Consider the following 123,269-nt stretch of genomic DNA (forward strand, 5'->3'; position numbering starts at 1 on the left):
TGGGCTTTATGCTGGTTATACACTTCAACTACAGCTTGCATGTGTGTGGTAATAGCTTGTATGTGTAGCGGTCAGAGTAACGCTTTACAGCACCAGCGACCCGGGTTCAATTCCGGCCACTCTCTGTAAGGAGTTTGTATATTCTCCCCGTGTCTGCGTGGGTTTCCTCCGGGTGCTCCGGTTTCCTCCCACGTTCCAAAGACGTACGGGTTAGGAAGTTGTGGGCATGCTACGTTGGCACCAGAAGCATGGCGACACTTGTAGGCTGCCCCCAGAACACTCTACGCAAAAGATGCATTTCACGGTTTGTTTCAATGTACATGTGACTAATAAAGATATCTTATCTTATCTTATCTTATCTTATCTTATCTTATCTTATCTTATCTAAACTTGGAGTCTATGACTTTCCATTGGATTGCATGATCCACCTGAAGTAGGTAGTAGTTGACGAGGTCTTTGAGAGGGTGTGTTTATCCTACATGGGCACCATGCTCATTCTGCTACAACACTAATCTCCCCGAAGTGGTTAAGTCAATCTGCACCAAAGGAGCTGCTCCCCAGGTCTTCTACACACTGAGTAACCAGCTCAAGGGAATTTTGAGCATTTATTATTGGCATGTACTGTATGTGGCATCAACAGGCCTGCAGAATCAAGTTTGGTTCAGTTGCCTTGCTGGATCAGACAAAAAGATTATCAGTGTCTTTCAGTTCCTACCATCCTGGAAGTCTAAGGATGCAATGTCACATCATTATTGGCCATTGGCAATCAATCTCCATCAATAAACTGCAGGTTGACTGAGTGATCTGGCAAAACAACATCCTATTCTCCTGTTCTTTTCCAAGTTGAGATCCATGCCAGAACTTCTAGCAGGGGCGAGGTGGGGCTGAGGTCACTGGACAAGGATCAGAAGTTAATCTTCCCTCGTTCGGCATCTATCTGGTCCAGCTATGATTAAGTCTGCCTACCCAAGGGAGTTTCAATCCCAAGCCCTGCCTGGGCTGATGAATTCGCTGGCTCACTAATAAAGTGACTGAACCTTCAGGAGAACAAAACAGATACTAGATTAATTGGCCACTGTTAATTGCCCCATCATGTGTAGGTGAGTGGTAGAATCTGGAGGGAATAAAATGGGTTAGTGTGAATGAGTGGTTGATGGTCAGTACAGATTCAGTGGGCCAAAGGGCCTGTTTCTATGCTGTATTTCTCTATGGCTTCATCAATCCACAATGTGGATCAATCCTTTAATGTAAAAGTAGCAAATGGACAAATATAATTACATTAAATAATATCCTGGCATTTGAACCTAGCTGGTTTTGTCAGGAAAGAAAAATTACCGACCAATTAGGATGAACAAACATGGCTTTCTATCCTTGTACCTCATTCATTTAAATGAATAGCAGCAATAAGCCCATCCGATGGGAAACCACTGACTATTGACCAAACTATTGTCTACTTCTGAACCAATCAGAAAGGTCAGAAATGAACCTTAAGACACATCACATTACACAGATTTTACTGGCTGCTGGTAAAACAATTCATGTGACACATGGTGCATAGTTAACTTATTTCCAGTTAATTGTTCCAGGGTAGGCATTGCTAGTGTTGGGTGCATTTAACCTTAGGTGTGGACACCTGTTCCACATGTAAAATATCCATCCTTTTAAACTGTACAATCAGTCTGAGGCTGAAAGTGATGGGATAAATACTTGCAGAGGTAAATTGTTCCAGAGATCCAAAGTCTTTTTAAAAAGAATGAACCATTCTGTAATATTAAACTTGATTGATTACAACTAACTATTGAAAATAGTAAACAAACATTTCTGTTTCTCATTCTTGCCTCTATTAGCAAGTCCATCCAGTAACCTTAAAAGTCTTAAAATCTGTGCAAAAATAACTGAATTAGGGAGTTGTGCAATTGCTGGGAAGAGCTTGCTGGCATCAACCACTTACACCCAGGAGAGGGAGCAGCCGCTGCAGGTCAGAGATTTGAACTGGGAGGTTGGAGACTCTGGGGTCTGATGAGACAGTTTAAGGGATCCTCTAGATAAGAAATAGAAGCAGAATGGCCATTCAGCCCCTCATGCCTGTTTTACCATTCAATAAGATCATGGCTAATCTTTTACCTAAGTTACATTAGGATCAGCCTCACACTACCTGAGCAGAGATTAAAACAGAGAGTGCTGAAGAGATTCATCAGGTCAGGCAGCATCTGTGGAGAGACAAACAAGAGTTAACATTTCAGGTCAGAGTCATACAACATGGAAACGTGCTCTTCAACTCAGCTAGTCCACACCGACCATCAAACACCAGTTGTGTTCTATTCTTCCCTCATTCCCCTCAACTCCCGCCACATTCTACCCCTCACCTACACACTAGGAGCAATTTACAGCGGCCAATTAACCTACCAACCTGCACGTCTTTGGGGTGTGAGAGGAAACCAGAGCACTCGGAGGAAACCCATATGATCACAGGGAGAACGTGCAAACTCCACACAGGCAGCACCGGAGGTCAGGATTGAACCCAGGTCGACGGAGCTGTGAGGCAGCAGCTCTTCCCGATATGCCACTGTGCCAGCCTACCATCAGCAGCTTTTCAATTAGCCAATGTACATCAACTGTACTAGTCACTGGTGAAACCACACTTGGAGCATCGGGTACATTTCTGGTCACCCAGCTGTAGGACAGATGTCATTAAACTGGAGAGGATGCAGAAGAGATTCACGAGGATGTTACAGGGACTGGAGGGCTTGAGTTATGAGGAGAGGCTGAAAAGGTTGGCACTATTTCCAACCTGAGGACAACTTTTTCAGAGGGCAGTGTGTGTATGGAACAAACTGTCAGAAGAAGTGGTGGAGATGGGTACAATTACAACATTTAGAAGATATTTAGACAGGTACATGGATAAAAATGGTTTAGACGGATATGGGCCAAATGCAGGCAATGGGACTAGCTCCAATGAAAATCTTGGCCAGCATGGATGAGTTGGGCCGAAGGGCCTGTTTCTGTGCTGTATATCTCTATGACTCTAGCCCTTCATCCATTTTCCCTATAGGTTTGGATTGCTGGAATGCCATCTCCTGATTGGTCAGGACTCCCATCCCATTTTCTTCCTATTGGTCCAGACCCCCTGTAGCGCTCATTGGTGTAAAGCTCCACCCAACACCGTGTACTGCAGGCAGTGGGGTGTCCCCCACCACTCCCCCCCACTCAGTGCCCTGTATCTCCTCATTATTCTCTCCCTGCTTGTGATCTCAGCCCCACTTCAGGCTGTACATTTTCCACTCCTGTTTCAGATTCATAAAGCAATGTCTCAGGACGTGTCTGGGTACCTATCACGGTGTGCTTGCTTGGGGGACGTCCAGAGACATTTATTACACAATAGAGGTGGTGGGAGGTGATCAGGTGTTGTGCAGATGCAAATACGTTGAGGACAAGGTGATCCTGTCATCAATAGAACTTGAAGTACTGAGGGAGAGTTGGAGTGTCAGAGCAGCAGCTATTCCATTGAGCAACTAAATCTCTGCACAAGAGATACATAGAAAACCCATAATACTTTATTCACAACTAATGTTTATCCTTCATATAAGAGTAGATTAGGAGTAGGACACTCTGCCCATCAAACCTGGCCCACCATTCAATATGATCATGGCTGATCTGCCCCAGGACTTTTATCCATTACCTGTTTCTTAGTTGGCAGCACCATCTACTGGGCTAGTCCGTTACTGCAACTCAGAAAGTGAAGACTTCACTTGAGAACGAGTTCTGTTTCTGATACTCTGATCTTTTTGCCCAGTGACTTCTGTTTCAGTAAATGCATCACTCAGTGCTTTACTGGAGCACAGATCTTAGAGAAGTCCACGTTTCATTCCCTGAATTGACTTAAATGCTGTATGTGTGTATGCATTATTGTATTGTGTGTGTGTGTGTGTGTGTGTGTGTGTGTGTGTGTGTGTGTGTGTGTTTGCGTGTGTCTGTCTGTCTGTCTGTCTGTGTACACATTTATGCATGTGTTCCCATATTCATTTGTGCATATCCTCTTCTTCAAGTATCCCTGGGCTACGAAGCAAAGGTCAATGTCAGAACACACAAACCAAGAACACCACTGAGCTTGCTTTGCCATTCAATAACATCATGGCTTATCCAAGATTTCATCCATTCTCTTCCCTGATTTCCGGATCCCTCAATCTCAAAGTCAATTAATCTCACCTTTCAATTGAATGAGCATTAACAGCTCTTTGGGGTGGAGGTTTACAATGATTTGAAATCTTGAGTGAATTTACTTCTGAACTCTATCTACCTGGCCGATGCCTTAATCCAAGGCTTTATTTCTAGTTCTAGATTCTCCAGACAGATGAAGCAGCCTCTCAGTATCCACGTGGCCAATTCCTTCTGGAGATTTACGTTTCAGTGATATTGTCCTACTCAGCAGGGGTTCCTGTTCCTGACATTATCTCACTCCTTATTGGATGAGAGCATCACAGGCAAGGCCATCCCTATTGCCTCTCGGAAGGGACTGATGAGAATCCTTCTTGCCCCCTCCCCTCCTGTAATCTGCATATTGAAGGAACCACATGGTGTGCTGAGGTGGAGAGTTCCCAGACATTGAGGAGGGGGTGTGGTTCAGAGGGAAACTTGGAGATGAGAACATTCTCACACCCTGGATGCCCTTGTTCTTCCAACTGGGAGATGTCACAAGCTCACGCACCAAAGTTCATTCATCAGGCACATCGATGGCCTCGTTCGTCTGTTGGCAGTCGAATAGCTCATCAGCAAGAGGGCCAGATTAGGAGCTGTGTGGCAGCACGTACCATCACGTTGACTTGGGCTTTCCCTTAGTTGGTTTCAGGTGGTATAAACCGGTGCATTTGTGGGTGAATGGTCTGGTACAGGTGAATCACAGCTCTGTTTCCAGGCTACAGGACATCTGTACGGGACCGTGTACGGGACCTACAGGACATTTGTACGGGACCGTGTACGGGACATTTGTACGGGACCGTGTACGGGACCTTCAGGACATTTGTACGGGACCGTGTACGGGACCTACAGGATATTTGTACGGGACCTCCAGGACATTTGTACGGGACCGTGTACGGGACCTCCAGGACATTTGTACGGGACCGTATATGGGACCTCCAGGGCATTTGTACGGGACTCGCAGAACATTTGTACGGGACCGTATACAGGATCGTATACGGGACCTTGGTACGGGACCGTATACGGGACTTACAGGAAATTCGTACGGGACCGTATACGGGACCTCCAGGACGTTTGTACGGGACCGTATACGGGACTTATAGAACATTTGTACGGGACCTCCAGGACATTTATACGGGACCGTATACGGGACCGTATACGAGACATTGGTACGGGACCATATACGGGACTTACAGAACATTCGTACGGGACGGTATACGGGACCTCCAGGACATTTGTACGGGACCGTATACGGGACCTCCAGGACATTTATACGGGACCGTATACGGGACCCTGTACGGGACCTCCAGGACATTTGTAAGGGGGCCTACAGGGCATTTGTACGGGACCTCTAGGACATTTGTACGGGACCGTATACGGGACCTCCAGGACATTTGTACGGGACCGTATACGGGACCCTGTACGGGACCGTATACGGGACCTCCAGGACATTTGTACGGGACCGTGTACGGGACCTTCGGGACATTTGTACGGGACCCTCGGGACATTTGTACGGGGCCTACAGGATATTTATACGGGACCGTATACGGGACCCTGTACGGGACCTCCAGGACATTTGTACGGGGCCTACAGGGCATTTGTACGGGACCTCTAGGACATTTGTACGGGACCGTATACGGGACCTCCAGGACATTTGTACGGGACCGTATACGGGACCCTGTACGGGACCGTATACGGGACCTCCAGGACATTTGTACGGGACCGTGTACGGGACCTTCGGGACATTTGTACGGGACCCTCGGGACATTTGTACGGGGCCTACAGGACATTTGTACGGGACCGTGTACGGGACCTACAGGATATTTGTACGAGACCTCCGAGACATTTGTACGGGACATTTGTACGAGACCGTATACGGGACCTCCAGGACATTTGTACGGGACCGTATACGGGACATTGGTACGGGACCGTATACGGGACTTACAGAACATTCGTACGGGACTGTATACGGGACCTCCGGGACATTTGTACGGGACCGTATATGGGACCTCCAGGGCATTTGTACGGGACTCACAGAACATTTGTACGGGACCGTATACAGGATCGTATGCGGGACCTTGGTACGGGACCGTATACGGGACTTACAGAACATTCGTACGGGACCGTATACGGGACCTCCAGGACGTTTGTACGGGACCGTATACGGGACCTCCAGGACATTTATACGGGACCGTATACGGGACCCTGTACGGGACCTCCAGGACATTTGTAAGGGGGCCTACAGGGCATTTGTACGGGACCTCTAGGACATTTGTACGGGACCGTATACGGGACCTCCAGGACATTTGTACGGGACCGTATACGGGACCTCCAGGACATTTGTACGGGACCCTGTACGGGACCTCCAGGACATTTGTACGGGACGGTGTACGGGACCTTCGGGACATTTGTACGGGACCTACAGGATATTTGTACGGGACCTTCAGGACATTTGTACGGGGCCTACAGGACATTTGTACGGGACCGTGTACGGGACCTCCAGGATATTTGTACGAGACCTCCAAGACATTTGTACGGGACATTTGTACGGGACCGTATACGGGACCTCCAGGACATTTGTACGGGACCGTATACGGGACATTGGTACGGGACCGTATACGGGACTTACAGAACATTCGTACGGGACCGTATACGGGACCTCCAGGACATTTGTACGGGACCGTGTACGGGACCTCCAGGACATTTGTACGGGACCGTATACGGGACCCTGTACGGGACCGTATACGGGACCTCCAGGACATTTGTACGGGACCGTGTACGGGACCTTCGGGACATTTGTACGGGACCTACGGGATATTTGTACGGGACCTTCAGGACATTTGTATGGGACCGTGTACGGGACCTACAGGATATTTGTACGAGACCTCCGAGACATTTGTACGGGACATTTGTACGGGACCGTATACGGGACCTCCAGGACATTTGTACGGGACCGTATACGGGACATTGGTACGGGACCGTATACGGGACTTACAGAACATTCGTACGGGACCGTATACGGAACCTCCAGGACATTTGTACGGGACATTTGTACGGGACCGTATACAGGACCTCCAGGACATTGGTACGGGACCGTGTACGGGACATTGGTACGGGACCGTATACGGGACCTACAGAACATTCGTACGGGACCGTATACGGGACCTCCAGGACATTCGTACGGGGCCTACAGGGCATTTGTACGGGACCTCCAGGACATTTGTACGGGACCGTATACGGGACCTCCAGGACATTTATACGGGACCGTATACGGGACCCTGTACGGGACCTCCAGGACACTTTTACGGGACCGTATACGGGACCCTGTACGGGACCGTATACGGGACCTCCAGGACATTTGTACGGGACCGTGTACGGGACCCTCGGGACATTTGTACGGGACCTTCAGGACATTTGTACGGGGCCTACAGGACATTTGTACGGGACCGTGTACGGGACCTACAGGATATTTGTACGAGACCTCCGAGACATTTGTACGGGACATTTGTACGAGACCGTATACGGGACCTCCAGGACATTTGTACGGGACCGTATACGGGACATTGGTACGGGACCGTATACGGGACTTACATAACATTCGTACGGGACTGTATACGGGACCTCCGGGACATTTGTACGGGACCGTGTACGGGACCTACAGGACATTTGTACGGGGCCTACAGGACATTTGTACGGGACCGTGTACGGGACCGTATATGGGACCTCCAGGGCATTTGTACGGGACTCGCAGAACATTTGTACGGGACCGTATACAGGATCGTATACGGGACCTTGGTACGGGACCGTATACGGGACTTACAGGAAATTCGTACGGGACCGTATACGGGACCTCCAGGACGTTTGTACGGGACCGTATACGGGACTTATAGAACATTTGTACGGGACCTCCAGGACATTTATACGGGACCGTATACGGGACCGTATACGAGACATTGGTACGGGACCATATACGGGACTTACAGAACATTCGTACGGGACGGTATACGGGACCTCCAGAACATTTGTACGGGACCGTATACGGGACCTCCAGGACATTTATACGGGACCGTATACGGGACCCTGTACGGGACCTCCAGGACATTTGTAAGGGGGCCTACAGGGCATTTGTACGGGACCTCTAGGACATTTGTACGGGACCGTATACGGGACCTCCAGGACATTTGTACGGGACCGTATACGGGACCCTGTACGGGACCGTATACGGGACCTTCGGGACATTTGTACGGGACCCTCGGGACATTTGTACGGGGCCTACAGGACATTTATACGGGACCGTATACGGGACCCTGTACGGGACCTCCAGGACATTTGTACGGGGCCTACAGGGCATTTGTACGGTACCTCTAGGACATTTGTACGGGACCATATACGGGACCTCCAGGACATTTGTACGGGACCGTATACGGGACCCTGTACGGGACCGTATACGGGACCTCCAGGACATTTGTACGGGACCGTGTACGGGACCTTCGGGACATTTGTACGGGACCCTCGGGACATTTGTACGGGGCCTACAGGACATTTATACGGGACCGTATACGGGACCGTATACGAGACATTGGTACGGGACCATATACGGGACTTACAGAACATTCGTACGGGACGGTATACGGGACCTCCAGAACATTTGTACGGGACCGTATACGGGACCTCCAGGACATTTATACGGGACCCTGTACGGGACCTCCAGGACATTTGTACGGGGCCTACAGGGCATTTGTACGGGACCTCTAGGACATTTGTACGGGACCGTATACGGGACCTCCAGGACATTTGTACGGGACCGTATACGGGACCCTGTACGGGACCGTATACGGGACCTCCAGGACATTTGTACGGGACCGTATACGGGACCGTATACGGGACTTACAGAACATTCGTACGGGACCGTATACGGGATCTCCAGGACATTTGTACGGGACCGTGTACGGGACCTCCAGGACATTTGTACGGGACCGTATACGGGACCCTGTACGGGACCGTATACGGGACCTCCAGGACATTTGTACGGGACCGTGTACGGGACCTTCGGGACATTTGTACGGGACCTACGGGATATTTGTACGGGACCTTCAGGACATTTGTATGGGACCGTGTACGGGACCTACAGGATATTTGTACGAGACCTCCGAGACATTTGTACGGGACATTTGTACGGGACCGTATACGGGACCTCCAGGACATTTGTACGGGACCGTATACGGGACATTGGTACGGTACCGTATACGGGACTTACAGAACATTCGTACGGGACCGTATACGGAACCTCCAGGACATTTGTACGGGACATTTGTACGGGACCGTATACAGGACCTCCAGGACATTGGTACGGGACCGTGTACGGGACATTGGTACGGGACCGTATACGGGACCTACAGAACATTCGTACGGGACCGTATACGGGACCTCCAGGACATTCGTACGGGGCCTACAGGGCATTTGTACGGGACCTCCAGGACATTTGTACGGGACCGTATACGGGACCTCCAGGACATTTATACGGGACCGTATACGGGACCCTGTACGGGACCTCCAGGACATTTTTACGGGACCGTATACGGGACCCTGTACGGGACCGTATACGGGACCTCCAGGACATTTGTACGGGACCGTGTACGGGACCCTCGGGACATTTGTACGGGACCTACAGGACATTTGTACGGGACCGTGTACGGGACCTACAGGATATTTGTACGAGACCTCCGAGACATTTGTACGGGACATTTGTACGAGACCGTATACGGGACCTCCAGGACATTTGTACGGGACCGTATACGGGACATTGGTACGGGACCGTATACGGGACTTACATAACATTCGTACGGGACTGTATACGGGACCTCCGGGACATTTGTACGGGACCTACAGGACATTTGTACGGGGCCTACAGGACATTTGTACGGGACCGTGTACGGGACCGTATATGGGACCTCCAGGGCATTTGTACGGGACTCACAGAACATTTGTACGGGACCTTGGTACGGGACCGTATACGGGACTTACAGAACATTCGTACGGGACCGTATACGGGACCTCCAGGACCTTTGTACGGGACCGTATACTGGACTTATAGAACATTTGTACGGGACCTCCAGGACATTTATACGGGACCGTATACGGGACCGTATACGAGACATTGGTACGGGACCATATACGGGACTTACAGAACATTCGTACGGGACGGTATTTGTACGGGACCGTATACGGGACCTCCAGGACATTTATACGGGACCCTGTACGGGACCTCCAGGACATTTGTACGGGGCCTACAGGGCATTTGTACGGGACCTCTAGGACATTTGTACGGGACCGTATACGGGACCTCCAGGACATTTGTACGGGACCGTATACGGGACCCTGTACGGGACCGTATACGGGACCTCCAGGACATTTGTACGGGACCGTATACGGGACCCTGTACGGGACCTCCAGGACATTTGTACGGGACGGTGTACGGGACCTTCGGGACATTTGTACGGGACCTACAGGATATTTGTACGGGACCTTCAGGACATTTGTACGGGACCGTATACGGGACCGTATACGAGACATTGGTACGGGACCATATACGGGACTTACAGAACATTCGTACGGGACGGTATACGGGACCTCCAGGACATTTGTACGGGACCGTATACGGGACCTCCAGGACATTTATACGGGACCGTATACGGGACCCTGTACGGGACCTCCAGGACATTTGTAAGGGGGCCTACAGGGCATTTGTACGGGACCTCTAGGACATTTGTACGGGACCGTATACGGGACCTCCAGGACATTTGTACGGGACCGTATACGGGACCCTGTACGGGACCTCCAGGACATTTGTACGGGACGGTGTACGGGACCTTCGGGACATTTGTACGGGACCTACAGGATATTTGTACGGGACCTTCAGGACATTTGTACGGGACCGTATACGGGACCGTATACGAGACATTGGTACGGGACCATATACGGGACTTACAGAACATTCGTACGGGACGGTATACGGGACCTCCAGGACATTTGTACGGGACCGTATACGGGACCTCCAGGACATTTATACGGGACCGTATACGGGACCCTGTACGGGACCTCCAGGACATTTGTAAGGGGGCCTACAGGGCATTTGTACGGGACCTCTAGGACATTTGTACGGGACCGTATACGGGACCTCCAGGACATTTGTACGGGACCGTATACGGGACCCTGTACGGGACCGTATACGGGACCTCCAGGACATTTGTACGGGACCGTGTACGGGACCTTCGGGACATTTGTACGGGACCCTCGGGACATTTGTACGGGGCCTACAGGATATTTATACGGGACCGTATACGGGACCCTGTACGGGACCTCCAGGACATTTGTACGGGGCCTACAGGGCATTTGTACGGGACCTCTAGGACATTTGTACGGGACCGTATACGGGACCTCCAGGACATTTGTACGGGACCGTATACGGGACCATGTACGGGACCGTATACGGGACCTCCAGGACATTTGTACGGGACCGTGTACGGGACCTTCGGGACATTTGTACGGGACCCTCGGGACATTTGTACGGGGCCTACAGGACATTTGTACGGGACCGTGTACGGGACCTACAGGATATTTGTACGAGACCTCCGAGACATTTGTACGGGACATTTGTACGAGACCGTATACGGGACCTCCAGGACATTTGTACGGGACCGTATACGGGACATTGGTACGGGACCGTATACGGGACTTACAGAACATTCGTACGGGACTGTATACGGGACCTCCGGGACATTTGTACGGGACCGTATATGGGACCTCCAGGGCATTTGTACGGGACTCACAGAACATTTGTACGGGACCGTATACAGGATCGTATACGGGACCTTGGTACGGGACCGTATACGGGACTTACAGAACATTCGTACGGGACCGTATACGGGACCTCCAGGACGTTTGTACGGGACCGTATACGGGACCTCCAGGACATTTATACGGGACCGTATACGGGACCCTGTACGGGACCTCCAGGACATTTGTAAGGGGGCCTACAGGGCATTTGTACGGGACCTCTAGGACATTTGTACGGGACCGTATACGGGACCTCCAGGACATTTGTACGGGACCGTATACGGGACCCTGTACGGGACCGTATACGGGACCTCCAGGACATTTGTACGGGACCCTGTACGGGACCTCCAGGACATTTGTACGGGACGGTGTACGGGACCTTCGGGACATTTGTACGGGACCTACAGGATATTTGTACGGGACCTTCAGGACATTTGTACGGGGCCTACAGGACATTTGTACGGGACCGTGTACGGGACCTCCAGGATATTTGTACGAGACCTCCAAGACATTTGTACGGGACATTTGTACGGGACCGTATACGGGACCTCCAGGACATTTGTACGGGACCGTATACGGGACATTGGTACGGGACCGTATACGGGACTTACAGAACATTCGTACGGGACCGTATACGGGACCTCCAGGACATTTGTACGGGACCGTGTACGGGACCTCCAGGACATTTGTACGGGACCGTATACGGGACCCTGTACGGGACCGTATACGGGACCTCCAGGACATTTGTACGGGACCGTGTACGGGACCTTCGGGACATTTGTACGGGACCTACGGGATATTTGTACGGGACCTTCAGGACATTTGTATGGGACCGTGTACGGGACCTACAGGATATTTGTACGAGACCTCCGAGACATTTGTACGGGACATTTGTACGGGACCGTATACGGGACCTCCAGGACATTTGTACGGGACCGTATACGGGACATTGGTACGGGACCGTATACGGGACTTACAGAACATTCGTACGGGACCGTATACGGAACCTCCAGGACATTTGTACGGGACATTTGTACGGGACCGTATACGGGACCTCCAGGACATTGGTACGGGACCGTGTACGGGACATTGGTACGGGACCGTATACGGGACCTACAGAACATTCGTACGGGACCGTATACGGGACCTCCAGGACATTCGTACGGGGCCTACAGGGCATTTGTACGGGACCTCCAGGACATTTGTACGGGACCGTATACGGGACCTCCAGGACATTTATACGGGACCGTATACGGGACCCTGTACGGGACCTCCAGGACACTTTTACGGGACCGTATACGGGACCCTGTACGGGACCGTATACGGGACCTCCAGGACATTTGTACGGGACCGTGTACGGGACCCTCGGGACATTTGTACGGGACCTTCAGGACATTTGTACGGGGCCTACAGGACATTTGTACGGGACCGTGTACGGGACCTACAGGATATTTGTACGAGACCTCCGAGACATTTGTACGGGACATTTGTACGAGACCGTATACGGGACCTCCAGGACATTTGCACGGGACCGTATACGGGACATTGGTACGGGACCGTATACGGGACTTACATAACATTCGTACGGGACTGTATACGGGACCTCCGGGACATTTGTACGGGACCGTGTACGGGACCTACAGGACATTTGTACGGGGCCTACAGGACATTTGTACGGGACCGTGTACGGGACCGTATATGGGACCTCCAGGGCATTTGTACGGGACTCGCAGAACATTTGTACGGGACCGTATACAGGATCGTATACGGGACCTTGGTACGGGACCGTATACGGGACTTACAGGAAATTCGTACGGGACCGTATACGGGACCTCCAGGACGTTTGTACGGGACCGTATACGGGACTTATAGAACATTTGTACGGGACCTCCAGGACATTTATACGGGACCGTATACGGGACCGTATACGAGACATTGGTACGGGACCATATACGGGACTTACAGAACATTCGTACGGGACGGTATACGGGACCTCCAGAACATTTGTACGGGACCGTATACGGGACCTCCAGGACATTTATACGGGACCGTATACGGGACCCTGTACGGGACCTCCAGGACATTTGTAAGGGGGCCTACAGGGCATTTGTACGGGACCTCTAGGACATTTGTACGGGACCGTATACGGGACCTCCAGGACATTTGTACGGGACCGTATACGGGACCCTGTACGGGACCGTATACGGGACCTTCGGGACATTTGTACGGGACCCTCGGGACATTTGTACGGGGCCTACAGGACATTTATACGGGACCGTATACGGGACCCTGTACGGGACCTCCAGGACATTTGTACGGGGCCTACAGGGCATTTGTACGGTACCTCTAGGACATTTGTACGGGACCATATACGGGACCTCCAGGACATTTGTACGGGACCGTATACGGGACCCTGTACGGGACCGTATACGGGACCTCCAGGACATTTGTACGGGACCGTGTACGGGACCTTCGGGACATTTGTACGGGACCCTCGGGACATTTGTACGGGGCCTACAGGACATTTATACGGGACCGTATACGGGACCGTATACGAGACATTGGTACGGGACCATATACGGGACTTACAGAACATTCGTACGGGACGGTATACGGGACCTCCAGAACATTTGTACGGGACCGTATACGGGACCTCCAGGACATTTATACGGGACCCTGTACGGGACCTCCAGGACATTTGTACGGGGCCTACAGGGCATTTGTACGGGACCTCTAGGACATTTGTACGGGACCGTATACGGGACCTCCAGGACATTTGTACGGGACCGTATACGGGACCCTGTACGGGACCGTATACGGGACCTCCAGGACATTTGTACGGGACCGTATACGGGACCGTATACGGGACTTACAGAACATTCGTACGGGACCGTATACGGGATCTCCAGGACATTTGTACGGGACCGTGTACGGGACCTCCAGGACAATTTGTACGGGACCGTATACGGGACCCTGTACGGGACCGTATACGGGACCTCCAGGACATTTGTACGGGACCGTGTACGGGACCTTCGGGACATTTGTACGGGACCCTACGGGATATTTGTACGGGACCTTCAGGACATTTGTATGGGACCGTGTACGGGACCTACAGGATATTTGTACGAGACCTCCGAGACATTTGTACGGGACATTTGTACGGGGACCGTATACGGGACCTCCAGGACATTTGTACGGGACCGTATACGGGACATTGGTACGGGACCGTATACGGGACTTACAGAACATTCGTACGGGACCGTATACGGAACCTCCAGGACATTTGTACGGGACATTTGTACGGGACCGTATACAGGACCTCCAGGACATTGGTACGGGACCGTGTACGGGACATTGGTACGGGACCGTATACGGGACCTACAGAACATTCGTACGGGACCGTATACGGGACCTCCAGGACATTCGTACGGGGCCTACAGGGCATTTGTACGGGACCTCCAGGACATTTGTAAGGGGGCCTACAGGGCATTTGTACGGGACCTCTAGGACATTTGTACGGGACCGTATACGGGACCTCCAGGACATTTGTACGGGACCGTATACGGGACCTCCAGGACATTTGTACGGGACCCTGTACGGGACCTCCAGGACATTTGTACGGGACGGTGTACGGGACCTTCGGGACATTTGTACGGGACCTACAGGATATTTGTACGGGACCTTCAGGACATTTGTACGGGGCCTACAGGACATTTGTACGGGACCGTGTACGGGACCTCCAGGATATTTGTACGAGACCTCCAAGACATTTGTACGGGACATTTGTACGGGACCGTATACGGGACCTCCAGGACATTTGTACGGGACCGTATACGGGACATTGGTACGGGACCGTATACGGGACTTACAGAACATTCGTACGGGACCGTATACGGGACCTCCAGGGACATTTGTACGGGACCGTGTACGGGACCTCCAGGACATTTGTACGGGACCGTATACGGGACCCTGTACGGGACCGTATACGGGACCTCCAGGACATTTGTACGGGACCGTGTACGGGACCTTCGGGACATTTGTACGGGACCTACGGGATATTTGTACGGGACCTTCAGGACATTTGTATGGGGACCGTGTACGGGACCTACAGGATATTTGTACGAGACCTCCGAGACATTTGTACGGGACATTTGTACGGGACCGTATCCGGGACCTCCAGGACATTTGTACGGGACCGTATACGGGACATTGGTACGGGACCGTATACGGGACTTACAGAACATTCGTACGGGACCGTATACGGAACCTCCAGGACATTTGTACGGGACATTTGTACGGGACCGTATACGGGACCTCCAGGACATTGGTACGGGACCGTGTACGGGACATTGGTACGGGACCGTATACGGGACCTACAGAACATTCGTACGGGACCGTATACGGGACCTCCAGGACATTCGTACGGGGCCTACAGGGCATTTGTACGGGACCTCCAGGACATTTGTACGGGACCGTATACGGGACCTCCAGGACATTTATACGGGACCGTATACGGGACCCTGTACGGGACCTCCAGGACACTTTTACGGGACCGTATACGGGACCCTGTACGGGACCGTATACGGGACCTCCAGGACATTTGTACGGGACCGTGTACGGGACCCTCGGGACATTTGTACGGGACCTTCAGGACATTTGTACGGGGCCTACAGGACATTTGTACGGGACCGTGTACGGGACCTACAGGATATTTGTACGAGACCTCCGAGACATTTGTACGGGACATTTGTACGAGACCGTATACGGGACCTCCAGGACATTTGTACGGGACCGTATACGGGACATTGGTACGGGACCGTATACGGGACTTACATAACATTCGTACGGGACTGTATACGGGACCTCCGGGACATTTGTACGGGACCGTGTACGGGACCTACAGGACATTTGTACGGGGCCTACAGGACATTTGTACGGGACCGTGTACGGGACCGTATATGGGACCTCCAGGGCATTTGTACGGGACTCGCAGAACATTTGTACGGGACCGTATACAGGATCGTATACGGGACCTTGGTACGGGACCGTATACGGGACTTACAGGAAATTCGTACGGGACCGTATACGGGACCTCCAGGACGTTTGTACGGGACCGTATACGGGACTTATAGAACATTTGTACGGGACCTCCAGGACATTTATACGGGACCGTATACGGGACCGTATACGAGACATTGGTACGGGACCATATACGGGACTTACAGAACATTCGTACGGGACGGTATACGGGACCTCCAGAACATTTGTACGGGACCGTATACGGGACCTCCAGGACATTTATACGGGACCGTATACGGGACCCTGTACGGGACCTCCAGGACATTGTAAGGGGGCCTACAGGGCATTTGTACGGGACCTCTAGGACATTTGTACGGGACCGTATACGGGACCTCCAGGACATTTGTACGGGACCGTATACGGGACCCTGTACGGGACCGTATACGGGACCTTCGGGACATTTGTACGGGACCCTCGGGACATTTGTACGGGGCCTACAGGACATTTATACGGGACCGTATACGGGACCCTGTACGGGACCTCCAGGACATTTGTACGGGGCCTACAGGGCATTTGTACGGTACCTCTAGGACATTTGTACGGGACCATATACGGGACCTCCAGGACATTTGTACGGGACCGTATACGGGACCCTGTACGGGACCGTATACGGGACCTCCAGGACATTTGTACGGGACCGTGTACGGGACCTTCGGGACATTTGTACGGGACCCTCGGGACATTTGTACGGGGCCTACAGGACATTTATACGGGACCGTATACGGGACCGTATACGAGACATTGGTACGGGACCATATACGGGACTTACAGAACATTCGTACGGGACGGTATACGGGACCTCCAGAACATTTGTACGGGACCGTATACGGGACCTCCAGGACATTTATACGGGACCCTGTACGGGACCTCCAGGACATTTGTACGGGGCCTACAGGGCATTTGTACGGGACCTCTAGGACATTTGTACGGGACCGTATACGGGACCTCCAGGACATTTGTACGGGACCGTATACGGGACCCTGTACGGGACCGTATACGGGACCTCCAGGACATTTGTACGGGACCGTATACGGGACCGTATACGGGACTTACAGAACATTCGTACGGGACCGTATACGGGATCTCCAGGACATTTGTACGGGACCGTGTCGGGACCTCCAGGACATTTGTACGGGACCGTATACGGGACCCTGTACGGGACCGTATACGGGACCTCCAGGACATTTGTACGGGACCGTGTACGGGACCTTCGGGACATTTGTACGGGACCTACGGGATATTTGTACGGGACCTTCAGGACATTTGTATGGGACCGTGTACGGGACCTACAGGATATTTGTACGAGACCTCCGAGACATTTGTACGGGACATTTGTACGGGACCGTATACGGACCTCAGGACATTTGTACGGGACCGTATACGGGACATTGGTACGGTACCGTATACGGGACTTACAGAACATTCGTACGGGACCGTATACGGAACCTCCAGGACATTTGTACGGGACATTTGTACGGGACCGTATACAGGACCTCCAGGACATTGGTACGGGACCGTGTACGGGACATTGGTACGGGACCGTATACGGGACCTACAGAACATTCGTACGGGACCGTATACGGGACCTCCAGGACATTCGTACGGGGCCTACAGGGCATTTGTACGGGACCTCCAGGACATTTGTACGGGACCGTATACGGGACCTCCAGGACATTTATACGGACCGTATACGGGACCCTGTACGGGACCTCCAGGACATTTTTACGGGACCGTATACGGGACCCTGTACGGGACCGTATACGGGACCTCCAGGACATTTGTACGGGACCGTGTACGGGACCCTCGGGACATTTGTACGGGACCTACAGGACATTTGTACGGGACCGTGTACGGGACCTACAGGATATTTGTACGAGACCTCCGAGACATTTGTACGGGACATTTGTACGAGACCGTATACGGACCTCCAGGACATTTGTACTGGGACCGTATACGGGACATTGGTACGGGACCGTATACGGGACTTACATAACATTCGTACGGGACTGTATACGGGACCTCCGGGACATTTGTACGGGACCTACAGGACATTTGTACGGGGCCTACAGGACATTTGTACGGGACCGTGTACGGGACCGTATATGGGACCTCCAGGCATTTGTACGGGACCTCACAGAACATTTGTACGGGACCTTGGTACGGGACCGTATACGGGACTTACAGAACATTCGTACGGGACCGTATACGGGACCTCCAGGACCTTTGTACGGGACCGTATACTGGACTTATAGAACATTTGTACGGGACCTCCAGGACATTTATACGGGACCGTATACGGGGACCGTATACGAGACATTGGTACGGGACCATATACGGGACTTACAGAACATTCGTACGGGACGGTATTTGTACGGGACCGTATACGGGACCTCCAGGACATTTATACGGGACCCTGTACGGGACCTCCAGGACATTTGTACGGGGCCTACAGGGCATTTGTACGGGACCTCTAGGACATTTGTACGGGACCGTATACGGGACCTCCAGGACATTTGTACGGGACCGTATACGGGACCCTGTACGGGACCGTATACGGGACCTCCAGGACATTTGTACGGGACCGTATACGGGACCCTGTACGGGACCTCCAGGACATTTGTACGGGACGGTGTACGGGACCTTCGGGACATTTGTACGGGACCTACAGGATATTTGTACGGGACCTTCAGGACATTTGTACGGGTACAGGACATTTGTACGGGACCGTGTACGGGACCTCCAGGACATTTGTACGGGACCGTGTACGGGACCTCCAGGACATTTATACGGGACCGTATACGGGACCCTGTACGGGACCTCCAGGACATTTGTACGGGACCGTGTACGGGGCCTACAAGACATTTGTACGGGACCTACAGGATATTTTTACGGGACCTCCAGGACATTTGTACGGGACCGTATACGGTACCTCCAGGACATTGGTACGGGACCGTGTACGGGACATTGGTACGGGACCGTGTACGGGACCTCCAGGACATTCGTACGGGGCCTACAGGGCATTTGTACGGGACCTCCAGGGCATTTGTACGGGACTTCCAGGACATTTGTACGGGACCGTATACGGGACCTCCAGGACATTTATACGGGACCTCCAGGACATTTGTACGGGACCGTATATGGGACCCTGTACGGGACCTCCAGGACATTTGTACGGGGCCTACAGGGCATTTGTACGGGACCTCCAGGACATTTGTACGGGGCCTACAGGGCATTTGTACGGGGCCATCAGGGCATTTGTACGGGACCTCCAGGGCATTTGTACGGGACCGTATACGGGACCTCCAGGACATTTGTACGGGACCGTATACGGGACCCTGTACGGGACCTCCAGGACATTTGTACGGGACCCTGTACGGGGCCTACAGGACATTTGTACGGGACCGTATACGGGACCCTGTACGGGACCTACAGGACATTTGTACGGGATCCTGTACGGGACATTTGTAGGGAACCGTATACGGGACCTACAGGACATTTGTACGGGACCCTGTACGGGACATTTGTACGAGACCGTATACGGGACCTACAGGACATTTGTACGGGACCACCACGACGTTTGTACGGGACCGTATACGGCACCGTGTGTGGGACCTACAGGACATTTGTACGGCACCGTGTACTGGATCTACAGGGCATTTGCTTCAGGAGATGTAAAAGTACCGTAAGAGCTTGAGCTGCCCACTGATTGTCCCAACTCAATATGGTCATTGGATTCAGAACGGGGACACCGCACATGCCAGTAACCGTGCCAAACAACGTTCACATAACGTTGTGTTTACCTCATAGACATTCCCTGACGTTTGAGACGTGCAGTGGACCAAAGTGCCGATTGAGGCTGGAAAACTGTATGTGAATTGGTCATTAAGGCCCAGTCTGGAAGTTCAACACAGCCTCACTCTTAGACCATCAGATATAGGAGCAGACTTAGGCAACTTGGCCCATCCATCCTGCTCCACCATTCAATCATGGCTTTTTTTTCCAAACCCATTGTCCCAACTTCTCCCCATAACCCTTAACCCCCTTACCAGTCAAGAACCTATCAATCTCTGCCTTAAATACACCCAATGATTTAGCTTTCACAGCCCGCTGTGGCAATGATTTCCACAAATTCACCAGAATCAGAATCAGGTTTATTATCAGTGACGTATGTTGCAAAATTTGTCGTTTCACGGCAGCAGGACAGTGCAAGAAATAAAGACATAAAAATTACTGTAAGTTACAAAAATAAATAAATAGTGCAAAAGAAGAATAATGAGGTAGTGTTCATGGGTTCATGGACTGTTCAGAAATCTGATGGCAGAGGGGAAGAAGCTGTTCCTGAAATGTTGAGTGTGGGTCTTCAGGCTCCTGTACCTCCTCCCCGATGGTAGTAACGTGAAGAGGCCATGTCCCGGGTGGTGAGGGTCCTTAATGATGGATGCTGCCTTCTTGAAGATGTCCTCGACGACAGGGAGGGTTGTGTCCGTGATGGAGCTGGCTAAGTCCACAACCCTCTACAGCTTCTTTCAATCCTGACATTGGAGCCTGCATACCAGGCGGTGATGCAAGCAGTCAGAATGCTCTCCACCATACAGCTGTAGAAATTTGCAAGAGTCTTTGGTCACAGACCAAATCTCCTCAAACTCCTCAGGAAGTAGATCTGCTGGCGTGCCTTCTTCATGATTGCATCAACGTATTGGGCCCAAGATAGATCTTCTGAGATGTTGACGCCCTGGAACTTGAAGATGCTCACCTTTTCCACCAGACGACTGCTGTGTGTTCTCCTGACTTCCTCTTCCTGAAGTCCACAATCAATTCCTTGGTCTTGCTGATGTTGAGTGCGAGGTTGTAGTTGCAACACCACTCAACCAACCGATCTATCTCACTCCTGTACGCCTCCTCATCGCCATCTGAGATTCTGCCAACAACAGTGGTGTTATCGGCTAATTTCTCGATGGTGCTTGAGCTGTGCCTAGCCACACAGTCATGAATGTAGAGAGAGTAGAGCAGTGAGGTGCGCCTGTGTTGATTGTCAGCGAGGAGAGGATGTTACTACTAATCGGCACTGACTGTGGTCTCCTGATAAGGAAGTCAAGGATCTAGTTGCAGAGGGAGGTACAGGTTATAAAGCTTGTTGATTAGTACTTATGGGATGATGGTGTTGAACGCTGAGTTGTAATCAATAAACAGCAGCCTCACCTATGTTTTGCTGTTGTCTAGGTGCTCCAAAACCGAGTGGAGAGCCAGTGAGATAGCAAATGCTGTAGATCTGTTGTGGCTGAAGAAAGTCCCCCTCATCTCAGTTTTAAAGGGACATCCCTTTATTCTGAGGCTGTGCTCTCAGATCTTAGACTCTCCCACTAATGGAAACATCCTCTCCACTCTATCCAGGCCTTTCAGAATCTGGTAGGTTTCAATAAGATCCCCCCTCGTCCTCTGAACTCCATTGAGTACAGGCCCAGAGACATTGAATGCTCCTCATACATTAAGCCTTTTATTCCTGAAATCATTCTTGTGAACCTCATATGGACCCTCTCCAGGGCCAGCACATCTTTCCCTAGATACAGAGCCCAAAATTGCTTGCAATATTCCAAATGCGGTCTGACCAATGCACTCTTCCCTCCGATTTTATTGTCATGTGCACAAGTACGGTGAGGTACAGGTGCAATGAAAAACTTGCTTGCAGCAGCATCGCAGGCATGTAGGTTCAGACAACACACAGAACATAAATTATACAAAACTTATACATAAATTATACAAGACAGTGAACAGAAAAAAAACACACTGTGCAAAACAAGACATTAGTGCAAAAGAAAACACAGTCAGACACAAGTCCAAAGTAGTGCAAGAGGTGGTCCATAGTGTTTCACTGCGGAATCCTGACTCCAGATTCATACTCAGGAATGCTCCAGATATGACACAGGGATTTACTTATTAAAATACAATACAGGTGGAGGCTTTCAATTTATCCATCCCAACAACGCACAAGAATACCAGAGGCTACAGAGAGTGGTGGAGTCAGCCAGTTCATCACGGGTACAGCTCTCCCCACCATCGAGAACATCTACAAGAGGCGATGTCTCAGGAAGGCGACATCCATCATCAGGGACCCCCACCATCTGGGCCATGTCCTCTTCCTGATGCTGCCATCAGGCAGGAGGTACAGGAGCCTGAAGACCCACACCTCAAGGTTCAACAATAGCTTCTTCCCACTGCCACCAGGTTCTTGAACTGACCTGAGAAACCCTAACACTGCCTTGGACTATATATTTTTTCTCTCTCTCAATCTTGCATTAGTGTCGTTATGTTTACTTTGTTGTTCATTTTGCACATGTATAATGTATAATTTATGTTAAATTAAGCTTATGTTAACTTATGTTTGTCCTCATCTTGTAACGTACTGTGCTGCTGCTGAAAGTGGCTAATTTTCATGGCATTTACACCTTGCGTATGTATACAGTATGTATGCCTATGACAACAATAAATTCGAACTTCAACTTGAGAGTAATCAATCTTCCTCTCTCCATTATCCCCCCTCCTTCTTTACCTCTACCCCACAATTTATTCTCTCTCTCATATCCATCAAATCCCCTGTGATTCTTTTGCCACTTACTTACACTAAGTGGTAGTTACAGGAGATAATTAACCTACCACCTTGGGGATGTGGGAGGAAGCCCAGGAAAACCCACGTGATCACAAGGAGAGCAGCAAACTTTGCACGGAGGGCACCCGAGGTCAGGATCGAACCTGGGACACGCAGCAGGTCAACCTGTACTAACGGAGAGAGGAAGACAGATGGATGACTTGCAGAAGAAGTGGCCAGCTCTGACATAGACGGAAAATGGAGGCACAAGATACTGCAGGTGCTGGAATCTGGAGCAAAAAACAGAGTTGCTCGACCAGTTTGTTTTCGGAGATAGACAAAGTGAGTTATTTGAAGTGGGAGAATTTGAACTTGTACCCCGCAGGTAGCAACGTGCCCCAGACAGAATGTGAGATGCTGTTCCTCCAGCTCGCATTGTGCTTCATTGCAACTGTGCAGGAAACCACAGAAAGATCAGAGCGAGAGTGAGATAGAGGATAAAACTGGAGTGCAACATGGGTCAGACTGAATGCAGGGGCTCCACAAAGCAGTCACGCAATCTACATTTGGTTTCTCTAATGTAGAGGAGGCCACATTATAGACCCTGAACACCAGAAGGGAAGAAATGCAAGTGAATGGCTGCTTCACCTGGAAGGATTATTTGGGTTCCTGAACTGTAGGAAGGGGAGAGGTGCAAGGACAGGTGTTGCATGATACTCTCATGAGTATTTAAGCCGCTGATGACTAAAGACTGGTGACAGCGTAGTTAAACGAATAAACAGAAGAACATAAGAAGTAGAGCACATGTGGGCCATCAGTCCTTCGAGCCTGTTCTGTCACTCATCAAGATCAAGGCTGATCTTCCATCTCAATGCCATTTTCCTGGCTTCCTTCATATCCCCCAATTCCTTTTATGCCCAGAAACCCATCAATCTGTTTTGAATGAACACAATGAATGAGTCTCCATCCAGGGTAGAGAAGTCCTAAGCTTCACCACCCTCTGAGTGGAGAAGTTTCCCTTCAATCTCCTTCCTAAATGGCCTACCCCTGATTCTCAAACTGCACCCTCTGGTCCTAGATTCCTCACTCTGGAAAAACATCCTCCCTGCCTCTCATCTGTCGAGTACTTTCAGAATTTTGTAAGTCTCAGTGAGATCTCCTCTCATTCACCTAAACACTAATGAATACATTGTTGGTCCACTCAACCTCTCCTCATCCCTGGAACCTCTGGCCAGCATTCACTGCACACCCTGACCTTCACAATGCTCCCCTGCTGTTCTATCTGGAGTCTGCCATCTGAATGGTCTCATGGGTCAGCTGAATGGGAAAGGTCCTGGGCGCACATTATAACCCCAACTTTGGTGTGACCCACCTACAAAATACCACAGATGCTGCAAATCTGATCTACAAACAGAACAGGGTGGGAACACTCTGTATGCGGAGAAAAACAAAGTTAAAGTCTCACACCCACGACCTTGCGTCAGAAAAGGTGCTAGACCTGAAACACTAACTCAGTTACTCTCTCCACAGATGCTGCCTGCCCTGCTGAGTTTTTCCAAGATATTCTATTTTTTTTTGTTTCACACCAGTTCTCTGGTTTTAGTATGAACACTCCCTGAGAAATGGTTCTTTTAACTTCACGACATGAGCATGCAGAGAAATCACAGCCCCCATGCACACTACTGCAAAAAAAGTCTCAGCACAGCAAGCAATTAGTGTTCCCTTTTCTTTCCTTTTTAACCTTTCCTTGTCCATCACCCCGTTACAGCTCCCCTTGTGATCCTGTCCGGAATTGCGACTCCAGTCCTCCCAAATCGTGATTAAAGACAATGCCAAATGTTGGAAGCATTTTAGATAAGATAACATATCTTTATTAGTCACATGTACATCGAAACATAGTGTAATGCATCTTTTGCATAGAGTGTTCTGGGGGCAGCCCACAAACGTCGCCACGCTTCCGGCGCCAATATAGCATGCCCACAACTTCCTAACCCATACGTCCTTGGAATGTGGGAGGAAACCGGAGCACCCGGAGGAAACCCACACAGTCACAGGGAGAACATACAAGCTTCTTACAGACAGCGGCTGGAAATGAACCCGGGTCGCTGGCACTGTAAAGCGTTACGCTAACCGCTACACTACCATGCCTGTCATTTCGTTGACCCTATTACCTCTACGGGGTATCAACTGACATATCGAACAAAGAGACTCTAAATCAAGATTTGGGACAACCTAATCTTTATATGCACTCGACTTACTTTAGCACATATGTGTACCACTGATTTCTAACAACTTCATATTAGATATACTGTTCCAACTTGCCACTTCTTATATTAAATCACAGGACTCACGGCTTGGACTTAAATACTACCCATATGAGATGAATTGGCCAGGTTCACTGCTACAGGTTTATACTCTTCTCTGAGTTCTGAACTCAGGACCCTCCTTCTCGTGATGCTTGTTCCCGGGTTATCACCCCCAATGTCTCGGACTGCCCTTGTTTTCTTACGAATTTCCCTCAAATCTTCTAAAGGCTTTCTTTGTTCTTATTCCAGCTCAGGACTCTTACGATTCTGAAGTCAATCATTTCGAATCATCACTCATCCAAGAACTGGGTGAACAAACACATCTTTCCCTATCAGGCTCGAGGGAAGCATTTCACTGGGGCACATCAAGTGGGGAAGTGGTCCACTTCCAGCCTCCACTTTTAGTGAACACAGGATTGACACATAGTGGAAAAAAACTAAGATAGCAAACCATCAGAATTCTCAAAAGAAAATGCATCATTAATATTCATGCATGGAAATTACTGACTAAATAATCTGTGAAGATATAAAGAGGAATAACGCATTAGGGCACACCTTGATTTCTGCAGCTGAAAGTTACAAAGCATGTGCAGTATTATTCCCGTGATAAAACCACTTAAAATAGATGGAAAATATGTGCAGTAGTTGCCAAAATAAATTCTACTGAATTCCATCACACATCATGCAGCTTATAGTTGGTTGGACTTTTTTTACCATATATTAAGGTTGCTGACTGTGCAGGGACCAGGATATTGATGTTGCAAGGAGCATGTGCAGTTTACTGCTGCTCAGTGCACTGACTGTGTGGGAGCTGAGAGGCCAAGGGTGAATCTCTAAACCAGGAAGCTGTAAGTACATGAGAAATGAAGTAATCTTGTGCAAGAGCAGAGCTAACAGCAAGGACAGGTCTGTTCTTTTAAAGTGGTTAAGAGAGGAAGATGGTCAAGGGTGTAATATGTATATTACTGAGGTTGGAAACAATATGGGAGGGGAGGAGAGGAGAGGAGAGGGTGAGGAGAGGAGAGGAGGGGGTGAGGATGTGGATGTAGAGATTAGGCAATGATGAGCTTGGGATTTATTTCCCTGAAGTGAGAAAAAAATAGAAAGCAACAACTCAGAAACTATGGGCTTGAGGTGATGTACATTTTATCTTTTTATCTGTCCTGTTGGAAATAAAAGGCTGAAGACTTCCTACATACAAGGTTATTGTGTTTTCAGAAATAATTCATATTGTTTCGGTCATTTGATCTGACTCAAACCAAGGTTTTGTACCCAAACCATGTTTAACACTGCAATGCAGGTTGGTCTGGAGTCTTGCCAGTGAGAAGGCACTTCAGATACTGTAACAGGCCCGGATTTTTTTTTCCACATCAGTTTAATTACTATCATTCTTCAATCTTGGTGTTGTGTCTTTTAATATTCTTACTGTTTTCTCATGCAAAAGCGCAGAGTAACTTTACATCAACCCAAGGATTTTGCAAAAGAGTGAGATTAAGTAGAGGTGAGAGTGGCTTGTGTGGAGCATAAACTCAAGTTTGGATCTGTAGGCCCTGGCCTCTGTTGTATACCATGTAATTCCATCCTTCAGAAGATCGATATGTAGAGAATTATAAAGCAAAAATACTCAGCAGGTCAGGCAGCATCTGTGGAGAGAGGGAGACAGACAGACAGATAGACTTTACTCATTAGATCATCAGAATTCAAGCACCTTTCAACATCTGCAATATTTCACTTTTAGGGAATTGTATTTGATGAAGTTGCAGGTATATATTTAAGAACTAGAGTGTGTAATATTTTATAATTATGGTGTTAGATCAAACTGCAATTTAAAAAATGGACCCCTAAATATCCTTGACCTCCACTTTTTTATAGTTTATTAATATTCTGATCTACGCTCTATAGGTCCAAAACAGGTAATCTCACACTTGCTTAACTGAAATCCATTTCCCCACATTATTTAATCTATTGATCTGGCTTTGCAGTTATAATGATAGAGGCGTTTCCCATCATTACGCTGGTAACCAGCAGCACTTTCTGCAGTGTGTACATGGTGCAGTTAAACACAGAAAACTGAGGTTGCCAACAGTGAAACCCAACTCCTCCATAGAACGTGCTGTTGCACAGAGCAAAATCAATTGAAGTCACCGAGTGGATGGTAACATCACATTCTAAAATTACCTTAAAACCTTTGAGACAGGTTACATATTTGAATATTGTTTTTAACACTATATTAAGCCTAATTACTTCAAATACTCTTTCTCTCAATCAACCAAAGGCTTTGCTAGCGTACTGGAGGCAATGGGAATTGCATAGTCGATGTTTGTCTTCACCGAGATGTGGCTCCCAAGGAATGGGAAATGCCCATGTTTCCCACGGTCTTGCTGTGAACCCTTATTTTCAGAGAGCAGTGAGCTGCAGTGGTGGCAGATTTGTAGAGGACCTTTATTTTGCAGATGTTGAGTGTGGGACTCCTTCCCTCGTATGTTTCATTGAATGAGTCAAACACGAGTGTTGTTGGTTGACTGCAGCTCAACTACTGAGGCTTGGATGACCTTTGTTCTGAAGTGTTAATTGCTGCAGGTTGAACAGTTTCCTGTTAGTTCTGAAGATTAGCTCCATTGCCACAGGAAGTTTGTTGGAGATGAGGGGCAATATTGCAGCAAGAAAGATTGGAGAGAAGTGTTGAGGCAATGACTCAGCCTTGTCTGACACCAGTCTCAACTGAGATTGGTTGTATGTAGACCCCATCATTAGAATGATGGCTTGCATGGTGCCATAGAACAAACTCAGGAGCTGAACACAACTACAGCCATGAATAACTAACTCCATGGGTGTCATCTTTTTCCCTCAGATAAATACTTCAATATTTCATGATTCTGAAAATAATTCACAAGTAACCTTCACATAATATTTTCATATTTATGATAGATGTGTGCCCAAGTCTTTACCTTGCTCTCTGTAAAATATTTAAAATTAGAGCTTTTTTCTTTCTTGTTCATTACCTGTGATAATTCTTCAATTTGATTCGCTGCTCAACCTGTTTGATGACATCACTCTTGCTGGATACCAACAGCTGGCAGCAACTGATGTTGAGAGTGGGGAATAAATTCATGCCGTACAGATGGTGGGAACTTTGCAGTCAGCTTTCTTGGGGGTGAAAGGTAAGCAAGGGGTCCAAATCCTCACAAGGAATGTCCAAATCCTGGAACAATTAAGTTCTATGGACAAGCAGAAGTCATTTAATAAAGTTGCCTCGAAGAGACAATTGGCTCACGTTATAGCTCAAGGAAAACTCAATACTGAATTGGTGATGAATGGCTTGTGAGGCAGAAGACAAAGCCAGATGGCCAAGTCCGTATTTATCAATGACTTACAGTTGGGATAGAAATCCACATATTTAAATATACAATAACACAAAGATAGGCTGCAACGTGGAGAGAATAGAACAGATTTCCATAATATACAACATGTAAGCCACATCTAACCCACTAACTGTTCCTCTCTAGCCCACTGGAGAGCCTCCAACAAGTACTGGCTGCAGAGGCAGTCCTATCTGTCCACCAGCAGAGGTTTATTCCTGCTCCACAATGGTGCAGTATGTTGTTTCAGTTATTTAAATTGCACTTGCAACCTGCCACAATTTTGGCAGCTCTAACTGTAGGACAGCGTTCAGAAAACTGACCTGTCATAAAAACGTCAGAAATACTCAGGCACCATCCATGGGGAGGGAGATGTTTCAGCTCAATGATCTTTCATCAGAGGGTCCTCAATCTGAAATACTAACTCGTGTTTCTCTCTCCTTAGACACTATTTGACCTGCTGAATATTTCTGGATTTTTCTATTTTTATTTCTGATTTCCAGCAACGACAGTATTTTGACTTTGTAAACTTGGCTGTAATGTGACAGGTCCTATACTTGCAGGGAAACTATCTGCACAGCACATCTGGTAAATTCTGTGAGTTCAGAATTATTTCACTAGCTTGATTTGGAGACATACAGGATGATGGTGGTTTCCTTATGGTCACATATTACCCGGCAAGATAAAAAATAAAACTAATTAATGTTGATTGTCTGTGATGGGATGGGTGGGACCTAAATTTTTCTTTCTTCAAGAATTTTAAAGCACACTTACCTTCAATAACATGGCCACAAGACTGGAAACAATTACTAACTTACAAGCTTTTTCCTGTTTCAGAAAAAAGTAGAAACCTAGTTTGCAGGGCAGTGTGCCGGGGTGGCACAGTGGGTCAGCAGGTAGAGACACTGCCTCACAGTGCCAGAGACCTGGGTTCAATCCTGATCTCAGGTGCTGTCTGTCTGGAATTTGGAAGTTCTCCTTGTGACTGCGTGGCTTTCTTCCAGGTGCTCCGGTTTATTCCCACACCTCAAAGATGTGCGGGCTGGTAGGTTAATTAGCCACTATAAATTGATCCGAGTGTATAAGTGTGTGGAGAATCTCGAGGAGATGTGAATGGGAATGTGTGGAGAATAAAATATGGGATTAATGCAGGATTAGGGTAAATGGGTGATTGATGGTTGGCACAGACTTGTTGGGTTGAAGGGCCTGTTCCATGCTGTATGCCCCAATAACTCTGACATTATTTAAAAAAATTCCATAACAAACAAATTGTGTACAGGTTCTAATATTGAGAACCTTTCCCGGCAAGTTTTAAAGTTTTGGAGAAACTGAAGAATATCAATTATTTTTCCCAACATATAGTCACAAGTATATGGAACAGACCCATGGAATATAATTATTTACATAATTACTTGCTGACTTTATTATTATGACACAGAAGGAGGCCTTTCAGCCCATTGGCTACATACTGGCTCCCAGCAGAGCAATCCCATTCCTCCACTCCTTGCTTCCCTGTAGCCTTGCAGTTTATTCTCCTTCAGACTAATCTCTCAGAAGTTAATCCTATTTCAAATGAAGAGATGGATGATTATTGAATAAAGAATAATGAAGGGCGAAATATAATTTGGAGAGGAAATCGAGAGAGAAGACTGGAGTAATTTTAAAAAAAAAGAAATTAAACATTTCCAACCTATAGTGTTTAATTTGTAAAACAGTAGATGTTTTAAAATCCATGATGGCATGAGCAGGATCCCAGCAACTAAGCCTGCCGGGCTGGTAGGGGATTTAAAGTGACTTCAATCAAATTATGTTTTCAAACTCAAATGCAGCAGAGTCCTCATTATTTTAACCAAGAAACAATCATTGGCTGAAAAGCAGAACACAACCAATTCTGGAAATCTGAAATATAAAGAGAATGTCAGAAGGTCAGCAATTAATGTGGCAGGAAAGTGACAATTAACATTGCAGGAAAATGCCAGTTAACATTGCAGGAAAATGCCAATTAACGTTTGCAGGAAAATGACCCTCCATCACCGTTACTGGCCTGTTGTCTCATAGCAATCTCAACAAAAACAAGGTTGCTAATAAGCTTTAGAACTTGCATCTTCATCTACATGACTGAAGGTATTATTTTCTGGCTATCTATGGTTAAAATAAAATGCACTCCACATGACTGGCCCCCAGAATTGACTTGTATTGTCAGTCTAGCCTTCCCGGTAAACAACAGCGCCTCACTGAAAGCATTAGACTGCAAAAAGATGTTGGTAGATTAAGTGAATGGGGAATACTGCAGCAAATGGATTTATAGCAGGCAGATATGTGGCCATGTACTTTGGATCCTAAAAGGGAACGTACAGAATGGTGAGAAGCAGTGGAGGCCGGGTGTCCATGTACACGTGTCACTTGAACTACAGGTTCAGAAAATGACGAAAAGCTGACTTTTATATCTAGAACACTGATGGACAGGGAGGTAGATGTAATGCTGCAGCTAAATAAAGCACTAGTTGGAATACTGTGAGCCCTACACCTTGGGGACAATGTATTGACCTTGGAGACAATGTATTGATCTTGGAGAGAGTCGCAGTGTCGGTTTACCAGACTGTCACCTGGATTCGATTGTGAGATTTTAAAAAATTGGTAGAAACACTCAGCAGGTCAGGCAGCAACTTTGGAAAGAGAGTTTCTGTTTCCACAGATGCTGCCTGACCTGTTTCTAAATGCCACATTAACTCATCTGGTCTCACCCTATCAGAGATATTCCCTTTGTTCTACCCCTCCCTTCCCCACATTCTCTGCTACTGAAAACTAACCTGTTTTCTTTCTTTCCCAGTCCTGATGAAGGATATCCCACCTGGAGCATTAACTCTTGTTTCTCTTTCCACAGATGCTGCCTCATTATCCTTTCAGCTTAAGTTGTTTTCCCTTAAGTTCAGAAGGTCAAGGGGTGATTTGATTAGATATTCCAGGGTACTGAGGAAAACTGAAAAGGTGGATAATACTAAACAACTTTTGCTTGTTGGGAAGTCCAGGACCGAGAACCAGTGTGTAAGGATTAGATACAGGCTTTTCAAGAATAATGTCTGGGGAGGGTGTTAAAAGTTCAGAACTCCTTTCCTCAAATGAGAATCGACACTGTTAATTCCAAATCTTAGATTGATAGATTTTTAGTAATGAGGGTATTTCAGAGTAAGGGACAAAGCCGTGGTCTCATTGAATGAAAGAACAAGTTTGAGGGGTTAAATAGGTTACTTCTGTTCTTATGCTGTAGATGCATTTAAGTAAAGATAAAGGAATAAGTTATGGTAATAGAGTGAATCAAAAATGTGGGAGAAATCTTGTGTACAGCACAAATACCAGTATGGACCTGTTGGGCTGAATGGTCTGTTCTGTCCTTTATGTTCTATGCTCTGTTAACATTGCCTTAACCCAATAGGTTAAGCCAACACAGTTCTTCTGATGCTCTAGGGCATGATGCCCACTTTTTTTCAAACTCTAAACCTGCCTCTCTAAAAATATTCCTTGCAGCTCTGGTGGGATTTGAACAGGAGGAATTTTGGGACCATGGCTGCCATAGATGCTCTCCCTGATCAGCTGCTGCTCAAAATCCTTTCCTACGTCCCTCCAAAAGAGTTGGTTTACATCTGTAGACTCGTCTGTCAGCAGTGGAAGGAGCTTGTGAATGGACTAAACTTGCAATCTCACAATGAAGGTTTGCCAAAGGAAAGTCAAGCTATAACAGAAGAAGATTGGGATGCATTTTATTTTTGCACGGCTGCAAAAAAGAATCTAATCAAGAATCCATGTGGAGAAGGTTTGTGTCAGCACCTTTTAGATAATGAATAAAACAAGTTTGATATCTCCTTTAAATCTTTTGTTAGTTTCAGTTGATCCTGGATAATATGGCATTGATACAGTATATAGAGGAACCCTTAGGAATTCAGGGTAAATGATTCAACCCTTTCAACCTGCTCCACCATTCAATGAGATCACAGCTGGTTTTTGCCACATCTCCATTTACCTCCTTAGTTAATTATCCTTTTGTCCATTGATATCTTTATTGAAAGTTCCATTTGCCCAAGGAAATATACCCTTTTGTCTGCATTCATCCTAATCTCTGTGTGGAAATGAGCTTCTTGGTCCCTTGATAAATGCCCTAGCTCTAAAGAATCCCTCACCAGAGCAAGTCAAAGTTGAGTTTATTGTACATGTATGGACAGGTGCAATGAAAATCTTACTTGCAGCAGCATCACAGGCACATAGCATCAGATGCACAACATTCACAAGAAAAACATAAATTATACAAAATTATACAAGAAAGAACACAATTGGAACAAAAAAAAAGGTTCATTGTAGTGCAAAGTGGTCATAGTGTTGCTGTAGTGAGGTAGTGATTGGGGTTTCCTAGCTTCAAGCCCTTGGATCAATTTAAACTCCTCCATCAGGTAACTTCCCAAATTTTATATACTATCTTGTCTGATTCCGCATGGTAACAAAATTGTATTGGCAACAATACAATCCAGTTGTAGAGAAGAAAGTACAAATTCACATCTCTATCGAGCTCTTCATGACCTCAAATGCTTTTCACCCATTGAAGTATTTATGAAATGTATTCACTGTTGCAAAAGAAGCAGTCAACATGCATGAGTGTACGTGCCACAAGGTGCAATGAGACACAAAACTGAATCTGTTTTAGTGATAGTGTTCCTCGGGTAAATGTGAGACAGTGCACCAGTGAGCTCCCCACCTCTCCTCTTTGAAATAATGCCAAGAGATCTTTTCTATCCTCCTAAGACGACAGACAGGGCTTCATTTTAATGCCTTAACCAAAAAAAAGAACACTTCTGTTGGTGCAGAGCTTTCTCATGCTGGAATGCCTGTGTTGGACTATGGGCCCAAATCTTCGAAGTAGGACTTGAACCCATGACTTTGTGGTATGGGCATAAGAATGTAATCCACTGAGCTGCAGGATACCTGCTCTTGCTCTCTATCCATTGCAGGATCTGACAAATGTGGACATCATTTGCAGGGAGATCTGCAGGGAGTGGACTATCGCCCACTGTGTCTCGCTATCTTTGATCACAGAATGGCCACAGAGGGAGGTGAAGGACTGGAACTGCCCTGGAAACAATATCCAGCACAAGCACTGACCTCAGGAGGGAGGGTACATCCAAAAGACTGAAGTGAAAAAAAATCAATAGATAATAAAAGGAATAACACAAGTATCCAGTGAAGGCAAAACATTCTTGAATTAAAAAGATATATGAAACTGTGAACAAATCATTCAAGTGCTGTTTGGATTAACAAGTTGTCTTTTCCAACTTCCACAGAGGAATTCAACTTCTGGGAGTTGACAGATAATGATGGGAATGGCTGGAAAGTGGAAGATCTTCCTGGAGACAGTGGGAAGCCCTTCCCCGATCAAAACACCCAGAAATATTTTGTTACATCTTTTGAGTAAGAATCCCAGGAATATGCTGCAGACGTCCCTCCTGTTGTGGTAGAGTCATCGTGGCTCCTTTCGTTTGATTTGTTCCGGTCTGGGTTTGCCTTCACATGACACCCCTCCTTGCAGTCTGCGCACTTACAGCAATGGATCCTACTCTTTAAGTCACTCAGTGACAGAGCTGGGAGGATTACAGAGGCCATGACAACCACCATCTCTGCCCCTTGTTATTTTGAGGTTGGCCACAGTGACTTTGGAGGAGAAGTCCTACTTCCTCCAAGGAACCTCAGTCACCTACTCAGGTTTGGAGTTGGCAATCCTCGTTCCTGCCAAGCTTAGACCCCCTCACATGTGAATTGGTGAGGTTTAGCATGACTCCACACATGGTCATCCCAAGAGGTGGCCCAGATTTGGTCTTTGTCCATTTCTCTCGCTGGTCTATTGGCAGCCCATCTATAGCACCATCTGCTGGCATGGCAGCAGCCCCTTGCTCCACCTTTGTGCTGCCAGGCAGTGTGCCCATATCAGATCTCTTCACTCTCTTTGGCCTTGGCAATACTGGTATTGGTATTGATATTGGTTTATTATTGTCACTTGTACTGAGGTACAGTGAAAAACTTGTCTTGCATACCGATTGTACAGGTCAATTCATTAAACAGTGCAGTTACATTGAGTTAGTACAGAGTGCATTGATGTAATACAGGTAAAAACAATAACAGTACAGAGTAAAGTGTCACAGCTACAGAGAAAGTGCAGTACAGGTAGACAATAAGGTGCAAGGTCACAACAAGGTAGATTGTGAGGTCAGAGTCCATCTCATCGTATAAGGGAACCGTTCAATAGTCTTATCACAGTGGGATAGAAGCTGTCCTTAAGCCTGCTGGTATGTGCCCTCAGGCTCCTGTATCTTCTGCAACATAAACTTTACTTCTGCTCCTTTCCCCACCATCTGCCAAACCCACCACCTCCAACCTTGGAAAACTACTCAACCTTGATTGGAACTCCATATCTGACATCCTAATCCAGGATTGGACCTCGTGCTAGTGCCTCCCATTCCTCAGCCACAGCTGTCACCATTATCCACACTTACACCACAACTGGACTTGCCCTGTCCAACATTTCAATAGCTGGACTGCCATGGAGGTTCTGGAGTTCAGTGAAATCAGTCGTCACTCCCACCAGTGGTCTGAGGGTTTTCCTTTAATCTGAATTGATTTGCATTGTTTTGTGACAAAGTAACTGAAACACAGATTGGCTGCAGCATTGAAGGATGCCAATTGATTCATTGAGTCTGTATTAGTTTTATAAAAGAGCAATCCAGCTAGTCCCACTGCCCAGCCCTGATCCCATGGGCCTGTAAATTCTTCCCTTAAAGACAATTGTCCCTATTGAACTCCATAACCTAACATGATTCCCCTTTGTACTTCAGGCAGCACATTCCAGATCTCAACCACCCACTGTGGAAAAAAAGTTTATCCTCATGCCATGTTTGGTTCTTCTGCCAAACACTTTTGTCCTAAATCCCTTAGTTCATGACCCCTCCACCAATAAGAATAGTTTCTCCTCATCTACTGTATTGATACCCTTCATGATTTGACATGCCTCTCTCAGATCTCCTCTGTTCCAAGAAGAGCCCTAGTTTCTCCATTCTATGCACGTACTTTAAGCCCCTCATTCTGGGAATCACCTTGCTAAATCTTTTCTTCACCCTCTCCGAAGATTTCACATCTTTCCAGAACTATTGCACTCAGAACTGGACCTGTTACTTCAGTCGTGGCTGAACAGATGTTTTACAAAGGTCCATCATGACTTTCATGCTCTTGTGCTCCATGGTTCTAGACCAGGATCCTGTATGAGTTTTAACCACTTCCCCAACCAGCCCTGCCACTTTTAATTAACTTAAATATCCACGATCCCTCTGCTCTTGCACCACATTTAGAATTGTGCCCTTGTTTATATTACCTCTTCTTATTCTCTGACCAAAATGTAAAATTTCAAATGTATCAGCATTAAATTTCATCAGCCAGCTCTCCAAACATCTAACCAGCCTCTCTGTATCTCTTCAAGGTCCATTGCTACCCTTCTCCCTGTTCACTCTGCTTCCAAGTTTTGTGTCATCTGCATAATTAATTGTTCTCCACACTCAACTCTAAATCATTGCTATATTTTAAGATAAGGAGTGGCCCTAGAACCAGTCCTTGGAGAACCATACTGTACACTTCCCTTCAGTTTGAAGAACAACTTCCCATTACTACTGTTTCCTGTTACTAGTTTAGCTAATTTTATATCCCTGCTGCTATTTTAATTCCATGGCCTTCATATATGATGACAACCCTATTACGTATCACTTATCAAAAGCATTTTGCAAATCCATAAGTACCACCTTTCTGTAACTTCATCAAAAAACTCTTTCAAGTTAATTAGACGAGATTCGCCTTTAACATCCATGAATGTTTTCTCCAATCAATCCACACTTATCCAGGTGGCCATTAATTTTGTCATTGATTCTTGTTTCTAGAACTTTCACCACCGCTGAGGCGAAACTGACTGGACTGCAGTTACTGAGTTTAACCTACACCCTCTTTTGGACAAGGGTGTAACATTTGAAATGTTTTCAATCCCTAGGCAACACCCCTTGACTATAGAGGTTTAGCAGATTATGACTAGGGACTCTGCAATTTCCTCTCTTATCCCCTCAGCTCCTGAGATGCATCCCATCTAGACTAGGTGATTTCTGCACGAACTACCCCCCCCCCCCCCATCTCCTCTTTGTCAATGTCCAGCACCATTCAGAATCTCAACCAAATCTTCCTTTGCTGAGACAGCAGCAGCTTCTTCCTTGCTGAAGACCAGTGTAACATCCTCATTTGGTATTTCTGCCTTGCCCTCTCTTTCCATGAACAAACTTCTGCCTCTGATTAAATCCCTTTTCTTTTTTCCTGTTTATTCACCATAGAATATATTTTTGGATTCTCTTTTCATTTTTGCCACCATGCTCTCTGTACCTTTCTTACTTTTTTTTATTTCTGTAATCAGCCTGGCTCTCACTTGTGTTAACAAACTGGCACCTGTCATGTGGTCTTTCCTGTTCTACTTTCCCTTCTATCTTTTTTTCTGTTAGAATGTAACTGTAATCTCACTGGAACCTGAACTACATCCTTCAACATCTCCAAAGATGAACAGCGTAAATGTAGTTGTTAAGAAGAGGCCAGGTAGAAATGAAAAAGGTCTTTGTGTGTCCAAGTAAAATGAACAAGATCCTAATTATTTATCTTTTTGTTGCATTATACATTCTTGACTGGCAATATCGATAGTTATTGCCCATCCCTCATTATCCTGAGAAGGAATCTCCAAAAACTATTGCGTCCTTGCGAGGGCAGTGATATAACAGCATAGCCAGCTGAGCCACTTCAGAAATGTGGGGAAGGTTCCCCTCCCTAAAGGTTGCTTAGTGTATAACTACCTGGGGTTTTATGGAAAAAAATCTATTCTTCATAGATAGCTTCATGGTCACTTTTTCTCATTACTATTTCAGGATTTATTTTACCCATATTGAAATTCTAAAGTGCTAATGTACGAATTGGCTTCATGTTGAATTCAGATATCTAGACTAGCAGTATAATCATTGCACCACTGAATCCTTGATAACCCATCTTCATGGCTCCTATAGACAAAGGCTTGGACACCTTTCACAGAACATGGAAGCACTAAGCTCTCGAAAATGACACCTAAATGAACTGTTTTTGACTTTTTTTTTCATCAAGGCAAGAAATGGTCTTTCCCAAGACTGGAACACCTTTTCTCTAAAATAGTATCACTGAGAACCTCCAGGAGAAAGGGAGTTGTGTTCGATTCTGAGTGAAGCTTCACTCTTTCTGTCCACCAAACCCAGAATGTGTCTCAATATCCACCACTCGGAACCAACTCATAATTGAACCAGGGAAGATTTTGCATTATTGACTGAGATTACCAACCAATGCTGAATCATGTTCAGGATTATGAAGGGGTTTTGATCAATTAGTTGGGGATAAAATGGTTCCACTGGTGGTATGGACAGGAACCAGAGAAAAAAATATTTAAAGGTCAGGGCGAAAGAAGCAGAGGGGCACGAGTCTACTATTTTTATATGGACCTGGAGCTGTGCCTGTAAGGGGAGGACATTCATTCATAGCTTTTGAAAGCAAACTGCAGAAGTACGTGAAGAGAAAGCATTTGTGGGGCAAAAGAGAATGAGTAGGAGATTAGGAGTGTTTAGAAACTCTTTCAAAAAGCCTGCACATTGAGTTAGGGCCTGCTTCCATTCCCTTAATAGCCAGCAGAGGTACGTAGTCGCCTTGCAGAGGTTAATCCAGCTGAGCCCATCTCTGCATTTTCTGGTTTATGCTCGATGAGCTGGGAAAATGTGAACAGAACAACATGTTCAAATCAGTCAAACGTCTGGACAGAGCCGTTTCATTAACAATGGTGCAGGAGCATTATTAACAGCTGGAGGCAGCTGCCCAATTAGCCATCTGATCGTCCCATTAATAGTGCTGCACTGACATCCATTAATAGCTGTGTACAGACCAGCTGTGTTAAGCCATCCTGATATCAGTTGCATGCAACAATCCTCCAAATAATTGAATTGAATTATTGCATATTTATGTTTGTTAGATGGTGTCGAAAAACTCAACTGGTTAACTTGGTCTCAGAAGGATTTGACGCTGAGAAACTGGACAGTCTTCAACCCAGCATCACTGTGAAGGACTGGTAAGCAAGTTGAAGAGCAGCCTATGGTTTAGTCAGTACAATGGACAGTATGAACATCAAAGAACATCTGTCTCCTTACACACGTTACCAAATTGTACAAGGGCATTGCGGGCAAGTGCTTTGTGTGCAGTCATTCTGACTTGAGCAGAGAAGAACGTTGCAGGGTTTGGGGGACTGTGGAGAGGTTGAGGAGGGGAGAGGTGGGTAGATTTTCCTCACAGTCTGTGCTCGTCACTTTTCACATATTCAAAATGCAAGAAGTCCAGCAGGAGTGAAAAATTTGACAATAGCCTGCTTACGTTCCTTCACCTTAATAACCCATCTTCTCCTCAAGGCCAAGAACCCTCCATGTCCACAGCTGACCAATCTGGTGATTCCTTCCAGCCTGACAATGGTCAGTCTCATTGGCTAGAAGCCCAGGGGGCTGCGGGCTCTGCTGAGCTGAGCCACTGCCTTTAAACAGGGCGAGGAGAGAATAGCAGTGGATTCCTGTGGTGTCCCATGTGCCCCTCTCCCTCCTCCTCTCCCTTACCCTCTCCTTCCCCCTCTCCCTCCCCTCCCTTCCCTCTCTCCCTCCCCTTCCTCTGGCACAATCTACCCACCTCTCCTGTCCTGATTGGTTAATGCAGCAATTTCGAGCTTCTGTTTGACCTCAGCTTATCTTATGATGTGTTCTGCCAGATCACTTCCTTATCATGATTTGCAGATTCTAATGGATTGGAGTGTATTAGCTACAAGGAGAGGTTGGACAAACTTGTTTTCTCTGGAGCGTCGGAGGCTGAGGGGCGACCTGATAGGAGTGTATAAAAATATGAGAGGCATAGATAGGGTAGATAGTCAGTCTTTTTCCAAGGGTGGAAAGGTCATATACTGGACGGCGTAGCTTTAAAGTGAGAGGGGAAAGTTTAAGGGAGATGCACGAGGCAAGTTTTTTACACAGAGAGTGGTTGGTGTCTGGAACAGGCTGCCAGGGGAGCTGTAGAAACAGATACGGACAGCAACGTTTAAGGGCGTTCGGTAGACACATGAAGAGGTAGGGGAATGGAGGATACGGGCCAGAATCAGAATCAGGTTTATTATATGTTGTGAACATTTGTTGTTTCACGGCAGCAGTACAGTGCAAGACATAAAGACATAAAAATTACTATGTTACAAAAATAAATAAATAGTGCAAAGAAGAATAATGAGGTCGTGTTTCATGGGTTCATGGACCATTCAGAAATTTGATGTCGGAGGAGAAGAAGCTGTTCCTGAAACATTGAGTGTGGGGTCTTCAGGCTCCTGTACCTCCTCCCTGATGGTAACGAGAAGAGGGCATGTCCGGGTGGTGAGGCTCCTTAGTGATGGATGCCGCCTTCTTGAGGCACTGCCTCTTGAAGATGTCCTCGATGGTGGGGAGGGCTGCGCCCACGATGGGGGCTGACTGAATCTATAAACCTCTGGTCTCTTTCCAATCCTGCACATTGGAGCCTCCATACCAGGCTGTGATGCAACCAGTCAGAATGCTCTCCACTGTACATCTGTTAGAAATTTGCAAAGAGTCTTTGGTGACAGACCAAATCTCCTCAAACTCCTAATGAAGTAGAACTGCTGGGCGTGCCTTCTTCATGATTGCATCAATGTGTTGGGCCCAAGTAAATCCTCTGAGATGTTGACACCCAGGAACTTGAAGCTGCTTTCCCTTTTCCCCGCTGACCCCTCAATGAGGACTGGTGTGTGTTCTCCCGACTTTCCCTTCCTGAAGTCCACAATCAGTTCCTTGGTCTTGCTGACGTTGAAGTGCGAGGTTGTTGTTGCAACACCACTTAACCAGCAGATCTACCTCACTCCTGTAAACCTCCTCATTGCCATCTGAGATTCTGCCAGCAAGTGTTGTCACCGGCTAATTTATGGATGGCATTTGAGCTGTGCCTAGCCACACAGTCATAGTATAGAGAGAGGTAGAGCAGTGGGCTAAGCACGCATCCTTGAGGTGCGCCTGTGTTGATTGTCAGGAGATGTTCCTACCGATACACACTGACTGTGGTCTCCCAATAAGGAAGTCAAGGATCCAGTTGTTAGAGGGAGGTACAGAGGCCCAGGTTTTGAAGCTTGTTGATTAGTACTGAGGGGATGATGATGTTGAATGCCGAGCTGTAATCAATAAACAGCAGCCTGACGTATGTTTTTGCTGTGGTCTAGGTGTTCCAAAGCCAAGTGGAGATCCAGTGGAGATTGATTGTATCTGCTGTGGACCTGTTGTGGCAGTAGGCCACATGCAGGCAGAAGGGATTAGTTAGATTGGCCTCATGGTCGTACAGGACATGGTGGGCCGAAGGGCCTGTTCCTGTGCTGTTCTGTTCTATGTTCTATGTCAAGAATAAGACAACTTCATCTATGCCGCAAAATGTAATCACAGTCCATTACAGACCCAGATATTGGAAAAACAATGGAGATTACAAAAAATTACACAGACTTACACCATTCAGCACTATAGTCCACTGCAGTCTTGTTAACTTGCCCTTTCACCTTTCATCACCCACATGTTTATCTGCCTTTTCCTCTGATGTTATTCCCTTCAAAACATTTGTTGTGTTGATGTGGTTCCACCTTCTAACCACCCGCTGGCTGAAGACATTTCTTCTGAATTCTTCATTTATCAGAGACTATCTCACTGGACCTCATTATCTCACCCGTCCCACTTCCCAGGCTCATAGTCCACAACCCCCATCCACGCACACTTGCTCCATCGGACATGGAGTGTTTGAACAAGCTTCCCCTCCCCACCTGACAGAAGTCTGGTTTGGTTGAGCCCACCCCGGGCACTAAGTAAGCCTCTGTAGTTTCTGCCCCAGAACTCCCTGAAGCTAACTGACTGTTTAAAAGACTTTTTCAACAATATATCAGGGGGTGTTTAAAAAAATTCAAATTAAATAAAAAATAAAATTGTTAAAAAACTTAAGAAGTGTAATTAAACAATAATAAAATCTTACCAAATAATTAAAAGTAAAGCAGAATAAGACAAGCACCAGTGTACATTGGTGATGAACCCACAGCTCATTCAGATGGATGTTGCTATCTGTATCCCAGTACTTGGACCCTGTCCCCGGCACCTGGGCCTGTCCCCGGCACATTGCTCCTCTGCCCTTGGATTGGTGGTGAGTCCAGTGCTGCAGAGGTCAGTCAGATGAGTGGCCACTTGATCCCCAGTACAGTTTGGACTTTGGCCTCACGAAGTCCAAGTCGAGTTTATTGTGATATGCACAAGTACACGTATGCACAAGTACGATGAAAAACTTACTTGCAGCAGCATCACAGGCACGTAGCATCAGATGCACAACATTCACAAGAAAAACATAAACTAACAACATAAATGATACAAGAAAGAACACAATTAGAACAAAAGAAAACAAGTAAAATGGAGACTTCCTAACACTGCAAGTGGCTGAGAGCCAGCAATTGCCATTGGTTCCTACATTTGAACTCGCAGGCTTGCATGATGGTGCTCCCAGTAGGGCTGCTGCCTCACAGCTCCAGTGACCCAGTTCACTCTGACCTCCTCTGTGTGGAGTTCGCACTGTTAGAACATAGAACAATTACAGCACAATTCAGGCCCTTTGGCCCACAAAGCTGTGCCGAAATTGTCCCCCACCCTAGAAATTACTAGGCTTACCCATAGCCCTCTATTTTACTCAGCTCCATATACCGATCTAACAGTCTCTTGAAAGACCCTATCATATCAGCCTCCACCACCGTTTCCGGCAGCCCATTCTACACACTCACCACTCTGAGTAAAAACACTTACCCCCTGACATCTCCTCTATATCTACTCCCCAGCACCTTAACCTATGTCCTCTTGTGGCCACCAATACAGCCCTGGGGAAAAGCCTCTGACTATCTACCCTATCAATACCTCTCATGATCTTATACACCTCTATCAGGTCCCCCCTCATCCTCCGTCTCTCCAAGGAGAAAAGGCCGAGTTCCCTCAAACTGCTTTCATAAGGCATGCTCCGCATCCCAGGCAGCATCCTTGTAAGTCTCCTCTGCACCCTCTCTATGGCTTCCACATCTTTTCTGTAGTGAGGCGACCAGAAACTGAGCACAGTACTCCAAGTGGGGTCTGACCAGAGACCTATATAGCTGCAACAATACCTCACGGCTCCTAAATTCAGTTCCCCGATTGATGAAGGACAATACACCATATGCCTTCTTAACCACAGAGTCAACCTGCGCAGCCGCTTGAGCGTCCTGTGGACTCAGACCCCAAGATGCCTCTGATCCTCCACACTGCCAAGAGTCCTACCATTAAGACTATATTCTGCCAACATATTTGACCTACCAAAATGAACCACTTCACACTTATCTGGGTTGAACTGCATCTGCCACTTCTCAGCCCAACTCTGCATCCTATCTATATCCCCTGTAACCTCTGACCAGCCCTCCAACCTATCCACAACACCCCCAACCTTCGTGTCGTTTGCAAACTTACTAACCCACCCCTCCCACTTCCTCATCCAGTGTCATTTATAAAAATCACAAATAGTAAGGGTCCCAGTACAGATCCCTGAGGTACACCACTGGTCACCGACCTCCACTCAGAATACAACCCCTCAACAACCACTCTTTGCCTTCTGTGGGCCAGCCAGTTCTGGATCCACACTGCAATGTCCCCTTGGATCCCATGTCTCCTCACCTTCTCCATAAGCCTCACATGGGGTACCTTATCAAACATCTTGCTGAAATCCATATACACTACATCGACTGCTCTCCCTTCATCGATGTGCTTAGTCACATCCTCAAAAAATTCAATCAGGCTCGTAAGGCAGGACCTGCCTTTAACAAAGCCATGCTGACTATTCCTAATCATATTATACCTCTCCAAATGTTCATAAATCCTGCCTCTCAGGATCTTCTCCATCAGCCTTACCAACCACTGAGGTAAGAATCACTGGTCTATAATTTTCTGGCTATCCCTACTCCCCTTCTTGAATAAGGGAACAACTTTCACAACCCTCCAATCTTCCGGAACCTCTCCCATCTCCATGGACGACACAAAGATCATCGTCAGAGGTTCCGCAATCTCCTCCCTCGCCTACCACAGCAACCTGGGGTACATCTCCATCCGGTCCCAGCGACTTATCTAACTTGATACTTCCCAAAAGTTTCAGCACCACCTCTTTTCTAATATCTACATGCTCAAGCTTTTCAGGCCACTGCAAGTCCCCACTACAATCCCCCAGATCTTTTTCCGTGGTGAATACTGACGTAAAGTATTCATTAAGTACCTCCGCTATTTCTTCCGGATCCATACACTTTCCCACTGCTGCACTTGATAGGCCCTATCCTTTCGCAGTTCATCCTCTTACTCTTCACATACTTGTAGAACGCCTTGGGGTTTTCCTTAAACCTGCCTGCCAAGGCCTTCTCATGTCCCCTTCTGGCTCTTCTAATCTCTTCCTTAAGTTCCCTTCCTTTAGCCTTGTACTCCTCCAGATCTCTAACATTACCTAGCCTCTCTGTATCTTTTGTATGCTTTTCTTTTCCTTTTGACTAGATTTATTATAGCCTTTGTACACCACGGTTCCTGTATCCTATCATGACTCCCTGTCTCATCAGTACATGTCTGTTCAGAGCTCCACACAAATATCCCCTGAATATTCGCCACATATCTTCCGTACTTTTCCCAGAGAAACATCTGTTCCCAATTTAATCTTCCAGTTTCCTGCCTGAGAGCCTCATAATTCCCTTTACTCCAAGTAAAACCCCTTTCTAGCCTGTCTGTTCCTATCCCTCTCTAGTGCTAACGTAAAGGAGATAGAACTATGATCACTATCACCAAAATGTTCAACCACTGAGAGATCTGACACCTGACCAGGTTCATTTCCCAATATCAAATCAAGCACAGCCTCTCCTCTTGTAGGTCTATCTACATACTGTGTCAAGAACCCTTCCTGAACACACCTAACAAACTCCACCCCATCCTAAACCCCTCACTGACTGGAGATGCCAATCGATGTTTGGGAAATTAAAATCCCCCATCACCACAACCCTGTTATTCTCACACCTTTCCAGGATCTGCCTTCCCTATCTGGTCCTCAATAAACCTGTCACTATTGGGCGGCCTATAAAAAACACCCAGCACCGTTATCGACCCCTTCCTGTTCCTAACCTCCACCCACGGAGACTCCGTAGACAATCCCTCCACAACGTTCACGTTTTTCCGCAGCCGTGACACTATCTCTGATCAACAGTGCCACTCCCCCACCTCTCTTGCCTCCCCCCTGTCCTTCCTGAAACATCTAAATCTCGGCACTTGAATCAACCATTCCAGCCCTGGAGCCATCCAAGTCTCCGTAATGGCCATCACATCATAGCTCCAAGTATCGATCCAAGCTCTAAGCTCATCCACCTTGTTCACAACACTCCTTGCGTTAAAATAGGACACATCTCAAGCCTGTCTGAACACGTCCCTTCTCTATCACCTGCCACGGCACCCACTCCTAGCCTCCTCCACTCGAGAGCCAAATACCTCCTCCCCAGTCTCTCCAATACGGATCCCACCCCCCAACAATTCTAGTTTAAACTCTCCCCAGTAGCCTTAGCAAACCTCCCCGCCAGTATGTTGTTCCCCTGGATTCAAGTACAACCCATCCACTTTGAACAGGTCATACCTGCCCCAAAAGAGGCCCAATGATCCAGAAAACTGAATCCCTGCTCCTTACTCCAATCCTCAGCCACACATTTAACCTCCTCCTCATTCTGTTCCTATACCCACTGTCACTTAGCACAGGCAGTAATCTGGAAATTACTACCTTTGAGGTCCTGCTTCTCAACTTCCTTCTTAATTCTCTATAGTCTCTTTTCAGGACCTCATTCCTTTCCCTACCTATGTCGTTGGTACCAATATGTACCACGATCTCTGGCTGTTCTCCCTCCCTCTTCAGGATATCTTGGACGCGATCCGAAAAATCCTGGACCCTGGCACCTGGGAGGCAAACTACCTTCCGAGTTTCTTTCCTGCGTCCACAGAATCGCTTGTCTGCCCACCTAACTATAGAGTCCCCTATCACTAGTGCCCTCCTCACTCCTTCCCTACCCACCTGAGCCACAGGGCCGGGCTCTGTGCCAGAGACACTGCCACTGTTACTTCCCCCAGATAGGCTGTCTCCCCCAACAGTACTCAAGCAGGAGTACTTATTGTCAAGGGGTACAGCCACAGGGGTACTCTCCGGTACCTGTCTCTTCCCCTTTCCCTTCCCCCTCCTGACTGTGACCCAATTGCCTGATTCCGATTGTCCTGGCGTGACCACCTGCCTATAACTCCTCTCTATCACCTCCTCACTCTCCCTGACCAGACGTAGGTCATCGAGCTGAATCTCCAGTTCCCTAACACGGTCCTTCAGGAGCTGCAGCTCGACACACCGGGCGCAGATGTAGCCCTCCCAGAGGCAGGGAGACTCCAGGAACTCCCACATCTGACGCTGAGTACAGGAAACTGCACTCATACTCCTTCCTTAACTAAAGTCACCTACCTTTCCTCGCCCCTTTACGCCGAAGCCCCTTGAGCCAAAGCCCAGAACACTCTGCTGCCTCTCACTCCACTGCCCGCTCCGACGCTGCCTGCTGGATATGGTGGTTCACTTTTTAAAGTCCTCCAAAGCGAAGCCCACGAAGCCTCCGAAGTTTTTCGTCTTTTTTCTGTCCCCCCGCTTTTTAAACTGCCCGCGCCGCGCCTGCGCAGTCCAGCCCCCACTCTACCACTTAAAACTTTTACAACCCTTATAAAAGCACTAACCCTATTAAATTATAACCCTATTAAAAACTAAGCCTTATACTTAAAACTAATAAAAAGATAAAGAAAAACGTATCTGCTCCAAAGTCCTCCCGAAGCCAAGCCCGCGAAGCCCACAAAGCCTCCGAAGTTTTGTAACTGCATGAGTCTCCTCTGGCTGCTCCGGTTCCCTCCTACATCGCAAAGATGTTCAGGTTGGTAGGTTAGTTAGCAACTGTATGTTGCACCTAGTGTGTAGATGAGTGGTAGAATCTGGGGGGAAATTAATGGGGATGTGGGGAGGATGAAATGGGTTGGGGTAGGATTGGTATTGGGTGTTTGATGGACAGTTGGCATGGACTCATGTTTCCCTGCTGTACCTCTCTGAGACTTTATAGTGTTTTTAATGTCACTTAATACATTGAATATGCTACTCGATGTCTACATTGTGCCCTGAAGATATCTTTATTAGTCATATGTAGATCGAAACACACAGTGAAATGCATTTTTGCGTAGCGTGTTCTGGGGGCAGCCCGCAAGTGTCGCCACACTTCCGGCGCCAACCTTATCATGCCCACAACTTCCTAACCTGTACGTCTTTGGAACGTGGGAGGAAACGGAGCACCCGGAGGAAACCCATGCCATCACAGGGAGAACGTACAAACTCCTCACATACAGTGGCCAGAATTGAACCCAGGTCACTGGCGCTGTAATAGCATTACGCTAACCGTTACACTACCATGCCTGCCCTTCAATGATTTGCCCTTCGTCCACAGGTATGCAGGGAGACATGACTCAGGTTTTTTTCTATGAACTGCATGTTGAACTTCTGTCTGAAGACTATGAGCATGATCCAGGAGTACAAGTCTGACGTGATTCAGGTCCCCCAGTGGAGTGATGCGGAATGGAAGGAGGTATGTTTTAGGTAGGACTCAAACTAGCAGCACCACATTTGCTGATGAGCAAAGGTAGAATCATGGAGTTGTAAAGCTGTGGTCAAAATGGGAGGGAAGTTAAAACAGAGGAATTCTGGCTGTTCGAATACTGACTTTAATATTCAGGATTTGGCAGAATGTGGCCATCTGCAATTGATCATTCAGTAATGATCTGTTTTGCTTTATTTGCAGATATCAAACACTTTCACCAACTATGGGCCTGGTGTCCGCTATGTGAGGTTCACACACGGAGGAAAGGACTCCCAGTTTTGGGGAGGATGGTATGGAGCCAGAGTCACCAACAGCACCATCACTGTGGAGCAATAACCAGGCTCCAAGTCGTTCAGCCGATGCTTTTGCCCCCAACTTTGTGCCGTTTTTATTTCAACTGGCATGGTCTGAATTTCCTAGCAGATCCCAGTAAAGTTTGTGCTGCTGGACATAGGTGGAGGTGGGGCGGGTGTAAGAGGGGAGAAACTTTATTTTATCGATGCTGTTTATGCCAAAAGAAATTGAATCGCTCACGGGGCTGAATGAACTCAGTAAAAGCAACGTCAGGCAGAGGATTTAAGTTGGAGAATGCCAAAGACTATGCCCTCTGCCTCCCTTTCTCCCCAACAAATGAAATCATATTATCTTGTGTCATGCCAACTGGAAAATAGATATAGTGACTTATTTAATCTTAACCTGACCAAAGATCCCACATTCACCTGCATTTTACATCATGACCTTGCTACCTTGGTGTTCAGGGTACTGAACGTAATGATGAATCAGGGAGATAAAATCATTCTGCAGCTTTAAATGTGGACCATTCCATATTTCTCACACACTGTTATGTACATATGTGTCGCTTTAACTTAGCAGGATATGAGACATTTAAGATACTCCCTTGGTGTCAGTCAGAGTTTACCAGTGAAGCAATGCTTCCAAAGTCCATCAAAAGGTTTCATTAATTGGTTTGAGCTGAGATTCATATTGATTTTAACGCTCACATTTGACTTTACAATTAATTATATTTAATAACCTGACCATTTTGATTATTAGCTACATTTTTGGATTTAAGAAAGAAAAATCACCCCCAAAGCCTGATGTAGAAAATCACTTTTATTTTATCACCTCTAGTGCTTCACGATGACAACAAACATCAAGAACGTAGAGTTTATCTTTTCATTCATTTTGCTTTACAAATCCCACACTTGACTTTCTGTATGTGCAGACGGAGTACTGACCTATCCCACTTGTGTATGGGATGTGCAGCTCAGTGGTGTGACAGTGGTGAACACTACCATGAGTAAAAGCACAGGCAAAAATGAGGAAAGAGGAAAAAAGCATTCATGATTATGTGAAAGGAAATAAAGCTCTGGTTGAAGAAACAATTATTACCAATTATTAATACCAATTTCAATTTGGTTAAACTTTACAGAGAAAGTTATTGTGCCTCCAGTGATACTTTTGTAAATAATCAAAAATACCTGATTTTCCCAAACACTACGACAGAAAATGACCTAGAGTTGACCAAATAAAGGCCATAAAATACAAACACTAACTACTTGTATAACGTTTAATCTCTAATGCTCACTTTACTGATCAGTTAGCTCTACACAAAGTTTGCAAAGATTATTTCCGAAGATATCACATTCCTTACATTCTCAGATTATAACATTGGAACATATTGGTATTTATTACTTATCTGTGTCATTGTACTGATGTTCTTTGCTTCAGCTATTTACGATCTATGTTAATTACATAGACGAAAGGACAAAGTGCAATAAATCCAAGTCTGATTATAGAAAACTATGTGCAACATTAGATTGTGGCGAGGATACGAGATCTCTATGAAGGAATTAGACGGGTCCAGGGAGTTGGCAAAAAGGGGTATATTGAGGGGAAATGTGAAGCTATCCTTGTACAAGAAAGAACAACGTTAGCAAGCATGTGCAGCAAGTAATTAAGGCAAATGGAATTGGCCTTTATTGGAAGAGTTATGAAGTGTAATGACCAAGACATCCAGCTGCAATCTGACCTGGAGTATTGTACATAGTTGTGGTCTCCTTAATTCAGGAAGGATGCCTGGATGACGTGCAGACCCAGTCCAGATGAAGGGTCTCGACCCGAAATGCCGACTGTCCATTTCCCTCCACAGATGCTGCCTAACCTCCAGCATCTTTTTGTTTTTTTTTGCAGAGAAAGTTCATCTGATTGATGCTGAGGACAAATGAATTGCCTTTTGAGGAGAATCTGAGCAGATTTTGCTTATTCTTCCTGGAGCTTAGAAGAATGAGGGGTGATCCTATTGAAGAATGTAAGCTTCTGAGAGAGCTTCACAGGGCAGGTGCTGTGAGGATGTTCCCTCTAGTGGACAGGCCAAGGACAAAGGAGATTAGACTCAGGGACCCACCATTTAAAATCAAAATGAGGATAATTTTCTTCTCTCATAAGGTTGCTAATCTTTTCCCTCACCTTAGTCATTATATTCAAGGTTGAGATAGGTAGATGTTGGACTACTGCAGAATTAAGGGTGTGGGAAATCCAGCAAGAGTTGAGGCTAAGCTCAGATCAGCCATCATCTTATTTGGATGGTGTGAAACTGAAGGGATCAGAAGGCCAGCTCTGCTCTAATGTTCTGAGAGAAGTAAAGTGATGAGATTAAGTGGGACAATTCCAGAGCTTAGATCTTACCAGCCATAAGACTACCTGCGGTGAAGCAGTTATGTCCAGGTTTGAGCAAGATCCAAGCATTAGCGGAACACAAATATCTTGGCAGGTTAAAGTAGTGGAGGAGAACAGAGAGATAAGGGTGGTGAGGCCACAGAAGGATTAAGGACAGGAATTTTCAGAGTGACGTGTTGTATAACTGGGACCAAACAGGGTGAAGATGTCACAGTACCAGCCAAGGCACAAGCAGCAGAGTTCCGGAACAGCTCGAGCTTGCATGGTATAGAGTGAGGGAGGCCAGCTAGGAATTGATGGAATAGACAAGTCCAGGAGTAGCACACCAATGGATAATGAATTTAGCAGCAGATGAGTTGCATTAATTGAAATGGCATGGACACAAGGCTCAAAACGTAGGTGTGATACAGTACCACAGGTGGCAGAGCTGCTGCCTCACAGCTCCAGCAACTCAGGTTCAATCCTGACCTCTGGTGTTGTCTCTGTGGGGTTCGCACATTCTGTGACTGTGTGGGTTTCCTCTGGACACTCCAGTTTTTCCTCCAACATCCTATATGGGTTAATAGGTCCATAACCACTTTATGGCCATGGCCACTGTAAATTGCCCCTAGTGTAGAGGAGTGGTAGAATTTGGGGGATGGATGGGGTGGGGTAGTTGATGGGAATGCTGTATAAGGAGAATACAATGGGTTAGAAGTGAGGTGCTTGATGATCGGCCCAGAGTCAATGGACGAAAGGGTCCATCTGCATGCTGTATCTTCCATGACTCAAAACAGAGGTTAGGATCAGTCTCAGTTTCTAGATAGAATTGTTAGTGAGTGGGACCAAAGATGAGATCTTTGTCTTTATCAGTAATTAATTGGAGTAAGTTTTTGCTCATCTAGTTCCACATATTAGTCTGACTTTAAACCACATCAGAAAGGTCAGGCGATTTGGTGGTGGGGGAGCACTGCATGTGTTCAGCATATATGTGGAAATAGATGTCCTCTGGCAGCATGTGGATGAGAAATAGGAAGATGCCATGTAATGATACCCCAGGGACACCACATATAACCGTGCAGAGTGGGAAGAGAAGACATGGCTGATGGTTTTCTGGCTGTGACTGAACAGATAAGAATGGAATCAGACTGAGTGCAGTCCCACACAACAGCACAGATATGGAGAGGCACCGTGGGAGAACAATGTGATCAACATTTCCAAGGCTGCAGACAAGGAGAGAGAAATCACTTCCGTCCCAATCACATAGGATATGAATGGTGCCTTTATCACAGTACCAGGACAAGGGCGGAAACCTGACAGCAGAATTCACACAAGGAGTTCCAGCTAAAATGAACATAAATTTGGGAAGTTACAACCTGTTTGAGGACTTTGCAGAGGAAAGGGAGGTTGAAGGTGGGGATAATAGATAATAACAAGGGTCACATGTGTGGCCAACAATCATTAACCAGATGGTGTCAACTTTCTCTTATGAGCCTTTTTGTGAGATTTTGCCATTTGCAGAGCAATTTAGCAAGCTGAAGTGACAAAATCCATTTGCAGTAACTTTAGTGGACTTGAGACCACAATTTCCTTTCAACTATTCAAACAAGTTAATAAAAATCAGAGCCTGGTATCTTGGGGCTCAGGGCACAGGTTCCAGAGGAATGCAGCATCTCTGAAAATATTCCATTTCACTCTCCTCTCATTGTGCTTTTCACAAACATGAACCATGAGGAACATGAATTGATGCTACTGGCATCTGTGGTCACCTTAGCCTTTATACCTGCATATGCACAAACTCCATCACTCCACAACCAGTGTACGTATAAATTATACATCAAAATAACAATTTCCTTGGAAGATAACTAGTGGATGTTTAAACAGTGATAGGAAGTGGTTTTAAAATTTGTACATTCAATTGAATGAAAAACAGGTGCCCTGAATTAGTTAAGAACATAACCTGAGACCCAGACATACAAATGGATGGCACTTGTTCCAAATGTCGATAAGAACACTTGCACTTAAATTGGTTCAGTTATTAAAGAGTACTTTATTGCAGGAAGTGACTGCACAAACAGCTTGCAGAATAGGGCAGAAAACAGAGACAGATACAAATGGTCCTCATTTACAGTAGACTTGGGGAAGAAAGTACAAATTAGTTTTCTTCATTCAGACAAGCCACGATAGTCTGGCAGATAGACAGGAGATAATAATTTTCAACATCACCAACAGCACTTTTTCCCTGCTAAACTATGAACTCTTTTCAGTGCAAAAGCTCACATTAATGCTAATCTCTCTAATGGCTCATGGTAATTTTATGCTCTTTATACCATGTACTTCAGAATTTTTTTGTAAACCATTGTCCAGGCAACCTTAAGCACCTGGACCCACCCCATATATAAAAAAATTGCTGATGTGCCTCTGGCCGACAGCATTCCTCTTACAGTGAGAGTCAGTGAACCTATCCAAATATGGGGGAAAGACAAAGTAATGAGAAGGACAGGGTAATATTTCTTGTTGTACTTGGACAACAAAAAGCTCTCTCTCATTAAGGCAAATTTTGACCTCTTGTCTGATTCAAACAAATATTCTACCTATCACAGCTAACTAGCACTGCTTGGATGACTGCGTCCAGTCAACCAACCCCAGAGCAAGCTAACCTCAAATACTAAAAGGGGGTCATTTTGAGGTGCTGATCTTTTACTAATTAAAACGAGTGAATCTAGCACATCTCATAAACACTCAGATGCAGATCCAAAGCAGGTCTATCAGTTCCACGATTAAGTTCCACCATCTCTGCATTGTAAGCAGAGATTGTGGAACTCCTCTCTGAGTGATACTTCTGCCATTTTGTGTGATGTCACTGGTGCTCCATTTCGTTTAATATATAGTTAGACCAATTAATTTGAGAGGGCTAAAACAGCACAACAAAAAAAATATATACAAATGCACCAAAACCAAGAAAATAGTAAAGGGGAACTTAACACCCCCCCTCCCCACACCAAAATGTATAAAAATTATAAATATGGCTAACAGAGGAATGGAATTCATGGGAAAAGGTTGTTTGAAAAAACATTTATCTGGGAGAGCCAACCGTGAAATCCATGTGCTACATTTATTAAAATGGCATCACGCACAAATGGGAAGTCCACAATCTGAACTCAACATTTTAATTTGCCCCAGTTTTCGTCTACTGATTAAACCGGATCAATGTATTTGTTAAAATAAATGAAAGGGACAGACAAAATAGTGCTAATTCATTGAAAGCAATTCTCAGTAATTCAACAACAATGCTTTTAATTCCATTGAGTATGGTAGAGGGATAAGGATTATCTCCTGAAAATATCCAAAGTAAAAAAATAGAGAATTATTTTTTTAAAAAGTTGAGAAATGGTTTCCTTCTCCTGTTTCAGGGTGCCTCAGACATCACTGACAGGAAGGAGGTCCCAGAGTCCGCGAGAGACTCCAATCATCACATTGAACAAACCAGTGCAACCCCAGCACAACACACCTCATGCCCAGCATGTAACTTGATTGCGATGAAGTTCTCATAAACCACTTGCTTTTACAATGAAAGCAGCTATTTCCTACTAACAGCTCATCTCCAGTACGGTTCTTATTCAAGTCATACAGAGGAGAAAATAATCGCATGAAAGCAACAGGTCTGAGATGTTACTTAGTAAGAAAGAATCAAGAACTTTCAAGACATACACACATTGACTACAGAAATGCAAATAGGCATTTCATAAAGTCAGAAAGTGCTGGAAACACTCAGCAAGTCAGGCAGCATCTGTGGAGAGAGAAACAGAATTAACATTTCAGGTCAGTGACCCTTCATTAGATCTCTTCCCAGATTCTGTTGGCCTGCTGATTGTTTTCTGTTTTTATTTCAGACTTCTAGCATGTGAGTTTTTTTTTTACTCTTTGCGAAAGCCTTCCGCTGATTCCAGACAGACCCTGGTCCCCACTGCTCACGGTTCGATGGTAACGCTACTGTTGGTGACGCGGATTCCGTACCACCCGGCCCAGAACTGTGTGTCCTGCCCCTCGTGTGAAAATTTAACGTATCGAACACCAGGCCCATAGTCTTTGAAAACATGAACTATCTGTAAAACAAATACCAATGTTAGTTATGGGATAGTGTACAAGAACAATTCTAACATGTATTCTGCACTGTAGGCTTCATGTGGTCTGCAAATATAAAGGTTACTTAAGCCAAAGCATGCAGATTAAGGAGGGTGTTGGGGCAGGGGGGTGGATGGGTTGCATTACCAGTCTGGGCAATGTTAACTGAACTCTTCCAACAGCAGGACAGCAGTGGACAGAATTACAACTCCCTGCCGTATATCCAGGCAAGGAGGCATCAGTCAGACTTCTAACACCTGGAAGATTGCTACTGAAAAAAGCAGCCACAACGAGGAAGGAAAAGATCAATGAAAGTACCTTCTAAAGTTGAATAGCTGCTCCGTGCCAGCTGTAGATTCTCAGACAAGGATGTGGTCACATCAGGGAGAGGAAAGAGGGGGAGGGAAAGGCAGATGGAGAAAGGAATGGGGGGAAAACAATAGAAAGATGGACGTGGAAACAGACAGGGATGTGTTGAAAGAGGAAGGGGGAAAGCGGAATGGAAGAGTTTTATTGTGGATGACATTTTGGACACACCGTTGGCTGAACATTAAGAAACACTGCCCCAAGCCTTAGTATTTCTTTTCTTGTTAGAGAAAGCATGCAGAGATGTAAACAAAACCATTCGGTTCCTAGATAAATAGGGTAAAAAAATGAATGAAATGAGATACCTCGTTCCACTTTGCATCACTCCACTGTGGGATTTTAATCACCTTAGACTTGTATTTCTGGACAATGCACTTCTTTTCAGAAAGCAGAGATACATGTAACCTGTAAATGCAGCCACAGTCACGTCTTGCTGCGTACCTGCCACCAACACAGAAAGGTAGTTTAATGCATTAACAGTGCAACTCACACGCAACCTTGATCAGAATAATACACCAAGTTTACAAAAGGGTTTACGGCACAGCAACAGGCCACTCAGTCCAAGCGCCAAGCCGATATCTCAGCCCCTCCTAAACCTCATTTCATTTAGTCCCGTACTGAATGAAAGCCTGACTTGTTCACATTCGGTGAAATATGCATCCACCCTATAAATGCCTGATGACTTCAATGGGCCTTTCCCTTTAGGAAGTTGTTGTTGTCCCAAAGATTGTTCAAAGCTTTGCAGCCAGAACCTCTAGCTTGTCGAGTATAAAATCTTATTTATTTTTACTTTTTCTGTGAACCTTCTAACTAAACCACTTTAATAATATTAAAGCATCAGAAACCCCTGCAATCCTCCCTTACTCCTTGGGATCATGCAGCCTAGTTTGGGAATCATTGATTTAACCCAAGTTCAACATCCTTCAGTTCCTTTAGAACATTGATAATTTTATATTCTGAACACTTTCCAAGTTGTTACTGATTTCTGCATTATTCTTTTACATGGAAAAAGATAGAACAGGTCCACAGGTTAAAGTCCTGAACTGGAGCAGGGCCAACTTTGAGGGCATTAGGCAGGATCCAGCTGGGGTCGACTGGGTGACTCGATTTAAAGGCAAAGGAACAGTTGGCAAGTGGGGGGCTTTTAAAAGATTCCTATCAAGAGTCTAGGGGCAGCATATTCCTGTTTGGGTGAAAGGTAGACATACCAAGTTCAGGGAACCCTGGCTGATATGAGATATTGAGGCCCTGGTCAGGAAAAAGGAGGAAGCATACATCACGTTTAGGCAGCTGGGTACAAATGAATCCCTCGATAAATACAAAAAGTTTAAGACCAGGCTTAAGAGGGAAATCAGAAGGGCAAAAAGAGGGTATGAGATAGATTTGGCAGGCAAGGTTAAAGATAATCCCAAGAGGTTCTTCAGTTATATTAACAGTAAAAGGGTGACTAGGGAGAGACTAGGTCCTCTTAAAGACCATTAAGAGTGCCTATGTATGGAGCTGCAGGAGATGGCTGAGATTTTTAATGCCCATTTCTCCTCAGTGTTTACGAAGGAGAATATCATGGATGCCAGAGAAATGAAGGTAATAAGTAGTGAGGTCTTGGATCATTTGCATATTACGAGGAAGGAGGTATTTGGAGCCTCGAAGTGCATTAAGGTGGGCAAGTACCCAGGGCCTGACCAAGTGAACCCCCGGACCTCATGGGAGGCCAGGGAAGAAATCACAGAGGTCCTTGTAGAGATATTTGCTCCATCATTAGCCACTGGTGAGTTCCATGAGACTGGAGGGTGGCTAATGTTGTTCCATTGTTCAAGAAGGGTAGTAAGGACAGGCCAGGGAACTACAGGCTGCTGAACCTGATTTCAGTTGTAGGGAAGTTACTGGAATTCTGAGGGACAAGATCTACCATCACTTGGATAGTCAAGGTCTGATCAGGAATAGTCAGCATGGTTTTGTGCATGGGAGGTCATGTCTAACGAACCTTTCGGAGTTTTTCAAAGAGGTAACTAAGGGGATAGATGAAGGTAGGGCAGTGGATGTTGTATATATGGTCTTTGACAAGGTCCCGCATGTCAGGCTGATCTGCAAGGTTAGGTCGCCTGGGATTTGGGGGAGCTAGCGAGGTGGATTCAGAATTAGCTCGATGATAGGAAGCTAATTCTGTCATCGAATTAGCTTGAAGGTTGAAGGTTGATTCTCCAACTGGAGGCCTGTAACCAGTGGGGTGCCCCAGGGGTCAGTGTTGGGACCTCTTTTATTCATTCTGTATGTAAATGATTTGGATATGAATGTACATGTCACGATTAATGAGGTTGCTGATGATACTAAATTAGGGGGTCTCGTTGATAGTGAAACAGGTTACAATGAATTGCAAAGAGATCTTGATCAGTTAGGGAAATGGGCTGAGGAATGGCAAATGGATTTCAACTTGTATAAGTGTGAGGTGATGCATTTTGGACAGTTAAACCAGGGTACAACTTATACAGTGAAAGGCAGGGCACTGACGAGTGCACAGTTCACTGAAAGTGGCCGTGCAAGTAGAAGGCGGCATTTAGCATCCTGGCCTTCATTGCCAGGGCATCGAGTTTAGGAATAGGGAGATTATGCTGCAGTTATACAAGTTGGTGAGGCTGCACTTGGAGTATTGTGTACAGCTTTGGTCACCCCGCTATAGGAAACACATTGTCAAACGAGAAGGTGCAGAAGAGATTTATGAGGATACTGCCTGAACTAGAGGGCCTGAGTTATAGGGAGAGGTTGGCCATGTTGGATCTTTATTCCTTGGAGCGTAGGAGAATGAGAGGTGACCTCGTAGAAGTTTATAAAATCATGAGGGGTATGGATAAGGTGGACAGTCATTGTCTTTTCCACAGGGTTGGGGAGTCCATAACTAGAGGGCACAGATACAAGGGAAGAGGGGAGAGATTTAGAAGAGACATGAGAAGTAAGTTGGTGGTGAGTACCTGGAATGAGCTGCCAGAGGAAATGGTCGAGGTGGGTACAATTGCAACATTTAAGAGATATTTGGATAGGTACATGGAGTGGAGGGGCTGGGAGGGTTATGGACCGAACATAGGCAACTGGGGCTAGCAGGGAGCAATGCTGTGGTCAGCATGGACCATTTGGGCCAAAGGGCCTGTTTCCGTGCTGTATTATTCTACGACTCTACATTCTCTACACAATTAGAGTTCACATCCAAACCTTATCCATCCTTGTACATTTATAAATTAGGACAATAATTTTTGCTAAAATTTGATGTAATTGACCCTATGAGTTCCATTTTCACTTTCATGACATCCAATCAATTACTCCTGAATGGAAGGATCATTACTTACCAATCTTTCACTACAATTTTAGGTTGAATTACATCAAGCAAATTTCCCCACAATCCATTTTCCACTAGATCAATGATCTGAGATTTCCGGCATAACCTGCCAATAAAGAAAAACAAGAGCTTGAAGAGACTCCATTTAGAATGCATTTTTATAGCACCTTTCACAGCCCCAGATCATCCCAATGGAAATTCAAAAGAAACTTTTTTGCCCAGAGTGTGGTATGAACGTGGAACTCACTGCCACAGGGAGTGGCTGGGGCAAGTTGTGGAGATAAATGTAAGGGGAGGTGGGGGGGAGACACAGGCGCTCTGTAATGAGGTTCTTACCCATAAGATGTCACAAAGTATTTATTTACACCTTTGTCAGGAAAGTTATCTGTATGGGCCTCTGGCAAGTCTTCAATGTTCCAGTGATCGCCACCATTATCGTCAATGGTCCAAAACTGAAATTGTTCTGTAGGAACAGAAAATAAAAACAGGCAATGAAAAAGTGCACTTGTGGTTCACAATGCATCGTACTGCAGCCCTCAGCAACGTCCCACACTGCTACATGGCCAATCATTTACTCCAGTTCAGTGGAACGCAAACCCATCTACTGTGGACCCACACACAGGCAAATCATCATCCAACATTGCCCCTAATGCAGGTGTGTGGCAGGAGAACCAGAACGGGTCAAGGTAGGGTGGAAGATTTGATGGACGTGTGGGAGAAACGTACCACTGCATTGCTGTGGTGGGAGGTGTGCTTCTACGATCAGAACCCGGTTGTAAACAATCAGCAGAGTATCAGCGTCAGGCTACGGCACAACAAAGAGAGATCGTGCACTTACACAGAAGCCTTCACCACCTTAGCTCATTGAACTTTGAAGTATAGCCACTAATGTAATGCAGGAAACTCAACAGCCCATGTGCACATAGCAAGATCCCAGAAATAGATGAGGAATTGTCTTTGACAAGAAACCATTTGCGTTGTAATGGGCTAAATGAACCTGTCCATCAGTATACATTTCAAGACCTCCCACACCTCCTCTTTCATAATGTTGATATCCTTCAAGCTATCACTGCTCCATCCCCTGAACTCACTAGCTTCTATGTCCTTCTCCACAGCAAATACAGTTGAGAAGTATTCATTTAAAATCTCACTCACAGATTACCACACTGATCCTGAAGGGGACCTACTCTCTCCCTAGCTACCCTTTTGCCCTTAATATACTTAAAGAAACTTTTAGAATTCTCCTTTATCTTATCTGTCAGGGATATTTCATGACCTTTTGCCCTCCTAATTGCCACCGTAAGTGTACTCCTACATCTCATACGCTCAAAGGACTTGCTTGATCCAAGCTATCTATATCTGCCATATGCCTCCTCCTTCTTCCTGACCAGAGCCTCAATATTCCTCACCCCAGGGTTCCCTAAGCCTGCCAGTCTTGCCCGTCACTCTAACAGGAGCAAGTTGACCCTAACCTCTTCCTATCTCACTTTTAAAAGCCTCCCACTTGCGAGATGTCACTTTGCCTGTGAACAGCATCTCCCACTCAATTTTTCCCCGTTCCTGTCTGATGCCATCAAAATTAGCCTTCTCCCAATTTAGGACTTTAACTTGAGGACCAGTTCTATAACTATCTTGAAACTAATAGAATTATGGTCACTGGTCCCAAAGTTCTCTCCCACTGACACGTCAGCCACTTGTGCAGCCTCATTTCCTAAGAGGAGATCAAGTTTAGCCCCTTCTCTAGTTAGGCCATTACATATTGTTTCAGAGAACTTTCTTGGACAACATTTAACAAATTTTGTCCCATCTAATCCCTTAGCACCAAGGCAGTCCCTGTCAATACTTTATAAAGAATTGATACCAAAACTATTCAACCTGCATTTGTAAGCTTCCAAGCAATACACAAAAAAAATTGGAGGAACTCAGTGGGTCGGGCAGCATCTATGGAGGGAAATGGACAGTTGACATTTCTGGTTGAGACCTTTCAACTAGACTGGTCTGCAGTCTCTTGCATCTCTATTTTGTAGGATCCCAGTTTACCCCTTGACTCTCTAAAACTCATGTCTCGAACTCAGTTACCATACATCAAAGATCCAGATAAAATTAAACAGAACACGTACCTTCTGCACAAGGATTTTTAAGCAGATTTTTCATAAGAGGATGGAAGAAATAAAATCTCATCCAGTCCTCTGGGAATATATCCCAGCCCCTTTTAAAGTATCCTTCACGAAGACACATCCGTTTCCAAATGTGTACCCCATCCACCAACTCCTTCCAAGCCCGGCAGACCAGGCGGCATGTCAAAATTAACTCCCTAGCAGGGATGTAGGACAAAAGCACCATCAGAATGTCCTCGTGTAAATCTCCAATCGTGGCCATGCTTCCAGCAGGGGGATGCTTTTCACCCACACCAGATCCAAGGTCATACGTCTTTCCAGCTGTAATCCAAGGAGAGAGAAAGATAAGATTTCCATACAAACGGTTTGCTTCTTCTCCACCACCAACCATCTCTGCCCTAATTTAGCAGGCTTCAGCAGACCCTGCTTCAAAACCTTGAACCAAATAGTACAGGCCTTTACTCTAGCTCGGTAATGCCACACTGTCGGGAGAGGCATCTTTCAGAAGGAATGTTCAGCTGTATCCTCGTCTAACTTCACAAACGCCATTAAACAATTCCGAAGATGATTAAGGGTGTTTATTCTGAATCAACACCAAAAAATAGACTACCTCAGCATTATCACACCGATATTTGGGGGAGCTTGTTGAATGCAAATTGGCTGTTTAGTTTGCACATCAGTGACTGCACGGCAGAAGTACAAAACTGGTTCTGAAGCTCACTAGGCTTTGAGGTTGTGAAGAACACTACACACATACAATAGCAACTTGTATTTGTATAATGCATTTAATACAGGAGGAGTAAACCACAACGAGATATTATTGGCAAAAATGTTTGTCAAAACTAAACAAAGGAGAAAGACAGGAGGGCAGACAGATACAGAAAGGGAATTCCAGAGCCAAGGGCACTGTCAGCTGAAGGCACAGTCAAAATTGGTGAAGTCTTTAAAATAGAGAGAGCACATGACCAAAACTGGAGGATCACAGAGTTCTGGGAAGATTGTAGCACTTTTGAAGGCTACAAATTTGTTCACTGACAAGCCAAAGAGGGCCAAAGTCATAAAATAGTTGGAAACAAATCAGCAGATCACAATGGAGCAGCACAATGCTGCTGCCTCACAGCTCCATTGATTTCAAGTTCAATCCTGATCAGAGACATTGTCTGTGTGGAGCTTGTATGTTTATCCTATGAACGCATGAGTTTACCTCAAATTTCCTCCCACATCCCAAAGACATGGGTAGCTAAGTTAATTGGCCACTATAACTTGCCCCTAGTGTGAATGGTAGAGTCTGAGGGGAGTTGAGGGCAATGGAAGAGGAAATGGATTAGGGTAACATTAGTAGAAAATGGACGCCTGACAGTTGGTGTAGACTTGTGGGCTGAAGCGCCTGTTTCTAAGCTGTATTTATGATTTTAGGTCAGGCAGCAACTGTTGAAAGAGGAAGACTTATCGGTTCAGGTTGAAGCCAAAGGGACTTTGACCTGAAACATTAACTCTGCTTTTCTTTCAACAAAAGGTTGCCTGACCCCTTGAGCGTTTCCAACATATTTCAGATCTCCAGCACTTGCATCCTTTTTTATTTTCAAGACCAAAGGGAGAATTGAAAACAAGGAGGAGAATTTTTAAAATCAAGTGATTATTGAACTGGGAGCCAAATTAGGCCAACAAGCATGGGGGAAAGGATGAGGTGGGCAGTGTGGGATAGGGTATGGCCAGCAGAGTTCTAGATGGCAAAGATAACAGGGAGAAGCCACCCAGGAAATCAATGGAATAGTCAAAGCTGGAAAGAAAGCTAAAAGGGGATGATAATACCTTATAGATCACCTTCCACAAACTCTGGATGTTTGAAATAGTTTACAGATTAAACACCTTTGAAGTATGGTTACTGCTGCAACACTGGAAACATAGCAGTCAATTTAAGCAAAGTAAACTCTCACAGACAGCCATGTGATAAAGACCAGACACATCTTCAGTGAGATAAATATTGACTAGGGCACAGGGGAAAACTCTCCTACTCATCCTCAATATAGTGCCATGGGATCCTTTGTATACAACTGACAATATCTGCCATTTTCTACTGGACTGCCAGGATTTCCAAAGCAAACACTAACTGTCAATTCACGTCACTGAGAGGATACAAGAGCATCTTGGTGGTCCGCCAACGATTGTTATATGGTATACAATTTAAATGTGATGGTGGCCTTCAACCCATTATATCCACATCTCTTGAAAATGAGCAGCCCAGACTAATCCCAGCTTCCAGCACTGGGTATGTAGCCCTGCAGTTCATTGCTCTTCAGTTACACTGTGATGAGGGTTTCTGCCTCCACCATCCTTTCAAGGAGCGAGTTCCACACCCTCAATGCCCTCTGGGTGAAAATATTTTGTAAGTGATTTGAGAGGCCACATTTTCTTGGCCTGGGAAAGGGGTAAGGGGACAAAAGAAAGTGAAAGCAAAACACATACACCAACACTGCATCATGCCTGGTGTCAAACATAAATGATGCAATGATTTAGTCTAATGTTTGTTTCATACAGTGTATATACTGTGTGTGTGTGTGTGTGTGTGTGTACACACACACACACACACATATATATACATACGTGTGTGTGTATATGTGTGCGTATATATACATACACACACATACACCTTTATACATTTATATATATATACATACATATACACACACACAGAGGTTATAATGTATATATACTGGTTACTTTTCCCCCTTTTCACTCATCTCTTACTAGGATGCATTTTCATGAATCAAAGGTCAACCCCACCCTGCCACTAACATCCCCTCTGTCTCCCTACCCACAAACCATCAGTGGATAGTGGTCTGTCATTCCTTGTGTGCGAGCTTAGACAGTGAGGGATGAAAATTCAACCAAGGTGCCCTTGGCCAACAGGCAATAGATTGATTGTGTTGAGACCAAAAAATGGAGGTCTCTCAGCATTCCCCCCACTTCTCTCGCCACCCACCCTGCATGCATCCCCTGGGTACTGAGCAAACTGACAACCCCACCACCGCCCTGACAAATTCCAGGGTTCGCTTGGTCTGCATGCCTCAACATAGCTTTAAATCATCAGAGCAATTCTATGTAGACTTCAACAGACCCACCGACCAAATCTTGGGGCCACTGACCCTTTGGTTTCTAAAAATGGACCAAAGAACAACTGAACCACGTGTGACAAATTTAAAGAGCAAGATCTGCCCATGATTTCTGAGGCTGTGGAAGCTGCTATTTAAATGCAAGTCTTTCTTTGAAAAGTAACTTTAAAGCTTAATATCATCACACACAAATCCCATCACATTGGCAAAAATGGATTTAGGATATCAAATACAGATAGCAGAACAATTAGGTTTTCTGTGCAATAGTATTAATGTCTAAATACACAGGATGAACACTGCCATTTCTCTGATTCTACACTCCAAACCACCATGCCCAAAAAAAATTAAACACAGTTTTCTTTCTAAAAGACCACACAGCCTTTGGAGACAATGCCCCAATACAAAGGGACCCATAAGTACATGAGATGGGGACCACAAATGTCATGAGCTGGTTTCACTGACATCTGGTCCCGTGGGATCTCTCTCTCCAAGTGTTCTGTCTGATCTCCTTGTCCTAAGGCCACTCCCATCTTAACTTGGGAACTCTCTTTGCTGTGGGTCTCTCTCCCTTCTCGTAGGAGTGGGTGGGAAGAAAGGAGGCAGGCAAGAGAGAAGCGGAGAAGTGGGAGCTGGGGGAAAGAGAAGTGGGGAAGTTGGGAGGGGCAGGGAAAAGAGAGGTGGGGAGATGGGGTCCGGGAAGAAATGGGAGGGTTTGGGGGTGGAGAAAGGTCTCTGTGAGGGTGGTCTTCTATAATGTGTGGAAGAGGACAGTTTTCCTCGGGGCATGGGATTGGAGAAAAAAATGGAAGCATATGGCAGGTATAGAGTACTGAAAACAGGCTGTCTTTTGGGAAAATAGAATGCATACAGGATACTTAAAAAAAGAAACAAGGAGGGAAAGGAGGGGGTACAAAGCACCACTGGCACACAAGATTATGGAAAATCCCAAGGCATTTTATATGTATATTAAGTACAAGACAGTAACCAAGGAAAGAGCAGGGCCTCTGTGTGTGATACTTGGGGATGCGGGTGATGTCTTAAATGACTTCTTATCTGTATTCACTACAAAGAAAGACATTGTAGTTGTAAATTTCAGTGAGGGTGACAAGGATATTCTGCAGCATGCTAACATTAAAAAGGACCTTTCGGATTAATAGTGAGCATAAGATAGATAAATGCTCCACCTTAGGGGCTGACGAGATGTATCCCAGGCTGCTATGCAAGCACAAGGAGATTGCTGGGGCCCTGACAGATTTTTATATCTTTGCTGGCCATAGGTGACGTGCTAGATAACAGGACAGCAAATGTGGTACCTTTATTCAAAAAACTGGCAGGTATAAGCCAGATAATTATAGGCCAGTGAGTCAAATGTCAGTGTTAGGAAAATTATTGAAAAAAAATGCCTGAGGGGCAGGATTAATCTACAGTTGGAAAGGCAGGGGTTGATCAAGGACAGTCAGCACAACTTTGTTGCTGGGAGATCTTGTTTGATAAATTTTATTTACGTTTTCTGAAGAAGTAACAAAATGAGTTGATGAGGGCAATGCGGTTGATATCGTCCACAAGGACTTCAGTAAGGCCTTGGCCAAGATTCCACATGGAATGCTGGGGTGCAAAAGGTTAGAGCCCATGGAATCCAAGACAAGATGGAAAACTGGATTCAAAGCTAGCTTGGTAATAAGGAATGGAAGTGATCATAGAGGGTTGCTTTTGTGACTGGTCATATACTACAGGGATTGGTGCTGGAATTCTTGTTGTTTGTCACAGGCATCAGTGATTTGACTACAAATGATTAGTAAGCCTGCAGATTACATGAAAATTGGTGGTGTTATGGATAGTGAGGAGGTGAGTCTTAGTTACAGAATGATATTAAATTGGGCAGAGCAACAACAGATGAAATTTAATCCCGATAAGTGCAAGGTCATGTCTACTGGAAGGTCTAATAAGGGCAGGACATACACCATGAATGACAGGGCCCTCAGGAATATTGGGAAACACAGGGGCCTTGGTATACAAGTCTATGGACCTCTGAAGGTGGCGACAGAGGGAGATGAAATATAGAAGAAGTAATACAGGATGCTGGCTGTCATTACCTGGGGCACGGAATACAAGAGCATGGACGTTCTGGTGCCATTTTAAAAAACATTGGCTTGGCCACAGCTGCAATATAGAATGCATTTCTGGTTGCCACACTATAGTAGGTGATTGCACTGGAGAGGGTGCAGAAGAGGTTAATTGGGATCTTACCTGGAATGCAGTGTTTCAGTTACATGAAGAGAATGGATAGGCAAGGTTTATTCTCCTTGGAACAGAAGAGACTGAGCGGGGACCTGATAGAGGTACACAAAATTATAAAGGGCAGAGACAGCGTGGACAGGAGGCAACTTTTCCCCATCTCAGAGATATCTAAAGCTAGAGAGCATTGGTTTAGGATAAAGGGCAAGAAGTTTAGAGGGGATCTGAGGAAGAAGACTTTCACCCAGAGAGTGCTTGGAATCTAGAGCACACTGAGTGATGGAGGCAGAGAATCTCACAACATTTAGCCTGAATATTGGAACCGCCAAGGTATAAATGGCACACTGGTAAATGGTATTAGTGTAGATGGGTACAGAATGGATATGCTGGACCGAAGGGCCTGTTTCTGTTTGACTCTCTGGCCACGATTTTAAGTCTAGACCACCCCTCACACATGGGGTGGGGGTGCGGCGGGGAGGATTCTCTGCCATGTCCTGGGGTTTCCCTCTCCCTACATCGGGTGACCCTGCGGCTCACAGAGACCGGCCTGCAGCACCGAGTAACACTCGGGGAACTGAGGCTGTGGCCCGGGCAGATCCAGTCCCCGTCTGCACCGGGTCCCGGCCCGGTCTGGGCGCCGTCTGTACCGGGGACCCGGCCCGGTCTGGGCGCCGTCTGTACCGGGGACCCGGCCCGGTCTGGGCGCCGTCTGTACCGGGGACCCGGCCCGGTCTGGGCGCCGTCTGTACCGGGGACCCGGCCCGGTCTGGGCGCCGTCTGTACCGGGGACCCGGCCCGGTCTGGGCGCCGTCTGTACCGGGGACCCGGCCCGGGCTGCACCCTCTCCCCTACCCGCTGGACTCTACACCGGGGTCCCGGCCCGTATCTGCTGCCTGACGGTGGACTCTGCAGCGCGTCCCGGGCCGGTCTGCACCCTCTCCCCTACCCGGTCTGCACCCTCTCCCCTACCCGGTGGACTCTGCACCGGGGTCCCGGCCCGTATCTGCTGCCTGACGGTGGACTCTGCAGCGCGTCCCGGGCCGGTCTGCACCCTCTCCCCTACCCAGTGGACTCTGCACCGGGGTCCCGGCCCGTATCTGCTGCCTGACGGTGGACTCTGCACCGGGGTCCCGGGCCGGTCTGCACCCTCTCCCCTACCCGGTGGACTCTGCACCGGGGTCCCGGCCCGTATCTGCTGCCTGACGGTGGACTCTGCAGCGCGTCCCGGCCCGTTCTTTACCCTGCTGCTGCCTCCACTCGCCCAGTTCCGCGTTCCCAAGCTGTCAGTTTCCTCCTGACCTCTGCCTGCCCGCCCAGATCAGCGAAGCGACGAGCACTTTCAGATTCAGTCTCTTAACGGAATGCAGCCATCGCACATGGAGAAGAATAATTGCGATGAAAATGATTTGCAGGCTCAATGCAAGAAGATGCATGCATTAATTTTAAAATATTGCGTGGTGAAAATCAGAGATGGAAAATAGGAAGTCCAGGGCTCCTTCTGCAGGAATTGTATTCTGCAACTTGACCGACGTTGTTCGTGTAGATGCATATTGTAATTTTGTTTAATTAGGGATGAAGCAGTCTCTTGCAGGGTGTGGGGGTATTTCTTTTATTTAGATACATTGATGTGAAGTGTGCACGGTTAAAAAATATCAATCAGTGTTTAATTGGACTGGATGTGAGGGAAGGCGTTTCTCTGTTCACTGCGAGGCTCCCCATAATTTTTTCCAGTTTTTCTATCAACCTGTTAGATGGCTCTACTCAACGGGGTGTGGTAGCGTCTCAGTGGGTGCTGGGAATAAGGTAATTAGCTGCAAATATTTTCCTATCTACTGCTACCTTCCCAGAATGCAGTAAATGTTGGAAAAACTTCAACTAATGGCTGTATTATCTCTGTAGCTGCTTCCTTTAAAACTCTTGTGTGCAGGCCAGCTGAACTTTACAGCAACAGTACAGCGCAAAGACATAAAATGACTATAAATTACAAAAAAATTAATAAATAGTGCAAAAAAAAGGAATAGCGAGGTAGTGTTCATAAGTTCATGGACCATTTAGAAATCCCATGGCGGAGGAGAAGAAGCTGTTTCTGAATGGTTGAGTGTGGGTCTTTAGGCTCCTGTACCTCTTCCCCGATGGCAGTAACAAGAGGAGGGCATGCCCTGGGTGCTGAGGGTCCTTAGTGATGGATGCTGCTTTCTTGAGGCACCGCCTCTTGAAGATGTCCTTGATGGTGTGGAGCCAAGGGAAAGTGCACAATGGGGTTGTAATAGTGCACACGGGGTTGGGGTTGGGTGTGGAGTCAGGCAGTACCACACTATCCAGCATGGACCTTGCTCTGCTTGATACCTGATCAGGACTGCATTAAGCATGAAAATGGGGAACCTGCAGCATCTGCCAATGGGAAAATCAAAGAGGGAGAGAGACACATTTGCACTACCCCTGACAATTCCTAGTGGTCGGTTATGAGAACCAACTCTAATAAATTATAGAGAGCTGTCAACTGACCATTCTCACTCAGGAGCCTTGCGGTCAACAGAGAAACGCCTTGCTTTTCTATAAAAATTTGATCTCCTTTGAGTTTGAGGAGATGTTGCTGAGAGGGTCTCCAGGAGAATGCCTGCTTGTCACGACGAAGGACCTTTTGCATCAACCGGCTTTGGTGTATCTCCGTTCAGTAGTCACAACACAAGCTTCTGACTTGTGGAATACATTCATACTGTGGAACAAATCAGGAGATGTGGGAGGGTTCCCTCTAACCAGTGATAATTACCCCTGGCAGTGAGTGACCTGTGTAAGAATGTTCCCACGGCAGATGGTGGACGACATAAACAGCGCAGCCTTGACATGGGGCCCTCAAATTGTTTAACTTTCCACTTAGTGTGGGAAATGAGCAGCTATCAGCATTACTAAAGTGTCTAAAAGATCCAAAAGATAGTTGCAAGCAGAGTATATAAAAGACCAAATCTTGCACTGGGACTCCCAGTAACTCAGGAAGAAGATGTACCAACTGCTGCTCATTGTCCTACTTGCAGCCAGTGGTAAGTTACCAGAAAGTGCCATCCAATCAGATAATATGTCACTGTCCACTAGCACTATATAGGAACAACAATGATCTAGAAATTATCTTCTAGCTTTTAATGGCATTATAACAACTTTGTGGGTCATCCCAAATCTGTTTTTATAAGCGCTTCTATCTTGCATCAAGATTTCCCTTATAGCATTATTGGGTTTCCCAGTGTAATGTCATACAGAAAGTGAAATTGTCTGTTTTGGTTCGGTATTTGCAACTGATGTGTTGCAAGTTCTAACAGTTGCTGGAAATTGGCCTAATAGGCGCGATCTGCACAGCTGACCCTGAAGGCGGCATTCCATAATACAAGCGACATTCTTCCAGCTGAAGGGGAATATTGGTTTGGTTTATTATTGTCACTTGTACCGAGGTACAGTGAAAAACTTGTCTTGCATACCGCTCGTACGGGTCAATTCATTACACAGTACAGTTACATTGGGTTAGTACAGAGTGCATTGATGTAGTACAGGTAAAAACAATAACAGTACAGAGTAAAGTGTCACAGCTACAGAGAAAGTGCAGTGCAATAAGGTGCAAGGTCACAACAAGGTAGATCGTGAGGTCAAATGTAGCTACTTCATAAACAGATGTTACAGTGATGGGAAGGGTTGGGAGAGTGTTCCCAGGGTATCAGAGAGACCTGGCCACGCTGGATAACCATAACAATGCATGGCGGCAACTGAGACCCTCCAGGTGGTCCTGACAGGAGGTTGCCAAGGTGATCCCAGTCTATGAATGTCTGCACTGTGAGGAAGCCTGCAGTGCAGGCAAATCCCAGTGTTCGCTCCTTGTGCTCCTGTGAAGGAAGAGTCGATGATGTCTCCTATTCTGAATTATGGAATTTGGGCAATGACTCTAATGCAGCAGTGAGCAGCAAACTGTGCGATGTGGCAGAGGTCAGCAGCCGCAGCTTGGAAGGATCCCGAGACTGGAAAACTGACTGTGTTCATGACCTTGACTTCTATGGCAGTCCAGGCATGTACGTGAGCTTGTCACAGGAGATCACCGCTCTCAGTGAGGGCTGCCCGTGTGGACATTACCAGCAGATGTTTTACAGCCTGTGGCAAAACAAGATGGGGTCTTGCTTTTCCCTCTCACCCAACAACCGTTTCCTTGACAATGCAGTATGGCACTGGTGAGTCAGCCTAGATTATGTGCTCAGGTTCCAGAGAGGAGCTTCACCCCTCCCTCAGTTAGATTGTTATTGATTGAGATGAACCAAGAGCAGGAAGAAGCAAAAGGGAATTGCAGTGAAGCAGTTAGTAGAGAAAACAATGTAATAACAGCATGGCATTATATGGTGCCTTTAACATAGGAAAATGTCCAAACACACAAAGTCATCAGCTAGTAGATTTAATGCAGAGACAAGTAAAAAGACATATCAGGATACATGTTTGTCAAAGCACTAAGTTAAGGAGCATCTTAAAGGGGGAGAGGGAAATGGAGAGGATTAAGGAAGAGAATATGGAACTTGGGGACTTGGTGGCTTTGGGCCTGGATGGCAATGGTGAAGCTTGAGACAAGAACTGGAGGACTGCTGATGTCTCAAAGAGCATTGTCCTTGTAAACTCTGGGTGGTAAAGGTCTTAGCTGATGGCCTTCTCCTACAAATTCCGCCTGGCTGCCTCTGATGTGTCTGATGTCAACAGTGCATTTCCATGCAACTAGCTAGAAAAGTGTTTGCTCCAGGCAAATCATTTTGCGTACAGATATATTACGGTAGGTCAGTTTTGAGTTCAAATACGTCATGCTGATTGCAAGGAAAGGTCAGTTTTAGTGTGAGCAATGTATGCAGTAAGCAGTGAAGCTGCAGAGTAATGCAGTGCAGCCTGAGAAAGAATGGATCTTTAAATAGGACAGTTTCAGCGCTATTAAAAGTTGCTGATTCAGTGAGTAAATAAGTCGGTTTTCAAACCTGTGAGGTTCAAAATCATACCAGAGACAAATTTTGGGCATTGGTGACAATATTTGGGAAGTTTTACCCAGATGAAAGATGTTTGAGCAAACAAAAATCTCATCAGGCGTGTGAGCGTTTGAGTTTCCCACCAGGTACTAAGAGGTCTTGAGATATTCCCCTGCTCCACATTAAGTCTAATGTTGATCTTACCACAGTGTTTCCTGGAATTGTGGAAAGGGTATTTTAGGCCAGTATCTGCTGCTTTTTGTAGGCCCCTCCTGATACTCAATTCCACTAAAAATCGATAGAGGAGTTCAGTACTACACTGTGGTGTCCTTTCAAAGAAAACAAGCACAGATTCATTTCTACTTCAATTTAGTATTATTAATTCACAGCGGACATTCAGAATAGTAAAATTAAATATGCAAATGAATATTGTGATGTGCTGCATTGTTAACCTGTCACTTCTGTATTTCCAGCTTCTGGTTGCGGACAGAGTAGCTACCCTCCATATTCCTTAAAGGTGGTTAATGGAATTGATGCAAGGCCATATAGCTGGCCGTGGCAGGTGAGAAAACATAGAACTTTAGACTCAAAAAGCCTAGACTTCCGAGGTATTGGAAGTCAGAGGAAGAACAAATGCGAATTGCAAAAGGTCATTCAGTGACTGTGGAAAGGACAGGATTGTCCTGCAGGCTGAATGTCCTCAGTGCATTTCCAACATTTCCTGTGGTCCATACACTTCAAGTATCTTTCAAAGGCAGAGCACATTGAAAGCTGACAAGGAAGTAGGAGAAGTTGTGGTCAAACAATTAGTAATTAAAAATTAGTCATGTTTAAATGCCTATTAAGTTTGAATTTTAAGAGCCTGTACTTAGCAAAATGAAGGGCAAGGTGAGGGTGCCAACAGATGTGGTACAGTGGCACAGGTAGTAGCCTCTGTCACACAGTTCCAGCCACCCAGGTTCAATCCTGACCCCTGGCACTGTCTGTGTGGAATTTGGACGTTTCCCCTGTGGCTGCATAGTACTCTGGTTTCTTCCCATATCCCAGGGACATGGAGGTTGGTAAGTTAATTGGCCACTATAAATTGCCCCCACGGTGTAGATGGTAGATGTAAGTGGTAGAATCTGGAGGGAGTTGGTGAGAATAGCAGGGGACTAAAGTGGGTTCAGTGTAGATGGTGCTTGATGGTCTGCATGGACTCAGTGGGCCGAAGGACCTGTTTTCCATCCTGTATCTCTCTATGACTTCATGTGAAGTTCTGGGAAAGATTGAAATGGAGATGTATTGTGAAGAGTCTTTAACAGAAGGGGCATGCAAAATAAGAATCAGAAAATGTTGGAAACACTCAGCAAGTCAGATAGCATCTGTAGAAAAAGAAACAGTTAATGTTTCAGTCAATGAAGAAGGACCTTTCCAGCATTTTCATTTCAGACTTTGAGTATGTGCAGTTTTTGATGTTATTGTAAATTAACTTTAGATAGTACATCCTGGGAATTTTTCAATATTTTTCACACAATAAATTAGTTTTTGAAGCGCAATTTCTGGGTAAACACAGCAGCCAATTTCCGAAAAGTGAGGTCCCACAGAAAGCAAATAAGTTGACCAGTTAATCAGTCTCTGTTAGGTCTCCAGTGAGGGCTTCTGTACATATGTCAGTTGGGGCTTATCTACATATACTGCCATCAGATGTTTCACAGCCAGTAGGAAAGGGAGATGGGGTCTTGCTTTTCCATCTCACTCAAACAGCAGCGTCCCTGCAATGCAGTATGGCACTTTCTTTTTCAATCTTTTTATTGAATTTCAAATTAATTCAAATGAATATACAAAACATTAATAATTCTACACATGGTGCAAAGAGATTGAGATAACAATAATAAGTTAATTTATACTCACAAGGAGTAAAATATGTAATCTGGACCTCCCGCTCTCTTGCTAAGTGAACATGATACAAAAACAAAAGAAATTGCAAAGAAATTTGATTATATGAAAAGAAAACCCCCAAATCAAAATAAAAGTATAATAATAAAGAAAAGCAAACCAAAAACTTCAAAAAAAAACTGGACTGATATTTCTTTGGTTAAAAAAACATTATTATGTCGTCAGCTCTGCTCCTCTATATTCAAAGGTTATTGAAAGGGATTCGAGAAAGGTCAGCTTATATCATATGGAAATACTGAATAAATGGACTCCAAACTTCCTCAAATTTAAGCGAAGGATCAACAGTACCACTCCTAATTTTTTCTAAGTTTAAACATGTTACGGTTTGAGAAAACCATTGAAGTGTGGTAGGGGGTATAGGGTCCTTCCATTTAAATAGAATGGATCTCTTGGCCATTAATGTAACAAAAGCAATCATACGACAAGCAGAAGCGGATAAATGGCCAGAATCCATCACTGGTAACCCAAAAATTGCAGTAATAGCATGGGGTTGTAGATCAATATTCAATACAGTTGAAATAATATTAAAAATGTCTTTACAATATTTTTCCAAAAGGGGACAGGACTAAAACACATGTGTCAGGGAAGCCACCTCCGAATTACATCTGTCACATATAGGATTTATATGGTGATAAAACGGGCTAACTTGTCCTTCGACATATGGGTCCTGTGAACCACCTTAAACTGTATCAAAGAGTGTCTGGCACACATTGAAGATGTATTAACTAATTGGAGAATTTTCTTGCATGTCTCTGCAGGTCAGAGTATCTGGAGTTCTCTTTCCCATTCATTCTTAATTTTATCAAGTGTCTCTAGACATATTTTCATAATCAGATCATAAATTATTGCCATCAAGCCCTTCTGATGAGGATTAAAACCAGATTAGGAACTTTTTAAAAGTCACTTTACCTTCTTTTCCAATACTATATAAAACTGAAATTACAGGAGAAATGCAGTATGGCACTGACAAGTCAGCCTCGATTATATGGTCAGGAGCTTCACCCCTTAGATTGCTATTGACTGAACTGAGCCAAGACCAAGGAGATGCAGGAGGGAAATGCAATAAAGCAGTTAACAGGTAAAACAATAACAACAACTTGAATTTATTTGGTGCCTTTAATATATCCAAACATACGAGTCATCCACAAAGATATTTGATGCAGAGGCAAGTAAAGAGACATTCAGGCTGAGGTTTGTTAAAGTGCTAATTTAATGGGTATCTCAAGGGGGGAAAGAGAATGGAGAGGAGTAAGGAGGAGATTGCAGAAGTTAGAGACTTGGCCACTCAAGCAGGGTCGGCAGTGGGGAAACTCGCGGCCAGAACTGGAGGAATGCAGGTATCTCGGAGATCTACCTGCTGGAGGATAGGGAAGGTGTGTGGTCACAGAGGGGTTTAAAAATAAGGATAAGAATGTTAATCAGGAACAAATGTAAGTCAGCAAGCACAGGGGTGATGGGTAGATGGGATTTGGTGTGTGCTGAGTGTAGTGTCGGTAGAATATTGGTTGGATTGTGGAGAAGGAAGATAGGAAGTCTGCTGAACATGTAGTGCATTTGCTAAGTTAAGGTGACAAAGATGTCAGGTGATGCTTGAAGGTGCAAGTAGACAGTCTTAGCAACCACATCAATATGTGCTTGGATGTTCATCTCAGTGACTAACTGGATGCAAGACTGTGAACAGACTGTGGTCAGCCTCAGATAGAGGGATTGAGTCATTGGTTGGTGGTCTTCCCAATATGGTAATTCTGCCCATGCAGGACTGAATGTCGAATATCTGACAATTTGGAGCAGGGAGGTGGTGCTGATGTTTAACTGGGTTTTTATGTATCTGAGGGAGCTGATGCTAGGAGCCAAACAGTCTTGCCTGTGGGCTGTAGTTCCACAGGGAGCTGTCGACATTCAACCTCTCCCATGTGAGTCAGTGCTGGACTTACACAGACCTGCCATAGGTCAAGATGCATACTGCCTGTCAGACGCTGGGGAATTTACCTCTGCCATCCTTCACTAACCAGACTTGGCAGAGATTGTGAACCCCCCATTCATTGAATGTGTTTGTCTGGCCCCTTGCTTAGAAATGAAAAAGTATGTTTGGTTATTTAGATTTTGCTTATTTCATTTTTATGTTCTTAGTGCTTTTAATAATTATTTTTTTTTATTTTTAAACTATTTACAATTTTAATAGATTTTAACCAACCCTGAATATCAGAGACAGTGTTACAAAACCTTGATGGCTTTGACAGGTGGTATGGCTCCACTCCCAGTTTGTGTCCTGTCAAAAGCTGTTGAGGTATTCCAGAGGTGGGCCCTCAGGAGATCACTACATGAAGCCAATTTGCCTCAAGGCCTGGCTATATCTCACTGCCTGACTCCAGGGTGCAGAGGGTCAGCATCTAAGCCAAGTCAGTGCAAAGAGGAGTGAACGATTGACACAACTCGTCTGCCGGCCAAATCCAGTTCTTTTCAGCGATGTTACCAAGGTGCAGATGTTGATGAGAAATGGGAAGAGTCTTAAGTCATATCCTTGGGAAATTCCAGAGGAATGGGAAGAAAAACTATTGCTGGGATCCTCTGGTTATGACTAGACAAATAAACGTAGAAAAGTAGACAAATTAAAGTAGAAAAGAGTCAAGAAAGATTGTGAGAGAAAGGGGAGAAAAGTGTCTCCAATCAGATCACTCATCAAGGAAGAAAAGAAGTGCAAGAGAAATAGGACTGCAGATGCTGGAATCTAGACGAAAGACACGATGATGCTGAAGGAACTCAGCGGGCCAGGCAGCATCCGTGGAGAAAAGCAGGTGATTGACCGCCTGCTTTTCTCCACGGATGCTGCCTGGCCTGTTGAGTTCCTTCAGCATCATCATGTTTTTCATCAGAAAAGAAGTGTATATGGCAACCTGTTGCATAACAGAAATGCGATATTAACTTATTATTTTGTTTACTATTAGGTTTCTTTGCAAGTTGGAAATGGCTATAGATTTTCTCACACTTGTGGTGGGACGCTAATTTCCTCAAATTGGGTTATGACAGCAGGCCATTGTATCTCGTGAGTATGGCTGCAGTATCAGTACATTTCTTCCCTTTCTTCAAGATCCGGTGCATTCCTGGAGTAAATGTGGTTTATATTCGATACTGTTTTTTGTTGCTAGCTCTGGACGGGACTACCGTGTGGTACTGGGAGAGTACGACAGGAATGTCGATGAGGGCGGAGAGCAGATCATAAGCCCCAGTGGTATCTTTGTTCATCCAAAGTGGAATATGAACTGTGTGGCCTGTGGGTAAGTCACAACACAATTAGTTTCTAATTATTGTCTTATTTTGATGTCTTCTTGCTTGTTTTAGTGCACTGTGCAACACATAGTCTGAATTACTTATAGTAGGAAATCTGCGGGAATTGTAAAAAAAACTATTCTGAATAAAACTTAAGATGCTTCTGATGCCCAAGACTGAACTAAGTCCAGATCTCGCTGTTTACAGTCATGGCCTGATTCATTCTTTGAGGAGGATGGATTATTTCAAGGCTGCTCTTCACTGAAAGTGCACTACCATCCATGCCTGGCTGGAGTGTTCCTGAAATAGCTTCCTCCCTTCCTCCTCTTCTCTGCTGCTAGCATGGACTGTCAAGCTGTTGAGTGCACAACAATGTATATCACTTGGATCACTCTGTGGACAGTCGAAGCATTACAGGTCCCCAACTGTCTACTCAGTTGTAAGAGCCAGAGTAGCTGTTGCTACATCTATGTTCCATCAGTGTTGAAAGGAAGTCCCCAAGCACTGTAAGTAACTAACAAGTTGTGTGTATGATGGGCTTTCAGGTGATAAAAGAGTCATATTTGTTTTCATGGGTATTGGATGTTGACAATCATTACCTCCTGGCTGTGTTTCCTGATAAGCTAAATCTCGAGGATATAGTATCTATTTCAGTTCAAGAATATTCCAGGTTTCCTGTCTGAAGCAGATAAAACAATGTGAGGCAGCCACTGTCGGGAATCCCACTATCCTGGAAAATCCTCTCACTCCCTCTACTTGCTACTCTCTGCCCAAGGAGAACATTTGGACTTCATCTCTCCTTTGGTAGAGAAACATTGCAACGGCCCTAATGTAGCAAGGTGCTGCAAATTCTCATACATCCAGCACTCTCCTGATAAGAAATGGAAGAGGAGAAATTCAGTTTAAAATTCTCTTGTATGGGTGTGATGGATGCAATGATGTTGCAGCATAGAACAGAGTTCCGTGACGCCCTTCTTGGAGAAGTGAAGTCTCCTAAGTATGTATCAAACCATTTAAAATAAATAGGTTAACACTTGCTTTCATAAGGGAATAGCAAGAATGAATGTGTGACTTGCAGGCACTCAATTGGTAACAGAACAACTACATTGCTTAAACCTTCAAGTAAAAGGAAAAGGTGCTTTAAAAATGATTAAGTGGGTGGCACAGTAGCATTGCTAGAGGAGCTGCTATCTCACAGATTCAGCAACCCAGGTTCAATCCTGATGCTGTCTGTGTGGGTTTTGTACATTATCACTGTGACCCCCTGGGTTTCCTACGGGTGGTCCAGTTTCCGCCCACATTCCAAAGACATATAGGTTAATTGGCCACTGTAAATTGCACCTAGCATGTAGGTGAGAGGTAGAATCTCGGGGCAGATGATGGGAATGTGGGAAGAATAAATTAGCATAAGTGGATGCTTGATGGCTGGTCTAGATTCAGGGGGCTGAAGGGCTTGTTTCTGCTTGTTTTGGTGCTGCGTAACTGAACATTAAGAAGGAATTTCCACTCTTTTGCAGGAACGATATCGCTTTAATCAGGCTCTCAGAGCATGCGGTCTTGAATGACAAAGTTCAGGTTGCTTGTATTCCACCTTTTGGCTATATTCTTCCCAATAACTTTTATTGCTACATTACTGGATGGGGCCGACTCTACAGTAAGTCAGCACAAACCTTAAACAGTTTTTTCTGGTAAAAGGTCATCAATCTGAAACCTTAACTTTCTTCTCTCTTCACAGATGCTGCCTGACCTGATGAGAATTTCCAGCATTTTCTTTTTTTATTTAGATTTCCAGTAAATGTAAACTCCAGTGGTAGGGCAAATGGAGGGAGCTATCTGCAGTTGGACAGAGATGAGAGAATGGAGATTTTGAGGATGGTGTTTTAGTATGGTAGAGAACAAGGCCATGTGGATTGATTTAACAGATTAGTAAAGGTTTATTGGGAAAGGTTTAGAAGTTTATGAGCCAAACACAGGCACATGGGACTAGCTTGGATGGGCATCTTGGTCGGCATGGACCAGTTGGGCTGAAGGGCCAGTTTCCATGCTATGACTGTATTAGAAATATGGACATCTTAAAATAGACTCAGTGTAAGTCAGGGAGCACAATGGCCTAATAGGTGTGCTGGACCTGCTGTGAGCAGCAAACATTTGAATGAATTGAAGTTTACAGAGTGGGTAGAAGCTGAAAGATCCTCTGGAGATCCCTGGATTTGTTGGGCCATGGGGTGAGAATAGTATGATAAGTACACAATGCACTTTTGTATTCAGCTGCCTCTGAAGTTACTTATGATGCTGCTGAACCTCAATGATATTAGTTAAATCATAATGTCTTGACACATTTGAGAGTGGGATGAGGAGCTTTGTTCTTCACACAGTATTTTTGATGTTACGAATCAGACAATTCTTGTGGGTGTTTGTTCATTTTCAGGTACTCTGTTTCCCTTCAGAAAAGGCACGGGTGGATCTTTTCCATTAAGTGAATGGTGGGAATCAACCCTTTGCCAAGGAAAGGGATAGCTCTGTAAATCCCTTGTATCTGGAGTGCTTTTTTGATATATTTGATAGTTCACCAAAGTGACTGGAATACTTTTGTCATTACAGCGAATGGACCGCTTCCAGGAAAGCTACAGCAAGCTTATATACCAGTCATTGACTACGACCACTGCAGTGCAAAGGATTGGTGGGGTAGCATTGTGAAAAAAACCATGGTTTGTGCTGGAGGTGGTGAAAAGTCCGGATGCAATGTATGTAATAATTCCACAGCTTTATTTGTGGTTATTGAAGTGAGAGATAAGACAGGTCCTTCCACATAGTTAACTGTAGGTCCCAGACTCCAACCCACAACTTATAATGAGGAAGTGTCAACAGATCAACAATCTGGACACCCCAGCAAGTGAGGTCATTGGTTCTAAACATTGTGGACTCCCATCCAAGTAATGGCCCCACCAGCGTTTTAGTTGGAGGCCTCCCCATTCACTTGGAACCCAAGCTGGATTTGCAACTTGAGTTTCTAGCAGCCAAAGTTGCTGGAAGCTCTGGTGCCTACCATCGGAGTGCTCAGATCTACTGGATTGTGGGTGGGAACATGTGGTTGACTGCTGGAAGCCAGTACTACTCTTCTGTCTGAGCGCTTCGATCTTCAGTCTTACACTGGATCCACTGCGGACTCATGAAGTGGCAATTCGTATCAAGTGGAAGCTCCCAAACTAAAGACCAACTGGAATTTCCCAACCTTTCGGACACTTTCGGAATAGCTACACTGGACTCCTATCCATGACAAGGATCAGCTTGAACTGATGAGGAAATCAACCCTACATGTAATGTCATAGGGAGCCATCCAGACCACAAGAGTTCCAAGATTTGGCCCTGGTCTCACCTGAGTGATCTAGTTTGGGAAGGATAACAGTGAATCAGGGGTACTCCATTTCTGATCACTATGCATTGACTTGCTGTGAGTCTTTTTGATATATTCATTCCGATGATGTGAATATTTATTGTCCAACCCCTAATTTATTGTCCTTTCCTAATCCTTGACCACTTCAGAGGACAGTCAAGAGTCAAAAACTTTGCTGAGGATCACATATAGGTTAGACTGGGTGAGGGCAGGAAGTTTCCCTCCCAGCAGGACATTAGTGAATCTGATAGGTTTCTACAACAATCTGGATGTTTGACGATCACTAGCGCTGATACTCTTTCCAAATGTATTTAATTACTGGAATTGCCTTACTTGGCCCTGAGCTCATATCTCCAAATCAGCTGTCCAGGCCTCTGCAGTTAACTATGATGCCTCTGGACTGGATGACATCAGCTAAATCAAAATGTCCTGTCACATTTGAGGGTGGGATCAGGAACTCCGTGGTTTACACACAGTACTTGTGGTTTTATGATTCAGATAAATCTCATGGATGAGCTTCAGTGACTTCTGCCCGCTAGAAAACGTCTTCATGGGCTCAGGTAGCTAGGCTGACCGTAGACTATTCAGAAACAAACAAAGTTCATCAGTTATTGTTGTTACAGTAAAACTCCCAACAAGTCAGTAACCCTTAGGACCTCAGTGATGCTGAACCTGCAGATTTTTCCACACTATTGGATATTATTCCCATTAATACCCCTTTTTATTCAAGTCAAACGGTAGTATAATAAATCTTCCAGTGAATCGGGTGATTTTAAAGGGAATGGGAAATATGAAAGCGCTCCGGACCCTGGCTCCAGCCACAAACTGCCCACATTCCTGACCCCTGGTGTCCGGATCTCAACCCTGGGTCTGGCTGCTCACCCGGCCCACAGTCCAGACACTGGCCCCAGCCGCTCTCCAGCCCCCCCAGTTCTGGCTACACACCCAGCCCACGCTCTGGAGCCCGGGTCACACTCCAGACCAATAAGTTAGCCAGAAACTGGACCATCAGAAATTCTAAGCAAACCGGACGCCGGATAATGTCTTCGATTTGTCAATGAAGCAAGTTCAACAGGGTGTTGTGACTGAATTAACAGACATCAGACAAAGACGGTCTGTATTTCCAACAGTAGCATCAAATTCAGTTGGGACAGAATTGGGGCTTAAGTTGGGAGGAAAGCTGAAGTTTTATGAGTTTTGTACTATTGCATAATTAAAATGATGCCATGTTAGACCTTAAACAAGAATGCTCTTGGCAACAATCATATGTGAAATAGTAGCATTCCAACATTTATTTTTTTTTGTTCACATAATGGAAGAGAGTCATTTTGGCAAGGTATCTTGGAGAACTTCCATCTCATGTAGAGTTGTGCTGTAATATGCATTGACAACTACCAGAGTGAAAGGAATTTAAAGAATAGAAAAAATTTGTCTCATTTTCTTCAGGGAGACTCGGGTGGACCTTTGAACTGCAAGGGTTCTGACGGTCTTTGGTATGTCCATGGTGTAACCAGCTTTGTGTCAGCCATCGGGTGTAACACCATAAGGAAACCCACAGTCTGGACTCGGGTATCTGCCTTTAATTACTGGATTGCTGAGGTAAATGGTGTTTCAAAGCAGAAAGGAATATTAATAAGTGTCTTGTTACGCAACTCAGATCAGAGAAGAAATGTCAGCTCAGTCTATTGTCCCTGGGTCAGTGCACTCTCTCCACTCTCCCATTTATTTGCACCATATTTCCTTTACCATTTTGAATTTTTAAGTTCCAATTGTTCATCTAATTTTCCTTTCAATCCTATTTTTGATTTATTTCATGACCTAAAAATTTTTATGATGAATAAAGTTCTTTTGAATCCCCCATTTATATATCCAATATTCCTAAGGCCTCTTTTGAATTTCCCAACAGCAGAGATCTGTCATTGCTCGCTGTACCTTTGGTTTTTAATAGCTGCAAGTGTATAGTTTAGACCTCCCTTAACAGTTGTTGCTCTGGCCAATTGTTGGAGCCTTTGTTTTTTTACTCTTCATAACTATATTGCTGAACCCTGGTATCAACTGAACTATCTTTTCTCTTGCTCTATTCTCTCTGATTTAAATGTAGCCTAACTAAAGAATTTGTGTATGTTTTTCATCATTTCTTCCTTTGAGCACAGTATACTGTGCATTCAGGAAAGGGATCCATTTGCTTTTATGGCTTAATGATATGAGCATAATGATATAAGGAGTAGATGAAGGAACCTGTAAGCTGCCTGTGCTTGGTTTATTAAGGTAAGAACAGGACTAAGTGCTCAAGACCTAAGGGCAGGTCAGGGTGATAATTTTAAAGCACCAACAAATCTCCCACCTCCCATAAGTGAGCAGTTAGCACTGGAGCCCAATTGTCAGTAAATGTTGATAAAGTAATGGAATAGCTATCTCCATATCCTACTTCCGACAATTTAAGGATGGTTTGGACAAGCAGTTGGAAAATATGGACAAAATGTTCATATGCACACAAGTGCAAGAGTGGGTGAGGCACTGTTTCATGGCACTTGCACTAAAAATGTCCTCATCCACTGCACTTAGAAGGAAGCAAGGATTGGGATTAATAATGAATGCCCGGAACACAGCTTATCCTCTCCGAGTCTGGGTTTAAAACTGCCTATCAAGTCAGTGTTCTGTCAATTCTCTAAGTAATTGCATAATCTTTAAAAATACGTTTTGGTATGACTGCTCATTTACTTTGTTCCTCCTTGAGACCAGAGGCAAAAGAAAACCAATGTTTTCCAACACTGTCATAATTTACCAAAAGCATTGTTGATGGGAACTGAGCAGACCATCATCGGACTGTGTTGTGTGTGCCAAGGAACCAAGGTCAACTGATCAGCTGCATCCAGCTGTACATGCTATGGAAGTAGTCCTGTGGTAGGAGCTCAGAACCATATGTGAATCTTAAGTGGACAGAAATGATTCAAAGGGAGCATCGCATGTTAGTGTGACAACATCCCTGAAAGTCTTTGGAGACTGCAGAAAACATCACAAGCCCTTGATGAAGGAACAGGGGTTTTAGAGGAAAAAGGTAAATCAAGGGCAGGTTTGGACAAGCACTCACAGGCTACTGAACCAGAGGTTCTGCCATACAAGATGCATCGCAGTCCTTTTTGTCAATTCATGGCACCATCCTCGTGGGTAACTTTGCAACAACTTTACATACAGGCAGTGCACTGAGAGTGCTGTGACTCAGAGGGAGGAATGTCAGGCAAAGGACTGGTGGCAGAGAGAATATTTAATAGCCTTGAGTTCTAGGTGAGGCAGGTGTCAGGTAGCTACTGATTTCCACCCAGTAAGAAAAATTGGTAATCTGAACATAAGAAATCAAATATGGAAAAGTAAGAAAGGTTGGGTATATCATACACGAGAGTCCAAGTACACATGAGGATGTCAAGATCCGTTTACTCACTTTTTTTCGATAATTTTAGAGAGAAGTAGCGTAGTGAATCTTTATTTTCCTTCTTTCAGACCATGGCCTACAACTAATGGAAGAAAAGAATGATTTTCATCAATTTGTTGTTCAATAATGAGCAATAAACAGAATCATTAAGTAAAAGTTGTTGTTTGTGATTTTTGAGTAATTCTGTAAATTCTGGCCAATTTTTAGTTTCCACTAAAGTGGAAATGTTTCTTTGGAATCTTCTAATCCCTGAATAAAGACATGATAGACATTTTTTCCTATGCAAGAACCATGGTTGAAGGGTTCAAGGCAAACATTCCCTAATGCTATCAAGATAGAAGAAGAGGAAGAAAGAAGAAACAAGGAATAAAGAGAAAAAGAACTCTTAACTACGTAGTACCACATTATGTTTCTCAGTTTCTGTTCAAAGTTCTCCACTGCAAGGAACCATTTTTGAACAACAATGATTGTCATTTAGGTCTGAGCAAGAACTTGTGTGAACTAACCTCCCAAACACGAATAGATGAATGACAGCTACTCAGGAAGTAGTGGTTAGACGTCACTTAGTTTGGTTTTTTAAATGTCAACAACCTGAGAAAATTGATGACCATTGAATTAGGCAAAGTCGCTGCTTCTGAGGAAAGAATTAAATGTGTGTGAGTGGGCGGCAGTAGTAGGTAATTGTGCAAATAATCATCTCTTTTAAAAAAAATCTCTCATATTTTCATATGACACAGAAGGGGGCCAATTAGCCCATTGAGACTACGTCGTCTCTCCAAGTGTTCCAATAGTCCCATCTCCCCACTTATTTCTCTGTACCTATTCTCTCTCACCCCTAATTTTCCTACCACCCTCCTACAATTTACAGGCCACTTTGAACCTGTGTCTCTGGACTGGGGGGGAAATCTGGAGAATCCAGGGGAGACCCATGCAGCCACAGGGAGAACATGCAAACTCCATGGAGACAGCACCTGAAGTCAGGATCAAACTTGGATCATAAAGCCATTGAGCCACATGACCCTTCAGCCCATAAATTCTGTGCTGACCATGAAGTACCCATTTATATTAATCCTGCGCTAGTCCTATTCTCACATTCCCATCATGTCCCCCCACAGATTCCACCAATCACCTACACATTGGTGTAATTTACAGACCACTAATTAACCTACCAACTGGTTAATTGCTAGTATTGTGGGCAACAGTAATGAACTGCTGTGTCACTGTAAGAAGTGCCAATAGACCACTCATGATGGCTTAGCAAGGGAGGCCACTGTTCAAGTATATAGGTCAATGAGAGGCATAGATAGAGTAGACAGCCGGTATCATTTTCCCAGGGCTGAAATGTCTAGTACTAGAGGGCATGCATTTAAGGTGAGTTAGGTAAGGTACAAGTTCTTTGTACAGAGAGCGGTGGGTGCCTGGAATGCACTGCCAGGGGTGGTAGCAGAGGCAAATATGATAGAGGCATTTACAAGGCTCTTTGATAGGTACATCAATGTGCAGAGTATGGAGAGATATGGCATTGAGTAGGCAGAAGGGATTAATTTAGTTAGGCGTTTAATTACTAGTTTAATTAGTTTGGCACAATATCATGGGCCGATGGGCCTGTTCCTGTGCAGTACTGTTTATGTTCTAAATTTAATTTGGCATCGTGGTCAGCACAGATATCGTGGGCCGAAGGGCCTGTCCTATGTTCTATGTTTTACGTTCTATGTTCACTGCCTCTGAACATTGTGGGCCACCGTCCCAATAATAGCCCAGCAGAGTTTGCAGACTCAATTGAAGGGCACTTCATTCCCTTGGACTTCTGACTGCTGTACCATTGTGCCGCAGAAAATGGATGTACCTCTACAAAGGAAACTATATTCCAAAGCATTTCAAAATAGTGTTTTGGGATCCAAGGCACACAAGCAATTTAAGCTGAATGTTCACTTATAGGAAAACTACTTTAATCCTTCAGGACTTCAATCTTTCAGCAAACAATAGAGGTAACAAGAAGGTCTCAAACTGGGCATCGATGCAAAATCCCCCTTTCTTTACCGGTATATCCTTTACTTTGATAAGTATGTCACTGAGAAATATCTGACAATCAATGTCATCGACTTAATTTGCATTTTTGTGTGTATATAATTTAAAAAAACAGTTTTGTATGAGAAGGAGCCAGTGTTAATCAAGGGAATCCTTCTTGCTTCGGTCAGTGACAAACTTTCCAGCTCCCATGCTCCAACCTATGACAGGGCTCCACTCCCAGAACACTGGCATTACAAGACAAACCAAAAGCCAACGTTCATCTAGTTTGCCTTCTGGCAGTCACAAGATGTAACAAAAATAGAGTTGCCATTTGATTATGGAGTCTGTAAATGGCATGTGAGAGGGAGACCCCTTGTGCTAGACAGCATCGTGAGTCCCTTTCTCTGCCACAGGTTCAAAATTGGCTCATTTAAATATTTTTCTGGTGTGTTCACTGCGAGTGCCCAAAGCTAGAGAGTGGATTACCTAACAGCAGGTCCTCACCAGCAGGGCACAGTGGGTGGAAGGGCTTCCCACACTGTGGATTTCTATGATTCTCTTACTCTAAACTAACCCTGAAAGGTCTCCTACACCTGCAGACCTGACATCCACGTGTCCCATATTCCCAAAGGCCCAATTCCTTCTGGCCCCAACCTCACAAAGCTCTGATTCCTGCTGATCCCACCTGCAAAACCCTGACCCCCGCTGGTTCCTTGTTCCTGACTCACAGACACTCCTACACGTCCTTCGAGAGCCCTGATTCCCGGTTCTGCTCGGTTCTTCACATCCAGGGCTCTGACTCCTACTGGTCATTTGCTCTTGGATCAGTGACCACTGCGAGTCCCACACCTTTAAAGCCCCGATTCTCCAATGGGTGCTTCTGCCAAACTCTGGACTTGTGTAAAATCTAGAGTGTGGATAATGAAGAGTCATAGGATCACACAGCACAGAAAAAGGCCTTTCAGCTCATTGTGTCACCACTGACTATCAATCACCCATGTACACTACTCCCATTTGATTCTCCCTGCATTCTCATGATACCCTTTTCCCCAAGATTCTACCACTCACCTACACACTAGAGACAATTTACAGTGGCTAATTAGCCTCCCAACCACCTTGACTTTGGGATGTGGGAGGAAACTGATGTATCCAGGGGACACCCTCACAAACACAGGGAGAACATGCAATATCCATCCAGACAGTACCGGCAGGTCAGGATTGTATCCAGGTTGCTATGAAGGTAAACAATGCACAGAGAATTTCTCCCACAGGAGGAGAGGTGAGGGGCATGGAATCTGGATCTGTACATGGGTGGGATTCAACATCTACCATTGCAATCATTGGGCAAGGTGAGTGTGTCTCTCACTCACCTCCTCCCAAATTCCAGCAACAGTTTGAAGGTCCTACCCTGGAAGTTCCACCAAGGTTGTTCCCTCTAGGTCTAGCATGGGTGCAGAGAGACGCAGGTTCAGCCCCGAGCTTCCTGAAAGCCCCAAAGAATGGTAGAGTAGTTACACTACAAACTCTACACCAGCACAAAATGCTGGCCCATTAAAATCTGTAAATCATCAAACTGATAGAGCCTCAAGTATCCGGCCACCTATCGCCCATCCCACCACATGTCTAGCCAAAAATCTGCTGCTCTCCATGTCAATGAAGGTTGTAGAGGGAGATCAGAATTACTTAATTCAAACCAGAGCTCAGATCATGTCATTCCTGAAGTCCTGCTTTCTATCTTCCCACTGCTTTAAACTCCCCAAACTCTGCCCATTGGGTGGAGAAGCTGTACTCCAGGGGCTATCAGAGAAAAGGAGGGTTGAAGAGGAGCAGATGTGCAACAATACAGGCAGACCTTCAGTCACACTGCTCAGCATCCTAGAACATCTGGAGTGTGAATGGGCTGGTATTACAGGGATGCACTCCTCCATAGACGGATACCTTGGAATATCGATTGCTGGATTCAAGGCAGCTCATGTGGGGCTTGACCAAGGTGGTGCAGAAGCTGGATGCCAATGTGATTGGTGCCTTACATAGGGTCGAACCCCTTATCTGCAGCACAGTCACATGGATCTGCAGTGAGCTGCCTTCCAGCAGAGCGAGAGAGATACTGGTGCAGAAATAGGATTCCATTCAAACAATTCCCAGCTCTCACCTGTTACCTCCACTTTAGTCGGTTTTATATGCTGCTTCCTGTCCCAGTGACATGCTCCTCTGCACTCTGACACCCAGATGTTACTGGCTAACAGTCAGAGCAGGGCTCACAGTGCGTTCACCTCCCAGGAGTGGTAAATGAAGGGCATGCACAGCAATGTTGTGAAGGTAATGCTGTGACTTTTCCACAGTGTAGTGCAATCACTTTCCAGTGTTGTACATGCCAACTCACCTTTTCACTTGCTTGTTGATCAATGGGAAATGTGAGCTGCTGGGGATGGAGGGGAAATTTCCTCAGAAGCTGATTCATTATATAGCTGCTTTGTGTCAATGAAATGAGGGGTGACTGTGGGCTGTGGTTATTAGTCAGTAGTGGTGACTAATTGACTCTTACAGCTTTAAGAGAGCTCCTGTTGCCTCAGGCTGAATTAGTAATGCATTTTTAGTTGCAATCTTCATCCTCTTGCTTGCATTTGTCTGCAGTAGCTGCAAACTCATTCCTTTTTCTCTTCCTGCAGCTCAAGTCCTCTCTATGCACAGTACTGTGCAGATTCCATCACACCATGATTGCTCTGAAGATCATGGCTACCAAATACTGAAAGGCATCTCCAGGCCACTCCTGGCACCTGAAACTCAGCCTGAGTTTGCCGATCACTTGCTCAGTGACACCCACTGGTTTTTGGATGTAAAAGAGTGATTCTCCTGGGTGTCCCAACTAATTTGGAAGGAGCTCCCATTTTCCCTCTGTTTCCTAGCAACCATCAACTGAGACGGGTTCAGGTGCCAATTGCTAGGGACCTTTCACTGTCACAGGGTGAAAGCATTATTGGCAGCTCTCTGGGGACCTGGGAAATGGCTGCACAGTAAAGACACCTACATTAGGACTATTGTTTATTGACTTCAATACAATAATTCCAAGCAAACTCATCAACAAACTCCGAGACCTGAGACTCAACACCTCGCTCTGCAACGGGATCCTTGACTTTCTGACCAATGGACCGCAATCAGTGAGGACAGGCAGCAACACCTCCAGCACAATTATCCTCACACTGGTGCCCCACAAGGCTGCGTCCTCAGCTCCCTACTCTACTCCTTGTACACTCATGACTGCGTGACCAGATTCAACTCTAACGCCATCTATAAATTTGCAGATGATAGCACTGTAGTGGGCCGTATCTCAAATAACGATGAATCAGAGTACTGGAAAGAGATAGCTTAGTAACATGATGTCATGACAACAACCTTTCCCTCAGTGTCAATAAAACAAAAGAGCTGGTCATTGACTTCAAGAAGGGGGGGGGGGGGGCGCGCGATGCACATGGTCCTGTTTCATCAATGGTGCTGAGGTCAGAGAGGGTTTGAGAGCTTCAAGTTCCGAGGACGTGAACATCACCATAGCCTGTCCTGGTCCAACCATGTAGATGCCATGGCCAAGAAAGCTCACCAGTGCCTCAACTTCCTCAGAAGGCACCATAGAAAAGCATCTATTCCAGATGCATCACGGCTTGGTATGGCAACTGCTCTGCCCATGACTGCAAGAAACTGCAGAGAGTTGTGGATACAGCTCAGCACATCACGGAAACCTGCCACCCCTCCATGGACTCTGTATATACTTCTGGCTGCTTTGGTAAAGCAGCCAGCATAATCAAAGACCCCACCCAACCTGGACTTTCCTTATTGTCCACCTGCACTGCATTTTCTCTGTAACTGTAACATTGTATTCTGCACTCTGTTATTGTTTTACCTTGTACTTACATCAATGCACTGTTGTAATGAATTGACCTTACGATCGGTATGCAAGACAAGATTTTCACTGTACCTCGGTACAAGTGACAATAATAAACCAATTTACCAATTTACCAACTGATGGTTTTACATCAACTGAACATTGGTGATTCAGATGAATGGAACTCCCTGCAGAGTACGGATACTCCTGTTTGAGCTGAGAGTGCACAAAGCCTACATGGTGCAGTCGACTATGGGGAGCTAATCAAATTCAACCCCAGCTCTTGCTCATCATGGCATGTGTCACCACATCATCACATTCACGACCCTTCCCTATGTATTTGGGTGCAGCTGGATGGGGACGTTCCAAAAGTATCTCTGGTGGAGCCCTAGAAAGATTTAGAGGTAAATATTGACAATGGTGGTCATTTCAAAGCCTTTGGTGATGGCCCTGGCCAGAATTTCCAGAGTCTGAATGCCCAGGGGGTGTTGCTACTTGCAAGCTAGATCACCCTGCTGTTCCCCTCTCTGTTGGATCACCTGTTGACTGCCGGTGAGTGATGAAAGCAGGGTAGTAGATGTTGTCTATATGAACTTTAGAAAGGCATCAGACAAGGTCCCACATGGTAGGCTGATCCAGAAGGTTAAAGCTCATGAGATCCAATGCGAGCTGCTAACTGAACCCAAAATTGGCTCGGTGGTAGGAGGCAGAGGGTAGTGGTGCAGGGATACTTTTCTGATTGGAAGTCTGTGACAAGTGGTGTACCACAGGGATCGGTGCTGGGACCCTTGTTGTTTGTGATATATCTTAACAACTTGGGTTGTGGATGAAGGAGGCATGATTAGTAAGTTTGCAGATGACACAAAAGTTGCTGGTGTTGTGAATAGTGAGGAAGGTTGTCTAAGGATACAGCTCAGATGGGAAGTCAGGCAGACTGTTGGCAAATGCAGTTTAATACTGACAAGTGTGAAGTGATGCATTTTGGGAAGTCAAATAGGGATAGGACATGTACAGTAAATCTTGGGGTGCTAAGGAATGTTGCTGAACAGAGGGATCTTGGGGTTCAAGTCTATAGTTCCCTGAAAGTGGCAACACAGGTAGACAGGGTAGAGTAGAAGGCTTATGATATGCTTGCCATCATAGTCAAGGCATGGAATATAAAAGTTGGGACATTATGTTGCAAATTTACCAAACACTGGTTAGATTGCACTTGGAGTACTGCATGCAGTTCTAGTTAAGATTCTTACAGCATTGGAAACAGGCCCTTCTGCCCACCTCGTCCATGCCGGCTCTGTTGCCCAGCGAGCTCATCCCATCTGCCTGCATTGGCCCATAGCCCTCTAAACCCCTCATATAGTCACCGCACTATAGGAAGGATGTGGTTGTGCTGAAGAGAGTGCAGAGGAGATTCACAAGGACATTGCCTGAATTTTAGGATTTTAGTTATGAGCAAAGATTCGATAGGCTGGGCTTGTTTTCCTTGGAGCGAAGAAAGCTGAGGGCCTGATAGAGGTATATAAAATTAAAAGAGGCAGAGAAAGGGTAGCCAGTCAGAATCTTTTTCCTGTGGTAGGGGTATTAAAAAACTGGAGGGCATTGGTTTAAGGTGTGAGGAAGGAGTATCAAAGGGAATTTGAGGGGAAAGTTCTTTATAAAGAGAGTGGTTGATATTTGGAAAGCATGTCAGAGGGGGTGGTGGAGTCAGATACTATAACTACGTTTAAGAGACATTTAGACAGGCCCCTAAATAGGTAAGGCATAGAAGTGCAGACCTATTGCAGGCAAATGGGATTAGAGTAGGCAAAAAGGTCAGCATGGATGTGATGGGCTCAAGGGCCCCTTTCTATACTGTACAACTTTATCGTTCTATGACTCTCCAAAGTAGTCTGTTAGTGGCACTAACTTAACATGATCCTTATCTGAAGTCCAATCCACATCAGCGACGAGGTATTCACTGTGGACCCTAAGGTTCACTGCCTTTGAGGGCAGGCATGGTAGTGTAGCGGTTAGCGTAACTCTATTACAGTGCTAGCGACCCGGGTTCAGTTCCGGCAACTCTCTGTAAGAAGTTTGTACATTCTCCCCGTGTCTGCGTGGGTTTCCTCCGGGTGCCCCGGTTTCCTCCCACATTCCAAAGACGTATGGGTTAGGAGCTGTGGGCATGCTATGTTGGCACCGGAAGTGTGGCGACACTTGCGGGCTGCCCCCAAAGCACTCTACGCAAAAGATGCATTTCACTGTGTGTTTCAATGTACATGAGACTAATAAAGAAATCTTATCTTATCTGAAAGATATAGAAATGAACCCTTCAACACATCAGCAACTGGGACAGCACAGGGGGGCAACTAATCCAGCTGCTGCCTCACCGCCCCAGTGACCTGGGTTCGATCCTGACATTGAGTACTGCTTGTGTGGGCACATTTTCTTCGTGACTGTGTGGGTTTCCTTCAGGCGCTCCAGTTTTCTCCTATGTTCCAGAGATAAGTGGATTGGTAGGTTAATTGCCCGCTGTAAATTGCCCTTGGTGTGTACATGAATGGTAAGGATCTGGGGGTGTTGATGGAACATGGGGAGAATAAAGTAGGATTATTGTCAGAGTATGGGTATTTGATGGTTGGCCTAGCCTCAGTGGACCAAAGGATCTGTTTCCATGCCGTTTGACTCTACGACTAATTGGCCTTTTCTTCAAGCCTTGATTTCAATGGCAAAATTCAGGAAAAGCATGCATGTTTGTTATGTTTAATTATTGGAACAATTCACTGATCAGCACATTTAGATCCCTTACCCCACTCCCTGGAGTAGGTTTCAATCATTCATTTTTGTGACCTGGATGTTGCTGACAAGACCAATATTTATTGTCCTTCCACATAACCCACGTGCAGTTGAACACGACTTGAGTTAAACCTATTGCAGGCAGCCTCAAATTGCCGGGTTTAACTGCACCATCCCCTACCCCTAGGCAGACCCATGCCCTCCTCTTAGCTAACACCCCCTTTATTATTTATCCTCTGGATTTCAAACTTGTGAATTTCAAGCTTAACATTAGATGCTCACACAAAAACATTTGGGTCATCAGACTCTTTGCTTCCATGCAATGCTGACTCAGTCATCAAATCCTCCCATCCAACGAGATTGTCATAAGTTGCTGTGATTACTCGTGTGAATTAAATAGTTACATCAATACCTCCATTATCATCATAAACCTTTCTGTTGGATGGCAATCCAATTCATTTTATTTGGATAAATGGAAGTAGCTGGCGTGGCTGATACACTTGTTTAATAAATTGCTATGTGCAGGTGTATTCTGTTAGTTTCCATCCCACATTTTTCTCTTTCTTTGAGAATATTGTGGTCTCCCTGCACATTTATTTGATTTCATTGTATACTTTAGATAGGAGGTTTTTTTTACATTACATAAAGCAGCCTTGGTGTGAAGGAAATTTTCAACAAGAACTTTTCAGTGTATTACTTAAAATTAAATTTGGAACCCTTCATCGTTTCAGACTTGAGGGTTTTTGGCCACCATGCGTCTTATCAGAATGTGGCAGATGCTTACTCACTTCTGAGTGAGCAAACTAGATCAACACTTTGCAAATTGTGAGGGAGATCTGTACTGTTGAAGATCTCTTGGCTTTTACATTATATTTAGATCCAATCTCCCTGCTTGTGTACGTAAGTAGTATGACCTTGGAAGAAACAGTAATTGTATGAAGACTTGCATTAAAAGAATGTTTACCTGGGCTATGTACCAAAGTACAGACAGTGCCTTTGGAACACTGTCTGTTCCAAAGGCACCGTCTGTACTTTGGTACACTGTCTATGCAAAGTAACAATATTTTTTAGAGAACAATTAGGAGAAAGTACAGAGGTCTGGGATTAAAAAAACAATAACTATTATCACTTACAATTTAAAATTATTCTCAACATACAAACATCATGACTGTCTTTAACATGTTATAAACTAATTTAAAACCTTTAGAAGTTCACTGTCAATCATTGGAGCAATATAAACAAGACATGGCAGGTATTTTTTCACATCTTGGCTCATCTTTAGTCACTCAGTGAATGGGAGAAAACACCTCGTTCAGAGCTTTATACAGTAAACAAAAACAGTGCAACCTTGGTGCAAATCTGAAGTAACAGGTGTCAAATTTTAGTATGATTAAATGCATCTCTGCATTGTTAAGCTTGTTTTAATAGTCTGGAAAACTAATGATCGACCTTGAATTGCCTGAGTTGATATAAGATGCCTGCTTTTCATATTTTGCCAGTGACTAACTTGGATAATGGAAGCCCTCCTCATCCTTCTGCTTGTGGCCGGTGGTAAGTGCTTAAGATTGTATATTGTCTAACTGAGCATAAATATTCTGACACCGTAATTCAATGTTAAATAGAAATTCAGAGTTTCTCCTTAGTCTCAACCCTGGACCCTTCCCATTGTTCAAGACTACCCATTGTTCAACTGAATTTGGCATTGGAGTGAGGCCATAAAGTAACTAGTGTGGGAATGACCAGTTCCATAACAGTTAAGGATACTCCTTTATTTATTACCACAGCTAAGGTACATCATTGATACAGACCAAAGGGATAATTATTCTAGTTCTGGTTGTTGAGTCATTGATCTGGAAGCATTTAATAGTCAGTTAGATGCTCACAAATGAGATGTATGAAATGATCCTCACCATAATGAATTGCTTACTTAAAAAAGTGTCAGAAGTTCAGGGAAGCACAATAACACAACCAGTCTCCCAGTGCCAGTAACCTGCCTTCAGTCCTGACCTCTAGTGCCCTCTGTGTGGAGTTTGCACCTTCTCCCTGTGACCGCGTGGGTTTCCTTCAGGTGCTCCGGTTTCCTCCCACATACTAGAGTTCCAGGTTCATCGGTTTCTTGGCCACTGTAAATTGTCCCTTGCGTGTAGATGAGTGGTACGTTCTAGGGGAAGCTGAGGGGAATGTGGGGAGAATAAAATAGAACTAGTGTACACGGGTGCTTGATAGTTGGCATGAATTTGTTTGGATGACAGCACCTGTTTCTGTTCTGTATAATTCTGTGACTCTGTGAAACATAGAAAGAGTAAAATGCAAGATCCTGGAGTTTTCACTCCATTTTGCTGGTCTTCTGGTCAGGATTCCCCCAACATTGACAGAAAGGGTGCAAAACATCTTGGAACTTTTAAGGATAAATTATATTTAGCATAGCTCAAGCTTATACAATTATTTCTACTAACTGAATTAAAAATTACTCTCCGTCCCCCACAGAAGTGGCCTTGCTCCTTGGGATTATTTTCAATAAAATTACTGAACTATTTCAAGTACCTTGTATAATTTTTAAGGTCCAGTCACTACCTTTCAAATAGAAATGCATTTCACCAAGTCAGGTATTAAAGGGACAAACATTTGTCTTTTCAGCCAATGCCTGTGGAAATCCCAGTTACCCAGCATACACAAGGGTAGTCAATGGAATCAATGCAAGACCATATAGCTGGCCCTGGCAGGTGAGTTACAGATGAACACAGTACAGATAGAAAAAAAGAATGATCTTAGTGTTACCTAGGGCCTGCCAGTGAGTGTATTAATTCATCCTCAGCTGCAAGTGCTGAATGCATGATATAGCAGTGACTGTACATTGCCCATCAAAGTCATAGCATCAGACGGCGAGGAGATGAGCCCTTCAGCCCATCATGTACATGCCAACCATTAAGAACTCATCTATACTAATCCAGAACCAATCTTAAGGATTGGAATTGATGCATACTTGCTAAGATGTAATGAATTTTGTGCAAGCGACCAAGTGCAAATTCTACCTTTATTACCCAGCCTATGACACGCGGACGGGCCTCAGCTGGACCAGCTGGTCTCACCTGGAACAAGGATTCCAATTGTTCTTACTTCCCCTGAGTAAGAAAGGGAATGAGAATCATTTGTGATTGTCATTATCCTGGAAATCCATTTTTTTTGGATGTGCAACAGTTAAGGAGTTATATAAACTCCTCAAGTAGCTCAACGTCAATTTGATAATGCTCCTGGGAAAAGGTATGGAATATTTTACTGTATCAAAATTGTTATTTACGTGCAGTTGTTGTTGTTAATGCCCACCACAGGCAGGTGCATTCGATACATTTAAGAAGTATGTGGACAGGTATGTGGATGACAAGGATCTAGAGGGATGTGAGCCAAGTGCTGGGAAGTGCTTGAATACACATCTTGGTCGGCATGGACAAGTATGGGCCAGAGGGCCTTTTTCCATACTGTACAAACTTACTACCTAAAAAGAATGAACGCCTGGCCAAAGTTCCAAAGAATGAAACGACACAAGAAAATAGGAACAGCAGTAGGCCACTTAGTCCCTCAAGCCTGCCCTGCCATTCAATATGTTCACTGCTGATCTATGTTGGCCACAACTCCTCTGCCAATTCCCCTAAGCCCTCAATTCCTTGATTGAATTTTTATCCATCTCCACCTTAAATATATCTTATGATCTGGCCTCTACCACCCTCGGGGGCAGAGAGTTCCAGAAATTCACAGAGACTGAAAGAGCTGCCAAAGTATATGCAGCCCAGAATCTTCAGGAGAGAAGAGGCAGAGAAACAAAGAAGTATACTCCTTAGGTTGCAGATAATGATAGGGAAAATAGTTGAGGTCAGACTCTGGTTCAGGAGGCTCCTATGTTTAAATCCTGATTAGATTTAGTCAACCTTCAGTCCTACCAAATGTCATATTAGAAGATGGGAATGAAAGAGGAGACAGCAAGAAATGAACCGATGTAGCCTGACTGTTTGGAGATAGGTCCTCAGTAGGGTCAGCTGTTTGACAGTGGAAAAGAAGCCCACTGAATGTTATCCATATCATGGTGACTGACTTCCTTGGATGTGCTGGAAAAATAGGAAATGCTGGAAATACTCACCTGATCATCATCATCATCAGAAAGAGAAAAGGTGTTAACTTCAACAGTTCATGATCTTCTATCAGAACTGAATAAAGAGCTGAAATGAGTTTTAGGAAGCAGAGAAAATGGGAGCAGGAGAAATAACATAAGGGAAAAGTTTTGAAGGTAGGAGATAATAAATGATGAAGGTGAAGGAGATTGGACATGGGATAATTAAAGAAAAAGAAAGCTGTGTCCAAAGGAAATGTTCAAAGGGGACATGATTCAGTCAGAAACCAGTAACAAAAACAAAATATGAGGTGTGCATTAGCTAGAATGGCAGGCATTCGAAGAAAAAAATCAAGAATTTCTATGTACATTTCACTGAGAAATAAAATCTTCATGATTGATCTACACAAACCAAAGAGCTTAAAGATAATATGAGATTAAAAGAAGAGGCTTATAATGTTGCCAAAAGAAATCATAAGCCAGAGGGGTAGGATTTGTAGCAGAAACAGCAGTGATTAACCAAAAAATTGGAAAAAAAAGGAAAAAGATTTGTGTATACTAACAAGAAATATATGAAATGTTTGAGCTGTTACAGTAATATAAAAAAGAGTAAATAACTATTTCACATGTGCTTTCACTGTAGAGATGATGTAGCAGAAGCAGAGGGGAAACAAAAGTTAAGTGATGCTGTGGTATTTAAGGTAATCAATATCACTAAAAGAGAACCTGCTGGAGAAATTAAAACCAGACAAATTCCCTGGACCTGATACTCAGACAGATTCCCTCTCCGAGATCTAAAACGGTCGGCTGCAGACATGCCGAGTGAATGATGGATGTCGCACATCCATCATCAAGGACCCCCACCATCCGGGCCATGCCCTCTTCTCATTACTGCCATCAGACAGGAGGTACAGGAGCCTAAAGACTGACACCTCAAGGTTCCACAACAGCTTCTTCCCCACTGCCATCAGGTTCTTGAACCGACCTGAAAGACCCTAATTTAACCTCCGACTATATTTCCCTCAACTTGCACTAATACAGTTACATTATTTTTGTTATTGTGTCATGTAAGTTATGTGTAATTTATGTTAATTTAAACTTATGTAAGTTATGTTTGCCATGTTTGTAATGTACTGTGCTGCTGCTGCAAAAGGCTGATTTTCATGGCATTTATACCCGGGTATGCATGCCCTTGACAATGAACTTGAACTTGAACTTGAATTAATAGTGATCTTTAAAAAAATATCTACAGATTCTGGAAGTGTCCTTGCTGGTTGGAAGGCAACATTTACTAAAGGGGGATAGAGAAGATGGGGAACCAGTTAACCTGCCATGGACACATTAACTGTGCAATTAAAAAATCATAATATGAATAAACAGAGTCAGCTTGGTTTTATGAAAGGTAAATCATTTTGCACAAATCTAATCGAAATTCTTGAGGATATAACTGTAGCAAGGTGGATAAAGATTTTCAAAAGGAATTTGATAAGGTGTTACGAACCAGCAACAAAAGAAACACACTGAGTCATGATTCAGTGTTAAAAAACTATTTTATTAATAACTACTTTTGATAATAAGAAAAATAAACGTAAAAATGTTGGTATGTTAGAAGTAAAAATGTTAAGCCTTGAATATTAACCCCAAAACTAAACTCTTTGTGTGTGTGTGGCAAAGTCCCAAACTCCAAGTCCAGGAATGGTTCTTAAAGTTCAGTTCAACAAACCATAAGGTGAAACGTGAGCAAAGGCTTTTTCAACAACTACCGTTGTCTGAAGATAAGACGTAGATGTAGAGAACATAGAGAGAGTAATCACGAAATCCAAATGTTCCACGATGGAAGCCAAACGACACCTCAGTGTTTACTCGGTAGTGACTTCCTCACCCCAAAAAGCATCCGACTCGTGGTCGTCCACATAAATACCTGTTTCCTTCTACAGGTCAGCAACAAAGTGAACTCCACCGGATTACTTCCAATTTCCATACGTGGATTGCAGCGACAGACACAGTTATTGTTTCTCATCCATCGATGGAGAAACTAGCAGGCTGGTGTCTCTCTCCCTTTTCTCTCTCTCTCTCTCTTCAACTAACCTCTTCAACAACGTCATTACGTCCTTTATCTTCTGTTGACGTAAGCACGCCACACACACACACACACACACACACACACACACACACACACACACACACACACACACACACACACACACACACACACGCTACTACTCTATCTTAAAGGGACATTCACCAAGTCTGTAACATAGGTACCACATAAAAGTTTGTTATATAAAACCTGAAGTCCTGGGGTTGGGGTAACTCATTATCATGGGTGGAAAATAAAGGACCAAAAAAATTAGCAAATAACAGGCTTTTTGAAGTTGACATACGGTTGCATGTGGCAGTAAAATTCCAAGGCAGATAGTTTAGAAATCCCAATGATTTGGTATCTAACTCACTCATTGCCTCACTAAGTTCTCATTATCCATGGCCCTACAATCTATGGATCCCCGTACTCATGAGATCGGCCCTGTGGCTCAGAACTGGAGCTGGGAAAAGGGTCAGGAAGACCTGGGATGAGGAGCATGAGGAAGTGTGTGGCTGGAAGCTTGTCTGATAAGCTGAAACTTATAAACTGAAACTTCAGGGCCCTCCTTCCTGTGCTTCTTTTAAACTTAGTTTCCTTCTCCATTTAAATCTACCAGGTTTACTTGAAAATCTAATATACCACTGTGCAGTATGTAAAAACAAGCAAAATAAATGTGCCTTGGGGTAATATGGCTAATATCCAATTGTCCAGAACATCTACTAACCCAGCACCACCAAAGTCCCGAGGCTACTGGATTATCGAACTTTTACAAATTACATTATTGATTTAGATGAAAAGACAGGAATCCAAGTTTGTCAGTAATAGGACGCTAGGTGGAAAAGTGAAAGCTGAAGACAAAGAGTTCACAAAGGAACAGACGGGTTGAGAGAGTCAAAAAAAGACGAGGGGTAGAAGGGTGGGTTGGCAAGTTTGCAGACGACACAAAGGTTGGTGGTGTTGTGGATAGTGTAGAGGATTGTCGAAGATTGCAGAGGGACATTGATAGGATGCAGAGCTGGGCTGACAAGTGGCAGATGGAGTTCAATCCGGAGAAGTGTGAGGTGGTACACTTTGGAAGGACAAACTCCAAGGCAGAGTACAAAGTTAATGGCAGGATTCTTGGTAGTGTGGAGGAGCAGAGGGATCTGAGGGTTCATATCCACAGATCCCTGAAAGTTGCCTCACAGGTGGATAGGGTAGTTAAGAAAGCTTATGGGGTGTTAGCTTTCATAAGTCGTGGATCAAGTTTAAGAGCCGCGAAGTAATGATGCAGCTCTACAAAACTCTTAGACTACACTTAGAGTACTGTGTCCAGTTCTGGTCGCCTCATTATAGGAAGGATGTGGAAGCGTTGGAAAGGGTGCAGAGGAGATTTACCAGGATGCTGCCTGGTTTAGAGAATATGCATTATGAGGAGAGACTAAGGGAGCTAGGGCTTTACTCTTTGGAGAGAAGGAGGATGAGGGGAGACATGATAGAGGTATACAAAATATTAAGAGGAATAGATAGAGTGGACAGCCAGTGCCTCTTTCCCAGGGCACCAATGCTCAATACAAGAGGGCATGGCTTTAAAGTAATGGGTGGGAAGTTCAAGGGAGATATCAGAGGAAGGCTTTTTACCCAGAGAGTGGTTGGGGCATGGAATGCGCTGCCTGGGGCGGTGGTGGAGGCAGGTACATCGGTCAAATTCAAGGGATTACTAGATAGGTATACGGAGGAATTTAAAATAGAGGGCTATGTGGGAGGAAGGGGTTAGATAGTCTTAGGCGAGGTTTAAAGGTCGGCACAACATTGTGGGCTGAAGGGCCTGTATTGTGCTGTACTGTTCTATGTTCTAAAGTCAAGGTCAAGTTTATTGTCATATGCACAAGTACATGTATGCACAGATGCAATGAAAAACTTACTTGCAGCAGCATCACAGGCACATAGTATCATATAAGCAGCATTCACAAGAAAACATAAATTATACACCATTTTTGCAAGAAAGAACACAATTAGAACAAAAAAAAAGTCAATTTTAGTGCAAGGTGATCAAAGCGGTCAGTGTTGCTGTACTTTAATGATTAGGGTTGTGCAGGTTGGATCAAGAACTGAATGGTTAAGGGAAGTAGCTATTCTTGAACCTGGTGGTGTGGGACTTCAGGCTTCTGTATCTTCTGTCCGATAGTATCTGTAAAAAGATGACATGGCCCAGATGGTGGGGATCTTTGATGATAGATGTTGCTTAGAAGATGGAATACGATAAGAGGTAATGAGGTTGCACACTTTGGTAGGAAAATCAAACAAGTGGAATATTTCTAAACATTGAGAAAATGGTACTGTGAAGAGAAGGATCTGTGGGAGCTAGTTCAAGAGACTCAGCAATAGAACGTACAGACACAGCAAGCAATTAGGAAGACAAGTGTTAGCTTTGGGTTTGGAGCATAAAGGTAACGAGGTATTGCAAAGACCTTACAGGAGGTTTATGAGAACACGTTTGGAGTGCAGTGTTTAGTTTAGGCCGCCATACTTTGGAGTCAGTGCAGTATGGAGTTACTAAATTGATTTCTGTGCTGAGGGGCTTGCCTGTGAAGAACAATTGAAGAAGTTTGATCAATGTTCACTGGCATTTAGAAGAATGTAGGATGATCCCATTAGGACACGAGATGTTGAGAGGGCTGGACGGGACCAATCTTGCTAGTATGTGAATCCATAGATAGGAGGACCATGGGTAATAAAGACTTAGTGTACCAATGAGTGAGCTAGATGTTGACAGTATGTTTCTTCTCAGTGGAAAGCCCTTAAGTGAGAGTATTTTTTGGATAAGGCATCGCGCATTTACAACTAAGATCCTGAGAAATTTCTTTACATGGGTGTTTGTAAATCTATGGAAATCTTTGAATCCTTAATCACTGAGTATATCCAAGGCTGAGGTTGTTAGATTTTAGGATGAAGAAAGGATTTTTGATTAAACAAGAAAATGAAATTGGAATTGGAATTGGTTTGTTATTGTCACTTCTAGCGAGGTACTGTGAAAAACTTGTCTTACATACTGTTCATACAGATCAATTCATTACACAGTGCATTGAGGTAGTGCAGGGTAAAACTATACAGAATGCAGAATAAAGTGTCACAGCTACAGAGAAAGTGCAGAGCAGGTCGACAATAAGGTGCAAGGTCATAACAAGGTAAATTGTGAGGTCAAGAGTCCATCTTATTGTACTAGGGAACTGTTCAATAGTCTTAAAACAGCAGGATAGAAGCTGTCCTTGAGCCTGGTGGTACGTGCTTTCAGGCTTTTGTATCTTCTGCCCGATGGGATGAGGGGAGAAGAGAGAATGTCTGGGGTGGGTGGGATCTTTGATGATGCTGGCTGCTTTATCGAGGCAGCGAGAAGTATAGACAGAGTCCATGGAGGGGAGGCTGGTTTCCCTGATGTGCTGAGCTGTGTCCACAACTCTGCAGTTTCTTGTGGTCCCGGGCAGAGCAGTTGCCATACTAAGCCGTGCTGCATCCGGATAGGATGCTTTCTACGGTGCATCGATAAAAGTTGGAGAAGGTCAAAGGGGACATGCCAAATTTCTTTAGCCTCCTGAGGAAGTAGAGGTGCCAGTGAGCTTTCTTGGTGGTAGCAACACAGGATCAGCCACAACCTGAGTTGCAGAGCCAGCTCAAAGAACCATAACGGTCTGTTCCCACATCTGTTTCTTATGTGCTAATTTGATTTACAAATCATTGTCTGAACTTATTGAACTCAGTACTGAGGGTGAAGACTGTAGTGTGCCTAATCAAAAGAAGAATTGCTGTTCATCAAACTTCATTAGGCTGAAGGAACAGCATGAACAGCATGTCTTTTTTATTTCATACTTCCAGCATCTGCAAAAGTTTGCTTTTGTATCAATCTGTATGTTGTCTTTCCTCTCTCTCTCTCTCTCTCTCTCTCTCTCTCTATCTATCTATCTATCTATCTATCTATCTATCTATCTATCTATCTATCTATCTATCTATCTATCTATCTATCTATCTATCTATCTTTCTGTTTCTCTCTCTCCAGGATAATGTTCTCTGGTTTGTTGCTAGGTTTCCTTGGAAGTGGACCGAGGAACGTATTATTCCCACACCTGTGGAGGTAGCCTCATTGACAGTAACTGGGTCGTAACAGCAGGTCACTGCATCAGGTAAGTGTTTATTCTGTGAGAAAGAATCGGCAAAATGTTGTTCCCAATGCACGCTTCTCATAGCTTCATAGAGAGATACAGCATGGAAACAGGCCCTTCAGCCTATCGAGACCATGCTGAGCATCAAACACCTACTCATCCTACCCTAATCCATTTTACCCCCCCCACCATCGACTGTCCCACCCACCCCACCCCAAATTCTACCACTCATCGACACACTTGGAGCAATTCACCGTGTCCAAATAACCCACCATCCCACACATTTTTGAGATGTGGGAGGAAACCGGAGTAACTGGAGGAAACCCATGTGGTCACAGGGAGAACACGCAAACTCCACACCAGCAGCACTGAGGTTTAGAACTGAACCCGAGTCACTGGAGCTGCGAGGCAGCGGGTCTGCTAGCTGTGCCACTGTGCCGCCTAAACGTTGCTGTTCTGGCAGCTTATTTCGTTTAACTGGTTTTCCACTGCACACTGTTTTGTTGGAAACATAGGTTAATGCCTCTGTTAAAAAGGGAGTGAGAAAATTATCATACAGATGTTGTAAGTGTTTGGTAACATAATCAACAACATCAATTTCTAACCTTGAGGATATCTTTCTCCCACACTTCTGCACAGTTTTTGTATGTTGGGAAACTCTTATTGGTAATTAGTTTATCTGATCGCTGCAACCCCCAATTTCTGATGTTCTGTGAAAATCAAAAGAACTGCAGGTGTTGGAAATCTAAGATAAAAACAGAAAATGCTGCAACACTCAGCATGTCAGGCAGTACTGCGGAAAGAGAAACAGAGTTAATGTTTCAGGTCTGAGATGAAGGATCCTGAAAAGTTAATTCTGTTTCTCTCTCCACAGATGCTGCCTGACTGGCTGAGTGTTTCCAGCTGCTTTTATTTCTGACGTTCTATGTCAAAGGATGCAGAGACGAAAAGTACCCTTTTGTTTGTAATGTGAGCTTTCTTACACCACATTAATAATTTATCATCTCCAAAGCTCAGGCCGCGCTTACCGTGTGGTGCTTGGTGAGTATGACAGGAAATCAGATGAAGGTCCAGAAGAGGTCATAACTGCGGCAAAGATCTTCGTTCATCCTCAGTGGAACCCGAGCTGTCTGTCCTGCGGGTAAGGTGCTAAAATTGTTCTTTCAGTCTGTCTGCATTAATTGTCGAAATGATTTGCAGTTTTAATACTGGCGCCAATCAAAGACTCTCTAATTGGAAGTGGACACCAGGGAAGTGGCAGATGGAGTTTAACCTGGATAAATGTGAGGTGTTGCACCTTGGTAGGACTAATGTCAAGAGGCAGTACACTCTTAAGGGCAAGACCCTTAACAGTGTTGAAGAGCAGAGAGACCTAGGGGTGCAAGTCCATGGCTCATTGAAAATGGCTACACAGGTAGATAGGGTGGTTAAGAAGGCTTATGGAACGCTTGCTTTCATTAATCGAGGTATTGAGTATAGGAGTCAAGAAGTTATGATGCATCTCTATAGAACTCAGCTTATGCTGCATTTAGAGTATTGCGTGCAATTCTGATCACCTCACTATAGGAAGGATGTTGAGCCTTTAGAGACGGTGCAGAGGAGGTTTACTAGAATGCTGCCTGGATTAGAGGGCATGTGCTATCAGGAGAGGCTGGACAAACTTGGGTTCTTTTCTCAGGAGCGGCGGAGGCTGAGGGGTGATCTGTTAGAAGTGTATAAAATTATGAGGGGCATAGACAGGGTGGACAAGCAATATCTTTTTCCCATTATTGAGCAATCCGATACTAGATGGCATGCATTTAAGGTGAGGGGGGTAGGTTCAGAAGAGACGTGAGGGGTAAGTTTTTTACTGAGAGAGTGGTGGATGCCTGGAATGCGTTGCCCGATAGGGTGGTGGAGGCAAATTCATTGGGGGCTTTTAAGAGGGGCTTTGATGGGCACACGAATGAGGGGAAAATGGAGGGATATGGGCATTCCGTAGGTAGGAGGGATTAGCTATGTCGGCACAACATTGTGGGCCGAAGGTCCTGTTCTGTACTGTACAGTCCTATGTTCTATGTTCTTAATAGTCCATTAACTCTGCCCATGGAGCTTGGCAACTTTCTGAGATCAACAATTCCACCAATAGTTCCCATTCTCAACCCACACTGATCTCTGGCCCGCTGACACATAGGGCTCTGGTCCATCGTGTAATGGTGTCAATTTTCTCTGAGGCACAGCAAACATACTTCCAGGGCGGCAGAAGTTTATTCACAGGACAGCACACTACTTAAATATTGAGACTATGTAAAACTGAACATTGCAGACTGTATATGAAATGGCTACATTTCTTGAGAAGCAGGCACTCCCCATGCGCAATAGGATCACAGTATGCGTACACATACAGACACAAAGAAAACGACAGATGGGATAGAATGTGGAAGAATGAGGCCATTGACTTTGGTTCAGAAAACAGAAAAGCAGAATGTTTGTTAAACGGTGAGAGATCAAATAGTGTTGATGTTGAAATGGATGTACACATGCTTGTTTATAAGTCATGGATGATCAATATGCAGGTGGAGCAAACATTTAGTAGGGCTCAGTAGCACTGGAAGATGGTGCTGAGGTAGAAGATCAATCATGAACTTGAACGGTGGAGCAAGCTGGAAGGGCAGCAAAGCCTACTCCTACTCCTATTTCTTATATTCTTATGCATAACAACATCAGGATTGCAATGCAAGCATAAATTCTTAATTGAAATAATGTCTCTCCTGCCTCTCCCCCTTCTCCCAAATTTACACCTTTCAGCTATTTCCAATGGCATCAGATCAAAGTGATCTTCCAGTTTCTGGACAACAGCTTTAAAAAAGACTCTTTGGCCTGGCGTGGTGCAAGATTTGTACAATTATTCACTTGGCCAAATCTCCACCAGGAGCATTGAGTTTTTGACACTCAAGTAATTAGTTTTTGTGCCTCAGCTTCAGCCCATACTCGCCAACTTGGAATGGAAACTGTCTTTCAGCAAATCTAAAGTGAACCACCATCCTCATTGCCAAATGTGTAATGTCTTCAGAGTGCATTGAGACACAAAGGGGCAGAGATTTACTTACAAGTCAGCACACTATTGACATATTATAAACTTAGATCTTGAAATAAAATTGAAGGCTGCAGACTGCAGAGTGTATGTGAAACTGTTACAACACGTACAAAATGCAGGAGGAACTCAGCAGGTCAGGCAGCATCTATGGAGGGAAATAAACAGTCGACGTTTTGGGGGGAGACCCTTCATCAGGACTGGAAAGGAAGAGGGCAGAAGCCAGAATAAAAAGGTAGGCTGAGGGGGAGGAGCACAGGCTGGCAGGTGACAGGTGAGTCCAGGTGAGAGGGGGAAGGTAGGTGGGTGGGGGGAGGAGAGATGAAAGGGAACCATGTAAGAAGCTGAGAGGTCATAGGTAGAAGAGGCAAGAGGGCTGAAAAAGAAGGAATCCATTAGGAGAGGACAGTAGACCATGAAATAAAGGGAAGGAGGTGGGGAACCAGAGGGAGGTGATGCAGGTCATGAGAGTGGGAGAGGGGAAAGAGAAGGGTGAGGGGGCCCCAGGAATGAGGGAAAACAAAGAAAGGGAAAAACAGAGGGGAGGGGTTACCAGAGGTTAGAGAAATCGATGTCGATCCCATCAGGGTGGAGACTTCCCATTCCCATATCTCCCAGTGGCCAGCCACTGCAACTCCACTTCCCCTTCCTTTACGGACATGTCTATCTGCAGCCTCCACTACTGCCACATTGAGGCCAGACACAGATTGGAGGAACAACACCTCATATTCCGCCTTGGTAGTCTCCAACCTGACGGTATCGACATCGATTTCTCTAACTTCTGGTAACCCCTCCCCCCTGCTTTCCCCTTTTTCTCCCCTTCCCCCTCCGCCCCCCCCGTTTTGTTTTCCCTCATTCCTGTGGTCCCCTCACCCCTTCTCTTTCCCCTCCCCCACCCTCATGACCTGCCCGTCACCTCCCTCTGGTTCCCCACCTCCTTCCCGTTATTTCATGGCCTACTGTCCTCTCCTAATGGATTCCTTCTTCTTCAGCCCTCTGTCTCTTCTACCTATCGCCTCCCAGCTTCTCACATCACGCCCTTTCATCCCCCTCCCCCACCCACTACCTCCCCCTCTCATCTGGACTCACCTATCACCTGCCAGCTCGTGCTCCTCCCCCTCCCCCTACCTTCTTATTCTGGTTTCCGCCCTCAGTCCTGATGAAGGGACTCAACCCGAAATGTCGACTGTTTATTTCCCTCCATAGTTGCTGCCTGACCTGCTGAGTTCCTCCAGCATTTTTTGTGTGTTGCTCCACATTCCAGCATCTGCAGATATATCACTCTGCTGACCAATCGGATCATTAAAGAAGCACACTGTCACAAAGAGAGCGGCATATTCCATGCTTAGTGATGCATTAAATGTGTCATGCAAGCATATAGCATTAGTTACGTTGAACCTTGCTTTAAATCAACCATGGGCATCACAAAATAGCATTTGTTACCCACCAGCATTCTCATTTTAGGAATGACATTGCTCTGATCAAACTTACAAGGCCTGCAGTACTGAATGACAAGGTCAAGACAGCCTGCATTCCTCCTGCTGGTTACATATTTGAAAATGACTATCCCTGCTACATAACTGGATGGGGCAGACTCTACAGTAAGTAGCCCATACTTCAATTCAAAGCTTCATGCTGCTTTTCCTGTAGGAAGAGATCCTTCACCAAAATCATAAATCCTTCCTTTGGCAGATACAATTGTATTGATTTACTGGGTGAAAGATGATAGCTGGATTGGTCCGAATGACTCCCAGTCCATGCCATGGATGTCTCTGCTGTATATGATATTGCTGCATTTATCTGTTCCAATTTTCGTCATTCCTTCTCATCTGTTGTCTTTCACCATTGCTGTCTTCCTCCACCTTACCCTGAAATCGACCGAGTTGCCGACAGCCACGTAGTCACTGGGAAGGTACCTCCTGCAGACTAGACCTAATCCCAATGTGAGTGACCTACTTCCCAGCAACTGCTCCCTTTACAACATCAGCTAAAACTCACATTGTCAAAGGAATTGATTGTCATTCATTGATTGTTCTTAGTTAGTTCAATGCAGATGTTAATAGATTAACCTCCAGTGAAGACCTTCCACAAATTTTATTTATAACATATATTTTATATTAAACCTAATGCATAATTATTGCTGGATGCTAAATTTAACAGAGGACCATTGGTATAAGCACAAGACGATATTTTGAAATTGAAGTAGCCTACTTTTTCAGAAAAACGTTTCACCCACCTTGTGAAATACCTGTTACAGTCCAACCAGTGTGCTGTGAGATACAAACCTGAAAGCACGTACCATCAGGCTCAAGTACAGCTTCTATCCTGCTGTTATAAGACTATTGAACAGACCTCTGGTACGATAAGATAGACTCTTGACTTCACAATCTACCTCGTTATGGCCTTGTACCTAATTGTCTGCCTGCACTGCACTTTCTCTGTAACAGTAACACCTTATTCTGCATTCTGTTATTGTTTTCCCTTATACCACCTCAATGCACTGATGTGATGAAATGATCTGTGTGGATGGCATGCAAAACAAAGTTTCACTGTACCTCGGTACGTGTGACAATAATAAACCAATTTACCAAATGCTATTTCTGACAGATTCTGTTTCTTCCAATGAACTCATCTGTAATTTCACAGCTGGTGGGCCACTCGCAACAAAGTTGCAACAAGCACTACTGCCAATCGTTGACCATCAGACATGCGAGCAGAGGGACTGGTGGGGGAGCATTGTGAGAACTACTATGGTCTGCGCTGGAGGATATGAGAAGTCTGGATGTAATGTATGTACTTTCCACAGACTTCAACCTTAAATATTTAGTTCTCAGAGAAAATGCCAAGCAAATCTGGGAAACTGATCATTCTTAAATTTTTACATTTTTAATCTGTATTCTTACTGAAGCATGTAAGATCCTAATGGAGGGCATTAGAGGGCAGGTGATGATATGTTTCAACTAAAGGGGGAATCTTGAAAGAGGGGACATAATTACAAGACCGGGGGGTGTTATTTAAGACTGAGGGACGTAGGAATTCCTTCCCACAGAGGGTCATGAATCTCCGGAATTCTCTACCCTGGAGGGCTGTAGAGGTTGGATCCCTGGAGGCATTCAAAGAGGTGATAGGTAGATTTTTCAAAGATTGGGGAATTGAGGGCTATGCGGAAGTGAGGAGAGGAGATGAAGCAGATCAGCCATGATCATTTTAAATGATGGGCAGGACTGAGGTGCTAGGCAATGTATCCCTTATCCTGTTTTCTTGTGTTCTTCTTGTGATGTGCTTTTGTTCTGTGGGGTGTACTTTTACCTTTGAATGAGAAGATTATGGGTTCAGTCCCAATCCAAATAGTTGACTCTAGTATTTGGATTGGGACTGAACCTCAGCCTTTTGGAGATTGTCATTTTGGAAGAGATGTTAAGCCAAGGCCCTATCTATACTTGATGTGGGCATAAAAGGTGCCCCTGACACAATATTAAAGAACTTGAATTGACAAGGCATAGAGGCTATGGACCAAGAGCTGGTAAATGGGATTTAGTGGTCAGGGTGGGCTGAAGGGCCACTTTCTGTGCTTCATGGCTCTTGGACTCTAAGTGCAGGGAGTTCTCCTGGTGCCCTGGCTTATATTTATCTGTATAATTCATTGTAATAAATAATCTGATCATTTTCACATTGATATTTATGGGATTGTGGTCCCCATTTGGCTCCCATGTTTCCTGCACCTCATGAATGGCTACACCTTAATGGCACTCAATCGGCAGATCTTGCATTTACATTGTCAACGTATCTGTGATGAAACAGATACATCCTGCCGAGGCACAAGCCAGTGAAGTGAGGAGTTCCACTAACCCTGCTGAAGGTTCTTTATTAGCCATCCAGTGATGCCAGGTTTCCCATATCTGGGAAGGATCTTCCATGCTACTTTGGATCTCTTGAAAGAAACACATTGATTAAAAAACCTTTCATCAATAGCACCACATTCACTTGCGGGCTTTTTTCTATCTTTCTCGAAGTTTTTGTAACTGCTATGGCCAAAGGCCTTCTGAACTCTCATTGTCCCCTCATTTCAAGCCCCTTTCCTACACTTGTCTGTATCCTTTCTGTTTTGAAACCAGGATCCACTTTGCAAATTCTTACTCCATTTCTGCAACTTACATGGGTGGATCTGGACCTAAAGGCCAGGAGCTGAAGGTTCAACCATCCAATCCCGACAGATATATTTATGTGAAAGGTCACAGGCCTGAATAAATGACTTGGGAATTTTCCCCATCATTAAAACTTTAAATGTCTGCCAAGGTGTAAAACAGTTTGTTTACATTGGAGTTGCATGGTCTTATCGTGTTTTGATTCAGGCTACGATTTAGGAAGGGTCTTTAACATTGCTACTGGCTAAACTGTTATTACTTTTTAATTTAGGGAGACTCTGGTGGTCCTTTGAACTGCCAAGGTGCTGATGGATTGTGGTATGTTTATGGTGTAGTCAGCTTCGGGTCAAGTAGAGGCTGCAACACCCCTCAAAAACCAACTGTCTTCACCCGAGTGTCTGCTTTCAATTCTTGGATAGATACAGTAAGTGAAATTCCAGACAGACTGTGACAAAACTGGTGCAGTTTGTCTTGTTTTCGATTTGTGGATGTTCCTTTATTTCAGCCAACTAACACTGGCCAGGAACTTTCATTCAATGCAAATGTTATGGGCTGCATTGATTAATGGCAAAAGTTGAAGGAGGAAACAAGTTGAACAAAAACATCCTAACTTAATCTTTAAAAAGTTTATATTGGCACCCAATTATCATCCAGCATGTTCAAAAGCTTGAGTCTAGACAACAATGTTTAGAGATATTTCAGAGTGCAGAACCATTAGAACAGTCTCGTGCTTCCAAGAACTATAATTCGGATGGGTACACCTCCTGTAGTGCCAAGAAATACAAGGAGACAGATAATACTTAATAAGAAAAGCAATGAAACAGGAACTGCTTATCATTTAGAATGTGATTTTGTACTTTTTTTGTGAATTGACAATGAAAAATATTGTAATTCACTATTATTTATTTGTTGTTCATTTTCTGTCAAAGAAATTAATTTAGGAGTTTAAACATGGGTTTCCATCATTTTCCACTTGTGAAACTGTAGGAGAGAAATTGTGTGGATAACTCAGTTTGTTAAAGTAATTAACAGAATGGTTGATATCTTCTGGTCAACACCAATATCATATCTAGATTTTATCTCAATAAAATCACAGGGAGTGGGAGTTCATCTTTGGGATTGAACTAAGATACAAGAGGTGAAAAATTCAAGTAATGAGAAACAGAAAAAAATCAAAATAAAAGAAGAGGGCCCAAAACCACAACTGTCATGACACTTTGGTCCAAGAGGCCAGTCTAAACATCTGGATCAACCCAGTGAGCTGTTCCATCATGCTGAGCATTATGATGAACACATGAATAAAATCACAGAACAGAGGTTCTGCATCATCAGTTCTGCTAAGTTTCCAGTGTCAGCATTGCTGCTGTGGAAAGCTGCCAGTCACAGAGAAGATGTTAATCTATAGTATCTTGCTTGGATTATGTGCAGAAGCATTGGCTGCCATTTATACTCATCTCCTTTCCCTGCGGATCTTCATTGAATCCAAAAGTGTAGAGGTGAATACTCCTGCTGCCTGATACTCATACCACCATGACTATGATGAACTTATCCCTATAAATTCTTTCCACATGGATGCAGGCATCAGTTTTTAGTAGCACCGGTTGCAAGCCTCAGCTGCATTATGATCCAAGCTCAGCAGAGGTAAAATCAGAGATCATTAGTCCTGCAAATTGCTGTTCTGAGTATGTCTTCCTTTATTATTATTCCTAATATCTCTTCTTATGCCTTTCATTTTCAGACCATGGCCAGTAATTGAAAGGCGGGACAACAGTATTTCAACATCTCCCATCCAGTAACTTTCAGCTGAATAAACTGGACTAATGGACAAAGAACCTGATCATTGTGGTTATTTTGTTCCTGGAAAATACCTTGTCACATCCATATTACCATCTTCATGATTCCGAGAAGTTTATTTCAATCCAATACAAACCAAAAGTACTGAAAACATTCAGCAGGTCAGGCAGCTTGTTGAAAGAGAAGCAGAGCTGAATTTCAGTCTTCAATATGAAACATTAACTCTGTTTCTCTTTCCACAGATGCTGCCTGACCTGCGGAGTGTCTCCAGCATTTCCTTTTCTTTTACAGATTAGATTTACTTGATTTTCATCAACTATATTTCAATGACTGAAGCACCAGTCTTCTTGTATAATGTAATACATTGCCAGTCCCTCCTCCCCAACACCACTTATTGCCAGGTATCACATCTATATACCTGGGATTCAGCTTTGTCTTGCTCTGCACCTGGAATGTGCAAATGACTGTATCACAGCTTCACATAACTTGGTTCAGCAATTGCTTTACAGTTACAGACTTCTCAATCTTGGGGTTTAAAGTCTTCACTAGGACTCAGCTTCTGATCTGCTCTTGTAGCCATGGTTTCTAAATTTCGGGTCAATAGTGACACCACTGTTGAATGTTATGGAGGTTTTGTCAACAATAGTATGGGTGAATGTCAGTAGTAGGTTGTCAGACATTCTCTTGTTGGAGAGGATCACTTTCCTGCACTCTTTTGTGGCACAGATGCTGGTTATCCACACCCATTCCGAATGTAGGTTATGTGCTGCTGTGTGAAGGCACAGGCAGTTCTATTTTCTGAGGAGTTGTGAGTGGAAGTAAATTGAACCATAATTGAGCATTGCTACTTCTAACCCAATGATGGAAGGATGGTCATTCACTAATCAAATAGCTGAAGGTAGCTGGACCAAGGAAACAACAATGAGGCAGCGAAGTTTAACATCCAACAGCCATCACCATCTGCTTCTGCAAGAGAAATCACTCCAAACATTGGAGAGTTTCTCCCTTCATTCATTCAAATCTTTGCATTTTATCACTCTTATCCTAAGCATACTTGCTGGTTTAATGAAGATACTTCTTTTCTGGACCAATTTCACCATGGTTCCTTGATGTTAAGGGCAGTCACTCTCACCTTATCTCTGGAACACAGCTCTTTTGCCTATGCTTAGATCAAGGTGGTAATGAGGTCCAGAGTGGAGTGGTTGTTATGAAACCCAAAACACACAGTGGTGAGCATGTTATTGTGCTTTTGCTGTCACTGTCAACATTGCCCATCGTTTTGCTGATGATTGAGAAAAACTGATGGAGTGATGGTTAACTGGATTAGATTTGTCCTCCATTCCCTTTTTAGTGGACCTGGGTAATTTTTTACATTGCTGGGTGGATGCCAGTATTGTAACTGTACCGGAATGGCTTGGCTAGTTCTGGAGACCAAGCCTTCAGCCCAGGAACCAGGATGTTTCCTAGTCATATGGTCTTTAAGGTATTGGATGGTATCAGTCATTTCTTGAGAATAATGGAATGAATATAATCGGCTGAAAATGGACTTCTGTAATGAAGAGCATATCAGGGGAAAGTAGATATCGTTCCAGCACATCTGGCTGATGGTGATTTCAAACGCCTCAGCCTTGTCTTTGGCACTCGCATGTTGGGCTCTGAATGAGGACTTTCTTGGAACCTCTCACTCCCATTGAATAGAGGTACCTAGGAAGTTGTGGGCATGCTATGTTGGCACCGAAGCGTGGCAACACTTGTGGGCTGCCCCCAGAAGACTCTACTCAAAAATAAATGCATTTCACTGTGTGTTTCAATGTACATGTGACTAATAAAGACATATTTTAAAAATGTCGCAGGGACTGGGCAACATCTGAAAGAGAAAAGTAATATTTCAGCTGAAAATCGTCCATTCAAACCGCATTTTATCACTCATCCTAAAAATACTTGTTGGTTTAATGAAGATGTTTCTTTTCTGGTCCTTTTTGGAATGTCCTGTCGAATGTGTTAGGCCTGTTAAAATAGATGGAAGCATTTTGCAGCCTGCTACTTGATAACTCCTTTGACAAATGGTAGCTTTTCAGTACAGATCTCGAGTGCAGTATTCTCTGGTTGTGAGCTCTGGTGAGTAAGATTAGAAGGGTCAGTGTCATCTTCTCAACACTTTGGTTGCATCGTGTGATGTTAGTGCCAGTCAAATAGGTGGTTGATTTTTCCATCGTTCAAATAAACTGTGGGAACAGAGTGGATTATTTTTAAGGGATCTTTTCCAAATTCTAAGTGTGGCGAGTGAGCTCAGTCCCATGTGTTGTATGGCATGTAGCATAAGGGAATTTCAAGATGCTGCTTGTGGTCTAGATGACTACATCTGCAGGAAGTGCCTCCAGGTCTGGCCAACTTGAGTGCCTGTTTCAGAACTTGAATTCCAACAGTTTGGAGGTGGTTGCCCCGCAGCTGAAGGAAAGGCAGTCAGGGAAGGGATGGGTGACCACCAGGCAGAGGAAGCAAGTCAGGCAGGTAGTCAGGGAAATCTATGAGTGCATCTCACTCCAAAATCATTTTTCTGTTTTGAAAAATTGTAGGGTGAAGGTATCTCAGGGGAGTCCAGCCAGAGCCAAGATCTGAGGCATCTTTGGTGGCTCAGCTGCACAAGGGGATGAGGGATGGAGCAAGAGTCCAAGGGCAACAGTGGTAGGAGACTCGAGAGTGAGGGGAATAGGGTCTTCTCTTTGGGCTTAGAAGTGAATCCCTGATGGCATGTTGCCACTCTGGTGCCAGGGTCAAGGATGTCACAGAGCAGTTGCTGGACATTCTGAAGCGGGAGGGTATACAGCCAAAGGTTGTGGTTTATATTGGTACTAATGAATAGTTAAAAAGATGGATGAGATCCTGCAACATGAATTTAAGGAAAAAGGTCACAGATTAAATAGTAGGACCTCTAAAGCTGCAACCTCTGGATTACTTGTGGTGCCACGTGCTGGTAGGAAGGTAGGTCAGATGAGAATGTGTGGCTAAAGGCATGGTGTAGAATCGATGGCCTTAGGTTTCTGGGACCATTTCTGGGGAAGGTAGGACCTGTACAAGCTTGACAGGTTGCACCTGATACTGAACCTGAATCCACCCAACATCCTTTTGAGGAGGTCTGCTAGTGCTGTTGGAAAGGATTTAAACTAATTTAGCAGGGGAATGGGGCACAGAGTAGATGTACAGTTGTGGAGGAGGTGCAGTCACATCTAGAAAGAAAACTCTCAGTAGAGTCGGCAGAGCAGACATGGGTGTGATAAGTATGGGAGGAATACAAGGCTAAATTGCATCTATTTTAATACAAGGAATCTGACTATAAGGCAGATGAACAAAGCATTGATCAGCACATGTGAATCTGACATTGTTGCTATCACAGCAATATGGTTGCAAGAAGGTCGGTACTAGCAACTCAGTGTTTCAGGGTACAGAGTCTTCAGGCATGATGAACAGTGGGGGGGTGGGTGTTGTGGTGGAAGTTGCAAAAGAGGAGGAAGTCTTGCATTATTGGTTAAGGAATCCATTACAGTGATAATGAGGGATGGTATCCCAGAAGGCTTTTGAATTCGGATAATATGACTAGAACTTAGGAACAAAAAGGGAACAATCACTTTGTTTGGGTGTATTACAAACCTTCTAACAGGCAGCAGGAGATGGAGAAGCAGATATACAGACAAATCACAGAAAGACGTACTGTAAGAGTAATAAGGTTATGGTAATTAGGATTTCAACTTCCTCAATATTATCTTGGAATGCTTTAATGTGAAAGGCATGGGTGGGGTGGAATTATTAAAGTGCATCCAGGAAAATGTTTTGAGCCAGTACATAGGCAAGATTGTTGGAGAAAAGGTAGTACTAGACCTAATCTTAGGGAATGTGGCTAGGTGACTGGTTGAAGTGTCAGTGGGTGATCATTTTGGAAATAGTGACCATGACTCTGTAAGTTTCAAGGTAGTTACAGGAAGGGATAAGGATGGTCTGGAAAGTGAGGTCCTGAATCAGGGAGAGGTCTGGAAATTAAGGTCCTAAATCAGGGAGAGGTCAATTACAACATCATAGGACAAGAGCTGGCAAAGATAAACTGGGAACAGCTACATCCGACAAGTGGGAGACATTCAAAAGTGAAACAATGAGAGCTCAGGGCTGATGTATTCCCATAATGGAGAAAGGTAAGGACAGCATGTGCGAGGAAACCTGGATGTCAAGGGATACGGAGAACTGCATGAAGAAGACAAAGAAGTGAAAACGGGCGGCTTTTCAGGAGTATGAAAAGTGTAGGGAGGTACTTGAAAATGAAATTAGGAGGCCATAGATAGGTAAATTAGTAAATTGGTTTACAATTGTCACAGGTACCTAGGTGCAGTGAAAAACTTGTCTTGCATACCATCCATACAGATCATTTCATTACAGTGCATTGAGGTAGTACAAGGTAAAACAATACAGAATGCAGAGTAAAGTGGTGCAGTTACAGAGAAAGTGCAGTGAAGAAAGACAATAAGGTGCAAGGCCATTATGAGGTAGATTGTGAGGTCAAGAGTCCATCTTATCATACTAGGGGATCATTCAATAGTCTTATGACAGCAGGGAATGAAATATCACTGGTTGACAAGGTTAAGGAAAATACTGAAGTATTTTGTTATTATATTCAGGGCAAGGGGGTAACCAAAGAAAGAGTAGGGCCTGTCAGAGACCAAAATGGCAATCTGTGCATGGAGCCAGAGGAGGTAGTTGAGATCTTAAGTGAAAAGTTCTCAACTATTTTCACTAATGAGAAAGACATTGTAGTTGGAGATTTCAGGGAGAAGGGACTGTGAAATCCTGGAAGGCAGAAGGTGGAGGGTGATGGTGGAGGCTTGTTTTTGTGATTGGTAGCTTGTGACAGTGGAATCATTACTGGTTGTATTATGGATGAATGCTGAACATGAATATGGCAAGGATAATTAGGAGGAGGTATGAGATGTCTTAGCAGGCTTAAGGGTGGATATATATCCCCTAGTGCCTGATGAAATCCATCCCAGGCTGCAGCAAGAGGCAAAGGAGGAGATTGGTGAGACTCTGAGAGATATTTAAATCTTCATTGGTGAGGTGCCAGATTATTACAGAGCAGCAAATGAGGGCAGCAGGGATAAGCCAGGTAAGTAAAGGCCTATGAGTCTAATATCAGTGGTAGAGGTCATTGGAAAATTTTCTGAGAGACAGGATAAGTTTACACTTGGAAGGGCAGAGATTCATCAAAGACAGCATGTATTATTTTTGCAGGGGGAGATCCTGTCTGACCAATTTGATGAGGGCAGTGTGGTTGATGTCTGCATGGACTTTATGAAGGTCTTTGATAAGGTCCCACATGGAAGCCCTTGAGATCAGGAAGATTCTTCCAAGGGATTCTAGCACCAGGTGTCCTCTGCGTGTCTGCTTATACTCAATAAGGACCTCTTGCATCTAGTCTCATTGTGGTTTATTCAAAGTCACAACAGTAAAGCCCTAGGGAGTATTGAGGAACAGAGGGACCTTGATGTTGTGATGATATTGAGTGTACCCCTTCGAGAGTCCTAAACTTAAGCCAAGACCTTAAGTCTTATAGTACCCTCACTTTAGGGAGATTATACTACATCAACCTATAATAACAAGGCTAATTCACTTAACTACTTTAGTCTCTTTTCTGAAGGGGTTTAGCTGTCAATAATGACTATTTCGAGTGGTGGGTCCTCACTCTTAACTAAGGAGGAGATACTTCCAGCTAATGAAGCAGATTAAACACAGTTATTTTATTTTAAATGGAGCACATTTATTTTGAGGAGTAATTTCTAACAAAGATTATAATTCTACAAAGGATTTCCAAACACAAGTACAATCCTTACAAACTGGAAAACCACACCAATGAGTTGCAGATGAACGTGTCATCCGTCGCACAAAGAAGGCTCTGGGAAGAGATCCTTCTTGGATCGAGGCAGAGGAGTAGACTCTATGTCTTCATCTCTGTAACTCCTCCCCATCCTTAATGCCTTCTGATATTTATATCTTTTTTTGCTAGTCATCTAGTGACAACCTCATCTACATGTGATGTTTTCACAACTACATTGATCAGGTCAGATGGCAGGATCCTTAGGTTAACACAGACCATGTTGTTTCTTCTGATTAGGTTGCAGTCTCAGTTAAGTCAACAATAGGCTTCCTGAGCCTGGACAGTATTGTTTCTCAAGATGATGGGTAACCAGTACTAGTTAAAAATTAACAATAAACATCTTGGACTTTGAACAGTCTTCTGCTGTGCTAAAAGCCGAGTTCAGCAAAAAGCCTCCTGACCTTGGATAGTGAATATCCATCACAATGTACAAGTCCAAGGATCCCTGAAGGTGGCAGCACAGGCAGATAAGGTGGTAAAGAAGACATATTTGATAATTGCCTTTATTAGCCAAGGTGTGGAATATGAGAGCTGAAGGTTTTGTGTAAATAAATTGGTTCGGCCACAGCTGTTGCCACTATAGGACAGATGTGGTTTGTGAGAGGGTGTAGAGGAGGTTCACCAAGATGTTGCCTTTGATGGAACATTTTAGTTATGGGTGACACTGGATAGGCTGGGTTTGTTTTTCTTGAACAGAGGAGGCTGAGAGGGGACCTGACTGAGGAATGCAAAATTATGAGGAGCATAGAAAGGATGGATAATTGTAAACTTTTCCTCATAACAAAGGAATCTAAAGTTAGAGGTGAGAGGCACAAGAAATTCTGCAGATGCTGGAATCTGGAGCAATACACAGAAAGTGCTGGAGGAACTCAGCAGGTCAGGCAGCATCCATGGAGGGAAATAAACAGTCAACGTTTCGGGCCGAGACCCTTCATCAGGACTGGAAAGGAAGAGGGCAAAAGCCAGAATAAGAAGGTGGTGGGAGGGGGAGGAGCACAAGCAGGCAGGGGATAGGTGAGTTCAGGTGATAGGCGAGTCCAGGTGAGAGAGGGAAGATAGGTGGGTGGGGGAAGGGGGGGATGTAATAATCTGAATTAAGAGGTTGAGAGGGGATCTGAGGATGACGTTTCTCACACGGAGAGTTAGAATCTGGAACCCTCCCAGATGAGTAGGTGATAGAGTCAGGTACTCTCACAACATTTAAGGAGCATCTAGAGGAGTGTTTAAATTGCCAAGGCATAGAAGGCTGGTCCTCTATGCTGGTCAATGGGATTAGTATGGATGGGTACTGGATGGGCAGCGTTGACACTGTGGGCCAAAGGGCCTGTTTTTGCGCTGTGTGACTCTACGACTCTGGAAGTTCCTTATTTCTCATCGTGAGGCTCTGATCAAATTCCCTGAGAGAGAAATTCAAAATTAAGCCCAGAATGCCAGAGATGGAAAGGGAGATACCAGTTATGCTTCCCATTATCATCCTTTGACAGTACTGATATTTATCCAGCTTCACATGAATAGCAGAGTGCATTATTACTGTTTCAGTAAACTTTCTACAAATAGCAAATGAGGCTGGCTCTGGCTTGGTTGCAACACTGAACTCAACTGAATAATTTGGCATCTCCTACTGTCTCTCACTTATTAAGTATGAAGGATGGTTGGTTTCTGTGACAACTTCAGGAGAGACCAAAGGAAAAGTGGTAGGAGAAATGGAAAAAAATCCCAATGAATAGGAAGACACTGGTGAAGATGCAGAAAAAGTTCTTCAGCATGATGCAGTCATTGAGTGGTTATAATTATCAGGAATGAACAGGCAGGTTGAGGTAGACTGGAGGGTGACCTGATAGAAGTCATTACACTTATGGAAAGGTTTAATAGAACGGATGTAGAGAAAAGGTTTCCGCTTGTGACGAGACCAGAGCTATGAGCTATAAATCGACCAGGGATTTCAGAAGAATTCAGTTGTTGAAAAGAATAGCGCAGATGGGAACAAAACCACAAAATGCTGGAAGGACTCAGCCAGTCAAGCAGTAACTAGATAAGCACATGAGGGAAGACATGAGGGAAGAAAATCATAATGTTCAACTAAAGGAATGAAATGAAAAGGGGTATAGAAACTGGTAGGGGATGGGGGTGAGTGTTAACATCAACTCTGTCAAACCATTTGCAGTGGCCGGGGATCCTTTGTTGTTCTTTGGAGGTCCATTGCAGCTGATCAGTCTGGACTTGCAGATATTTTTAACCAGCTCTGAAGCTGAATGTCAAAAAGGACCTGCAGCACTGCAAGCAAACCTGGAAGCAAGCCTGCTCTTGAATAAAATAACATACAGGAGATTCTTAAACTGATGGAAATAAAAATACATCAGCATTTTGTTCACTGCCCTTTCACTTGTATTGTGAATAGGAACTACCTGCCACGGTAATAATGCATTGCTGTCATGCATTCAAGTCTGAGTAAATGTCAGCACTGTCAAAAGATGGTAATCCACTTAAGTATTAATATTATTTTCTTTGTTGGGCAGAGCACTTAGTCTTACAGTGCATGAACCAATCCATGCATGTGTTCTTTTCACTGAAAAGAAGCACTGAAGTCTTTCAGCAGACAAAATCATTGCCCTGAGTGAAGAGGGACCAGTTCAACAAGGAGAGCTCTAACATTAGTTTTCAGCTGGGGTGTCAAAGGTTTTAGTTAAGTAAATAAAGAGAAACTGCTTTTGGTTGTAGGGTTGGAAGCTAATTAACATGGATATGATCGGCGAAAAGAACCAAAAATTCAGGAGAATATATTTTTTAATGCAGTGAGTTGTTAACATAATATCAGAGAAGATAACCTGTATTCAGCACCCTATCAGATGGTGCATTCCAAATCTTAACCACTTGTGTAAAAAAGATTTTCCTCAAGTTGCTTCTGGTTCATTTGCTGAACCTTTAAACCTGTGCCCTCTGGTTAACATCTCTTCAACCATGAGAAACAGTTTCCCTTCATTTACTCCATTCAAACCATTTGTGATTTTAATCATTTTTCAACTAATAAAGTCATAGAGAGATACCGCATGGAAACAGGCCCTTCGGCCCACCAATTCCATGCTATCAACCACCCACTTACACTAATCCTACGTTAATCCCAGTGGTTGAAGAAATTAGATCTGTATTCTTTGGAGATTAGAAGAATGCGGGACGATCTTACTGAAGCATACAGCGTCCTAGGTTCAATGTGGAGATGTTTCTTCTCTTAATTATCTCTGATTCAAGGAGGGCAATCCCAGTCTGTCCACAGAAACAACAAAGATATTAAGAAGCAGGAGGGATTTTTTTGCTTTTTCTGGCCAAGGCATAGGATACAAGAACAGAGTAGTCCTGCTAGAAATGCACAGAACATTAGTGAGGAGATTTGTGAGAATGTTGTCAAGAATGGCAAGTTATAGACATGAGGAAAGATTGTTTGTGTTGGGATAGTTTCCTTTGGGACAAAGATCACTGATGAGATATTTGACTGAGCCATTAAAATTACCAAAGACCCAGACAGGATGAGCAGAAAAGGTCTGTTTCCAAATGGTCTCCTTCTGTGCAGGAATTTTCTATGTTTCTGTGATTCATATTAGAAACTATTCTAACTAAGCTCCTTTGCACCCTCTCCAAAGCCATCCACTATTATCTGAAGGATAGCACCCAGAAATGGAACACTATTCCAACTAGGACAAATTAGTGATTTAGCAATGTTTATCATTTCTTCCTAGGTTTGTCCTTATGCCTCTAATTCACAAATCCCAAAATCCCCCAATCTTTACTATTTGGTTCTTAATCTGTCCCATCACATGGTGTCCAAACTCCCGAGAGACTATCTCTTTCTGCATTTATTTATAATTAGGAAAGCATTACCTGAAAGGTAAGTGAAAGCAGAGCAAGGTGTGTAGGGCTAATTGGGAAACTCGTTCAAAGAGAAGTGTAGACATATCCTGCCAAATATCCGCCTTCTCTGTGACATGATAAAATCCTGCCACTTCCACAATTCTGTTCAGTTATTTGGAACATGCAATCAACATTCTGCGAGCCCCCATTTTTCAAGAACCTGCTTGCTTTCTCGGTACTTAATAAAATTTTAATACACTATGCCAAATGGGGAGCCTATAAAATAGGGTAAATACATGTGTGAGGGCATTGCTCCTTATGTTCAAGCTAAAAAGATGTAGTATTAGTTGGTGCCCAGAGGACCCTGATGGAAATTCTGACCATGATCTTTTATGCTCCCGACAACTCACTGCCTAGGTCAGTGTTAGGACAGAGGGGAGATAGTGAATTTGATAAGGTATTGTTTGATATCTCATCATATATCAGTACTTTGAAGAAAGGAATGGAATGGTAGGTAGGATAGACATGAATTCTGTTTCTCCTTATAAGTATTGCAGCCACTTTGCACACAGCCAGAAGCCACCAACAGCATGAGAGAAATGGCCAATCTGTTTTTTGAGCTGTTTTAGCCAAGACCCTACTCTTCTTCATTTAATGCGATGGCAAGATGGTGCCAGAGTGTGGCAATTCTTTGCAAGCTGCTCTCTGCAGATCTACTCATTACTTTTACTATAATTGTTCCTCAGTGCACTCTGCACTACCTCAATGCACTGTGTAATGAATTAATCTGTACGAATGGTATGCAAGACAAGTTTTTCATCGTAGCTCGGTACAAGTGACAATAATAAACCAATACCAATACCTCTAACATCCACTTGAACATGCAGACCCAGCTTTGGTTTAATGTCTCAACAATCAATTGAGTGTATTACTGAAGGAGGAATACCCTTAACAATGCAGGTTCACCCTAGATTGTTCTCTCTGGATTGGGACCCAGAGCCAACTGCCTCAGAATGATACCACTGGAATAAAAACGGTCTTTGGTCTACCTGAAACCTGCTGGTCTTCCGGCACAGTGAGACGTCCGTGAGGGAAAGCTGCCGACTGGCACATTCCAGGCTGCAGGAGTGCGTGCTGAGGGATCAGAATCAGAATTAGAATTATCACTGACATATGACGTGAAATTTGTTGTTTTGCGGCAGCAGTACAGTGCAAAGACATAAAAATCTGTAAATTACAAAAATAAATAAATTGTGCAAAAAAAAGGAATAATGAGGTAGTGTTCATGAATTCATGGATTGTTCAGAAATTGATGGTGGAGAGGAAGGAGTTGTTCCTGAATCGTTGAGTTTGGGTCTTCAGGCCCTCGTACCTCCTCCCTGATGGTAACGAGAAGAGGGCATGTCCCGGATGGTGAGGGTCCTTAATGATGGATGCCGCCTTCTTGAGGCACTGCCTCTTGAAGGAGTCCTCGATGGTGGGGAGGGTTGTGTCCGTGATGGAGCTGGCTGAGTCTATAACCCTCCGCAGCCTCTTGTAATCTTGTGCATTGGAGGCTCCATACCAGGCTGTGATGCAACCAGTCAGAATGATCTCCACCGTGCATCCATAGAAATTTGCAAGAGTCTTTGGTGTCATACCAAATCTCCTCAAGCTCCTAATGAAGTTGAGCTGCCAGTGTGCCTTCTTCGTGATTGCATCAATATCTTGATCCCAGGATAGATCCTCTGAGATGTTGATGCCCAGGAACTTGAAGCTGCTCATCCTTTCCACCACTGACCCCTCAAAGAGCACTGGTGTGTGTTCTCCTGACTTCCCCTTCCTGAAGTCCACAATCAGTTCCTTGGTCTTGCTGACGTTGAGTGTGAGGTTGCTTTTGCGACACCACTCAACCAGCCAATCTATCGCTCTTCTGTACGCCTCCTCATGGCCATCTGAGATTCTACCAACAATAGTGGTGTCATTGGAAAATTTATAGATGGTGTTTGAGCTGTGCTTAGCAACACAGTCATGAGTGTAGAGAGGAGGCACTGAAGCTTGGTGCAGCCAATGCAAAGGCTCTGTAGATAAGGACCACAGTCAGGGGTCCCTCTGCTACTGGACCTTGAAGGGCTGAGTCCAGTGGGGAAGCCCCCCGAACAATGAAAGGGTGTATCACCCCAGGGGGCTACATAAGTGGCAATGGTGCTTGGAAATAACAAGTGTTAACAGTACTGAACATATTGACCGAATGTAATGAGTTTTGCACTTTATTCTTTTGTGTAAGTGTATATGTAATATAATGAATAAAGTTTATCTTTGAAATAAAAGTAAGAATACTTAATTTTAGTCCAATTTTATTTGCC

At 44.8% G+C, this 123,269-nt stretch overlaps 4 protein-coding genes across 10 annotated transcripts; 3 read left to right on the top strand and 1 right to left on the bottom strand.

The window, feature by feature from the left end:
- The first annotated feature begins 26,816 nt into the window (after window positions 1-26,816).
- On the top strand, window positions 26,817-48,564 carry LOC127583206 (F-box only protein 2-like). Its single transcript, XM_052038974.1, is given in 8 exon segments — window positions 26,817-26,846; window positions 32,883-33,168; window positions 34,685-34,811; window positions 39,454-39,549; window positions 48,079-48,103; window positions 48,105-48,143; window positions 48,145-48,216; window positions 48,430-48,564. Coding segments are annotated over 7 exon segments (744 nt in total). The 5' UTR covers window positions 26,817-26,846; window positions 32,883-32,918.
- Window positions 48,565-52,918: 4,354 nt separating this feature from the next.
- Window positions 52,919-67,828, bottom strand: LOC127583365 (F-box only protein 6-like). 7 transcript variants are annotated; one of them, XM_052039264.1, is made up of 7 exons: window positions 67,411-67,516; window positions 66,183-66,265; window positions 60,826-61,143; window positions 59,042-59,168; window positions 58,716-58,811; window positions 55,683-55,818; window positions 52,919-54,992 (listed from the first exon to the last, which is right to left on the bottom strand). In XM_052039264.1, exons 3-7 carry the CDS (start codon window positions 61,082-61,084, stop codon window positions 54,858-54,860), a joined length of 753 nt encoding a protein of 250 aa, XP_051895224.1. In that variant the 5' UTR covers window positions 61,085-61,143; window positions 66,183-66,265; window positions 67,411-67,516; the 3' UTR covers window positions 52,919-54,857. The 7 variants fall into 7 exon arrangements, with proteins under 7 accessions (XP_051895224.1, XP_051895230.1, XP_051895228.1 ...); XM_052039270.1 differs by having other exon boundaries at window positions 67,329-67,429; XM_052039266.1 differs by lacking the exon at window positions 67,411-67,516 and adding an exon at window positions 67,234-67,351 and having other exon boundaries at window positions 52,925-54,992.
- A 1,340-nt stretch (window positions 67,829-69,168) lies between these two features.
- Window positions 69,169-86,093, top strand: LOC127583207 (proproteinase E-like). Its single transcript, XM_052038975.1, has 8 exons — window positions 69,169-69,208; window positions 71,617-71,705; window positions 76,027-76,124; window positions 76,228-76,356; window positions 77,866-78,002; window positions 78,950-79,092; window positions 81,189-81,385; window positions 85,913-86,093. The coding sequence occupies exons 1-8, from the start codon at window positions 69,169-69,171 to the stop codon at window positions 86,091-86,093; spliced, it is 1,014 nt and encodes a 337-aa protein (XP_051894935.1).
- Window positions 86,094-93,345: 7,252 nt separating this feature from the next.
- Window positions 93,346-109,821, top strand: LOC127583208 (proproteinase E-like). Its single transcript, XM_052038976.1, has 7 exons — window positions 93,346-93,382; window positions 94,469-94,554; window positions 102,076-102,173; window positions 103,165-103,293; window positions 106,690-106,826; window positions 107,872-108,014; window positions 109,642-109,821. Exons 1-7 carry the CDS (start codon window positions 93,346-93,348, stop codon window positions 109,819-109,821), a joined length of 810 nt encoding a protein of 269 aa, XP_051894936.1.
- The last annotated feature ends 13,448 nt before the right edge of the window (window positions 109,822-123,269 follow it).

The sequence above is a fragment of the Pristis pectinata genome, chromosome 26, assembly GCF_009764475.1.
Source record: "Pristis pectinata isolate sPriPec2 chromosome 26, sPriPec2.1.pri, whole genome shotgun sequence".
NCBI classification, from domain to species: domain Eukaryota; kingdom Metazoa; phylum Chordata; class Chondrichthyes; order Rhinopristiformes; family Pristidae; genus Pristis; species Pristis pectinata.

Excerpts from the sequence above, each read along its gene's own strand:
- LOC127583207 (XM_052038975.1), top strand. The coding sequence starts at position 69,169 with ATGTACCAACTGCTGCTCATTGTCCTACTTGCAGCCAGTG. Across the intron at positions 76,357-77,865 it reads ATGAACTGTGTGGCCTGTGG|GAACGATATCGCTTTAATCA; the intron begins GTAAGTCACAAC and ends ACTCTTTTGCAG. Across the intron at positions 79,093-81,188 it reads GTGAAAAGTCCGGATGCAAT|GGAGACTCGGGTGGACCTTT; the intron begins GTATGTAATAAT and ends CATTTTCTTCAG.
- LOC127583365 (XM_052039268.1), bottom strand. The coding sequence starts at position 61,084 with ATGGCCACGATTGGAGATTTACACGAGGACATTCTGATGGTGCTTTTG. Across the intron at positions 59,169-60,825 it reads TAAAAATCCTTGTGCAGAAG|AACAATTTCAGTTTTGGACC; the intron begins GTACGTGTTCTG and ends CTGTTCCTACAG. Across the intron at positions 54,993-55,682 it reads GTGATGCAAAGTGGAACGAG|ATAGTTCATGTTTTCAAAGA; the intron begins GTATCTCATTTC and ends TTTGTTTTACAG.
- LOC127583208 (XM_052038976.1), top strand. The coding sequence starts at position 93,346 with ATGGAAGCCCTCCTCATCCTTCTGCTTGTGGCCGGTG. Across the intron at positions 106,827-107,871 it reads TGGATGGGGCAGACTCTACA|CTGGTGGGCCACTCGCAACA; the intron begins GTAAGTAGCCCA and ends GTAATTTCACAG. Across the intron at positions 108,015-109,641 it reads ATGAGAAGTCTGGATGTAAT|GGAGACTCTGGTGGTCCTTT; the intron begins GTATGTACTTTC and ends TTTTTAATTTAG.